The 144,179-nt window shown below is 37.4% G+C and overlaps 1 protein-coding gene across 1 annotated transcript; it reads left to right on the top strand.

The window, feature by feature from the left end:
* Positions 1–52,398: 52,398 nt before the first annotated feature.
* CHST9 (carbohydrate sulfotransferase 9) lies at positions 52,399–126,546 on the top strand. The gene is made up of 4 exons (XM_007422487.4): positions 52,399–52,548; positions 66,926–67,122; positions 121,118–121,155; positions 124,604–126,546. Exons 2-4 carry the CDS (start codon positions 67,023–67,025, stop codon positions 125,681–125,683), a joined length of 1,218 nt encoding a protein of 405 aa, XP_007422549.1. The 5' UTR covers positions 52,399–52,548; positions 66,926–67,022; the 3' UTR covers positions 125,684–126,546.
* Positions 126,547–144,179: the final 17,633 nt, after the last annotated feature.

Here is a 144,179-nt window from a genome sequence, read left to right as displayed (position 1 = left end):
GCAGAACAGCAGGTTAGAGAAATATCCTTAGGACAGAGATAGGCAACTAATGCAGAAACACAAAGCACAAAGAAAAATGTGTCAATGTCTGAAGTAGACAGTGGATTTATAATGTTGAAATCTTGTCTTTGTTTAAATTCTAGCCAGTTGGGAAAGAATGAAATCAAGAGCTGCATATAGATCAAAGATCCCTACAGCAGGCAAGTCACCTAGAGATGAGACGAGGGAGATAAATTGGTAATGTGAGATACAGAAAGGCTGAGAAATCAGAATATTAGTCAGAATAAATATAAGGTTGAAAGAATCACCAGCTGGAGAGTTTATCAGAAATCAAGGCAGAACTGCTGGTGCTAACCTTTGCTATTCTTGGGGGAACCCTGGAAACCTGAACAGGGGTTATCCCTATTTCAGAAGGTTATGTGTTTTTCTGCATAAATGGTCATTTCATAAAAACACAAAGATGGGCACATACAGTCTCTGACTTTCCATACTTCTGCCTAATGGTACACATATTTATAAACACTGTGCCTCCCTCTCCAAAATCTATTGATGTTTGCTGTGGGGAAATCTTTTTTCCATTACAAAGGATACTGGTCCATCCTTTTATTCATTGGGACTACATGGTAACTTGAAATATACCCTAGTTGGTTGCAAATAAAATATGCAGATACAGAATAAAATAAAAGGAACTTTCTGACATTTAAAATGTCAAGAAGAAAATTAAAAATGAATGCAGAAATATTGAAACATCAGGGTAACAATAATAGACCCACTTGATCTAACAAAAGACAAATAAAGCTTGTGGTTAGGTGCATAAATATTTCTGGGAACTGTACACCAGTTATTTGGTTATAAATACTTCTAAAATCTTTTTACACAAAGTTCTATCCTGATTTTGACATTTCTAATCATTTCCAAAATGGAAGCAATGCATTAAGAATATTTAGTTGCTGGCCATTGCTACAGAGAGCAGCACTAGAATTAATGGGTGGAAATTATTAAAATATAATGATTGAACATTAGGAAAAATGTTGAACAAGAACATATCTTTAACAGGGAACCTTTTACATGATGGTGGATTTTTCTTCATGGGAGGTATTTAAGCAGAAGTTTCAACAAAGTTGCTGAAGATGCAAGTGAAGAGACTTTTAACAGATGTATACAACTTCTATTCACTTGCAGGTGGCTGCACTGGAATGTGAGAGCAGTACTCCAAGGCTAGTTTTGGGAAGGGATTTCAGAAATGTTATGTATGAAATGGGTCATTAAGAACCTGTAAGGATTAAGGAAATAGTTCTGCTTCTTAAAACCCACCCAAACCCACCCAAATGTAAAAAGGGCCATACTTTGGATCTCACTGATGCTGGCACTTTTTCCTCCCCTGAATAGTATAAGTCTGAAGTCTTTTTCTGCAATCCAAGATTTCCCTCAGATTATGGAATTTTGAATTACCAGAATTATGTGTTACATGAGACCAATATATTAAGAATTCCAAGTTGTTCTGATTTAATGTTTAACTACTGTACAGAATACTATGTATGATGTTATGAAAATTTCAGTTTTATCTTTTATTTTTGGGAGGAAATTTGCAAAATTTGAGAGCAAATGAGCCCCCAAAGGTTCAGAAATCTGGCCTTTAACATAAAATGTATACATTAAAATTTACTATCCATTTGATTGGCCAAATGGTTGAAGGTGAAATATTATGTATATAAAAGTAAAACTGGGAAACAAAAAGAAAGTTGGAAAGAAAGAAAGAAACAAGGAGAGAAGGGGGCACTAAACAATAAAGAAAAAGATAAAGTTAAATGCTTTTCCAAACTTTCCAGCATTGTGCCTGCCAGAATGAAGACTGAGTACCACTAATAAGTTCTGCTATAAGTAGTGATGGTTTTGCAGCTTCTGACTTTTTCCTCTGCAGGCCACACTTGCTATAATAAATAACTCTTTCACATCCTAGAAGAATCATTCATTAAGGTAGCTGCCTTCTCTTTATGTGTGAGTCAGCTGCTTCCAGGCATCAGTGATCTGGAAAACATAGTACAGTAATCTAATCGGCCAATGTTAACATGCTGTTGGAGATGCCTGGATGTAGAGGTTGGCATTAAATTCAAAAGCTTTCAACTTTCAGTCATTCTGAAGACACATACATGAATACAAACAGCAGGCTTTGTAATTTCAGAGGACATATGGCCAAATATAATTTGAATGTTAACCCAATTTTATTTTGAGCTCAGCCATACCACCCTCTATTGGTTTACTAAGCTGTTGCCAGCCATTGCTGATTGGTTGTTAGCATTCTACATCCATTGATCTCACTGTAAGTGGATTGCAAACCACTTTGCAAAGGCAGGAAGTATGGAGGGAGTCAGCTTCTTCAATAAGAGGCAAGAAAACACAAGACAGTGTGTGTCCTCCCAATGCAGAGGTGAACAGGAGGAAAAAACATATCTCCAAAGATTGCAGAACAGACAGCATTTGGCCACCAGAGGCAAATGCTGGTGGATCATAGGCAACTATGAAAGCAACAGGATTGCCTTCAAGAATAGGCATGGATATTTTGAGGGTGTGCTTTAAATAATAAATCTGACTAGGTTTTTGTTTTTTTACTATTTTTAATGGTTATCCAAAATAATGTGTTATTTACTCTTGATTATTCCAAATAGTTATACTACTGTGAACAAAATAATGACATAATGAGCATGGGTGAATTGTGTAATTATGAATATAGTACTTTATAATTTACAATTTCTTCATTGCCTAAAAAATGAGAGAATACAGAATGAACTGTTCTAGGATCTTGAATACCCGGAAGAATTTTCATAGATCATCTTTCTACTACTCTGCTCATACAATATATTGACTAATTGACTCTCTCTCTCTCTCTCTCTCTCTCTCTCTCTCACACACACACACACACACACACACACTCCTTCTTACCTATATATAATGGAGCCTATTATGGTTGCTTATTTTTCTCTGCATTTTGGATGATTTTTAAATAGTGCTCTATAATACAATTCATTAATATCTGTTACATATCCTGAATATAACATAGAATGTATAATAGGCTGCTTCTGTGAGTCTCACTGACCTTTCCAAAATTTCCCAGACACTTCATCTGGCACAGCTTGTCTATCTTTCAAGGCTTGTACTTGGCTTAAGGCTCTCTGAGACATGAAACAGCAGAGCTAGATAGGAATTTGCATTGCATACTAGGCAGATTTAAAACTATTGGTTGTGTCAACATGAAAGTGCAACTGCCTCTTTAGACCCATTGTAGTTTAATTCTGGTAGCTTTTCTCCCATCCTTCCCATGATTTAATGGACGTTTTTGCTCTGTGCTTCTTTGCCTAGAAGCTAGCTTGTTGTTTGTTGATATAACTGACACGTTTGCTGTAACAAGCAATGACTCTCAACTTACCTCCCAGAGCTTTAACTTACTATGCTTGACTCACGATTTGGGGATCTCCTGGGTTCACATGCTGGTCCATTGCAAAGGACTGTACTATGTTCTCCTTAAGTCTAGTCACTGTGGATGCCTCTGTCCAGTTTAGGGCTTTGCTCAATGGGAATACAATAAACTTCTCCTGAATCCCACTCCCATTAGGGACTCAATTCATTGAAAGTAAAGGAACTCATGTATGTAAACCAAAATTGTCTTTTCTGTCTAATCTTTTCTGTTATATTACAGAAAATGAAGAGTTGAAATAACACAACCCTATAGCAGTCCCCACCAAATTATTTTTATAACTGAACTGAATTTAACAGTTCAGTGTTGAACTTCTAAAGCCTACATGCCAGTCTAACCATTTTAAGTATTATGGTGAAGAATCCCTTAATTTCTCTTTAGAAGGGGAAGTGTGGAAGAAGGTATATCTTATCAGCTCCACATATTTGTTTGACTGACTAATTTGTAGAGGCCAAATTAGTTTGAATGGCCCCACCTTACCCACTACTTGTGCTCCTACACTGCCCAGTCCTCTGGTTTGACTATTCCTCCTCCTCCTCCTCCTCCTCCTCCTCCTCGTCCCTCTCTCTCTTGCCTCTTGCCCTTGTATAGTCTCTTTCTTTCATTTCTCAAAGTTCACAATAAATAAATACTGTACATTTTAAATTAATGGTTTCCTACCTGCTTCTATAGATGATTGATTATGTGCCATCAAGTTGGTATTGATTCTTAGCAACCATTTTTTCCATGACAATCTTTCCCTAACTTGGTCCAGATTTTCCAACAGAGCACCCATTTCCACTGTAAACTGAGCCCATCCACCTTGCTGCTGGTCATCCTCTTCTCTTTCCTTCCACCTTTCCTAACATTAGAGCCTTCTCCAGAGACCTAGGTCTTTGCATAATGTGTCTGAAGTAGGTTAATTTGAGCCTGGTCACTTGTGCTTCCAGTGAGAATTCTGCTTCTAAACTCAGTTAAATATTGATGTTCACAAGGCTTGAAGGATATCTGCATCTAGAAGTACTGGCTCACTACAAAATAAGTGAAGGAATCAATGACCACTCATCAGTCCTAGCTAGCATGGCCAAAGGTCAGAGAAATTTGGAACTGTAGTTCAATAACACTTGGTTGGCCAAAGGTTTCCTTGCCCCTCTATTACAGCACTGTTCAGAGGCCTAATGCAAGAGGTCCCACTATCTCAGGGATGACTGAGAAGCAGGCTTCTGTCGTGGCACTGGGTTTACCAAAGACTGTCTGCAGAAATCATCGATTTCATCAGCTTTAATGTTCTGGCACAGACCTTTCATTTTCTCTTTGCGTAGTTCTTATCTCATTCGTTTTCTCACTGCCTTTATGTTGCTGAATTGTTTTGTCATCTTGCAGTGTTTTATTGTATTTTTATGACTACATGTTTTATTTAAGATCACCCTAAAATTTGTTTTATTGAAAAGAAGGAAAAATAATCAAACTACAATGCTTAAGTAATAGTAAGGATAGTTTACTTGTAGGGACAAAGAAGGGAGAGACAACCCTGGTTTGTTCAGTATGAAGCAGAGAACTTTCTGTATGACAGTACAGGGAGCAATGATTCCCTCCCTCTTCCTGCCAGAGTAGCTTCAGCTGGCTTGCTTGCTGCACTTCCTCCAGGAACCTCCCTGAGATGCCCCAGTCAGGGTAAATAAGGGCAATTCCTGCTAGTCTGCCTTTCCACTAAAGAGGGGAAACACAGTAGAGGAGTCATTCCATGGAAGGTAAAGTGGGGGGCAATGGATTGCCAATTCATCCTCTATGAAGGCTTTCTCCATGCAAGAGGAACAAGGGCTAATGCCTCCCCACCTTCTATATGAATGAATGGATGGTGCAGGATAGGACAGCTTTTGCTGAGAAGTCTATGCCTTTCTCAATTAAGCCCCACTGCTGACATAATCTGGACTGCCTGGGATGATGGGGACATGAACCTGGCCCCAAGGGTTTGCTCCACTTTTCCATCCCTAGAATAGCATTGGATTAACAACACTTTGTTCCCTGGGGTTTATTAATCAGTCACTGAAACCTCAGACTCAACAGTCTATGATTGTAATAAACTGTGATTTGATGTGACTTGATTTGGTGATTAGTACTATACAGAGCAACTTTAGCTATTTTTTCCAAAGTTAATATGCAACAATATTGCACTGTCTAATATTAATGTAAATTTCAAATTAACATGCCATTCCAGAACAACAATGTGATAGGCTATGTTGCTAAATCCACTTAATAAACTGTATTGAGTTCCACTTATTTAGAGTAAATGTGTGATAGGGCATTATATAACAAATATAAAACAAATTATATTCATTGTTTTCAAAAGAAGCTTTTGTTTTAAAGACAACAGCACCTCACTGTGTATCATGGAATTATGAAGTATTGGAAAAAGGGAACTATAGTGGCATTTCCACCAATATCTGAGTATTCAAGCACCACATTGTTGTATATTCTTAATATATAGACAAAATATGCAATCACAGTGGGATAGACTTTTCTGACTTACAGTTATACTCAGAAATCAAATCATATCTTGTTTCAATTCATATTCAGAAATGAATGAGATCACAACATAATGAACCCAATATTTTTTATATATATACTCAGAAGTGCCCAATGCAGGTTTTAATTAGTTTGTCCAAAAGCAGTTAAAACTTTGCATACATGCTAACATTTTAGGGTTTTTTTCCCCTTTGGACCCAATGAAGTGTCAGAATATTTGAGAAGTGTAAAACCAGTTATATAGTTATGTTTCTGTTCATATATAAGATATGAATCAAATTAGTTTGGACTGGAGCAAAATGGGAATTTCTTCAAGTTTCCTTTGTATGGATGTTCAGAGATCATTCAGTCCAGTTTGGGTTATGAGCTCAGAGCTTCAGAAGTAGCCCAAATCTGACCTGATACCCAGATCCACAGTGAAAATTTTAAAAAAGGGATTTCATCCTCCCATAATCAAACATGAGTAAAACATCAATTACTTAATGTTTGTGTTTGTTTTTCAGTAGAATGTGATAAAATTTGTAGGTAACCTAAAGATTTAGGAGGAAATGAAACATGCCAAATTTTATTGAAAGCAGTGCAGGAATTTATAAGTAATGTTTCTTGAAATTATTATGTATTTAAAATACCTATAACTTTAACTTTGTCCTTCAGATTATGCTGAAATTTGCAGTGGTAATAGCTCCTTCTGTGAGGAAAACTCATGTGAAATTTCAGGCCAATACAAAAAAAGAGCATCCATAAGAGGTGATCTCATCCCTTTTCTGAACATGATGGAGGTAATTGTCAGGGACTGAAGAGGAAATATATGAAATTAACTCAGGTTTTTTTTTTCCTATAAAATAAATCTGCCACTAGACCAGGTCAATTAGATAATGTAGATGGAAAAGACTATAATACAACTCCTCAAAATTAAAGAGTAGCAAATATGAGCCAGGGCTCTATTTTGTAGCAAAAAGTCAAACCAATGATCCTTCTCACAATACCAAGAACTCTTGATTCTCAGAATCTGTGATTTGGCTGACCAATACTGTTCATATCAAGAGATAATTCTTATTTGAGGAAGGCCTGACATTCCTTTCTGTCTCCTACAGGCATATTTTATTTCAGTGGGGGAAAAAAAAAAAAGCTTTTCATCAGCTATGTGCCATGTACCACTTTTTGAAGAACTCTACAGTTCTGGAGAAACCAACAAGTAAATATAGCCATACTGGCCCATGGGAGAAAAAGTACAATATCCATGTTTGAGAGATATTGCTTAACACCAATCAAATTACCTCATAAGTTTTTAACTTTTCCAGATCACTTGATAAGGCAAGAATAAAAAGGGGTGGATATGGAAGGAAGAAATATTCCAAAATTATGCTGTATGTTTAAAATATAAAAATATTTGTAAGTATTAAATCAGCCAAGATAAAGACAGTTCAAGAGGCTCAAGGGCAAAACAATAGAAGCCGTGCTGGCATCAGATCACAAACAATCACAAGACTTGAGGAAAACAGCATCTCTCCCAAGTTTCAAAATGCAGTGACCTTCAAGTCCAATTCCTTCCTACACAAAAGGAGGCACACACAGGTGTCTTGGCCTGGCAGAATTGAAACATATGGAGGATCTCTCATAAACAAAGGCAGAGCGTAATTCTGGATTTTGCAATTGTTTAGAGCCAGTTCAGCCAAATTAGATATTAATACTTTGGAGACTGGTATTAAAGCTTTGTTGAAGGCCAGAATCAGAATGAAGCAAGTTTAGAACCATCTGCTCCACCCTGAGAAATGAATTCCATTCCAAATTTCCCTACTTTGTTTCAGAATCCAGGATCCAGCCAAATCCAGTGCCCAGAAGATTCAATTAAAGCACAGCAGTTGAAAAACATAGCTCACATATTAGGAAAGTAAAAGCTCAACAGATTCCTAAATATCTCACACATTCATGAACATTCTGTGCAGCTTATGCTAATAAAGTAAAATAGTGACATTTTGTCTGCAGCGCTGAATAAGTTGTCAGTGCTGTTCTGTGAAACTAAAACAAAATTTTATGGTGGGTAATGAACTAAAGATAATCTTTAAACTTATCAGTGCATATAGTACTATAATAAGATGAAATGTCTAGAAAAATGCCTAAATATGCAAATCCAGTGAAAGCTATCTATATAACACCATGTTAGAAGGTAACAAATTACCATCGTATTAATTTAGATTAGAGAGGCAATAAATTATACAAATGCCACCACCCCAGATTGGGTGGGACCAAACATGTTGGCTTTTTCCCCCTGCATTGTTAATGTTTGGGGTGTTTTAAGAAGCAAAATGGTTGCCTTAAAGCCTTGCAGACATCTGAAGAACCCATTTCACCCCTTAAAATTCCTGAATAATTGACATCCCCAGCATGTTGTAAAAAGCCTGTTATGATCCTCAAGCCAACAGAAGTTGTATACTGTATTCAGTATTTTAACCAAGCACACACACACACACACACACACAACACAAAAACCATTACAAAATCACAGAAAAATAGTGACGTTATTAGAAATACATATTGTATTTCTCTTTTTAAAGTTCAAAGTTGTTTCTTTTAACAAATAATCTTGTTATTTGTCATGTTGTATAGGAGAGATTAAAAAGTATGTTCTTCTTTTGGGTTTACATCTCAGTTGCCTAATATGCTATGTGCTTGTCAGGTGACCAATAGATGCCCTTTCTTTTGCTTTGATGCTATTTTATTATGAATTTGATTCCTTTTTAATTCTCTTGTAAGCTAGAATTAGCCTTTACACTGTGATGTGTGTCTCTGTGTGTGTGTGTGTTTCCAAGTGCTCAGTTCTAAATTTTGTGCTGTATGGGAAAAGCTACCCACATGTAGCTTTTTTGACCACATGTGTTAGATATGAGGCTACAACCCAAGTGGAAGATTTAATATAAACTAAGAAATGTAGGAATAGAGAAGGAAAATACTTCTGAAATTGTATTTTAAAAATGATTATAGAAACAGAAGACAAATAGCCAATCTCTCCTTGCCTTAAATATACTGGACTTGTATTATCTTGGCTTTACTATAACTTGAGCTCTCTATTCAAGGAATTAAGGCATGCAGGGAAAATATTGGCATTGCCCTAAAATAAATTTGTAAAAAACCTCAGAGGTTTTCATATATATATCTGAGTAAAAATCTCAAAAGTTTTTGTTAAAATAGTATTGACACCTGTTGAATTCTAATAACAAATGTTTTATGCTTTGGGCATAAATAATTCTCTCATAAGAATGCTTTTGGCTTGTCTCATTAGGGAAAAAAGCAGCACATTCTGAATCAATCTGTTTATAATTTAGGTGCAACATAGCTTATTATTGTTTAATGTGACCTAAGGACATAATAGAAAATAGAAAATGGGAAAAAAATCCCATTTCCTCTTGGCTTGCTTCATCAAGATTTACAGTATGAACATTCCACTAGATTTTCAGCTCTCACTGCTTTTAATACTGAGGTTTTCTTTAACATCTTATTATAATTACCCTGGATTTTTTTACATCTATTCAGTATTAATACATTTTAAAAGAATTTGTATTGAAGACTAATTATTGCTATCATTATATTTGTTTTTAGTAATGTATGGACAATAGTCCACATTCTAAACTATCTTCATTAAAGGGAAGTATTGAGCTCACATGTCCCCAAAAAACAAGAACAGTGAGGCTCCCATGTTATCTGTCTTCCTTTAATCAGTAAACAAGTTCTACAGCAGCCTTATCCAATCTGGAGCCTACTAGATACATTGTATTTCAAGCCTGTAATAGCCAATATAGACCTTGTTAACATGGGAACTGAACTCCAACATATCTGGAAGCAGGGGCATTTGCAGGGATGTCAAAAAAATCAAAAGTGTGGCCATGTCTGTGCAATCAAAACCCTGACCCTTTTTACATGTGTTGCAATTAAGGCATGGGTAAAAGACAGGCAATGTTCAATCATGCAGTTGAGGATGCCATCGTGACCTCTTTGACACCCCTTGCAGATACTCCTGTCTAGAAGACTCCAAACTGGAGCAGATGACTGGTACATATATATTCTTCACTTATAATATAAACACTTAAATAATTTAAAGCAAATTGTAGTATATTTGAGGTGATCACGGCAAGATAAGAAGCATAAGGCTTTTGTATATAAAGGCCAAGATTTAAATTGCTGTAATTCTGCCACTCTTTGTAAGAATCATCTGAATTTTGCCCACTCTATTCCTCTCATTGGGTATATATTGTGCTAAATTTTATGATAAGCTAAATATGCTGGCATTATCATTTCTGGAAATTTCAGGCTTGTTCAGGGAAGATCTGTTCCCTTTCTAAAACTGAAGAAGTTAGCCATGCCTATTTTAAGTATCCTTGGTGTTCTAGAAGCCCAACATGGATATATTAAGGCCAGAACAACTGCATGGAAACACAAAAAACAATGTAGGATCTGACCTTGGGAAATGGCTTAATGTGTCCATTTCTTGTTCTGCATTAGGGTTTATGACTGATCTTGTGCTGAAACTGTACCATTTTCCAGGCCAGTTGGCTCAGAATTTGCTATCCTGGATGTCTTTGTGTTAGGATCTGCTTGGAGGACAAATTTTTAAAGGCGCTTAAGCACTCAGAGGAAAGCAGGCACATTCTCTGCACAGCTACATTATCAGATAATTGCATCACAGGAGAGCTAAGAGTTCAGCTGAGCCATTTGTACAATAGCATAATTGCTCTAATGCTTAATCCCACCTGACCGTTCCCCCAAGAAAGATTTAGGAGCAGTTTTATTTCAGAGAAATAAGGAAAAGAGTCCTTTAAGCACTTCTACTAATACTATTAGGTAATTCAGGAATCATCATAAGAAGATTAACTTTCTGATGTTATGGATTGGCTTAAACTCTGACCAAATAAATAGGAATCTGCATTATCTACAGTTTGGAGCACAGTTATCTCTCTACCCTAGTTAGTAGCTTCTACGACTGATCTACGTACTAGACTCTAACTTTCTGTAACTGTGTCCCTTCATTTTCCTTGTCATGCATCATTTTTATCTAAGTTTGAAGGCAAGGCCTGTCTCAGACGTTATTCATTCTGAATTCACTTAGAGATTAAAGGATGTAGTGTTCCTGTTCAATATCTATAGAATTTGCCTCATATCAGCTACAAGAAAATCAACTGGGTTGTTCTCCCAGATTTGGGTTCAAATGGTGGTCAAGCCCCATTAGATTTAGTCTTTTTGTGTTATGGGGTCAGTGTTCTGGTCTTTTGGAGTCTCTTTTCTTTGATATACATTGTTTTCTTTTTAATTATTTCTTTTTATTGTAAGCTCCCCAGAGTCAGTGTGGAGTCAAGCAGCTCCAAAACTGAAATATTAAATCAAAATTGAATTAAAATGTCTCACTATTGCATAATGCAGCGTTCTATTCCATCTTTGGGGACATGTGAAAGAACTTTGGAGTATGAATCAGGAAGTGGCCTATTGAGACAATATAATTTTTCTTTCTACTCATTTTGATATCTGCATGTCTTATAAGTAATCTGCATCTTCATAACTATCCTGTCTTCCCTCCCTTTTTCCTTCTGCTCCATCCCAGTTTAAATCTTATATCAGTTTAGCCACTCCAGACACCTGATGAAATGAACTACAGCTATTGAAAGTTTATGCCTTTTACTAAAATGTATTAGTCTGAAAGGCGGTACCAGAGTTCTTCTGATTTTTGTCTGCCATAGAATAACACAATTCTTCTCCTATAATACTGACAACAGCATGGAAGTGGTTTGTCACTGCTTTCTTCTATAATGTTTTTCAACTTATCCAAATAGCAACCAACTTATCCAAATAGCAATAGTGTCTTATCCAAATAGCAACCAAGTCTAATCCTGCTTAGCTTGGCTTAAACAAGGTCAATGAGATGCTACTGCCTGGCGAGATATTACCATGACTGTATTATTAGTTCTTCATTTTTATCAGAGATGGCCACCCATCATATTTCTGAGAAAGTTGAAGAACGCAGTGGGTGGGACAATGATACAAGTAGTCAAAGCCATGTTATGGATTTAATAGTGCTAGAATTTTCCAATTTTTCCAGTATATTTATAGTTTATTTATTTATATATCAAATTTGTCACCACCCATCTCATTGAAACAACTCTGAGCAGTTTATAGAACATTTAAAATCAATTAAAATTACAATATACAATAATCTTAAATAAATGGAAAATAAATAGATCCAAGGATAGATGTTGAAATTGGCAGTCACTCGGGGAGTGTCATCAAGGCACCAGCCACCCCCAGGATTGGGTAAGATTGTTGTCACCCCATGCAAGCTGGCAGAGCCAGGTCTTTAATCCGTTCTGCAAAGCCGGGAGGGTAGGGGCCTACCGCATCTCTGGGGGGAGAATATTCCAAAGGGTGAGGGCAACAGCAGCGAAGGTTCTCCTCCTCGGCCCTGCATTCTCTTGCTGACAGGGTCCTCAACATTTCTTGCAATATGCAAGAAAATATGTTTTTAAAACTATGTTAAGCTTAAACTAGTACAATTATTATGTGTTTCCTACTTCAAAATGGTGAGGAACCACAGTACTTCTTTTTGGAAATAATAGTTGAAGGGGCTCTGAGAAACACAAAAAGAAGTTGGTGGCTGAATGTTGCCCACTCTTGGGATTTGTATGGGTTCTGCACTAGTCAATGATCTGGTCCTTGACTGAAATAAAGTATTTCCATTGTACTAGTCAAACTTGCCCAAAGATTCACATATTCTGCAGAGTCTTGTAGGTCTCAGTCAAACAGAGAGAAATTTTTACTGGTGCATTTCAACAGCCAGCTACTTGTCTCTTCTGTACAAAGGACACAGTACATGGGCCATTGCTTTGTGAGGAAAAAGTCAGCGCATTTCAGTGGTATTTCAGACCACCCACAGAATTAGTTTGCTAAGTGAGAAAGGTGATTCAGTGTTTTATGAGACACTAAGATAAGAGGCCCCTGACCTAGTTTCCTTTCCTCTTTCTACAAGACAGACTTTAAAGACATTTTGTATAGTTTTAAACAATACAACTGTGCTGCTTCAATTATGAAGGTATATTCTTTCTAGCACCATAATACCCTGAGTCTATTCAATCCTGTCACAATCTATTGTGTACTCCTACCAAACAATAATATTTCTAAGATAAAAATAGTGTCTTTGACTTCTTGTCAAGATTGTTTAAATCTGGCACCTGAAAAATCAGAAGAGATTGCAGGAAACAGTTGAAACTACAAACTCATATTGCTTAAAGCCTCAGAGTTCAAAACTTACTACATTTAATTTAAGTAAATTAGGGCATTATTTCCAAATTGAAAGTACAGAAGAGACCAGGATATAGCATTGTCCTTTTGCTTTAAAATCTGACATTGCTTCAGTTTGGTTTTTAAAAGCAAGCATAAGTCAAAAGCAGAGTTCTACTCTCGTGTTGTAATAGCCTATTCTGTAAGTGCTGATCCTTATGTAGTCAAAATAGCACCATTGGGACATATTAGCAGGCATGGAATGCCAAGATTTGCAGAAGAACAAAAAAGATGAAAAGTTTAGGAAACAAAAAGCCCTAAGGGAGAAAAATAATCAAAAACTCAAAGCGAAGACTGTGCTCTGTTGATAAAAAATGTGAGGCATCTGTGAGGCTAGAAGACAGAAACCTGAAGGGCAGATGAAATGAAAAGCAGAATCCTAAAGAAAGAGCATGACTGATTGGCTGCAACTGAGCAGGAATATTTTACACAGCAACATCTTGTTATATCCCACTTGGATCTACTCAGGGCTTATCTGCAGTACCCAGTTGACCCATTGCCAGAAGGGGCTGGCAACCATTTCTGGAGAGCAGAAAGTGATGGAATTGCCTTCTATTAGTCCTCCAGTTGTTTATTCATTAGATTTATACCCTCAAGGGAATGTACATAATTCTCCCTCCTCCTAGTTTCTCCACAACAGCAACCCTGTGAGGTGGGTTAAGGTGAAAGAGAGTGACTGGCCCAAAGTCACCAGCTCGCTTCTGTGCCTAAGAACTTATGTTCTCCTGGTTTCTAGTCCAGCATCTTAGCCACTACATCAGACTGGCTCTATATATTGTCAAAGCTACAGTTCAGTGCATTTTTCTGCTTCACTCCCAAAGTACAATTTTCCATGTTATTAGAATACTTTCTAATAAATTTTAGAGCTACTTTTTACCCTGATAGCTGCAATAGTATAAAGGTGATAACTTTTACTTTGCTGGATTGAAACCTGTCCAGAAAGATTGTTGTTGCTGTTGTTGTTTCTTGCTCTTCCTACTTTTCCCTGTGTGTGTTTTTTTTTTTGAAGATAAGTAGCGCGCCAATTCATTTGTTGTCCCCCGCCCCCCCACCAACAACCTGAAGCATAAGGGTTTCACCCACAGCTCCTGAAGTGTTCATAGGTTATTTTGTGTTTGGGAGCTGAGGATGAAACCCTTCTACCTTTAGTGGTAGAAAAACAATGAAAGGTGTACCACTGGGGTTATTAAAAAGCAATTAGAAAGTAATAGGGCTATAAGAAAGTTTTTTTAAAAAATAAAAGTTTGTTGTGCTTGCATGTATGTGCATTTTGATGCTTAACTTTGTATATATAATTTACAGAGTTGGTTGGAGTTGGGGAGCATCAAAATCAAATATATCAAATTAATTAATTAACTTTGTATGCATATCCATATGTGTATAGTAGTTGTACACAATTATACACATGTACAAATGCATACAGATATAAAAGTAATTCTGTCCAAGAAAACTCACCCAAAGAAACTGAAGGGAAAGGTGGGAACAGAAAGGGCACAGCAGCACGGGAACTGTCCAGTGAGAGGATGTTCCTAGATAGTCCAGACAGAATTTTATTAAACCAGCTTAGATTCAAGCCAGCATGAGCACAGAGCAGGTGCACCTTGAATGGTAAGTGTGGATATGCTGTTAGAATGAAGTGTACGGATCATTGCTACTCAAAAAATGTTTTGAAAATGTGTACTGGGTTAACTAGATTTATCAGATAGTAAATTCAATTGTCTTTCTATCAAATGCATACAAGTGGATACTCTCCGCATTATACTGTGGGATTAAAACGCAGGACACAAATGCAGAATAATCAAGGCTTCACTGCAGTGTTTATTGAGCAGTATGTACTGGAGGGGGACCCCACCAGAAGTTAGTGGGAGCCACTCCCCTACAGGCAAAATGGATCCTCTGATATTTATACAGTTCTACGAGAAGGGGAAGAGAAAAAGAACGTATACACATACATATTCATATGATGATGCAGGCATACCTAAATAAGCAATAGTTCTCAAGTTACTCTCTGCCCCTCTGTTATCTGTTATCTGCTAGTAAAACAATAGTGTCATAGAGAAGAAGAAACAAATTAGTTCAAGGTGCCAAATGCCAGGAAGAAGGCATCCTCCCTCAGGGCAGATGCCCAGGTTGCTATGGAGATGTTTGTGATAAGGAGTTTACAACCAGCCTGGTTCGCATCAGCTTCAAGGATGCTTCCACATTCCTTTATTTTTCAGTCTTATTAAGGTGTTCCCATTCATCTGAGGCCTCTAAAAACTTGTCTTTTTCACCCAAAGATTCACTCAAAGATATATTTTTCTCACAATATTTAAAAATATAGTGAAAAATATATAAAAGATTTTTTTTGATATTTATTTTACAGCTGCCCCACATTTGTTCCAAGTCTGGGGACATACCAAGCTACAGAGTACATATCTATGTCCACTGTTCCCTGCCATCCTTAAATTTATTGAGATCAATAAAAACACACCAGACCAATCATATTAAATTAAAAGAATTATCCATCTGTGGTGTCTTAATTAGAGCCACATTTTGTCAGTGCTCATTTTGGACTACAATTTCCACTGTTACGCTGGCTGACATTGATGGGAGTTATAATTCAAAGCATTTAAAAGCCATCAGGTTGGAGAAGACTTCACTGAGAAAGTAAGCTTTGGGCCCTAAAACAGAAGTTCCCATTTGGGTAACATACTCCAGTGAACAATAATTCCAGTTAATTAAATAAGTTCTCTTGAGGGAGCGAGCTATAACAACACTTATCTGAAGGAATGAGTTTGTACAATACTATTAGTGGTGGGGACTAGCATTCAGAATTGATGGCAATCAAATAAACACCTTTCTAATATTTTGGTGCTCTCTGTAAAGAAAGTTATTAGGAGTTTTCCATAACTCCTGGAGTATTCAAAAGATGGCCAGCTATTGGAGAAAAGACATACAGTGGTATCTCGGTTCACGAATGCTTCTGTTCACAAACAATTCGGTTCACAAACAGCACTGTTCACAAAATTTTGTTTCCGTTCGCGAACTCCGCATCGGGTGACGAACATGACTCGCGGCCATTTTCCCTGCTGTGACATGTGGTTGTGGCTTCCTGTAGGTGAGATCGCGGTCGCAGACAGACACTGGCTATGAAGCTTTTTGGTGTGCTTTTTACCATGGCTCCAAAGAAAGTGCAGAGCAAGAATGGTGGTAAAAAGAAAGTGCAGAGCAAGAATGGTAAGAATAAGGTTTTGAAGAAAATAACCATTGAATTGAAGAAGGAAATTGTAGAAAAGCATGAGCATGGTATTCGTGTGACTGATCTGGCCTCGGAGTACAAGATGGCGAAGTCAACAATCTTGACTATTTTGAAGAATAAAGATGCCATCAAAGGAGCTGATGTGGCAAAAGGCGTAACAATGTTAACCAAGCAGAGGACACAAGTGCTGGAAGAGGTGGAAAAACTTTTGTTAGTGTGGTTGAATGAGAAACAGCTGGCAGGTGATAGCATTAGTGAAGCTATGATCTGTGAAAAAGCCAGGAAATTGCACAGTGATTTACTGCAAAAAAACCCCTCTATAAGCGCAACAAGTGAAGAATTTAAAGCCAGCAGAGGCTGGTTTGGTAAATTCTGCAAGAGAAGTGTCATCCACAGTGTGACAAGACATGGTGAGGCTTCCAGTTCTGACAAGGCTGCTGCAGAAACCTGCAAGAAAGAATTTGCGGAATTCATGAAGGTGGAAGGATACGTCGCTCAACAAGTGTTCAACTGCGATGAAACAGGGCTCTTCCGGAAGAAGATGCCGAACAGAACAGGAGGAAAAGGCACTGCTGGGGCACAAGCCCATGAAGGACAGATTGACCCTTTTGCTGTGTGCGAATGCAAGCACCGAGCTGAAGATTAAGCCACTACTGGTCTTTCATTTCCAGAGGGTTAGGCAGTGCAGGAAAAAAAAAGTGACATTAGACAGATTTTTCACCAAAACTCAGCCTGCAGCTAAGAGACAAAGAAGAGAGGAAACCCCTGAAGATCTCCCTGATGTCCTTTTGGAGGGGGACTCTCCCTCCAAGCAATAATCGCCTCCCCACCCGCCTTCCTGTCCTCCATGCCAGAAATCACCTCAAGCAAGGTTAGTGTTCTCTCTCTTCATACTGTACTGTACTGTACTTTGTTTCATATTTTTGTGATTTAAAAAAAAAAATACATATGGTTCAGAATGGATTAACCGTATTTACATTGAACCTTATGGGAAAATTTGATTCGGGTGGCGACCAATTCGGTTTGCAACCAGAGTCGCGGAACGAATTAAGTTCATGAACTGAGGTACCACTGTACAATCTTATATGATTTTTTAAAAGTTCAGTGCCTTGGAACTGAGGGGAAAAATAGCTTTAAATTGTATTTTCCAAACACAGTGACAATAATATGCTGTTTAACAGTTCAAGCTTAATCTTTAACTCATCCTATCTCACAGTAACAGCTGGCCAAAATGGGGAAAAAATCCTTAACAGTAGCATTGAGGAAGGAACCTCAAAAATTAGCAGTTTTTTTAGCTTCAACTTTCTTCTCCCTATCTGTTTTAAAAAGAAATTTACAGGTTTCATCTTTCTAGATGAGTATGATATTAAGAGTGTAAATTATTCAAACAGACCACTATGCGTGCTTCAATGACAATACGTAATTTTTCATGGTATAGTCATTGGAAGATATTTTTCTTTTTCTTTTTTTGCTAAAAGTAAATATTTTACATATATGTGTTGGAATATTTAGTCTTTCTTTCTTTGGAAGGAAACCCTCCATCCATCCATTCAAGGGAAATAGGCAGCCAAAGTGACTAACCATCAAAAGGAAAACCAAATATTAAAAATCCAACATAGCAACCAAAATCATTCATTACTCATTTAGACAGGCTTGGTTGAAAAGGAAAATCTTGACTCCTTATCTGACAGTACAAAAGGAGCTGCTAAATGCAATTATCAAATTTAGAAGTGCTTAGATAAACTATTGACATAATACATGTAAGATAGTGAGCACTTATTTGTGTATAATATATGCATGACTTTAACAAACTATGAACATCAGCGCCTTCCCCAACAAGGTCAGGCTGGCTCCATCTCTGTTAACTTTCCCCAAGTCCCTCAAGACTTGGCTGTGTCATCAGGCTTGGGGGCTCCAAGGGAATGGTGAGTTGCTGAGGTGGCTCCACTGTTGTTAATATCTGTCGCTCTCTCCTTGCCTTTTTAATTGTAATATTAATTTTTTAAATTGTTGATTGTTATTTATATTATTGTTTTTCAATCTGTTTATTGTGCACCACCCAGAGTCACATTTTGTGAGATTGGCAACTATATAAATATAACGAATAAATAAATAAATAAACATCACTTGTTTGTTTAACATCGGAACAGATATAGATAAAGTCCATTCTATATTTCACAAAATCAGCAGCAGCAGCAACACTTTGGCTCTTTTGTTAATCATTCTGTGGCAGTATTCTCACATGTTTCTAATGAATGAAGTAAAGAAAAAGAAGTGATTGATATTCTCTCCTACTAGAACCTCTTCATTAAAGTATCCTTGTGTTGATCCTGCTATTACAGAATGGCCATTCTTCCAGTATTGTCAGCTTATGCAAATTATATCTCAAAATCAACTATTTTCTTAAGCCTGCTCCTTATAATTCACCTCTGCAATCACATCAGGGGTCAAGCAGGGCCAGGGCCATCTGGCCAGCTGTCAAAATTGTTATTGTTGGGAGTTCAGTAAGTTCCAGCCCTTCAAGATTTTGTTTTAAATATAGACAAGAAGAAAAGTATAATATTTTTTTCCTGAGAAGTGTCACAACTAATTTGAACAGAATTATTGAACTGTTAAACTGGTATATGCCAACCTGGTCCCCTAAGAAATGTATTAGACTATTACATGTCCCACCACCAAGCCAATAATCCAATGCTCAGGTTAGGGAAGGCAGCATAACAGTGGTCTTCTCAGGGGTGTCCAAAAAGTCAAGATGACAGCCACAATCATGCAATCAAAGACCCAACCTTTGTTAAAAAACATGTGTTGCACTTGTGACCTGTGTAAGGCAAGGCTTTGATTACATTCTTGACTTGACATGTTTTACTCCCCCGAGGACATCCATGTAGCACAAGGTCATGAAAATCTCTTGAGTCTGTGTTAAATCATCTTTTTAGGAAGATGGTGTAACATCTCTTCAATGCCCTGCTTGCCATGCCATTGCTACTTCTGCAGACATCTTCATTTGTTTTCTCTGCCCACCAAATCTTAATGAAGCCTTCAGGCTTTTTTCAGAATAAATCCATTTTTGTTTGAAATCTCAAGGGCTGAGGAGTTCTCTATTGTGTGTGCTTCAAGATACAGAAACAAACATGGTTTGCTTTTCATTCTTTGCCCAAACAAGCATGTCTGGGATTGCACAATACATTTGAGAAGACAAGTGCTATTTGGAAGCCATTGTTCTTTTGACCCACTTTCATCCTCAATTTGGCAGGCATAAAGAACTCTTGGTGTTAACTTTGTCCACTATCATTAACAATGCCTCATGATGTGAATTAATACAGCAAGAGGCTAAATTGCAGACTTGTTTTCTGCTCAGTGGGGATTTGTGGTGCATGTTTGTCAAGCAACATCTGGCATGGATAATTAATTAATTAATTAAAGCTACCTCTAAGCTAAAGTTTTGAGGCTAAATGATTACTTCATATTTAAGACGGCTTTCCTTCCCTCTGTAGCCTATTTTATTTAATGATTTTTAGCTATGAGTACTGCATGTACTTCGGCAGTTAATAATTTATGCATATGGAACATGGCACATGCTGTGCCCTTCTCAGATTCAAATGGACTGTCTAATTGCTGGGTTTAGAATAGTGGCAGCTTGCACGGCCTCCTATTTCATTTCTAACCAAAACTGATCTGTGAAAATCCTTCCTTTCCTTTCCTTTCCTTTCCTTTCCTTTCCTTTCCTTTCCTTTCCTTTCCTTTCCTTTCCTTTCCTTTCCTTTCCTTTCCTTTCCTTTCCTTTCCTTTCCTTTCCTTTCCTTTCCTTTCCATCATTGTCTATATTATAAAAGAAGATGTCTGGGTCTGTTATACAGTTACATTAATATACTATTGAGAAGTAGAGATAGAGATAAAGATAGAGATGTAGAGATCACTGAGTCAAAGTACCTAAACTGAGATAATCATATTAAAATAAGATTTGTAATATTTTTTTCAGATTTTTAATTCTTTAACAATAACAATAATATTTTATTTAGTAATATTGCCACATGGTTTGTGGCAGCTTTTTCCATTAGCTTTAGGTGCACAGTACTGACAGTGGCCAGAAGGGAAAATTCACAATCCTAATGCACAGTGTGAATTTGATTTGATTATGCATGGACAGATCTTGCTCTAGAAAAGATGACACGTGGTTCTAAGCTTTTCTGAAGCTTAATTGGAAGGTAAGGTTGCTCATGATCTATGCCTCTATCTTCATGGTTAAACCTTACCTCTAACTATTATATGAGTTTTAACAGCAGATCAAAGGGGCACTAGGGGATTTTGCACATTTAAGCTCTTTAATGTGTGTGTGTGTGCGTGCGCATGTGTGTGCGCACATGCCTTCAACTCAATATTGATTCCTGGCGACTGCCTGGACTAATCCCTGCAGTTTTCTTGGCAAGGTTTTTCAGAAGTGGTTTGCCCTTGCCTGTGTCCTAGGGCTAAGGAACAGTGACTGGCCCTAAGTTACCCAGATGGCTTCGTGCCTAAGGCGGCACTGGAACTCATCATCTCCTGGTTTCTAGCCTGGTGCCTTAACCACTACACCAAACTGACTCTAAGCTCTTTAAATCAAGTCCAAATACTGTTGCACACGCTCTCTCCCCCAGGAGACTTTGTTCTGTCTGCAAAGTACTCAGCCAATAAAGGGAAAGGTCTTTCTCTATAGGTGGCTTGTCCTTGGTGAATTGAAGGACAGTCCTTCTTTCCTGTAATATTAACTTGAGTGGGCAAATGTTAGAGGATCTCAAATATGAAAAATGAAGATTGATGGTGCTGAATTCAGACAACTTTCAGCTAAAAAGTCTGACATTCATCATAGCTCCCTCTGCCTAAAAGTGTTGGATTTCAATCTTTCTTGAGTGAGAAACACTTCTCTCCTTCCAAATGCTTTACCTTGTAGCCAAATAACGTCTGAAATTGTAGTGTTTCTATGAATCTGTTTATATCTGGTCTTCCTCATTTCCATAGATTTCATTATTCCACTCAGATCTTTTTTTATTGTTTGGCACTATTTGTCTTCTCTGTTTCCACTTCTGATCATTCCTTTTATCCTCTTTTTGGTTTTCTGTCATAGTTCTTCAGATCCCACAGTTTTTTCTCTTTTATGTTGGTTCTCTTCTTGTCTTCTGTCAAACATGCAGCTTTGTGACTGAGGTTATATTCATTTTTCTACTTCTTTTGTGTCTGTCTTCACCATAGTTAGGGAACTGTAAAAAGCCTTCCTTTCTTATGTGCTAATTCTATGGCTGATTTTGTGACTTGAGATTTTTTCCACAAGTACTCTGATTTATAAAGCTCATATCAGTATTATACTAGGAGTGCATCTCTTTAAACTGTTCTGAAGGTACAGCCTTCTGTTGCAAGGACAAAAAGGATTCGCAATGTTGCACATTAGATGTTTACAATGAAATGTTCTTACCTGAGAAAGGTTCAAGTAAGGTCTCTTTAACACTGCCCTGTTTCATAGAAAATCCCGCTTTCTCTTTTAACAAAAGGTAGACAACATTTATTTTCAAAATTCCCTGAAATTTAATACAATTTCTCATTGTATCTTATTTTTCCATGCCAAATGTGCATAGACGAGGTTATATGGTAGAAGCCTTCAGCCTTGAACAGGATACTTCTTCAGGCTGTTCCTTCAGTGTCCATGACTTGGCCAGTTTTTAAGAATTGCTCAAAATTATTTTAATGGTGTGCAGGGAAATTGGAAACAATGCCAAACTATTTTCTGAGGTGAAGCACATGAAATTTTCCACAGTTGCCACTATCTATGGCATGAACATGCCCCAGCAATCCCTTTTTTTCTGCTGTATCTTCTGATTCATCTCAGTGCCATCCAATATCTGCAACAGCCTAAAGTTGCTATTACAATATTAAAACAGTGTTTTCTCTGGAAGAATAACTTGTATTGTTATATGCAACAGGTATGGTGAAATGCACCGTGAGCTAGCATAGCCACTAGGAGGCAACCTTATCCCAGAAATGGCAAGTTCTACTTTTTATCTTTTTGTGACCACACCCTTCCCTTGTGTATGTTTGTTTGGAGCCTTGCCTTTTTACCAAGCTTGTTATGCCTGTCTAAGTTACCAAGTAAAATGTCATTAAAGGCTACTGACTGAATCATTAACTGCTGCGCTATAGAACCCACTCTGCTAAGAATAGTATCCAAATGGGCCCACTAGCCTCAAAGGTTAAGGACCCTTCATGCTGGCTTCTGTCCTTTTAGTGGCTGCGTGTGTGTGTGTGTGTGTGTGTGTGTGTGAGAGAGAGAGAGAGAGAGAGACGGAGAGAGGGAGAGGGAGAGGGAGAGAGGGAGAATGAATCTCTGTGTGTCTAGCCTGATGCCTTAACCCAGTGTTTCTCAACCTTGGCCGCTTTAAGCTGTGTGGACTTCAACTCCCAGAATTCCCCAGCCAGCCAATTCTGGGAGTTGAAGTCCACACAGCTTAAAGCGGCCAAGGTTGAGGAACACTGCCTTAACCACTACACCAAACTGGATCTCTGTAGTACCTGTACCATTCCCATGAAGCATTTTGGCACCAGGGTTTTGTCTTCTTCCCAGAGTTTACAAAACCCTTTCAGCCACTGTATGTGTTCCATGTTTGTAAGTCAGCTGCTTTTACTCTCTCCTTCTCCTGAAAAGATTGATGCTGGAAGTGTTAATCCTCCAATTGTTTTGGGATATTTTGCTTTAAAACGTATTTTATCTTTCCATCTTATAAGCTACCCAGAAAGCAGGCTCTTTATATAAATATAGTAATAAAATAAAATTATTTTATTTTCTGCCTGATTTAAAGATGCAAGAGTTGTACAAATGGAAACCCTATTTTTGTCTCTAGTATTATTTGCTCATAAATCCCCTTCCAAAAAGCTAGATCACTTCAGTGACATCTGCAGAATGATTTATTTCTTTTGCTTATTTCTTTCTGCAAGAATTTGTTGAAGTTTCATTGTTTCTTTGCACATTAGAGTTTGTGTCTACAGTTATTCTCATTAAGTATTCTTCAAAATGCTTATTTTTAGGATTTTGGGACTACTTTTCAACTAGATAAGTAACCCAAACATATAATATGTGCTTAAATTCTGACGCTACTAGGTATGTCAGACCAACAATTTGTGGATGATTGAAAACCTAAAATATGTATTACCATTTCTGTAAGGGGGATATGTATGTATGTATATGTAAATATACAAATGCAGCAGTTGCTGGTGAGTGTTTATGTTCTATTTGGCAGCCCAAAACCAACCTTGACTTACTCTGCCAGCTACAAGTACCATACCACAGCACTTCATGAGGGAACTTCAAAGGAGCACTTAATTTGAACCTTCATCAAGGTAATGTATCCCTTCAAAAATCTACTGCCCTAGTAAAACCACTCAGTTTTATTTTGAAAAAATTGCTCTGAGTTTATCTAAAATGCACAGAGAAGGATTTTCTATTTTATAAAAAGCAATATATTATAGAATGGTATTTTATCGCTCTTAAGAAGGTGTCACTGGGTTTGAATGAACAAGTGAACAGCTTCTCCCCATTATTTCCAGAGAGAAATTGTCTGCTCGTGACTCAAGCCTGGTTTTCATCCGGGGTAAAATCACATCTGATCAATATAAGATCTGGAAAAAAAATCTGTTATTTGTTAGTATGAACAATGAAATGAATTTTGTTATTTATAAAATCTCCAGAGAAAAATGTAACTGTAATATCAACTGGTCATGAATTAGATCCACAGTTAGTCATCAATGGGACTTCAGTTGCTTCCACACTCACTTTAGTACTTTGAAACAGCATTCAGATGATATCTTTATCCAGTAGATATTAGATATGTTTAAATCTTTTCTTGCCCACTTAGGCAGCAGGATCTGAAAGAGAAGTGCAATTTCTGCCCAAGGGTAGGTGTTCCATAGTGCTTTTGTTCCCCAAAATTTAGGAGAAATGAAAGGGAAAGAAAGCAGATGTTGGTGATTGCAGGATCACAGATCTAGGCTATAAAAATCTGAATTAGAGTTTGCTTATCTCTTTGCTGTCATCTATGGTCATCAGGATTTTTGCAGCCCAGAAGTAGTGACCCTGGGTGGCAAGATCAAGTGTGTGGAAGTCCATATACACCACAGCATAATGTACCCACTGTTGTGGTTGCAGATGAGAAGTTTTCTCATAATGAAATACTTTACAGAAACTAATCATGAGTATGCTATATTACATTTCCAGAAACAAAGAATGAAAAACAATACAGTGCAAAAAAGCCTCACATCTGGACAAAGTCTAAGATCTTGAGCAAGACTGCTACAGATGAAGATTTGGTTGCACAGTCATCCTGGCTTAGTCACATAAATTTATGAGCAAAACATTGAGACAAAACATTTGACAACTGATGAATATTAGTGGGTGCTAGCTATATAGTGGAGAAAGACACCATGGACTCCAGAAAGGGAAGTGTTACCCTAGTTTAGCCTCTTTGGCATCTGGACTTATTTCTTTCATAAATTCTACAGATTTAGTGGGGCAGTATTTAATGATTCTGTTACACAAATGTATGCTATCAAGCAGATGAATGAAATTGTTGGACAATTCATCTACAAATCATTACTAGTGACATATGTGGTAATAAGGTGTATTTACTTTAAATACCTCAATTTGAAAGTATTCAATTTCAAAGTATTCCTTTGAAAATAACTTACTTTGCATTCAGGCTGCTTCAGATTTCATTGGGCAGAAAATTCAAATTATCCAGGAGCATCCTTAAATGGATGCTGTTAAGTAATGTAGGCTGCAGAACATTTTATTACCCACTATTACTTAACATTAGTACATTGCATGTGGTTAGGGAAGTTGTTTTGTACTTTCACAAAAATCAATTTACTTTATGCATTTAGGAGATTTTCAGAGAAATCCTCTTTTTCCTAAGTGCCTAATCATTGCAAACCAATTGAAATAGGCATACTATCCTTTAACTGCACAATCCTATGAATATCTTCTATGGTTTCAGTACTCAACATACTTAGAACTCAATGAGACTTACTTCTGAATTTAAATGCATAGAGTAGAACTTTAAGAGACCTACATTATCTTTATGCTTGGGCTAGGCCAGCAGCAGGATTGCAAATAAGAAACCTTGATTTAATTTAACACCTTCTTTTGGATTTTATGTAATGCATAAGGGAGACAAGGACGTGTGTTGCAGCTTCATCCTTTCCATCTCATTTCTGACCTCGTTTCCTCAACTACCACCAAATAGCAACCATTCATCAGATTTCAGCAAGAAAATTAGATGCAGGGTGTGGGGGTGTGGGTTTGATTCTTTCAGCCTTACTAATAGAGAGTTTCCAGCAATCTCTTTTCTTCTCCTTTCTGATCTGCATCTAGTATTTATGTGTGAGGAAAAGATCATGAACCAAAGACAGATATTGTATTTTTTCATTGATAACATATAAACTGTTGTTGTTGTTGTTGTTCAGTTGTTAAGTTGTATCCGACTCTTTGTGACCCCATGAACCATATCACGCCAGGCCTTCCTGTCCTTCACTGCCTCCCTGACTTTGCTCAGTTTCATGCTCATTGTAAACTATTGGGGGGGAGGGGAATTGACTGAAAAATGCAACAACTATATAAACTAACACATTTTCTATATGAGCATCAAGCTGAGTCCACGCTACCATGGACACCTGTAGCCATGTTTAGCTGAGTGCAGTTACACTACACCCACCATCAATATGGGAAAACTGAAGAAAGAAGAGGTGTGAAATAGCAAGCATTGTTACTACTTCCGTACATTTCTTTTCTTGCTGTTGTGGTTGTTTTGAATAGCTGAAGTGGTCTCTAATCTGCATGTTTTCTTAAATGACCTTTTCTTAAATGACCATTAATGAACTTAATGGGAATTACTTCTAAACAGATATATGCAGGATTGTACTGTAAATTATACTGACATATTATTCACTAGAAATAAATTATACTTCCACAATAGTGGAAGATTTCTGTTTTGCATCTGGCAAGTTGTGCTAGGAGAATTGTTACGCCATGAGACTCTGCTTGAGCCAGAATAGTAAAAATGGATGGAGATGAAGGTAAGCTTGGGAGGAAATAAACTTAATTGGAATCTTTCAGATGAACTTTTCTCCAAATTGGATCTTCCAGTTGCATTGGGTCAGGAACTCCCAGAGCCATAACAGATTTGGGCAGTCTATAAATCTAATAAGTAAGTAAGTTAGTTAGTTAGTTAGTTTTCATCCAGCACACTGGTTAGGAGTTCTGAACGCTGTGGTCCCAACACATCTGGAGGGTACCAAGCTAGATATGGCTTCTACAGAACATCATTTATGAGTGAGTGACATTGCAATTTGAGGTACTAGCATGATGTTCTCATAATTCCTACAGGAATATATAAGCTTTTATTTGTATTGCCACTTGCCTACTTGGTCCTGAGGGAGGATAGGTTTCTGATTGCATTTATTTATTTATTTATTTAGTTAGTTAGTTAGTTAGTTAGTTAGTTAGTTGTATTTAATTGTATTTATATAGCCACCTATCTCACATAAAGTCCAGGATCAGTATTTATTTAAGACAGTAAAATCAGTGTTTTATAAATGTAAGCCTCGATCCCAAGTGGTATCAGCAGAGTAGAAGAAGGCACCATGATAAATCTGTTTCTACCATGTGTGAGAATTGAATTCATCATAATAATTCAATATAATTTAATATTCATGGAGTGGCTAATTTATTACTAGTATTACACTTTTCCAACTAATTATATTGTAGGTATGATTATAAATGCCAAAATACAGCTCAGGTTCCCAAGGTATGTAATTTAGGAAAACAAACAATGGTGAATGCCTCAAAAACTTTCCTTGCAATCAGTTATCCATTTCATAGTGTCACTCCAGTACAAGAAGGATCAGGACCAGATCTACGCCTGAGAGGGCTATAAAGAACAACAGTCCAAACGAGCACCAGGTAGCTGGGAAGGAGCTGTTTTAATATCCCCTTATGTTGCCCTACTGAGAATGCAAAAAGGCAGCTTGTAATATGGATACAAGGAATCACCAGGATAGGTGTCAACAGTAAACCCTTGCTAAAACACTGGGGTTGTTCATGTTGGCCAAGGATATCATGTGCTATAGAGAACCATAGAGATGGCTTTGGAGAAACTATGCAGAACTGGTTACAAAAACCGAAACTTACTTTAAGCAGTATGTTAGAAAGAAGCTTAGACTGGCTCCACCTAATTCAGTGGGGGTAAGAGGAAGGGAAGCGAAAAATACGGGCTTTCAAAATGGTGTTACTACAGCCTATGCTGTATGCTGGTTGAGGAATTCTGAGAATAGAAGTCCCCACACCTTAAAGTTGTTGAGGTTGAGAAACAATGACCTATGTCAATAAAGTATAGTTCCAGTCAAACTTGCGGAGCCTGTTTCCTGACCTGGCGTACCTCAAAGGGCTGACCTATATTGACATTAGTCCTGGAGACAAGCCAACAAACAAGGGGAAAATATGATAGCAAATGACTCAAAATCAAATAGAGGAAGTGTCCACTTAGTTTGTTTTTAGATGGTATCGACACAAGCAGGAACACAAACTGTATTGGGTTTTATCCACATGAGTGTATCTTTATGGATGAAGCTATAAAAGTAAAACTCTATTCTTACAAAAATAAAATCTTTATCTTAACTCTTTCCTACTTCTATGCCTAGTCACGTCCACATTGAACTATTGTAATGTGCTCTACATGGGGCTGCCCTTGAAGAATATCCGGAAACTTCAACTGGTGCAGAATGTGGCAGCGCAGGCGGTTATGTGTGCTCCTAGAAGAGCACATGTTACACCTCTGCTTTGCAAGTTGCACTGGCTGTCAGTTTGCTTCCAGGTCCAATTCAAGGTGCTGGTTTTGACCTTTAAAGCCCTTCATGGCATGGGGCTGGGTTATCTGAGGGACTGCCTCTCCCCAATCACATCAGCCCATCCCATTAGATCTGGCAGGGAAGGTATGCTATATGTTCCATCGGCCAGGGACTTGCATTTAGTGGGTCCCAGGAGGCAGGCCTTCTCTGCCGTAGCTCCCTCCTTGTGGAACCCCTGAAGTGAGGCTCGCCCCTTCCCTGCTGTCATTTAGGAAGTCCCTCAAGACCTGGTTGTGTCATCAGGCCTGGGGGACTTTGGGAACTGGAGACATTCTTAGATGGCTCCACTGTAATTGATATTCTGCTCTCTCCGTGAGGTTTGTACTGTATATTTTAAATCTTTTTTTAAAAATTGTGATAATGTTTTTGTTCTAATAATTTTTTAATCTTTTTATAATACCTATTTTTATTCACTTGTTATTTTATTTTAATTGTTATACACAGCCCAGAATTGCTTTGTGAGATGGGCGGCTATATAACTGTGATAAATAAATAAATAAAATGCCTATCTTATTCCTACTTCCTAATCCTCAAGTTCATTTCTACTATCCTTTTTAGTTATTCACAGAATGCTCTAGTACGTGTCCTTTGTGTGCTGGGTCTTATTCCCTTTTTCCCTTTACCAGTTTTGAGTTTGGGAACCCAATAAGCTGCCTATGAAACAACCTGTTACACAATCTCTGAAAAATGGATGCGTGTCTCATTCAGTGATGCTGAGTTCACTTCAGCTGCTCCAATAGCTTTCACTTTTAGCCTTTCCTTTCTCCCCAAAGCCTCTTCTCCTGCCAGCATTTTGCTGTCAGTCTGATTTCTCTCTCTGCAGTTTTCTTTTGTGTCTGGGTCTGCTGGATGAGTCTCACGGTGGAAAGCTTCAGCTTTGCTAGGCTGTAGATTTTCTGTGCTTTCCTTTACTGGCAACAGCTGTTCTTCCTTTAACCAAGCAGCCTGAAGCTGCCTCCTGTTTTCATCCTCCTGATCCTCCAATGCTTCAGCAACTCCGCACTATCTCATGCCATCTTTTTTCCCAGGCTCAATTATTCTTTCTCTTCTCTTCCTTCTATCAAAAACAGAAGCCTCCAACCATATGTGCATATGGCAGCCCAGCAGCACTCGTTCCTTTGCTTCTGTCAGAGCTATTTTTGTCCCTTAGCTACTGCCCGGGAGGTGGAGAAAGAAAAGAGATTCAAAGTACTTCTAGAATGTTGGAGTATCTTATTCAAAACAAAGGGAGAACTTGCACCTTCCAGAACCTCTCTGTTGGCTTCCAAAGAAGAACAAGAACAAAAACAGAAGGGCGGGGGGCTGTTCCTTCCTCATCTTTCACAGCCATAATCTTTGGGAAGGGAGTGTTCACTTCCTAATTTTTCTGTGCAACTTTCTTTCCACAGTAAGATATTCATAATTTATTAGATAATGTGTCTTAATGGCAGCAAGAATGTTTTGAAATGGAAGGGAATCTGGAATGCAGGTTTTCAAACAGTATGCAGGAGAAGGGATATCTTCTAACAAAAACATGCTGCCAGATGTAAGCAAGTCATCGGGCTCCTTACTCCTGTTCATTATATTGAAAGAGTTGAACTAGGATGAATGAAACTTTTGGTTCTATAAGCACATACAAGTGAACATCCTTTCTGATGAAAGATTGAAAAAGCTTAAGAAAACAAAGCTTATCATTTTCTTAGAGTGAGCTACTATAAACAGAGAATCATAAGGAATTGTTTTGGGGATGACAGTGTTCAAAAGAACAAGAAAATGAGATTTGTTAAAATTACCTTGATATAAAAAAACCTTAAGCCTCTATCTGAAGTTCAGATGGTATTTTAAAGTGTTCTTCTTTAGGGATAACCCATTAATTCAAAGAAAAAATGGTTGTACAAATATAAGGAAGGGAAAAAATCATTGGCATTCACCAGACTATGATGTGTGTTTATATCCAAATAACTGAAAATTGCAAATTGATATTTCTAATAATACAATTATCAAGTCAAAGTTTTAGGCTAAACTAAGCATAGTCCACTATTCCCCAAGTCTTTGTTATTTCAAATGTATAAGTAATGAATGTTTAATATTTTTCTGCTAGACATATGGTATGTTAATATTTTTTTCTCCCTTTGTGACAGTCTGTTTAAAAAAAAAAAAAAAAAGCCCTAAGAATCAATATTTTTTCAAGCAGCAGCAAAGTCTTTTCCATCTTACATTTTCAATATTACCTTTGAAAAGCAAAAACTGAGTCTTCTGGCAGTGTGAAAAGCCAAGTTATTGTAGCAAAAGTTCATTGTTTCTTTTCCTATAATAAAAAATAGATATGGGGTTTTTTTCTTTTTTAATTAAAGACAAAATGAATAAGGGTGACGTTTAAGCAAAAATATTAGATGGTCTTGTGAACAATATCCTTTCCCCTTCCACATTTTAAATTTGATTTTTTTTTTTTTTTTTTACCCATATGGGCAAGTACAACTATTGTTCAAGAGCAAATCAAGATTGGTAATTATTTCTATATTTTCCTCTCCCTTTAAAGCAGGGGTCTCCAAACTCTTCACCTCATCGACCCCTGCATGAAGTTTCAGATTGTTCACCAATCCCCAAACATTTACTATATGAAAATAATTTAATAAATGCTACTTTAAATAATAGTACTATAAATAATAATAATAACAAGAACAACATCAAACCCTTGGATAGTCCCATTGACCCTTGGGGGTCGATATCAACCACTTTGGGGAGCGCTGCTTTAAAGTAACTGTTGTCATCCTTTTAGAATTATCAAATAACTAGGCAGATATTGCCAAATACATCTCCTCATTTTTGGCTATGTGGCTGGAGATATTGGGAAGTTCAGCAGGGCTTAGAAGGCCACAAGTTGCCTATCCTTAAAGAAAGAAAAGGTTCACTGGAATATTCATTCCATGACTATTGTCTGCAGAATCTGCTCACATCTGACATAAAACCCCCGATTGGAACATTCCTGTCATCTCATCTTACCTTCGTGATAATGTTTTTAATGGAATAACAGTTAGCCACTTAGTGATGTTGCCAGGGTTGAGGAGATCCTGGAAAGATGTTTACTGCCTGCGCTTCTCACCACCCCCAATGTAATCCATTCTCTGACCATAATTTGGTTTTAAGAGACACCTGTCTAGAGAAGCAAGCCAATCCAGATTTTGGAACTAGCCAGAGAAAAAAGGCTAGAGGAAAGAGGTCAATCTGTCCTTGTATTGTATTAATATTTGGTTGTAATACCTCTCTGGCTTTGGCATCTTTCCTGGATAATCTTCATGGCATACACTATATTACTGAGACCTGGTTAGGCATGGATAAGAGGGAGTGGGGCTCTCAAAAAGTTGCCAACTGAATTTCAGGTGTAGCATTGCTGTGATTGCAAGGAAGGGGCAGGAGAGTAGCTATGGTCATCCAGGAAACTCTTGTAGCTTTCAGGAGTGCTGCTCTGCAGATAACCCAAGGTTAGATCCTGTTTGTGAAGTTGGGATTTCAGAAATAAATGGAATTACCACTACTATACCAGGCTCCCTGTTGCCTAGCTGCCTCCCTACCTGAACTGCTGGAAGCTGTGGCTGGGTTGATTTTCCAGGTTTATTGTATTAGGAGACTTCAATCTGCCTTCCCTTGGTGCAGAGTCAGAAATGACTAAGGAGTTCACAGCCAGCATGGCAACTATGGACCTGACTCAGTTTATCAGAGGTCCAACCCATAATGTGTGTTGTTGTTGTTGTTTAGTCGTTAAGTCGTGTCCGACTCTTCGTGACCCCATGAACCATATTGCGCCAGGCCTTCCTGTCCTTCACTGCCTCCCTGAGTTTGCTCAGTTTCATGCTCATTGCTTCAGTGATGCTATCTAACCATCTCATCCTCTGCCGTCCTCTTCTCCTTTTGCCTTCAATCTTTCCCAGCATCAGGGTCTTCTCCAAAGAGATCTCTCTTCGCATTAGGTGACCAAAATATCTGAGCTTGAGCTTCATTATCGATCCTTCCAATGAGCAATCAGGGTTGATTTCCTTTAAGATTGACTGGTTTGACCTCCTAGCAGTCCAGGGGACTCTCAAGAGTCTTCTCCAGCACCACAGTTCAAAGGCATCAATTCTTCGGCGCTCGGCCTTTTTTATGGTCCAGCTCTCACAGCCATACATTACTACTGGAAAAACCATAGCTTTGACTATGCGGATCTTTGTCGGCAAGGTGACGTCTCTGCTTTTTAATATGCTATCTAGGCTTGCCATAGCTTTCCTCCCAAGGAGCAAGCGTCTTTTAATTTCATGGCTGCTGTCTCCATCTGCAGTGATCTTGGAGCCCAAATAAATGAAGTCTGTTACTGCTTCCATTTCTACCCCTTCTATTTGCCAGGAATTGATGGGTCCAGATGCCATGATCTTAGTTTTTTTAATGTTGAGTTTCAAGCCAGCTTTTGCACTCTCCTCTTTCACCCTCATCAAGAGGCTCTTTAGTTCTTCTTCACTTTCTGCCATTAGGGTGGTATCGTCCGCATATCTGAGGTTGTTGATGATTCTCCCTGCAATCTTAATTCCGGCTTGTGATTCTTCCAGCCTGGCATTTCTCATGATGTACTCTGCATATAGGTTAAATAAGCAGGGTGACAGTATACAGCCTTGTCGTACACCTTTCCCTATTTTGAACCAATCGGTTGTTCCATGACCGGTTCTAACTGTTGCTTCTTGGCCCGCATACAGATTTCTCAGGAGACAGGTAAGGTGGTCTGGTACTCCCATCTCTTTAAGAATTTGCCACAGTTTGTTGTGATCCACACAATCAAAGGCTTTTGCATAGTCAATGAAGCAGAAGTAGATATTTTTCTGGAACTCTCGTGCTTTCTCCATGATCCAGCGAATGTTGGCGATTTGATCTCTAGTTCCTCTGCCTCTTCGAAACCCAGCTTGTACATCCGGTAGTTCTCGGTTCATGTATTGCTGAAGCCTAGCTTGTAGGATTTTGAGCATAACCTTGCTAGCATGTGAAATGAGTGCAATTGTGCGATAGTTTGAGCATTCTTTGGCGTTGCCCTTCTTTGGAATTGGAATGTAAACTGACCTTTTCCAATCCCGTGGCCACTGTTGTGTTTTCCAAACTTGCTGGCATATTGAGTGCAGCACTTTAACACCATCATCTTTTAGTATTTTAAATAACTCAGCTGGAATACTGTCATCTCCACTAGCTTTGTTGTTAGCAATGCTTCCTAAGGCCCACTTGACTTCACTCTCTAGGATGTCTGGCTCAAGGTCAGTGATCACACCAGCGTGGACATCAGGGACATTAAGATCTTTCTTGTATAGTTCTTCTGTGTATTCTTGCCACCTCTTCTTAATCTCTTCTGCTTCTGTTAGGTCCCTGCCTTTTTTGTCCTTTATCATGCCCATCTTTGCACTAAACGTTCCTTTCATATCTCCAATTTTCTTGTAGAGATCTCTAGTCTTCCCCATTCTATTGTTTTCCTCGATTTCTTTGCATTGTTCATTTAAGAAGGCCTTCTTATCTCTCCTGGCTATTCTCTGGAAATCTGCATTCAGTTGCTTATATCTTTCCCTTTCACCCTTGCTTTTCGCATTCCTTCTTTCCACAGCTATTTGTAAAGCCTCATCAGACAGCCATTTTGCTTTCTTGCATTTCTTTTTCTTTGGGATGGTTTTAGTTGCTGCCTCCTGTACAATGTTACGGACCTCCGTCCATAGTTCTTCAGGCACTCTGTCTACCAAATCTAATCCTCTAAATCTATTCATCACCTTCACTGTGTACTCACAAGGAATATGATCTAAGTCATACCTGAGTGGTCTAGTGGTTTTCCCTACATTCTTCAATTTAAGCCTAAATTTTGCAGTAAGAAGCTCATGATCTGAGCCACAGTCAGCTCCTGGTCTTGTTTTTGCTGTCTGTATAGAGCTTCTCCATCTTTGGCTGCAAAGTATATAATCAATCTGGTTTCGGTATTGACCATCTGGTGATGTCCATGTGTAGAGTCGTCTCTTGTGTTGTTGGAAAAGAGTGTTTGCTATGACTAGCTTGTTCTCTTGACAGAACTCTATTAGCCTTTGCCCTGCTTCATTTTGTACTCCAAGGCCAAACTTGCCTGTTATTCCGATTACTCCTTGACTTCCTACTTTAGCATTCCAATCCCCTATGATGAAAAGGACATCTTTTTTTGGTGCTAGTTCTAGAAGGTGTTGTAGGTCTTCATAGAAGCGGTCAACTTCAGCTTCTTCAGCATCAGTGGTTGGGGCATAGACTTGGATGACTGTGATATTGAATGGTTTGCCTTGGATACGCACTGAGATCATTCTGTCGTTTTTGAGGTTGTACCCCATTACTGCCTTTCCCACTCTCTTATTCACTATGAGTGCAACTCCATTTCTTCTAAGGGTTTCTTGCCCACAGTAGTAGATATAATGGTCACCCAAATTAAATTCACCCATTCCCGTCCATTTCAGTTCGCTGATTCCCAAGATGTCGACGTTCAATCTTGTCATCTCATGTTTGACCACATCCAGCTTGCCTTGGTTCATAGATCTTACATTCCAGGTACCTATACAATATTGTTCTTTACAGCATCGGACCTTCTTTTCGCTTCCAGATACATCCACAGCTGAACGTCCTTTCGGCTTTGGCCCAGCCGCTTCACTCTTTCTGGAGCTACTTGGAAATGTCCTCCGCTCTTCCCCAGTAGCATATTGGACACCTTCCGACCTGAGGGGCTCATCTTCCGGCGTCATATCTTTTAGCCTTTTAACATTGTCCATGGGGTTTTCTTGGCAAGGATACTGGAGTGGGTTGCCATTTCCTTCTCCAGTGGACCACATTTTGTCAGAACTCTCTGTCATGACCTGTCCGTCTTGGGTGGCCCTGCACGGTATAGCTCATGGCTTCACTGAGTTACGCAAGCCCCTTCGCCACGACAAGGCAGTGATCCATGAAGGGGATAATGTGTGTAGGGAAGAGTTAAACTCCAGGTCGGGTTTTTGTCCAGGGCCAGTGGCAGCATGATCTGGAATTGGACAATATAACCATTACTCCGTTGTCCTGTTAACTTTGCACTTTCTCTGGCTGCCTTCTGCTGTAAAGATGAAAAGCCTGTTAGATTGGTACAACACAGGTGCTTGACAAACCCCACTGAGTTTCAGAGGGAATTTGGGATTACCTTTGAGGTTATGGTACATGATTCAACTGAGGCCATGCTGTTTGGAATGTGAAGGTGATGGTGGCCTTGAATCAGAACACTCTTGTGTAGAATCTCTTCATACATGAATCCCAGAGAGCTCCCTGGTTTTTAGAGGTATTCAAGAAAATGAAACAGTAAACACCACTGGTGGAAGATGAGAAACCAATATAGAGGCACAGAGGTAGTCTTTGTTAAGGATTACCTTGTGGCAGTAAGAGTGATGAAACATGAATATTTCTCCACCCTTATTGCATCTGAAGATTGCTGGCCAGCAATGTTATTTAAGATAATCTGTTTGCTTCTGGGTAACAAGGGAGCAGGGAAACCCTTGCAAGGCCACTGTGAGGATTGTTCTCAGGATCTGTTGGATAAAGTCAGTCAAATCCATTGCCAATTGAATGCCAACTACGAAGGTCCTATGGAGGTGATTGAGGCACATCGAGCTAGGTAGTGGCCTTAGTTATCTTGAAAGAGTTTAACCTTAACCCTGTTAGTACTGAGAAAATGAACAGGGTCCTTGATGCTGTAAGTTTAACCACTTGTGTTTTAGATCCATGCCCCTCCTGGTTGTTTAAGGCCTCCTAGAAGGTGACGTGTGGGTGGATCAATGTGATGGTGAATGTGTCCTTGAGGCAGGGGATGGTCTATCACCTCCTCGAAAAGCCATTGCTGGATCCAGCAGAGCTGGTCAATTTTTGCCCAGTCTCCAACTTTCCCTTTTTCCCCTGCTGTGCATGCTTCCAGTCCCATCCCAGTTTTTTCTTTTGCCTTTTGTTTTATCAAGCAGTTGATAAAAAAAGAATCAACTGGTTGTAAGCCTCTCTAAATCATGTTAATGATTTATGGGAGTAAGGCAAGGTGTTTGTCACCTTCCCGATAAAACACTAGAAAATATTAATACATGAATATCTTTCATGATATAGTCTAGGGACACTGCAAGGGTGGGGGGAACCAATCAAAAAAATCAAAATTGTGGCTGCAGAATTAAAGCCCCTGTGATGTGCATTTAAAGAAGTGGGGCCTTGATTACATGGACGTGAGCTCCATTTTGACTTTTTTTATTGCCCCCCCCCCCATGGATATCCCTCATCTAGTCCACAAAGCTACAGAAGAGCTACACCCACTGCCTCCTGATTGCAGAAGCTGTACTCAACAGTCAAGTGTTACTTGCTTTGCAGTTTCAAGAAGCAGATCCAGAGAGGCACCGGTGGGATGATTTGCACAGCCCTGTAAAATATAATGCAAGATTCTTAGGCTAACATTGTATTTTTCTCTGTGTACGTGTAGAACAAAGCAGCTGGTGCCCAACACCCAAGCAGCTTACTTACCAAATGCTTCCTTATTATTTTTCACATACAAGAAAAAATTGTTCTACAAGTACTGGGCAATACAATTGGAAGATGAAATAAGCCACTGTGTATTAAGAACATTGGGAAAAAAAGTTGACCAATGATGTGTCACAAAGATTTTTCCCAACTTCGAGAGATAGGATTTTGTATAAGAGACACAACATTCAATTTTAACTCTATATGATACTGAGGGTCAAATCCTTACTTAGATTTGAAGTTTGGGACAGTCTCACCATATCTCTCAAACTATTCTATGTCACAGAGTTTTGAAAGGATAAAAATAGGTGACTTTTACACTGCTTGCAGGAAGATTGGGATAATACTAATTTAACTTTATCTCTAGTGTGCATTCTCCACTTAATCTCTGTCTACACTTCACTTAACTTCTACCTTCCAAAGGATTTGTGGATTCCAAGCAATAAGGACACAGAGAGATTAGTTTGTGACTGATTTCATGTTTTCAGAATAAATTTTTTCCATTACTGTTCTGCTTCGGAAAACCTTTGAATAATTAAAAACAGAGCACATAGCCTAGCAGCTGGATAAGAGGAAGTGTTTATTAAGTTTATTTATTTATTTAATCATATTTATATGGCTGCCCATCTCACATAAAATTAAGACTAGTTTTAATCATATTACATCAACAAGTATTTTCTCCTATTTTAAGATTGAAGATAAGTTGAAAAATACAGTGTGTTATCTTTTTTTCAGATTTATATTATTTTTATGGAAACAACCTGAAAAAGAATAATGCCACAGAAAATGCACTGTATTTTAAACACAGGTGGTCTAATAAAACCTTATATCAAGAGTGAATGAATACACACATACAAAATCCTCTCTAACTCCCAAGTTTATTCTTACGACAATTCTGTTAGGTAAGTTAGGCCAACACTATGTTACGAGCTCAGAGTCACCTGTGGGCTTCATAACTGAAGAGGCATTTAAACAGCGGAACTGTTTAGTTGTAGTTCAATAATAAATATGTCCCACTGATTCTGAAGTAAAAGTTATTTCTTTTGATAATTTTACCTATCCAAAAGCAAGCATGATTTTGGTGTACATTGGGCTTCTTTCACTAAAACCAGGGGCGGAGGAGAGTTTAACATCCAAACAAATTAGGGCTGATTCAAGTGGTTATTTGCACTGGGTTGCCCCTTTTATTAGCTCAGTTTTCAGTGTGTAGTATGGACTAGTGGAATAATATCATCAAAATTGCTTCGTTTTATCTATGAATTTGAGCTCATGCTTAGAAGTAGAATAAATCAGCTGTCATTTCCTATTATTATTTGAATTCCTGTTACATGAAACAAGTTTCCATGCATGCTAGATCAGTGTTCAGAAGACCAGGTGCCCAAGCCATTTGCACTCAATGTGCATTTGTAGAAGTTATTTAAGAGATAAAACCCTTGTTGATCACTGTGAATAATATTACCAAGCTACTTGCCATGGAAGAATTTTTTTGTAGGTATCATCTGCTTTCAGATCGATCAGTCTGGGATTACCTATCAGCAATGGCTGTTCTGCGCTCATGCCTGTGCCATCAGTGATAGTCTATAGTCATCTTGTGACTTGGCCTCTTTTCCAATGGCCTTTGATTTTTCCAAGCATCAGAGGAAGTCTGTGTACTTTAAGTTCTTCTCCATCTATTTGCATTGGGTCAGCACTGCCTTTTGACATAATCTTAGGGTTGTTTTGTTTTGTTTTGTTTTTAGTATTGAGCAGCAGACTGGCTTTTGCATTTCTTATTTCATCTTTCATCTTCAGCAAATGATTCCTTAAGGTTTCCTTTGAATTATATCAATAAAGTAGCCTCGGCAACATATTTGCAATTGTTGATGTTTATCCCAGCAGTTTTAATCCCAATTTCTATTTCCTATAGTCCAGCACTGCTCATGATATATTCTGCATATACATTAAATAAAAAGATAGTATGTAGATTTTCTCAACTATTTATAAACTTCTGTTTATTCCATTTTAACTGATGCTTCCTGGCCACCATATAAATTCTTCAGTAGGGACATGGAATGTTTTTATGGGCCATCCATAATTGGTTGTGATCGACACAGCCAAAGGGCTTAGAATTATCATAAAGCAAAAATAGATGTTATGGTCCCCAATTAGAAATGTATGTATTTATTTTAACTCTGTATGCATTTTTATAGAATACTTATTCAAATAATTGTGATACGTATCTGTGCTAAAACATTTTTATCTCAGCTGTACAACAATAAAATCTGCATCCCAAAAGTCAGCTTAAAAGATATGTGTTGTGTGTATATTGTGCAACATAATGGGAAATTTATGTTGTAGCACTTCATAGTGACAAAGTTCTTCATGGGATTAGACAGACCTTCACCTACTGCCTCCATTTCTAAGCCTCCACAAAAGCTGTTTACAGTCTAGGAAGGATACTTTTGCTCTATTTTTTAATCACCTTAGCCTCTCCGGGGGCTAGTGGAGAACTAAGTCTATATTTGGCTGTCAGAAGATCTTTTCTGTAATTTTAAATTCTCTTCCAGGCACTTTTATAAACTCTGGAAATGTTGTAGTTGTTAATTAAGGTCCATGCCATCCTGAATGAGACTGAGCTGTGAGTGGGCAGGAGCAAATTAACACCTTGATTCTAACTGATTTAATAGCTTAGCTGTGATCAGTTCAGTATATAAACAGAGATTGCAGAAAGGCTGAGGATGGTAAGTCAGACAGTGGTCAGAGACTCAGAGAATTCATGACTATAGTCTGAAGCAACATGGATACTGCTGAGCCTTTGAAAATCCAAAGCTGGAAGAGTTCATAGGAACCAGTCCAAGGGTTTAAAACCAGAGATCAACCCATATGGTAGAGAACAAGGGAAGTGTGGTGTCAATAGGATACGGGTCAGAAAGCTGAGTGTTGTTTCCAGCAAGAAGAGAGCCCCAGGCTTGATTGATTAATGGAGTTAATGCCATTTCTTCTCAAGAAGTCAGACAGAGCCTTCCTGCTCAGATCTTTTAAACTACTATCTTGTTCTAGCACTAGGCATTCTGCTCAGGTATGGATCTGTCTGTCCATAATCAGAATGAGCACCATCTGTGCTGAGTGAAATTCATTAGAACAGGAACTATCTCCAATGGCTGATGGTCCATTGGCTCCTCAATTACAGGCTGACAATCCATCAAGTTTTCCTCTCCAGATTCAGAGTCTGAAGAATCCATAACACATACAGATGAAAAGTTAAGAATCAGTAACAGCTTCCAATACTATTATAAAGTTTAAATGACTCTATACAGAAGTTTCAAATAAAAATGTTGGGAAAATTAGGATTATTTTCAACTGGTCCCTTTTTTTTTTTCCAACAAGCTGAATAAGCATATAAACAAACTATCATGATTTAGTTAGAAGACAAATAGAAGATTAATAGAAAATGGGAAAATATATGTGGTTAAACTGTCGATTTTGTAAGAATTTAAAAAGCCAGCTGTAAAATAAGTATAGCTGTCCAAATCTTCAAAGGGATATTTTGCTTTGACAAAAGGTTCAAACAAAGCAGAGTACTGAAGATGCTTTGTAAAGCAATGTGGCAACTTCATGTAGAAGATCTGTGGCTTGCTGTCTCTCCACCTCTTGCATCTTCAGAACTATTCTCCAAAAGCTCTGAGGACAGCTAAAGCAAAAACATTGCTCACTTGCTTTGGCATGGCTCATCCCAAGCTTTGGTGAGGCCTGCTGGAGAACACACCTGTCTGCCTTTTCTGACATGCTCTCATCACAACTTGAAGAGGCTTCTGCCCAGAAGCAATGGTTGTGTAGAAGACTCTTCTGCATTTGGTAAGTGAAGGGTCAGAGACAGAGAGGAGAAGGTTTGAGGCAACAGGAAGTTGTTAATCAAGACAGATTTTATTTGTTTGTTTGTTTATCATATTTATATAGCCATCCACCTCACATAAAAGATTACACACTTGTGAGATAGCCGCCCATCTGACAAAAAGATTGCACATTTTGATAAAGGAAATCACATTGCTTTTGCTGAGAGAACCTCTATCAAAGCAAATCTCAGTTGCTTTGCTCAGGCCTTAAAAAGAGTGCATAGGAAACAGTGCTCATTTATATACTGGAATGATAGTTAATTATACATCCTTAGATTTAGTGCAATCCAACTTATTCAGACTAGTAAGATTTTTTATTGTAAGATGAAAATAACTGCACAAAGCATTTTTGAAAGCACATAATTCATATTTGGAAATGAGCAACTACTACTGGCATAAATGAATATGAGTTTAGGTAATATTAATAACAGAACATCCTCAATGAATATATCAAAACAAGATTAAAATATAACATACATGTACTTTTGGTTGGAAGCAAGGTTTCTCCTCTTCATATTACAACTCGGTTCTAGATGTTTATCATCTATGACTGCATAATTCATGCATAGGATGGGGACTTCCCACAACAGAGCACTTGGCAACAAAACATTTAGATTCATCAGAAATATAAATTGAATCATTAACTTGGTCTTATACCATTTTCCAGCCCACGGTTTTATTCTGGTTTAAAGAAAGCCAAATTCTAGCCTTGTCTGATACTATAAACTTAATAACTCAGTTATTGTTTCAAAATATGTCTACATAACCACAATTGGGCCTCATTTAAAGTTCCACATTTAAGGCAACCAGTACTGCTAAAGCAGGATTGTTTTGTGAAATCTAAAAACCAGCAAATCTAAATGGCATAAACTTTTCTGGATTACAGTTCCTGCACCATAATAAATCTGTTAGCTTTAGAGTACACAGCTCTTTGTTGTTTTGCTATATGATTGCATGGCAGCCTCTCCGCACCCACGGTACTGTATTCCAAAGGAGTGGTGGAAACATGATTCTTCTTGAAGCAAGGAAGTTGGCACAACTACATTTCAGATGATTCAATAAAAAACAGGTCAGCCTCTAGGCAAATGTTTCATAAGACAGCTATACTTCATGATGCAATTGGTAATAGCTGGATTAAGGAAAAAAAATCTGATTTTTTCCAGCTGCAGAGGATGCTTAACTTTAGGACTAAGCTTGTGCCCATCTGGTAGTCAGATATCTGCATTGCACTGTTGAAATAGCAAGAAAACGTAAGCAACAGGCAGGTTTTTCATATGGCAAAACATTCTTTACTTTTTATTTTTTAATACAAGCAGATGCTTTCTTTCCTCCTTCAATTGTGATGAAGATGGAGTTGGAAGGGACCATGAAGCACATGTACTCCAACCCTCTGTAATGTTCAAACAAACAAATGAAACCATCCTCAGGAAGTGGCTGTCCAGGTTCTTACAAACCTCCAGAGATGGAGAAACAACCACCATTGGTAGGCTCTTTCACTGTTGTACAGATCTTACCATCAGGGAGTTTATCTCAGCATTTAAATAAAATCTAGGTAGCTGTAACTTATACCTAGCATTTCTGATCCTAGTTTGTATAGAAGCAGAAAATAGTTCCTGACCATCTTTCCTAAGGCACTCTTGTAGTAGCTGAACCCTATTATCATGTCTCCCTTCACTCTTGTTTTCTCCAGACCGAAAGTCCCAGGTTCCTTCAGCCTGTCCCCACAGGGCATGTCATCAAACCTCTGTATCATTTTTGTCACCCTCCTCTGAACCTGTTCTAACCTATCAATATCTTTTTGGAAATATGATGCCTAGAATGCTTAAAGCTCTTCATCTATTTGGAACATTCAGTTTTCACCAGATGAGATATATATTATAAAAAAATCAAACCCAGAAGACACATATATTTCTCTTCTCTGATCAGAACTCTCAGGAATATAGAAGGAAGCTTAAATGAGAATTTCCTATTAATTCCATTAACTATTTCAGTGTGATTCTATTGCAGCTAGCAAATAAAGCAAATAGCCCAAAGTTTTGACAATTCCTACAGCTGACAGATACAGTTAAATGTACTTTTTATTTCAGTGTTCACTTCTTTCATTGCTACTGGGGATCCCTATTCATTTACTAGGGATAAAGTGGATGACGATTGGAAACATGCTAAATGAAAACAATCCATTGAAGCATGAAGATTATGTTGCAAGTGTCTGCAACAGCTGTGGCATCCAAACCGACTAAGGTAAAGCTTTAACAGAATAAAACTGCTGAATGAAAATTATTTAAGTGACCACAGCAATAAGGGGAAGCCCTTTTCATACTGTAGGGTTTGAAGTTTCTAATTGAGCAGCACTCATCCAATCAGGAGTAAATGGAGAAGTAAAACGAATGATGTTGGAAAGTACCTACATTTTCATCTTATTTCTATAGTGTTTCTACAGAAACAAGGTAATTCCACCCCTGTGGCCCTTATCTTTTTTCTAATAAAATTCCATAATGCTTTCCCATAAGGAGTTAAGATAGAGAAGTTATAGACTAGACTACTAGTGTTAGGCATGCCCATGGCACATGCGGCATTTCCTGCTAACAGTAAGGATAGTACCAATCAGTTTTGGTACAATGTATCAAAAGTGCAGCCAAAGCTCATCTTCATCCTTAGTATGCTCATGCTCTTCTGTGCAAACTAGGATCTCTGATCTAGTCATTATCTTGCAAAACAATATACTGATGGCCAAATCACATCATCAACCAACTGGGAGATACATTCATTGAAAAAGTAAGTACACCTCATTCCGTGTTTTGACTTTTTCAACATATTTCAACATACAGGCATTTGATCTTCATTTCAACAATATGGATAGATAAAGGGGATCTAATATAACAACTATCATGCACCATTTACATTTTGTAATCCAATGTGTAATATACATAAACATAAATGCAAATTTCACATGTGGAAAGTAACTACAACCCTAATTTATCACTAGCTCAAATACATAAAATTAGAAGCAGGTGTACCAGATCAGGTGCAAATGATTAGAACTTCATTAGAGAGGATCTGGGAGGAACCTGTCTTATTGAAACCTCAAACATTTAGTTTGATTTGCTATCTGTTGTTGAAGGGGTAGTATCAGCATGCCTAGACTGACAAAGCTCTCTGAGGCCTTCAGAAAAAAGATTATAGATGCCTATAAGTCTGGGAAGGGGTTTAAAAAGATCACCAAACAATTGGAGGTCAATCCTTCCACTGTCTGGAAGATTATCTGTAAGTGGAGAGGATTTCAAGCAACTGCCAACTTGCCCAGGCCAGGCCACCCCAGCAAATTCAACCCAAGAGCAGAATGCAAGATGCTGAAAGAAGTCTCTGAGAACCCCAGAATTTCATCAGGTGGCCTACCCATATCTCTCACCACTACCAACATCAAGGTGCATGAGTCTACCATAAGAAAGAAGCTGCACTAGAGTACACCAGAAGGAAAACTTTGCTGTCCAGAAAGAACATGAGGGCAAGATTTTAGTTTACCTATGAACATGTAGACCAGGACTTCTGGAACAATGTGCTCTGGACAGACAAGACAAAGATAGAGATATTTGGCCATAGTGCCAGAAGACTAAAGACAGCATTTCACAGAAGAATCTAATACCAACCTAAAGCATGGTGGTGGAAATATTATGGTTTGGGGCTGCCTGGCTGCATCAGGGCCTGGGCAGCTCACCATCACAGAATCCACTCTGAATTCTTCATTGTATCAGAAGATCCTTGAGGATAATTTAAGACCATCTGTCAGAAGATTGAAGGTCAGCCGAAAGTAGACCTTGCAACATGACAATGTCCATAAACATTCTAGTAAATCTGCCAGAGAATGGTGGAAAGGAAAGGAAAGGAAAGGAAAGGAAAGGAAAGGAAAGGAAAGGAAAGGAAAGGAAAGGAAAGGAAAGGAAAGGAAAGGAAAGGAAAGGAAAGGAAAGGAAAGGAAAGGAAAGGAAAGGAAAGGAAAGGAAAGGAAAGGAAAAGAGGAGGGTTCTTGGAATGGCCAAGTCAAAGCTCAGATCTAAATCCCATGGAGATTCTGTGGGGAGATGTGAAACAGGCTGTACATGCAAGAAACCCTTCAAATATTACCCAGGTGAAAAAATTCTGCATGGAGGAGTGGGAAAATTCCTCCCAGTTAATGTCAGAGACTGGTAAACAGTTATAAGAAACACCTACTTGAGTTTTTTTCAGCCAAAGGAGACAATGCCAGATATTACAGCCAAGGGTGTACTTACTTTTTCCACAAAAGGAAATGGCATACCTGTTATTTTTTGGTTGACTAAATGATTGCAAAATAATTTTTCATAGTTTTTTTGTTCAGTTTCATCACTTTTATCTTTATATACTGTTTGAATGAAGATGAAATATTGGTATGTCCACATATGTTAAAAAAGGGAAAAAAACTTTGCATGGGGTGTATTTACTGTACTTTTTCACATGACTGTATATGGAGTGGACTGATGCATACTGAGAAAAAAGTGTTCAGTGAAGCAGTGGACATGGTATAAACAAGGATAGAAAATTACGGAGAAGTACAATGAAAGACGCCATAATGAAAGTTGCTACATACACTAGTTTTATCTCTGTTTCCTTTTATTTTTATCTCAGATCTTTAAGTTTATCTCAGATTTAATTTCTTTGTTTTAGTATTTCTTATTTTTCTACATTCCACATAACTGCTGCTTTTTCTGAAAGGGAGCAGCGTGGTATGTATGTATGTATGTCATAAAGTTCCATATGTTTGCAATTATATATATACTTTCTATAGAACTACTTATTAACCATAGCTCAAAATGTAATTCCAAAAAAGGAGAAAGGGATAAGAAGGCAAACAACTATGACTGGAAATCTTCAAATCACCAGCATAAAAATCATGTTCATTTGGGAGAGGTAGTAAGATAAGGCAGAATATAAATCTCATAAATAAATAAACAAATAAACAAACAAATAACCATTTTCCCAATTCAGATTTTCTTCATTTGTTTATTTAAAAAGCACCACAGATTTCAGATACTGTTGTATCACAGTTTGATGGATATTTCTCTAATATGTGCTCCTCTAGTACGAAGCTATGAGACTTGGATTTTTGAGAAATAGTTGTATTTGTTCAAAGCATTTTCATAATAAATTATATTGTATTCAATGGGATTAGTCCAAGAAAAGTGTACCATAAGATTGTAGATCAGAAACAACATATATGTGCTGAACATTGATACAGGCCTGATGGGAGGTGATAAAGTTGTGTTTGAAACTTGCTTTGGATTGTACCCATAAAATTCATGTAATAGAGTGTTCATCCACCAAAATAATAATGATAAAGTCCTTCCATATTAAAAAAGAAAATATTAACATTGATTTTAAATTCAATTAGACTAAATTAGGTAATGTTTCATTTCCTATGTAAAAGAAAATATTTGGATAGAATGTAATCATATGAAGTCTCCAAACCCAAAAGTATTTCCTCAAGTAACCTCTTAAAAACTGGAGCTAATTCAGTTGTCTCCAGTTTGGGGTGCTTCAAACATTACCTGCGTTCTGCACTATAAAGCATTCAGGAATGTGCTTATCATTGTCACAATAGTCTCCTGGACCTGAAGTCTTACAATGTTTTTTGTAATGCTTTCTGAAATCTAGTACTGTAGTGCTTCTTATCCTTGAACTAATGATCAGTAACTCTTGGATTTTTAGATAGCTCTTTGATGTAACAGAAAGAGCAAACCCCATAAAAAGCCTACTTTTCACCTTAAATAGGTTAATAATTTATGCAAAAACACTGGAACAATTTTCTTGAGTGACATGTTTTTACAGTAACAGCATGACTCTGTCTTGCAAACTGTGCTGTGTCAGAAATAGAGTTTGTTTTGTTTTTTTCCAACCAGTTGTTGCAATGATTTTTATAGCAGCAGTCAAAGCCTTGAAGGATAAAGTCCCCATCAGGTACTAATGAAAGAGGCATATGTCTTCTTTGGGAGAGCAGCATTGGCAGTCTCTCATCAATTTTCCTACATTGCACTTACCTATCCTTAGGAAATCTTGAAGGAGGAGTACTTATTCCCTATTGTGCCATATAACAGAATTCCTGCTGCAGCTGTTTCAGTGCCTGCCAGAGTAAAAAGCTGATTGTCAGAAATCAAGCATCTCTTAGAGACACAGATCTTTAACTGGTCATATAGCTAAGGGTAGACAGAGCAGAAAGTGTGTAATTTATCTAGACCCTGGAGGTTCTTCCATCCAGATCGCTTGACAAATTGACAAGAAAAACCATGCCAGTTTGGAAAAATGGTGAATTTGATGACCTTTAGCACCTCTTCATTCTCTTTGTTTAAGTTCCTTATGCTTTTGGCTTGAGATGAATTAACAGCTTCCATGAGAGCTTGGCATATACATCAATTAGCTATTCACGACAAGTGTCTTTTTTTATACCATGTTCTCTCCTTGAGGTCTATTATCTATACTAGGCAGGCTAAAAGTGAAACCAGTTTTACCCAGATAATGGGGCATGTTCATCATTTTGGCTTATATTTGTCACAGAAAATTCCAGCAGGAGTCAAGAAAGTCTTAGGCTAGATTAACATATTTTACTAAATTACAATGTGAGCTGTTCGGTTTGAGTTATCAAGCTATGTGAACTCAATGTGCAGTTTGGAAACCGTGTTTTATGGTGTAACCTGTTGCAAGAACCTAGCAAATTATGGCTTATTCAAAACAAAACAGTTAAGGAAATCATGGCTTAGTGATATGTGAAATCCACTCATGACTTAGAATTCTTGAGAGCTTGTATAATGTAAGGATTCATCATACCAAGAAACCAAAGAGTGGGGGAAACAGAGGCAATACTCAAAAAATTAATGAACAAGAACTAAATTTAATTTGATTTCACATCGTGTTTTTCAAATGAGATACAGATATTATTATTTTCTGTCCTGTTAAAAGTTACAATCTGGTGACAATTGGAGATGTCTGGAGCTATCCCCAAGGTTTGGAAGGGCCACATGAGACTCTAGCCTCATTTAATACCTCTGTTCTAGAATTTCCTGTGTTTTGCCTTCTAGAGGACCACCTGTGCCAGCAACTTGAAGTTCCAAGTTATGCTCCAGTTCTGCAGTATCATTGGCTGATATTGCCTTCACCAAATCTAGAACCAGGTAGCACATATAGAAATAAGGAAAATAAGGTTACCCAAATACTCTTAAACATAATTAAAATTTAGCCTTCTCATAGACTGTTCTCATAACACGGATTTCCACACGCCTGGGAGGGGCCAGTAAGTCAATTATCTCACATTGTGAAGCTCAGGGGAAGTGAAAAGAGACCAAATAAACTTACTTACTTACTTTATTTCTTTATTTAAACTTTGTTATTGCTGCCCAACTCCAAGGGACTCTGGGGGGCCGACTGGTCCTCCATCTGGAAAACAAGGAAGTTCTGTCGGTTAACTACCTGCCCACCAAAAAAATAGAAAGAACCATCAATAAGAAGGAAAGTCTTTGGTATTAATTCCTGTTTGAATCATGATTTTGTAGCAATGATGTATTTAAGTATTTATGCTCCTATCTGTAACAGTGTACTACTTATGGGATGGTAATTATAGTTTCATAGTTTTCTTTTTATTATGACCCTTAGCACAAGTATTTGCAGCCTAAACTAGACAAGCTAAGCCATTGTTTAGTGGCACTAAGACAAAAGTCATAGTTTATAAAACACAGTGGCTGGAGCTGCAGCCAGGCTAAGCCAAAACTGAACAACCTCCTTCTTGTTTAGCCAGATCCCTGAACCAAGAGGATAGAAGACCCTTGATCAGACTTTCCATAGATTTTAACATTTTAAATATAAAAGGTTAAAATTTCAGGGGAGAAGTCTTACACCTTGCGCTCTTCTCCCCCTCCATCTATTTTTTTCCCCTTTACCTCCCCCCCCCCCCCCATATAGCTATTTGGAGAATGGAAATGCGAAAAGCAGCTTTAGAGCCCAGTTGGTCTAGATAAGGAAAATCACATGGGGAGAGGAAGTAAAATCTCTACTCCATCAGCCCCAGTAAGCAGAGACAATATTCAGAAGTGATGGAAGTTGTAATCCAACATCTGGCAGGTCACAGTGGCCCCTTCTGTACTGTAAAAAACCACCACATCTAATTTGCTCCTCTCTCATCTATAAAAAGCAACAGGAAATTGGTTTGACCTACTGTATCCATAATATATATAAAGTCTTTTTAGTGCCAAATACTGCACTTATATTACTTTCCAAGCAAGGTGGCCTCCATGACATAGATTAACGTCTTTCTCCCTGAATGTTATTTTTATGAATGTTGCAAATGCAAGATTTCATACAAGTAAAAAGTAACTCTACTCAAAACTGTGAATCAAAATTAATAACAAAGAATGAAATAAAATATAAGTTCACTTGCATTTTTCAATGAGCAGTTTCCCTTTTATTCTTTTCTATGAAAACCTTCATAAATTGGGCCAGCTGACAGTGAATAGCTTACTGGAAGAGTACCTGTTCTGCGTACAGAAATACTCAGGTTCTCATCTGAAACTCTTAAGAAGAGTTGCTTTCAATCAGGGATTTTTAAAGTTTTGATTTTTTTAAAATACTCACACTTCCCTACCTAAATGGGAATATATTTTGGGTATATGTAAAAGGCATCTTCCAGCAGTTTGCCACTGATCTTCTCAACAACTTATCCAGTCTTGATTTTCTTCCTACACCCTCTAATCTTCACTGTCTCCTAGATCCTCATTTGAAAATTAATGTAGTTTTTGCACTATTTTTTCTAAAAATATCTCATCCTTATACCCTTCCTCCCCAGAATTTCCACACCCCCCCCCAAAAGGTATATCCCACAAAGTTTGGGAACTCCTGTTCTAGACAAATGCCTACTATATCCATTGATCTCATATGAGAAAGCTTACTATCTTTGTATAACAATGGAAGATAATTATTGTTATTGTTCTACTCTGTGTTTGAATGCTGAGTGGTCTTAGTCATGGAAGTAAAGTAAAACATGGAATTAGCTAAAATAGGGTGCACTTTACAAGTAGCAAGTAAAAACATTTACAAAAGTCATTAATGCAGAGATACAATTATAATTTTATGAGAATAGTTTTGCAATCATGTTCACATTTTAGCCCAGCTGAAGACTGCAGAATATGAGTAAACATATATGGGAAACTGTTGTAAAAGCTTTGTAATCCTAGACAGACTTGCCATAAAAAGGTCACACTTGCAATAGGAAACTGAGCAGTATCAATCACTTATGTATCCTTCTAGGTAACTGATACAGAAACAAGATCTCTGACTGAAAGACAGGCAATATAAAGTTTGGAGAGACCATACCAAATACTTCAGAACCATTTATTGTCACTGTGTATGTGTGTCTGTTTTTTTTTAAAAAATTACCATAGCTTAAAAAAAAATGAGATACATTAACATTTGTATCTTTGGCTTTATGCATAGAAAGAAACTTCAGGCTTTACTGAATGATGAATAATTCCAAAACACCTGAGCAGTATCTTTATTATAATTAATTAAAATTCAGCAAATTGTGAACAAGGCTTTATGTTTGCCACAACCCTTCATCAAATTGGATGTTAAGCAAGATAGAGAGGGAACAAGCTGGCCTGATGTTGGAACCACAAAGTTGGTAGTTAATTTTTTGATTCACATTTTGTACTAAGCCATGGTTGGCTTGACTGTTTTTACTGAATAAACCACAACCCAATGTTGTATGTATGGGTTCATACAACATGCTAAGTCTAAATAAAACATATTACATGATGGTTTTGTTCAGTGTTTGAGTTTAGCCACTCTTAATAGGCAGAAGAGCTTGAAAACTTAACTGTGTTCATTACACAATAACTATGTAATTTTATAACTACATCAAAGACAAAGATGAAAAAGCCATCCTTAATGCTCCTGCTTTCCATGTTCACACTGCAAGTGCTATTTCCTCTCCAACCGAAATGGTACTGCACACACCAAGGGAGAGTTTGCAGAAGACTTAAGGAACATGCTGCTTTGAAGTTTAAAACTCACAACCTGTCTCCAGATTGTTGCTCCTCATGACTATTAGAGTCCCCATCTTCTATGTCTATATGCATATCTAGGCATATACATCTGCATAGATAGAGGGATATTTGGCAGTGATGGCTAAAGGATCTTTGCAAAAGATTGTGTATTATTAAAACTGTGCATTTATGTATTCTGTTAGATCTTCTTCTAGATACAACTTATATTCAAACGTAAGAACCAACACATTGTTTAACAAAAGATGAAGCTTTGCAACATACTATTATCTATAAATTATATTGGATTCCAAAGGGATTGATTATATTAGTCCATTAATATATTTTGCTCTACCAAGAGAGGAAAACATGACATTTCCTACAAAGAAGAAAATCAACTGGGAGAAGGTCCAGATAATAACAGGATTAAAACTATAATTGTGACTTGGTTTGGATTTTATAAGACTGCAGACACCTCAAGTCAAGTATGACTCCTGATGAGAACGTCAGCTTTCCTGGCAGGGTTTTGGAATTGGTTTGCCTTTGGTTCTTCTGGGTATATGGGCAGAAAACAGGGCCAATTTAAACCGGCATTGGGCCTCAGCCTGCAGCTGCATTGGGCCTCAGCAAAGTGGAAGCAGGCCATGGATGAGCAAAGGCACAAAAGCAGAGAGGACAGGACAGCTACCTGCCTCTGCCTCCACATCTTATATCTGCCTCAGGCTGACATAGCTTTGGGGCCACAGGTCCACCCACAGACTAATCCAGCTGTATGGGCAGAACAGATGAAGGGATTTTTTGGGGGGGGGGGTGGCAGGTCTACTGGTTGGCTAATGTAGCTTTGCATTAGCAGACAGGTAGATGGACAGAGGGGTTCATTCTCCTAAACAGCAGTTTACTCTTCTATTCCCCCATCATTTTGTCAGTGCAAAGGGCTACAGTATTTCCTAAAACAAAGTCTCTTCCTCCTCATTTAACAGGAATCCATCTGCAATGTTAAGCTAGACATGTTTGCACTGGAGGCATCCAAAGCTGGTCTTGTACTGGACTCCTAGATCCCTTAAACGGTGTCCTGCGCAACTTCCTTTCTCCAGGCTGCAGACTTAGGGACTGATTTTCAGAGGAAGCCTCAGTAAACTGCTGTCAATCCGCCCAGCATCATACAATCTTACTGAAGTGGTTGGGGTCTTTTGTATGTGTGTGCCGACCGTTTTAAATAAATAAATAAATAAATAAATAAATAAATAAATAAATAAATAAATAAATAAATAAATAAATAAATAAAAAAATCGGCACGTTCATTGAACATGCCTCTTTCCGCTTAACAAAGGGAAAGGCGTGGAACCCTGGCACAGTATTTCTGCCCGTCTTAAAACGGCTCAGGCCTAGGGAGGAAGGGAACATGCGACGCGGGGCTCCACAGTTGCGCGGGTAGTTGAGAGCCCTCGTGAACTCGGCGCCCTCGGAAGCCGGCCGGAGCGTCCCAAACAGCAGCCTGCAGAGCGGGCGGGGGAGCCCATCGCCACTTCGGGGAAGGAAAGGGCCGCGGCTGCATCGCTCGCGGGTAGGTTGGGAAGTTCGTGAGGCGGGGCTGAGGCAGCCGCGCGCCGAAGCAGGCAGGCTGGGGAGTCCCACCCCGTCCCACTTCGACGCGCGAGGCCAGCGCTCCGCAAGGTAAGCCTTCTGCTCGGGGCTGGAGAACAGCCGCCGCTCTCTCCCTGCGAAGTGAACGCAGGGCGCCTTCTGGGGCGGGCGAGTGAGAACTGGGACTGGTCGCTGGTCCCGTTCCTGCTAAAGTGCTCCTAGGACGAGGTAAACTGGTGGCTGCTTGGGCTTGGCCAACACTGGTTGCCAAGAGCCCGGCAGGTCGGGGAACGGGGTTCTTGGAAGGACGCGGGGACGGCTGCTCAAGATTGGGCGGTGGGCATTTTCTGCGCTCCTGGCAATGTGGGATGTCTTTCTGACAGACTCTTTCGCTTCGCCCTTCTCTGGCATGGTAATGCCCGTTTCTCTACTCTTGGCACTTCTTTTTTCTTCTTCTTCTTTTTCTGGTGCCTTTAAGTCAGTGTTGATTTCTCGTGGCTGCCTGGACAAGTCCCTGCAGTTTTCTTGGCAAGGTTTTTCAGAAGCGGTTTGCCCTTGCCTGCTTCCTAGGGTTGAGAGAGAGTTTGTGGCCCAAGGTCACCCAGCTGGCTTCGTGCCTAAGGCAGGGCTAGAACTCCGGGTCTCCTGGTGCTTTAACCACTGCGCCAAACTGGCTCTCACTCTGTCCCGCGCTAATTCTATCTTTTTGAATGTTAGGTTGCTACCTTCCCTCCCTCGATTTTGCACCTTGCGTGTTGGACCCGCAGCTCGACCAGTTCTCCGCCTTTTCGGCCAGCTGCCTTTGAGAAGGTCCCAGGGACTAATTCGAGAGCGGTGAAGATCCTGGGCTGGCAATTCCGGCTGCAGATTGCGTGCGACCCTTAACTTCTGAGCCCCACCTTTCCCCCGTCTGTCATCTGACAGTAATAATAACTTTGAACGACTTTATAGGATTACCCGAGTTGCCTAAGTCTGTAAAGTGTTTTGAATGCTGAAAGCCCGCTAAATAAGTTCACTGTGAAAGTTTGAATTTAAGATATGCTGGGTTCATTGTTATTGACCAAACTTTCCCTCAAGTGCCTTGAAACAGTATTGCTCTTTCCCTACTCTGCTGCTGAAAAAGCTTTCCACATGCATTGCCGCTGTTTCCAAGTCAACACTATTCTTTATTATATTATTTGATTTTCTTTTCATGGTATTACCTCCCCCCCCCCCCCGCCCCTGTAGTACAGAGTCCATGCTTGCATCGTTTAAGGAGTTTTAAACTTCCTTCATAATTGTAAAAAAGTTTTTGTAGCCAAATGAGCCTCTTTAATACTGCTTTAAAGCAAACAAAAACTTGGTTGAAACAAGAAATCTTTGGTGGCTTTTAGTGCATCTACTGTATAGTGGGTGTTTTCTAAGAACTACATATTTGTGTTTTCCTACTGAAGTCTATGCTTAACACCAATTATTTTATTATGAGAATGTAATGATTACACTGTTCCCAGAAATCCATAAAGGCAAGCTTTCTTTAAATTTAAAAACTTCAGTCTGGCATATAAAAATCTTGGGGAGTTAAGCAATGTTTAGAACGGCCTCCCCTAAATTAGAACTTTCCCATCATATCAGCAGTGAACTGGAGGTCATTGAGGGGGAAATTGAAGGGCACCCACTTGGAGGTGTCTGAGCTAAAAGAAGTACTCCTTGTGGAATTACCACTTTGTCTGTTTTCCAGATAGGTTTTTGTGCAACAAACTGAAATGGCTTCAAAGCAAAATATGATTGACTCTAGATAGTCATAAAAGCAATGCCTTTGGTACATTGTAAAGGCTGCTTACCGTGCATAGATAGAAACTGGGGAAACCCTGCTTTACGGGGTTTCAAATATTCAAATATTTATATTCTGTGTAAAACGAATCTCTTTTTGGACATACTGTATGCCAGTTGCTTGACACAGGTCTTAATTTTAGTTTCTTTTAGTTACCCTCATACCTGTGTAAGTAATCCCTGTTGATCTTGATGGAACTCATTTATAAATAGTCTGTTGTACTTCAAAGTTGCCTGAAAACTACTTTTCAGAGAGATACTTTATTAGTCTGTTGCAACAGAAATGTGAGTCTCACAAAACCTTGATGATTTGAGAAAATTATTATTGTATACATTTTAATAAATATAATAAAATAGTCTTTCTCTCTTATTAATATCTCCTTTGTTTCTTGCCATTTTCTTTCTCTGCCATACACTGTTGGCTACAGAGGTCTGGACTTATTTCCTGCCCGGGCATTTTGAAATTATCCTAAGGATTTGTGTGGTATTTTAGGACCACAGATTGCCCATCTCGGATTATAAACCGAGAGAGATTCAGTGCAAACCTGTTCAGTATATCTAATAGAAAGTCTAGCAGAGTCTCTTTCAGGCATCGAAGACTTCTACCCTGGTGAATTACAACCATTTCTGTGCTGATTTAAAGCCTATCTTCATTCATGTTATATCATCACAGGATGGCATTCTAAATTAGTAACGTGAAATGCTCCTTTTTCTCTCAGCAAGGTCAGTGTTTTGATCCCTACTTGCACCACTTCTGACTTTTAGTCTTTGAGAACAAAAATCCAAAAGGGGATTTTTTTATGAGTTCAGCTGAGTATATGAAGATTCTCCCTTCAAAGGCAGGTGTGGGTAGAGAAGACAAGGACATTGGAGATGAAACTAGAAACTGAACAAGTTCCACTTCCTCTCATGCTTTGTTTGAACACGTCAGAGAAAAACTTTTGAAAAGAGCTCATATTCAGAGAGTGTAAGTTAGGACTATAGCTTAAATCCAATAAAGTCATATGACAAAGGGAACAATTATAGGTATATTAAATTCTACTGATGTCCCTTGCAGTTGGAAACATCTACAAAAGCATATTATGAGCATGTTGTAAGTTATGGGGTATGTTTCTAGTTCCAAAGTGAAAGTAGTTGGTATTCACTCATGAAAATAATAATAGAAAAGGTAATTTGTGAGATTCAGTTCTGAATGCAAACTAGAATTTCTGCTTCCTAATTCCACTTGTTTAGGAGTGGATGGATTGGTTGACAGGATTGAAAAACATGTGGTAACATCCTAAATCTCCTTGCAGTGGGATGGCTGCCTTCTGAAGCAAATTGGAAGGGAACAAGTCATTCATGCAATGTTGGCTTCAACCTAGAAAAGAGGAAAAAGAACTGTAAACAAGCCCTTTCTCCCCTGGTCTTATCAAACCTCCCTTATTTTCCTTATCTGAATTCTCTGGCCCAGCCACCACCGTCCAAAAAATTGCAAGGGTGAAAAGAACTTAACATTATGAAATATTAGATTAGAGGAACAAAGAGAAATAAAACAGTGGCAAAACGTGTTCCAAATGCTTCAGTAAGGAAAAATTCTAGAAAAGTCTGTCAATTTTTTCAGATTGCATTTTTTGTTATCAAATTTTTCCTTCTTAATAGATATGTCTAAAAGGTCTTCAACCAGCTTTCCCACAATTTTAAAATAAGAGAGCCAGTTTGGTGTAGAGGTCAAGGCACCAGGCTAGAGACTGTGAGACCATGAACTCTAGTCCTGCCTTAGGCACAAAGCCAATTGAGTGACTTGAGCTACTCACTCTTTCTCTCAGCCCTAGAAGCAGGTAATGGCAAACCAATTCCAAAATCTTGCCAAGAAAACTGCAGCGACTTGTCCAGGCAGTTGCCAGGAGTGGAGACTGACTTGAAGGGACCAAAAACAAAAACAAATGATGTGGCAATTCTGAGTGTGACAGGTTGAGGGAGTCCGTAGGGATCTATAACAATTTGAAATTATTAAATAAGTTACAGTGGAACCTCGGGTTACAAACTTAATTCGTTCCATGACTCTGGTCGCACCCCGAATTGGTCGCAACCCGAAGCAAATTTCCCCATAAGGTTCAATGTAATTACTGTTAATCCATTCTGGCGTGGAGGACAGGGAGGTGGCTATTGCTTGGAGGGAGAGTCCCCCTCCCTACGACCACATGTCAGGGGCGGAAAAATGGCCGCGGACCGTGTCACGGGAGGGAAAATGACCGTGTATCCTGTTCGTACCCCGAGGCGGAGTTCGCAAACCGAGGTAAATTTTTGCGGCCAGAGCTGGTCATAACCCGAAAAGTTCGTTAACAGAGGCGTTCGTAACCCGAGGTACCACTGTACTTTAAAAATCAATTAATGGCACTGTTAAAAAGTTGTTAGTGACTAACAGTTCTGTATTTTATTTCTAAGATTGCTTGTGAATAATTATGTATTTAGCCAATATTCAAATATGTATATTTTTTACTTTTGTTATTGGCTGAATACATCTAAAATGTAAGAGAGCTTATTCTGGATATCCCTCTAAAAAAATAATGAATGGAGTAGTTAGCAGGTTTGTTTTTGTTTCCTGCAGAATCAGAGAAGGGGTCCTTAACCTTTTCATTATGAAAATTTTGCAGATGTGTTCTTTCCCCCATGTTTCTTTCCACATCTTTCAGCAAGCAGCAGCTCGAGTAAATAAAAATAGGAATGGGGAGAGATAAGAAGTGATTTCCCACATAACAGTAAATTTGACCCTAAGTCAAAGAGATCAACAGATGCAAAATCAGAGGCTAGAGGAGACCTCTCCATTGTTTTACAGTATTCAAACCCACAGTATTGGGACCAAACCCAGCTAAAATTTAAAAGGCATGACATGAGTCTAGGCTATTCAGTTCTGATATACAAATAGGGGGGGAAAACCTTTGAGATTTAGGATTTCTGGAGATTCAGAAGTACATTTAAGTATATCAAGACTAAACTTTTTTGATAGTGAAAGATGGAAAAAGCATAACCCAGAAGTAAATAATGTGGCTCAGTCACACCAGTGGTCTATTAGTGACCACTAGGATCTTTTACAGCATCTGTATTAAGAATGTTTTGTTGCTCTACGTTGTACCCATAAGCATTCTTAGAACCCCATGTTCTGTTTGGAAGACCACCCAGATGCTCAGAAAAAAACAAAAAACAAATATAAGCTTACGTAGTAGACAGCATCCTAGACAGATTGACTGACAGGGAGCAACAGCACTACTTTATTTCCTACTATAATGGCTTATTTTAGCCAAAGGATGACAATGTGCTTGTGAGCATCATGACATATATGAGAGTCTCCTGCCCATGGCATTTAAAGAACTCAAACAAAATTTTAATTTTGGGGGGGTGGCGGGGGATAAAAATGTATGTGTAGTTATGAGCACTTCCCATTTGAGCTCCACTAGTTACCAACCACAATTCAAGATGTTGGTTATCACCAAAAGCTTAGCTTAGGACCTGGCTACTATAGGACCATATTTCTCCTGTTGTTCTTACCTGATAAATAAGGTCTTGATTAATTGGTGTGCTCTGGGGCCCAGATGTAAAGCAATGACATCATGTGGGATATAGGATCCGTTCATTCCCAGTAGTTGTGCCTGCTCTGTAGAATAGCATCCCCCCCGAGGTCCATATGGCTCCAAACCTGTTAGGCTTTGTGAAGCTAAAAAACTGACTTTTTCAACAGGTCCTGGGCTGTTGCCCTCCGTGTGTTCTGCTGTTATCTTGTATTATTGTTAGCTTTTACTTACCATTTTTTCTTACTTGATTTAATTTTAATTTTATCATGTAATCTAGAAACACCTTCATGATTGATATGGCATATAAGTTGATAAATAAGTAAATGAAATCTTCTAAGAGACCAACTCTCATAGCTATTGATATTTCCACCTGAAATTTTGCAAACCTTGAACCACAGTATCAAAACCTGATTGAGATTTTAAGATTGGCAAAATCTTGCAAGATATGGTGATCTTGTGAAAAATTTGGCTATTAAAAAGATGTTTTGGGCAACTAACATATCTAGTTAATTTATTACAACAATTTATATTTCCTGGGAAAAATGAATACTAAAACGACATTAGCATTCAGTATTAAAGACTGTTGTGCAATGGGTTCAATTTCTTCAAAACCTTTAAGCCAAACAGAGTAAGTAAATGAAAATTGGCACCAGAGAGAGTATTACACACCAATTCAATTATAACCCCATCAGAAGAATCTAGGAAAGTGTTGATGTAATTTAGGAGAATGTAGTACCATTTATGAATTATCTTTATAGTTATAGTTTCTTCAACAGAAACTGCTACAATAGATTTAAAATGAATTTTATGCCATTAAAAGCTTTAGGATGATTGATCTAAATGTTCTTCCACTATATTTTAAGGCTTTCAAGATAGCTTATTGTATTGATGTAAGAGTTTGATATAATATTGAAGATATGCTTTTGATTTTAAATGATATGAATCATGATGTTTATTTTGACTCAGAACTAAATACAGTCTTTGGTGGTCTATTCTATAAGCACTTTGGTAAAGGTGCCCTAATCTGTCACAAAAAGAGTATTCTTTCCAAGAATTAAAGTTTCATTTGATATGGCACCTATATTTCAATGTGACAGACTTACATTATATTTTAAGTGTTTCTGGGCCCTTGTCTGACCCTTTATTGAATGTTCTGCTTCAGAATATAAATTTTCTATTCTGACATTATTGATTTACAATCTGTCATCTGAAATGCTGAAAGGATATGGAATTTGAAAGGTAAAAATAACATATACAAATTGAACCTTAAAATGAGTAAGATATTTTAAAAAATAAAAACGAAACCATACTGGAGCTCTTAAGATTTTATTTCAGCTCTCTGCCTCAAAGCGTGGATTTTGCTATCCTCTTAGGGTATGCAAAAGTGATCACCCTTGTTGTTACTAGACCGATGCATTTCATGGAATAAAAAGAAACATGTACCTAATTTTTGTACTGCAATCCTGTGCATAATTGCTTAGAAGTAAGGTCCACTGAACCCGCATGAGACATTTTTGTAGAAGCATGCATGAAATTGGCCTTTCTTTGTTTTGTAAAATCATTTATTTCAGCTAAACTAAGTTCCCTATAATTACCTCAATTAAATGAAAATTATTGTCTTAGTTGGTGGTTTTTAGATTTTGTCTTAGTACTTCTTTCTGCTATATTGGTTTTACATTGTGCCAAAGGTTGTAGGCTAAACCAAATGTATGTCAATATTAATGAACAATGTTAGTAATACAGCACTTCTGTATGTAGAAGTGTTAATGGAAAGGGGGAAAGCCTTTCTTCCTGCATTGCATATTCCGACTCATACATTTTGGCTAAATAGCCAGTATTGTCTAATGGGATAGTGTGGGAAATAGAACAGAATAGACGTATATAAAGATGTAAGTTTAGGATTCAAACATCTTCACAACTTTGAAAATCAGGGTTCCCAATATTATTATTTAATTGTATAGCTTCAGCTTTTGTTCAGGAAAAATCAGTGTTTTCCAGAGGAGGTTTCAAGTGGCATGCAAGTCCCTTTGTTCAGCCCCAGGAACCACCCTGCCTGCACTGCTAAATTTCAGCTTCCTGCCATTCTGAAGTACAAAACATATGGAAACCTAAGATAGGTTTAATAAATAATCAAAACCTAATGAAACTCTAAAGATCAAAATTAGAAAATCCTGGCCCTATGTACTTTGCATTCATATACATAGGGTGAATCGCTGGCTGATTGAACTGGGGACTATACGTTTGAGGATTTGTGGCACAGAAAGTGATATACTTGAGTCTATTCCTAAACAGGATGCTAAGGAAATAAAATAATTCTTACAGAGCGCTCTAATAGAAGAGCTACCCCCTGCTGTGTTTGACACAGAAGGCAATGATCTATCTTGGTGTCATAGTCACGGATTTAATGAGGCTTATAAGCACAGGCTGTAGATCAGAAATCATTGCGGTAACTGCTCAGATTAATCAAGATGACACTTCCTGAAATCTTATATAGAATAATAGATGCAAAACTGCATCTAATGTGCAGATAGCTTGAGCCTGAAGTGTACAACTTTTAATTAAAACTTAACACAATAGAATTTCAAATACCACATATTTTAATTAGGATTGCTGCCAAACTTCTACAATGGAAATTGCCCTGAGTTCATCATTGTGTCAAAATGAGATACTATTTTAAAATGACAGCTGTGTGTAGTAAAATTTGAATTACTTCTGTCAAAACTTTTGCATGTTGATCTGGAAAATGCTTCAGTATTGTTGACTGTGCCTTGCCACAAATATTCTGTCAAGAGTATTATATCATGAGAATCATGCTCCTTATATTGTCCTTATGGTGGCCCATTTTGGCAAGAGAAAAGGGGAACAGCACCAAATACTAGCAAAGTTGCAAGGAAGCAAGAGAAGAGGCAAGCCTTAAACTAGCTCTGAAAAAATGAAAAATTAATAAAGTAGTAAAATGCCCACCATGTTTTATAAAACAATCCTATAAAAAACAGAAGCAAACCATAAAACAGATGGTTTATTTTATATACATAGTAGTCACTAACTATAATTCAACATTATTATTTTTTTTAAATGTGCCATTTGGAAGCTTTATTGATTTGTGCCAAACTACTCTTACTACTGAAGTTGGTGGAGGAAACTTCCCTGTATGAGGACCCATTTAACATTATTCCATATCTCATGAAACATTGGCTGAAATGTAGAAATGTACTTGGGTGACATCTTCTCTAATTTTCAAAGAAGTTTGCCATGCAGTGTGGAGAGAATCAAGAGGTGCTTCCAAAAAAAAAAAAAAAATCCAAAGGCCCATTGGGGACTAATTGCATAGTCTTTTCAATCCTGGCCATTATATAAGTGAATACAAATTAAAGTTCACAAGCCATTAAAATGAATGGTGCAATTTAGCTGACAACAAATTTCCTTCAAAAATCCACAAGACAGTCAGGACAAGGATAATCAGTGCTGTTACTCTAGCTTCACAATCCACTCAAACATCCTAGCATTTCCCAGCTTTAAGACCTCTTATATTAAGTGTAATTTCCACATTCTGAACACTGGATACGATGGTTATGGATGATAGGAGTTCTAGACATACCTTGGGACTAGAAGTTGAGAAAAACTGTCTTAGAAAGAGAACATGAAGTACATCTTGTCCAACCTCTTAAGATATTTAGCTAATTGTCACAGAATTTCTCTGGGAAGATCTTTAAAATAGAAGTGAGCAATTTCTGTACAATATAAGCTGCCACTCCTAATATGTAATATATTTCATGTGCAGCATTTAATTATCATGCAGTATTTTCTATGTATTTTTACTAATGCTTAATTTATTGACCAATTTCTAATCTGAATTTTAATTTTATTTAAATTATACTTATTCTTTACATCAGGAACAGGCAGCATGTCAAAGTCAGTAGCCGCACATCTGGCTTCTGGAGGGCCTCAGGAATTCATCTAGTGATGTAGTCATGCCATTGGGAGAGGCAGAATGTAATTTTGCCTATCTTCTTAAAATTATTCTTAAAATTATTAAAATATCTTCTTAAAAATATCTTCTTAAAATTATTATTTGAGAGATATTTAATAGTGAAAATGGGATTCAGAAGCTTTTGAGAGGCAAACCATTCTGATCCTTATCCTTGTAAACTCCCAGTCTTCCCAAAGGGCCCCAAATATTTGGGACAGTATTTTGGGAGTTGGGATTTTTAATGCTGAGAATGAGAGTAGTTTGATTCCCAAAAGGTCCTGCTTCTACTCCTATCCTTAATTTGGAAGAAAACCTGAAAAAAATCTCACCATCATGGAATTTCAGCAGCTTTATCTCAAGGTGCTAGAGAGGTGTGAATGAGCAGCTGGAAGCTGCATGGAGTTGACAGGCCACAGGTTGTCTGCTCCTTATTTATTTATTTATTTATTTATTGAATTTTTCCCTGCCCATCTCCCCCCAGTGGGGGACTCTGGGTAGCTCACACAAAACATTAAAACCATAAATACATATAAATACATAAAAAATAAAAATTTAAACAAAACATTACTAAAAAAGGAGAAAGTCCAAGAAGATGATGGATCTGGGGCTGAAGGCAACAGGCCTCCATCCCCACACTTGATATATTCCCTCCCCACCCCAGGCCAAGTGGCAGAACCAGATCTTCAAAGCCCTCTGAAAGGCCAGGAGTGAGGGGGCCAATCTCACCTCTGGAGGCAGAATATTCCAAAGAGCGGGGCTATAGCAGAGAAGGCCCACCTTCTGGATCCCGCTAATTGGAGTTCTTTTACCAAGGGGGTCCGAAGCATGCCCTCTCTGTGTAATCGGGTGGGACGGGTTGAAGTCATGGGGAAGAGGCAGTCCCTTAGGTAACCTGGTCCAATGCCATGTAGAGCTTTAAAGGTGATAACCAACACCTTGAATTGGACCCGGGAAACTGGTACCCAATGCAGCTCACAGAGCAACGGCATTACATGGCCCCTTCTTGGGGCTCTCAAAATAGCCCACGCAGTTGCATTCTGGACCAGCTGTAGCTTCCAGATACTCTTCAAGGGTAGCCCCATGTAGAGCGCATTGCAGTAGTCTATATGGGAGATAACAAGGGCATGAGTGACTGAAGGGCATCCCGATCCAGGAAAGGGCATAACTGATGCACAACCCAAAGTTGTGCGAAGGCCCTCCTTGCCACAGCTGCCACCTGCTCTTCGAGCAGGAGCCATGAGTCTAGGAGGACCCCCATATTGCACACTGGGTCTGTCTGAGGCAGTGCTACCCCATCCAGCACCAATGATGACAAAGTCCCGGATACAGAGGAGCCATTAACCCACAGCCACTCCGTCTTACCAGGGTTCAGCTGAAGCCTGTTTCCCATCCAGAACCTTACAGCCTCCAGGAACCACAAAAGGGCAGTCAAGGCATCACTTACCTCACCTGGGATGTATAATTGAGTATCATCAGCATATTGATGATACCTCATCCCATGATGACGGATGATCTTGCCCAGCAGTTTCATGTAGATGTTAAAAAGGAGCAAAAAGAGAACTGAACCCTGCGGCACCCCACAAAGGAGGGGCAGGGGCTGGGACCTCTCGCCTCCTATCACCACCGATTGGGATTGGCCCTGGAGAAAGGAGGTGAACCAGCACAAAACCATGCAGCCCACCCCCAATTCCCTGAGCCGTCCCAAAAGGATACCATGGTCGACAGTATCGAAAGCCGCTGAGAGATCAAGGAGAGCAAGGATGGTTGCACTTCCACCATCTCGCTCCTGCCAGAGATCATCTATAAGTGCAACCAATGCTGCTTCTGTTCCATAACTGGGCCTGAAACCTGACTGAAAAGGGTCCAGATAATCTCTTTCCTCCAGAACCCTTTGGAGCTGTGATGCCACCACTTTCTCAACCATCTTCCCCAAAAAGGGAAGGTGGGAGACTGGACAAAAGTTGTCCAGCACAGTAGGATCCATGGACAGTTTCTTGAGGAGGGGGTGCACTCCCTCCTGCAAGGATGTATTATCCATCGCCTGGATCCAACCATGTGTCACCTCCCGAGCTGTTTTCACTAGCCAGGAGGGGCATGGGTCAAGATGGCAAGTGGTGGCCTTCACTGTCTCAGGATTCTGTCCACTTCCTCAGGATCAACAGGATCAAACTGTTCCCAGATAACTGGGTAAGAACGGTCCCCCGGTATCTCCCCAGACCCTGCCCCACACTCGGAGTCCAACTTGGAACAAATTCAAGTGACTTTGTCCTGCAGATGCTCCTAACATTCTTCCATGCAGCTCTACAAATGAACCCCCACATCTCCCTTACCAAGGAGGGACCTAGTGATCCTGAACAGGGCCACCAGGTGGCATTCTGCGGACGCGATAAGAGCAGAGAAGTAGTGGCGCTTTGCCGTTCTTATCACCACAATGTAGGCCTTGATAGCAGCTGTAACTTGTGTTTGGTCAGATTTGGTCTTTGTCTTCCTCCAGCGGTGCTCTAGACATCGCTGGAGGAAGACAAAGTATTATATTTGCATGATAATACTTTGCTTAATAAAATGCAGAAGGTAAAATGATGAAAAGGTGATATTTTTGTAAATTGTATTTGTCTCCTAATTACATTATACTCAAGAAATAATCTGAAATAGCTTGTTCATAGACCTGTCTCAGTAGAGATTTCTCTACCAGGATGTCAAACACAATATCAAATACTTTGAAATGATTGTTTTCAAGTATTATATTTATATTTTTGTTATATTTGTTTGTTTATTAATCAAATTTATATAGCTGCCCATCTCACCATCTTTTGTCTTAGCGTATTAGAAAGTTCTCTCAATATTCTTACTATTATATTCTGCTTCTTTAAGGGACTATGCAGCTTAATATTCCCTCTATACTATAGTCAACTGAATTATAATGTGCTAAGTTTGAAAGCACATTGTAGTCTTACTTTTTCTTGCATTCTACAAACCATTTTGTGTTGCATTTTTGTCAGCTATAACATCCTGCTGTGTTTGAGTGGCAGGAGGAAGGAATTTAAATTAATGATTTTCTTCTGATGCTCTGAGTTGCAAGTAAGGTTATTGTTCAGAAAGCTTTGGGCTTGAGTCTGTATCACTTGAACCCACTCTTAACAGCCCATCTGGCTGCTAAGGTCTGTCTTAATCAGTGTCTGTAAAATTGGCAGATTGCTTAATATATACTGTACACTGTATAGCTTTTGATAGGAGTTGCCTTTGGGTTCACTTTTGGCATATAAAAATATTATTCAGAGTGTAGAACCTGCATTAGCTTCCTCCAGTAGTATATTTATCCATCATCCTGTCTCCAAAAGAGCAAACTATCTTGTTATCAACCTTGCAGTGTAAATTCTGTCATTCTCCTTTTCAGCTAACCTAACATATGCAATCATAGAGATCCATAAATAGGTCCATGAAAAACTAAGTAGACAGCCTGTGAGGAAAGTGATTGCTTAATCTGGCTGGTAGACAGGCCACGGCCAGAGAAACAGGTACAGGAGTCTTTTAAAATATTATTTTCAGCGATGGGGTATGTATGAAGATGACATAGTAACATAACCAGAATAGATGAGGATGGAATTTTCATTATTAGGAAGCTGAGTTGGTTTGATTGGGTTTGTAAAAGGTAAAATAAGTGCATTAAGCCTAACATGCCTACTTTACATAGCATTTTACTTTTTAAAAAAAGCTGCTGAAATTCGCAGAACTTGAGGAGCCCAAGTGGTTTCCCAAAAAAAGAGGCTGGGGGCCCCATTTGGTCTCTGAAATACCACCTGGATCAAGTCAGGAAACTGTAACTACACCTCAGATTTGTTCACCTCCTTGTGATATATTAAGTGTTTTAGTTTTGTTTACATTTTTATAGGCCTATTAAAATGGTTTACTTGGTATGTGTTCTGAGCTGCTAACTACGGTGAAGAACCAGCTCCTGACCTTTCCAGTAACTATCTGCTGATGGGGATAATGTAGATGAGAAGGGCCAGGGAGTGTGGGAGAGCTACTCTTATTCTGCTGTGAGCAAACATGTGAGCTCATGTTGGATCCAGAGAAGTGGGCTGTGTGTGTGTGTGTGCGCGCGCACGCGCATGTGCATTGCAACAAAGAAGAAAGACAACAAGGAAGTTTCTGGGAGTAAAGCTTGGACAAGGAATAGACAGCTGACTGAGGCTACTGTCTGAGTGTCAGCCAGCATCTTCATAGGTGACAGTTTCCTGCTACTGTTCTTCAGATAAAAAGAAAAAGGGAGAAAATATTAAAGAGAATTCACTTTTCCATAAGAATGCAGTACTGGAGAAAGAAGGAACTAGAGGGCTGAATAATTCTTGACTAGTGGAAGAGTCTTGATTGAAAGTTTTTTGCTTACTTTTCCATTGTATTTATGCTGTTTTGAATATTCTTCCTGCCTTTTCAGATGATAGCTCTTTCTCCCAGTTTCATGCCATCAATAAATCTGATAAATATTCTCGCCATTCTTTCATTTAAAATACCAACATAGATCTACAGTATGTGAAGTTAATGAAAATTTTATCTTATCTGCAGGCTGTATGTTGATACAGTATTGGAAGTATGTGAAAATAACAGTAGGCACAGCTGTTGTAGTGCTGTAAATTAAACATGATTGAACTGGAACAAATTTCCTTTCTTCAATATGTATTTCTAAAAAAATAGCAAGTGGTTAGGAAAGCTATTGTTTGCTACATTAAAAAATGATGATAAATAATTCATGTTTTTTAAAAAATCTGCCCTTGTTTTGTATGAGAACCCAAGCAAGAGGAACTGCTGGAGCATTGTAGATTAATATACTATACTTCTGTGGTTCATAAATCTAAGTAATTACCCATAAGTATGCAAAGTGTTTTGATTCAGTTTCCTTTGATCTTAAGTTCCTTAAGTCAAGCTTTCTAACACTGTTAGGAATATGAGAACAGTTGCCTACTTTATGAATCTTGAGACAGGGATCATAGAGGTGTTTTAAACTCCAGTGATGATTCTTCTACAACTTCACAGAGATTACTGAAATATCAGACATAACTCCTACAATGTAATTCACTTTGCATAAAAGTGATAACAGAAAGAATAATAGAAAATAATTTGTTTTATTGTATCTTTCCAGATCATATTTTTCTAGAAAAACAAGAGGAGAAAAAAGTATGCAGAACCTCTGAAAAGTGAGCTATGCTGTCTTCTGAAGTTGGTCAAAAAGTAGGGCCATGAATCTGAAACGAATATATGTATCTGTACTGATGTTTGGAGTAGCAGGTCTAATTGTCTTCACATATCTACAAACCTGGATTGAAGACCAACATACAGGTAAAATAACTAATACTGATAACAAGAACTTTCTTAATTTTATCTTAGTATAATCAGATCGAGGGGGACGCGGTGGCGCAGCGGCTTAATGACGCTGAAAGTTGCTGGCCAGAAATGGTCGACGCTTCAGCGGTTCGAGTCCAGCCTTCGCGTTAACAGGGTGAGCTCCTGTTTCCTCCCCAGTTCCTGTAAACCCAACAGTTCGAAAAAAAAAACTCATGTGAGTAGATAAATGGGTACTCTCACTCCGGTGGGAGGAAAAATGCTGGCGGCGCCTTGCAAAAAGGAGTCGGGAACAGTTGCTGGTAAGTGCGAAAAATCACGCACGCCCGAAAAGGGCACAAAGCAATGGAAACCCACCTCCTGCGCTCGCCAGCTGGGCTCTGCCCTAGGAAGGAGGCTCTGGCAAACCACTTCTGAAACAATTGCCTTGAAAACTGCAAGGACTCGTCCAAGAAGTCACTGCAGAGTTGGTAACGACTGAGCACAGATAAAAAAAATAATAATAATCAAATTAGTTATTTTATTGAAGTTAATGAAATTGCAATTTCATGGCAAAATTGAAAAAAAAATTCACCATCCTCATGGAACAAAACATTTAAGTTGCAAATATCTAGAAATTTCCTCCAGGGCGGGGGGGGGGGGGAATCTAGCTTTGATACTGAGGAAGGCTGCATTTAAAAAAAAATATGGTCTGGGAGTACATGCTTGGATTTCAAGAAAGTTGAATTTAGTAAGCTCAGGAAAAATACTAAACTGTATTCTATGACTACATATATATTAACAGAGACAGGAATCCAGAAAAAAATATTGAGGAGGAATCAATGAAGATACAATAACTATTACAAGAAAAATGGGAGATATCTAAAATGGTTGCACCAAAAAAAAATAAATCTGATTTGTTGTAACAAATATAACAAAATAACCAAGAGGTATTTAACAAATGGTTTGAAGGAAAGGCCGCTAAGCACAAGTATTGCTTAGCAGTCCATCCGTCTGCAACTCCTTAAAGCAGATCCATTTTATTCTGGGACTACACAGTTGCTACGCATCCTGGGAAGAGGCTCATTTGGTTTAAGGAGCTGCAGACAGGTGCAGAGTTTGTGCGCCTGTGCACTCCAAAGCATCTTTTTGCCTTTGAATCAAAAGCAATGCTCAGTCCTGGAAAACAGTAGGATATAAAAAGCCCCAGGCTTCAGTGGGAATTAAACAGTAGTTTGCCAAAAGAGACTCATGTCAACAGCATCAATGAATGGACTGATACTATCGATCACTCCCCACTCAGAAGTTTGCATAAAGTAATATCCCCCTGACCAAAAAAGTGTATTATGGAATGCTATACACAGAACTCATAGAAAAAGTCATAGGTAAGAATGAATAAATGTTATTTTTTTATTTTCAATTTAGGGGGAAGTAGCATTGCTTAACCATATTTGACTTTTTCCTCTCCCAAAGGGAATGTGTTCAATCACATCTAGCCAAGTAGTTTGTTTGTGGTAGTTACATGCATGTAACCTGTATCTCTGATATGTATAAAGAAACTTTAATTTTGAATACTGCTACTAAAGATTATGCAAATCTTCCCAGATCCAAGGAAGAACTTAGGAAACCTTTTTTTGTTTTCTTTTTAACAGAAAGAAAGCAGAACAGAATTCTAGCTGGCTAATTGGCCAGTTAGGAAAACAGTAATAAAACCCCAAACAAACAAACAAACAGAACAACCTTTCTTGCCCTGCTGGAAATTGCTGGAGTATGAAGTGACAATCACACAACTCTATTCTGAAAATGTCAATAAATTTTAGTGTCACCTTTTTATATTATATGCTAGTAATTTTAATTGTACAAATGTTTTCATTTCTGGTGTCTAATGTGATATGATTTTACAGTGTTAAAAGACTTTAAAAATGTCAGAAGTAGCAGTGTAATTTTATCAATTAAATTTCAGTGGAAGTTGTGTTAGAAGCAGTTTGTGATTAATGTATAACTGAATACACTCATGACAGAACATTTTATTGGAAGATCCTAGAAACATATTGAACTTGATACTGAGGAAATAACAACAAGGTTTCATAGATCAAATCAAGACAATAAATAATAGACCCAATCAGGAGTTATCAAAGACTTGAAGACCTGAACCTAGTCTGAACCTCTGGAATGGCAGATTTTTCTTGTGCACTATAATAATTAATCCTTGGTTTTCTAAAAAGTTTCTTTTAATTTCCTGTTTCAGTGGCTTGTATCTCTTGGTAGAGATCCTTAGAAACATGTACATCCATATGAGCTATTCAGCACAAGTCTGTAGCAAGGACATATGTATTTTAAATGTACATTAGCTCACATTAAATAGCATAGACTTTGGAGAAATCGACAGCCTAAAATCTGTTCAGAAACTTAATACACTTTACTTTCAGAGTGGAGGAAACATGCACATTTCAGCAGCATTCACAGGGGGTCAAAATCAGCAAAATAATGGATAAAGCCTTGCAATGCAAGCCCTTCTTTTGAACATAAACATGCAGTAGATGCCATTGGTATATTATTTGAAAACAACAGTGCAAAGAGGATGAGAGCTACTGTAGACCTCTTATTATTCTGAATGGTTATGAAGTATCCCTATTTAATTATCTATAACTAAAAACCCATACACAGTTGAATTTCAAAGGAGTCAAATTGGATAAGTGATTTGAAATGAAATCTCCTGACTAATTAGAATTTATGGGATTACATGATCATTAACTGTGTAGTTAGAATAGAAGACAATGCTTCTGTCTTCTGCATAACTGAAATAGAAGGTTTTAAAAAGGAATATAGCTGGATGGAAAGCTAAAGAGCATACTGGGAAAAATCTCAATAAAAGTAGGACTTAGTAAGTGAATGTTTTTGCCAATTCAAATATTTGGTAGTTGTAGGAATGTTTAAGTTATTATTTAAGTATCTTCTAGGTAGCAAAGAATTGCACATTGAGCGGCTACAACCTGATCATTGTTACCAATTATTATTAGGAGTTTATTGAACTGCAGTATTTCTTTCTTATGATACTTATTAGCCTTTCTTCAGTCAAAAGAGTATCTTATAGTTTAAAGTGTAAATAATGCCATTAATGTAAAAGTAGGAATAGCTGCATAAGCTCATATCGTTTCAGTAAAGTTATTCTGTTTCAATACTGAAACATTAGTTTCTTATCCTAATAACTGGGCAATGTTCAGCTAGTAAAGTTTTTGCTCAGAGCAGTAAAAGAATGCTGCTGTTCACCACGCGATAGACAAATGCCACATTCTCTGATATTTGTTCCAGGATCTGAGCTTGTATGATTAACACCCCATTGGGTTCTTGCTGGTTTGTAGCATTTGCAGTTGCCAGTATGATACATCTATCTTATCTACTGTACGTATTTAATTTGCTATAATATTATGATGCCTGTGTACAGTTATCTGAGCAGTGAATACAAATGCAGCTAGTTAAATCTCATGGCAAACAACAAATAGCAGCCTGTTGCGTGTTGCAATTTCCCTACAAAAACGCTATTCATCTTTGGGTCTACCATATTTCTAACTGATTAAAATAATATACCATGCTAGGAGAATTAACTTTTGCTGGGAGTGACCGAACTTCAGATCAGCCCCTTCGAAGACAATACATATTCAGTGATTATTAAACAGCTGTTTTTGCTCAGGTTTTTTAAAAGGCAGCAGATTGTCAAATCATCACCTTCTTAAAGGATTTCTGTTATAAGGCAGCTGCCTCTGCAGAGCTGTGAAATGCATACAGTCAAAAGCCTTTCCTCTCTCTCATAGCGTACTCAGAATGACTGTTTGCACCTGTACATTCAGATTACAGGGTATTGAGGGAAGAGGTTTGAACTGATTGATTGACTGATTCATTGATTGATTTTTACATTTCAGGTAGTGATAAATTTAAAACATTATGGCTCTCAAGAGTATGTTGCAGTCTTAGTCTATGCTACATTGTATAATTAATAAGATTTATTTTATTCTGAAACAAGTCAATAAATAACCATACAAACAACAACAAAACACTAGAATGCTCCAACAATAGCAAAGGTCATTTTGTTTTTATTTTGAAGTTCCATAAATACTATTTGCAACCCAGACATGCAGTATTGTATACTTGGTTGTCATTTGACTAGAACTGAGCTGTGAAATATGTCAGCCAGAATTTGAAATGCAACTTAGTGATTCATTTCCAAGGCTCCTTAAGGTATTCTTCAATTATAAGACTTTCACAGAATAATTCTAGTTCACTTCAGCTTGAAAAATGCCATTAAAATCCTTGTTGTTTTTAAAGCAACTATAAAGAAAATAGTTTATGGAACTAATGCCATCCTTTTGATCTGTACTAGGGGTTGCCACTGCCATTTAATACAAAGAGATGAAATGAATTTAGTAAGAGTAAATATGGGCAAAATGTTTATTGAGTCATTTGTTACTTTCAACTTAATTTGAACCCAAAATTTCTCACTTGGGTATGTTTTGGGAAATGGAAGCGAGGAACAAAAAAAATAGAGAAATGCTTTAGATCATTCAGTTTATGAAATGTGTAGTTAAGCTGAACTAAATATACAGATGCTGCTAGGAGGGAAGCTGGTGAAATAGGAATTAGGATTTTCCATCCTCAAGAGAACTGATATATGTGAGAAGTCAACATAACTCAGCTACTACTATGGCCCCAGCCTTGAAAAGAGCACCAAAATATCTGTTGCATCAGAAAGACAGGAAAAAGAAACTTAAGGTTCAAACCCTGGAATGAGTAGTAGCTACGTAAGTAGGTAGGTAGGTAGGTAGGTAGGTAGGTAGGTAGGTAGATCCATCCATCCATCCATCCATCCAGATTCCATCTTTAGTTTTGAATCATGGAGTCAGGTCAATGTCAGGAGAGTTGAGATTTCTATTCCTGCCTGGAAGGGAAGCCTGACAGGTACAGTGCTTGAACATTACTAGGTCATACATTTCTTGAATTTATACTACAGTATACTTAATTGCAGAGGTTCCTAAACAACAAAAAATATCAACTTTCAACCATAAGCTATGGCTGATGCAAACAACTTTTCAATAAAATTTGCAAATATAGCAGATATTGAGATATTTATAATTAATAATGGATTTCTATTTATATACATATACATATTTAAAGATATGTGCACACACACACATATACACATATGAAAACCAGTGTAATATATTGGTTAAGGTGTTGGTCTAAGAGCAAGGAAACCCAGGTTCTAGTCCTGGCTTAGAACTTGGAAGCCAGGTAGGTTATGTTGGACCAGTCGTACACTCTCAGTCCTAGACTGGGAAGTCAAAAAACATCTACCAACCCACACTGGATTGGTAGATTATGGTCCATAACCTTCAATGAAAAGGCCTTTATCCTGCACTGGATTGATTTGGACTGATAATAATACACATGCAAATACTAATTAGATGTTACTAAACCAACCATTCATCAAATAATTCATTTGTTATTCATTATTTAATCTTTGGTGATTTACTTTTAATTTCAGGGAATGCCCTCCTTCAATAAATCTGTAACAAAATAGCATGTCATATTGTGCTGGAGTATATATGGTGCCAGTTTTTCTTTAATTAATTAAATACTAATACTAGTATAGAAATACTATACTGGATTATATATGGTGTCAGTTTTTCTTTAATTAAAACACTAATACTGAACAAAATGTTCTGAAAATGAGTTTCAATAATTCTTGATTTCATTCTGCAGCCAGGCCAGAAGAAAGATTTTAGAAATTTTTGTTTCATTATAGTACACTGTGTTCAAATATGGAGAAATTATGGTTAATCTTTACTGTGTAACAGAAACTTGCCAAGTTTAAAGCATAATTTTATGAAGTTGACTTGATCAGCTAACTATTGCAGTCCAAAGTTCAGATGGTACTCTATTTTCTATATCTAAAATAGAAAGGAAAACTTGTGATTTATTCATAGAGTTCCTAAAGCAGAAGAAAGGGAACACACAAACTGAAGGCTGTCTGAAGTACATTCTAATAATGATTGTCTGAATGCAGCCAAAGCTTGTAGAGTATCCGTTTCTTCTCTGAAGAGCTTAAATGTGAGGCAGAAAGATTCACATAGCAGAATGCTTCACTACCATGAGAAGTCTTGGAGTGGCTTCATGTTATATAATGGAACTTTGAAGACACTGGAATCTGGCAAAGTTTTTCTTCACAGATTCATTGACACATATAATTTGACCAGTGGTGCCTAAATATTTGCATGCAACTGTATAATAATGTGAAAGGCTGTAGACCTGCCTTGGCAGTGGAGAAAGAATGAGAAAACTTTTAAAACTTTTAAGTTTCAGAAAAGATTATTCAGGCCTGAGAAAGAGGAAAGTATGAGAAAGAAACTCAAAATAACCCCACCTTGATTTTGTCTGGTATAAAATGGAATAGAGAGAAACTTTGGTAGGCATTCAATGTTCTCTTATTCTATAACAGGGTTTCTCAATCAGGGTTTCATTGAACCCTAGAGTTCCATGAGAGGTCACTAGGGGTTCCCTGGGAGACCATGATTTATTTAAAAAAATATTTCAAATTCTGGTAACATGCTCTCGTAGTAATGAGCAGAGACCGAACTAGTTACATCTCTTTCTGAGCTCTCTGGTAGTGTGCTGTAGGACTGTGTTTATTTGGTTGAATCCATTCTTAATTTTTGGCATGAGATAGGGGAGACCGTTGATAACAGATGAATGCTATATTGCAGGAAGGGAGGAATATATTGCAGGAAGGAAGGAATATATTGAAGGAAAAGGAGGGAGAATTGCATTGTATTGTCGAAGGCTTTCACGGCCGGCATACGATGGCTGGTGTGGGTCTTCCGGGCTGTGTGGCCGTGGTCTTGAAGTTTTGTTTCCTAACGTTTCGCCGGCACCTGTGACCGGCATCTTCAGAGAGCAGGAGCACAGACAGGAGCAGTTCTCTCTGTGCCCAGGGTGAAGTGACCCTTCTGTGGGTATTTATAGAGATCTGGGGGGAGGGGTGACCACGGCCACACAGCCCGGAAGACCCACACCAGCCATCGGAGAATTGCATTATTCAAGAAATTAATGGACTGATCCAACTTAATGGACTGATCCAACTGATCCAACTGTCACAACTTACTCTGTGACATCACTCTCTCCCTCTTGCATCTTTTCCCTACAGTTTTCCTGTAGTTATTTTATCTCGTTATTTTAAATAAATTTCATACATGTTTATTCAGTCATGTCTGAGGGTCCAATGTGGTGATTCTTGAAGAGGAGGTGTGAGAGACAAGAGGAGGATTCTAGAACGGACAGTAGTGATAAGTTTAATGATAATGATAATGAAGAATTTAAATCTTCTCAAGCATTTCCCTGCACTGGTACATCAACGGGCTAAAAAAAAAAAAGTCTGTCTTTACAATGAAAGCTATTTATCAATGGGTTTTACATGGACTGGTGATCCAAGTTGTCCTATTCCATTGTGCCTCATCTGTGGCAAACAACTTACAAATGTAGTAATAACTCCAGCAAAATTAAAAAGACTCTTAACTACAAATCACAGCCATGTGACAAGTAAAAGTTCTGATTATTTTAAATGGCTATTGGAATCACAGAACAAACATTTTGTTAATAAAATGACAGTCAGTAAAAAAGCCCAAGAAGCAAGTTATTTAGTAGCAGAATTTATTACACAGCAAAGGAAAAGTCATACTTTGGGTGAGAAAGTAATCATGCCAGCCTATAAAATAATAGTGAAAAAAATGCTAGGACCAGATGCAGTACAAGAAATTGAAAAGGTTCCACTGTGAAACAGTACAATAATTTGGCATATTGATGACATGTCACGTAATGCTGAAGAGGTTTTGTGTGATAAACTGAAGAACAGCAGCTTTTCTATCCAAGTTGATGAGTCGACAGATTTAACCAATAAATGTCATGTTATGGGATTTGCAAGATTTGTAAATGATGGTGAAATTCAATAAAACTTTTTCTGTTGCAAAGAACTACATGAAACATGCAAAGGCTAAGATGTATTTAATGTTTTGTCTTTATATCTGGAAACAAGAAGTCTGTCTTGGAGGAACTGTGTTGGCATCTGTACTGATGATGCTGCATCAATGATTAGCTCCATGAGAGGTTTCATTTCTCTTGTAAGAAAAGAAAATCCTGCTGTTGTCACAACACACTAGTTTTGTCACAGAGAGATGTTGGTGTCAAAAACTCTTGGATATGAAATAAAAAAAGTTCTGGATGATGCTACAAAAATGGTTAACTTTATTAAACAAAGACCAGTTCACTCAAGAATGTTTTAAAAACTGTGTGACAAAGAGCACATAAGTCTCCTGTTACACACACAAATATGGTGGCTCAGCAGAGGAAGAGTTATCAACAGAGTGCTTGAGCTGAAGAAAGAATTGCAAGAGTATTTTCGAGAAAATAGTATTCCACATTTTGCTGAGCGCTTTGAAGATGGAGAATGGTTGCATAAACTAGCATACTTAGTGGACATCTTTCATCACATGAACCAGCTGAACAAGTATCTGCAAGGCACTGGAGAAAATGTTTTGACTTCCAGTGACAAGATTCTTGGATTTAAAAGAAAACAATGCTTGGAAAAATCATGTTGCAAAAGGAAATATTGAAATGTTTCTACTGCTGCTTGGGCTTGAGAGTGAGGAAGGATACCAAGAAGTCTCAAATCTAATTAAAACCACCTGGAAGTACTGCAGAAGAAAATTGATCAGTACTTTCCCTCCTTTTCAACACAATGTATGACTGGGTGAGGGATCCTTTCTCTCCATCTTCTACTCAGCCTCAGAACTTCATTTTGAAGGAAGAGGAAGAACTTTGTGAGCTGTAGTCTGATCGTACTCTTAACATGAGATTCACTAATCTGCCCATAGTCAAGTTCTGGATGGTTAAAGAAGAGTATTCTGCCATTCATAGGAAGGCATTGAACATTTTGTTGCACTTTTCAACTTCTTACATGTATGAGCAAGCTTTTTCTTATTTAACAAGCATCAAAAGCAAAGACAGAAATTGTCTTATTTCAGCTGAAGATGAAATCTGGGTGTGCTTATCTCAAGTTTGGCCCACAATTGGATATTTGTGCAGCAAAAAACAAATATGGGTTTCACATTGAAGAGGTAAGTTTCATTCTTTATTTTTAGTTTAAGAATACTGTTAATGCACATATACAGGCCTACACATGAAATGAATATAATAAATTTGTAACTATATTTGCCTATATTTGAGCCTGAATGTGCAGGGGTTCCCCGAGGCCTGAAAAATATTTTAAGGGTTCCTCCAGGGTCAAAAGGTTGAGAAAGGCTGCTCTATAATAATAAGGAACATTCCTTGAATCTCTGCTATGCCTGTTTCTTAATCCTGCCTCGAGTGGTAAATAATAATCTAGAAAATATGTTTTATAATGAATACTAGTAGGTATTTCTATTTCATTCTGCTCTTTTTTCATTGCTTAGATTAATCTGTGATTAGGTTTATATTTATTTTTAAAATATGTATTTAAGTGTCTGCTTATAGCAATGGTCAGAGGCTCATCAGAGGTCATAGAGTTAGTTGAGCAGCACAATTTTGTTAAAATGAGACAACAGGCATATTGTAACAGGAATGTGGCCTATCTTTTTAATAAGGCTAAATAAGATTAATAACATTATATTATTTTACTAAGAATTTTCTATAAAATTCTTCTAATATACCATCTGAAAAATCAGAGCGATGAAGTAGAAAGATAGATATGTCATACAATTAGGCAAAAGGCTACTTTAACTGATTTAGGGAAAAAATTGATTACAAACAGATTTGAGAAATGAAAAATGATTCAGTGCCTTTGTCTGCATTTAGAAATGAATATAAATTATTGCCAGTTATGTTTGTTTAATTCCAGAATATACTAAAGTATACAATAAAATAATGTAAAAAGTATTAATTAAAAAAAAAATTAAATGTTCTGCACCTGTGACTGTTTCATTAGGCAGAAATTAAGAATAAAAATTGAAAGTATAAGAATCAGAAAGTATATTTGCAGGGTTTTTTTTAATGCAGACTAACTTATTTAATCATTAGTTTCTAATGGGAATAAATTCTATTTATTCTGTACCAGAGCCTTGTTAATCCACACTAATAAGCTGAACATCCATTGCAGTGATTAAATTATATGATTATTTGCTTTCTTTTTTTTAATCAAAACTTTTATTAAGATATATAAAAAATACAATTAAAATACAAATCAGAAAGTATAGAAGAGAGAGAAGATAGAACTAAAAGAAAAAGACAAAAACTAAAAGAGTGAGATCAAGTAGAAAGATGAAACAGAAAGTGACTTCCGACTATCTCCAATACAGATATGAATACAAATTAAAAAAAAAATCTCTTACCACTAATTCACATTATTTGTATCAGCACAAACCATCTAATCATTAAATCCCACAATCAAAGCTTAATTTTTCCCAACCCAAGCACGTAATCTAGGAAGGGCTGCCATGAGGAAGCAAATTTAGAAACAGTATTATCTCTTATTAAAGCTGTTAGCTTCGCCATTTGAGCCAAGTCCATTAGTTTAATAATCCATTCTTCCACTGTAGGTATTTGTGAGTCTCCATCTTTGCCGATTATTTGCTTTCTTAATCAAAAGAAGAAATACACAACTTCTCAGCTTTATATGTCAAAAGTGATTGGCTTTGTAATTATTTACTGTAATACTTGATAGAACGTGAGTCAACAACATTTAGACATGGTGTTTAAGTGCTATGAAAGAATTTCAGTAAAATTGTTCATATATACTGATATTAAAACCTGTGGCTTAAGTGAATCTTTGGTGGCTTATTTGACTCTTATGAATTTGTATAAATGAAATTTTGGATTCAAGTGACTTCAGCATATTCAGAAGACCAATTTAATTCTATATAGAACAAACAAGCTATTTGCCCATATAGTAATGTCCAGGATATGGAGTGAAGGCTGGTCTCTTATATTCAGTTCAGTTATGTTATTCCTACTTAAAAAGATCCAGTGGTCTCCTTTACTTAATATAGCAAAAAAGTCAGTCTTTTTCTTTGATGTTTTATTATATTTTAAAAATTCCCTACAGAAAGCATTCAGCAGAATCTAGTAAATCTGAAGTTAAAATTACTGGTTTTAGAAGGGAAATATGCTCTATCATAATCTCTCTTCTTGTCTTTCTTTGTACTTCATTTGAAAGTATGTGTAGGATTTAGGATCCTGTATATTCGCCGATAATTATAGCTCTCTAAACCAACTCTGTTTTCCAGTGAAAGGCTGGGAGATTATTTTTTTCGCCCCAGTCTGAGTGGACTGCAGGTCCTGAGAGCTGCAAGGATTGTAGAAGCAAGAATCCTGGTTGTTCAGGTTTTCTTCGATTTTATATTTTACCATGCGTTATTTTTTTTAAAAAATCTCGAGTTATTTCTGTTTCATTTATGAAAAAGTTACACATTTTGATAGGTTCCTAATAAAAATGAAATCCTTTCCCTCAAGCACTGACCAAAATCAATGAATACATATATTCTCAGTAAGGACCATGCACCTGCCTACAGATAGTCCTTGTTAAATGGACTGCCTCACTTAGTGACTGTTTGCAGTTGTGATGATGATGAAAAAGTAACTTTATGACCAATTCTTGCATTTACGACCTGCACAGGTCTGTAAAGCAAAGAAAAGATGAAGTAAGATCATAAGCACAGTCACAGTTTCACTTAACAAATGCTTTGCTTAACAACTGAGTTGCTGGTCCCAACTGTGGTTGCTAAATGAGGACTACCTGTACCATGTAATTGAAGATTGGTTACCTAGCAGGAAAAAAAAATGACATAGAAATTTAATTCAATACCACAAGCATGACTGAGAAGAGAGGGGCTTATATCCAGAGTAATAACTGCTAATTACTCAAGGCCGTTGTCTGGATGTTGGTTGAAAAGTTAAAGATTCAAATTCTTTCTATCCTGTTTATGAAGAAGTTTGCATACTTGGGCAGGCTTCTGTTGTGGGGGAGGAGGAGTCCATTTTTCATCTTACCCTGTTTGAAAGTTGAGTAATAGTAGAGTCCTGTTTTCTTTGGGGGAATATCCTAGGAGTTCAAGGATACTGTAGAATCTTATCTTCTGCAGACAGTAGCATAGAGTTGTGCTGAATAATGATAGAATATTCCTTACTGTTGCTGCTCTATCATAAGTGCAGAAAAAAAAAATCAAGGATTGGATCTCCAACTTATTTTTCAGACATGTCTTCTGGAATGAGATAGAGTCTGGAGCTCATGTACTTTCCTTCCAGTGAAGATAATACAAGAACAGTATACTGTAGTGGTAAAATATTGGAGTTGGACTGGGGAAACCCACATTCATGTGCATACTCACCTGTGGAGTTAATTGAGTAACTTAAGAGCTAATCATTCTCTTTCTGCCCAGCTTCCTGGCCAATGTGTGCCAAGAACATTTTTCAAGTGGCTATTCTTTCCCATAGATTATTCTCTCCTTCCAAGTATTGCTTTGTAAAATAATAATAGAATCAGGATAGAATCATAATGTAGTATATTTGAAAAGGACTATTTAGGCTACTGAGTCCAACTCTCTGGCTAGTGTAGGAATCCAAATGAAAGCATCCTGTGCTCTGAATCCTTCAAGTTTTGCACTCAGAAATGAGCATAGATTAAAGTAAAACAGTTACTTCCCATGACTTGGAAATTATGCTTCTAGTGCTGATACCTTTTTAAAAAAATGCATTTATCCTTTTTTGGCAACACTATCAAAGTGCTGGTTTATATTCAGTTTCCAATCACCTTCTATTCCAATATTTCTTTGACAGTATTATTATCAAACCAGATGTATCCTATCCTATACATTGCATTTGATTTTTGTTTCCTAAATTAAGAACTTTGCATTGGTTTGTTAAATTCCATTCTGTTATTTTCTGACCATTTCTGTAACCAGTCAAGATAATTTTCAGTTTTATTTGAGTCTTCTAGGGTATCAGCTATCTCACTCAATTTAGAATTAACTGAACATTTTAAAAGCATTCCCTCTACTTTTTCATATAAGTCATTAATAAAAATTTGATCAGTAGAAAACTGATTCTTTTGTACCCTAGTTGATACCTCTCTCCAGCTGATGACAGTTTTCAAGCCAGCTACATATCCACTTAATTATCATGTCATCCAGCCCATATTTAACTAGCTTGTTAATCAATATCAGACTTCATACCAGGTATGGCAATAAACCTAATCTCTCCAGAAAAGCCCGCATACAGTTCCTAGACAAGAGCAAAAACTTCATAGACTTGGCTGGATAATTTGCTTTATTACAAACAAGAAAAAAAATGTGGATGTGAAAAAGAGCTGCATCTTACAGATCACAAGAATCAAGACATACATAGGTATTAATGTGAGCTCCAGGATATAAATCTCAGGCCTTTTTTCCCACCCTTGTGAGTCAATGGACTCTTAATTTTTCTTTTCAGCCTTGAAAGTTGGAAGCATTTCTTACATGTTTAGATAATAATTTTGTCTGGCTTCAGAATTGTTGGTTCCTCCTGCTTCAGCTTTAGCTTACATCACTACAATATGGAATACTTTACCAAATGCTTTACTGAAGCTGAAATACATTATTACAGTATTCCTATAATCTACTAAAGGAATAACCCAATTTAAAAAAGTAAATTAGTCTGGCAAGATTTGTCCTGATTTCTGGTGATTACTGCATGTAAATTTATTACAAATCTGTCTCTTTCTGATCTGTTCTAGGATCTTTCTATGTATCAATGTCAGACTGGTTGATCTGTAATTTGTGAGATCTTCCCATTTCTGAATATAAAGACATTTGCTTCCTTCCAATCACTTGGCACTTCAGTTTTCCAGAATTTTTCAAAGATAATACATAAAGGTTTAGCTATACAGCTGTTTCCTTTGCTATTCTAGAGAAAAATTTATTTGCTATTGGAAATTTAGTCAGAAATTTAAACACATCCTGACCATGTTTCTGTCAGTCTCCTTTTATTAAACTTCAATCTTGCCTCTTCATCCTGCTGTTCACAGTTTTCTAATGTTTATTGCTGAAGAAGACTAAACCAAAATAGGAGTTGAGTAGATTTGCTTTTTCTATTACCTGTTAGTATTTTGCTGCCTTATTGAGTAGGTGATACAGTACAGCATACAGTGCAAGTTCTCCTCCTTTTCTTTTTCTTCTGTTACTTATGAAGAACTTGTATTCTTCAATTACTATATTCCAGTCAGGACAGTCATCTCTATTACATGTTACAAATATTAAATCATATTTACTTTTCTGTACTGGCTCATTTTCTTTATTTCCCAGCATTAGTGTTTGGACAACAAAGATCATGAATTCTGTGAGCCAGCCTTCTGGCCTCAATAATCCAGTGCACCCCACCTTATTCTGCAGTGTTCAAGCTTGACTTGAAGACCTACTTTGTTTCTTCAACTTCCATTGGATTCAATTTAAAGTCTTTCTGACCTTACTCAGTTTTCATTTCCTTAAAATCAAAACTCCAGCAATACTTGAAGCCTGCATGGTGGTCAAGGCCATAACTATGGGCATTTTAGCACCTTGAAATGAATGGAACGGTGCATGCTTAGAATTACAAATATGTCTTGTCCTAGAACTCTACATTTCACAGAGACATAGCCTCAAAGGGGATAAATAGAATCCTATGGTAGGTCATACTGTGTTTAATTTTTGCAGGCCTAGAGATGGTAATAATGCATTGCTATTACATATATTAAAATATTAATAAACTAGATTTTGCTTTTTTGCTACCTGACAAAGAATAGCAAATATGAATCCTAAGCAGCCTAAAATCCAAATAAGGCTTAGTATAGCATATGACTTGGATCTACATTAAATTATGCTTAATATTATAATTTGATATCATCCTATAGATTCCTACCCTATAGCTCAAACCTTTTTCTTTAAATGCATTTAGTAAAGTCTTAACCATAGCCTAATCATTTCAGAATGTTCTCTGAATTCATTCTGCCTTGCAAGAGCACTGGTATGTGATTTACATGTATAAATTCTTTAAACAAAATAAATTGTTAGGGAGTTATGAATAGTAATTATGTACTTTTTTTTTACTAGCAATTTCTTTAAACATGATAGCATCTCATTACATTTTCAGCAGTTCTGCACAGCTTAAGTATTTGCTGATCCTTTTTTTTTTTTTTTTTTTTGCTATGGGAGTACACCATTGCAATTAGGTATCTCTCGTGCTCACTTGATCAAAATGATTATGATTAGTCCTCATGTGAGCTCTTGGTTTAAGCTTAAGGAACTAAAATTAGCGTGAGAAGTGGAATATAAGTTGCTCAGAACACTGAACACAATCCTGTCATCCTTCAGCCAATTGAACATCCTCATTAACATGGAGCTGAAGAAAACAATCTGCTTATACTCTTGCCAGTAGGCTCTTACTTCACAAAGGAGCTTCATGAATGCATCCCAAGGAAAGCTGTAATTGACATGATTATTGAAATATGTTTCCATTCTTCTCTTTGCTGAAGACAAATACAGACTTCATCAGAAAAGGACTTAATCCACAGATGAGATGTAATAAAACTGAGAAATGAGAATATCAACAGATATAACTAAAAGAGGAGAAAGAAATGTAGAGGTTCTTGTTACATTTTTTGTTTATTATTCATTTTATATTTTATATATGTGGTTTATATCGTTTCTCTTGAAATGAGATGTTTTGTAAAGTTTCTACTCAGAGTTTGAAATGAAGTGTTTGGCATATCACTAATACTTTGTTACTGTTGAATTTATTAATAAATATATAATAAAATAAAATGAAGTTACTCCATGCCCTAGAGATGTTATCAACAGTATTAAAGAGTAATGGTCCTATGTATGCACTCAAAGATGCCATCTTTATGAGAACACACATTCATTTTCTTATCATTTTCTGGTAAATTATAATCAAATTTGGTGAAGCAAGTGTATCACTTGTGTTGTCACTTTGCTTATATAAAAAAAGTCTTGTGGCAGATTGTTGTTTTTGAAGATACACATCTTCAGGTTCTAAGCCATCCTTCCCTTGCCCCATCAATTAAGATTTGTAGGTATATAAAACTTTTTTCAGTGGTAATAACCTATTTGCAAAATGCTTTCCTTGGAGAGTTACACCTGATACCTGTGTTAAGTTAAATTGCCTTGTTTATGTTGACTGTGTCATCAGGTTAGTGTTGACTCTTAGTAACCACATACAACTCCGCCCCCCATCATCTTGAATGTTCTTAGTATTTATGTATAGAGTCTGTTTTTACAGTTGATTTCTAATGGATTAATTAATTTTAATTATTTATGGGGTATTTTTAATTGTTTATGGGCTTTTGATTTTGTGAGCCGCCCAGAGTCAGCCATTGGGGGAGATGGGCAGCGTACAAATTTAATAATAAATAAATAAATAAATAAATAAATAAATAAATAAATAAATCTTCTTGGCTATCTATTGTATTCTCACAAGTCTTCTCCAATACCAAAGTTCAAAAGTACCAATACTCTTCTTTGCTTCTTCAAAGTCCAACTTTTGCTACCATAGAGTGTCACAGGGAAAACCACTGCCCGCACAATTTTGATCTTTATAGGACTAGACATGTCATAGAATCTGAATATCTTTTCCAAGGCTTTCATTGCTAGGACTAGTCTGTGGTATATTTCATCTGTCCCATGCTCATCTTTCAATCCACTTTCTCTTAATATATATATATTCAACATATGGGTTGAAGAAATAAGGAAAGAGTATACAACCTTGTCTCATTCATTTGTTGATCAGCAATCAGTCTGTTTCTCCATCTTCTGTTCAGGCTGTGGCTTCATGACTTGCATATATGGTTTGCATGAGGAAAGTGACATACTATGGAATTTCCATTTTCATGATCTCTTCCCCAATCAGCCCCTGACTACATCTTTGCTAACTGAGTTCTTATCCGCCTTGTATCAGTAATATAGTCAGTTTCTGTGTTCTTCATCTGGTGATATCTATCTACACTGGCATCGTTTTGATGTTTTGAAGATTGTGTTAGCAGTGAAGAAATCATTGGATTGCCAGAAACTGATAAATCACCTTCTGCTTTATTTCTGTTCTATAACCCATACGGTTGAGCTACATTTTTCTCTTTAGTATTTTCACTTATTTTAATATTCCAGCCTCCAAACCCAAGCAGGGTATCTTGCTTGCATGTTCTGTCAATTTCAGGTTGAATTTGACTATAAAATTCATCAATCCCTTTTTCTTTTGCATCAGTGGTTGGAGCATCAATTTGGATAACTGTCTTATTAAAAGATTGTCCACAAAATCTAATTGATATTATTCAGTTTTTGCTATATTCCTAACTATGAAAGCAATGCCATTCATTCTTTGTTTTTCATGTCCTGAGTAATAAACTTTGTGATCTTGCTGAAAGTGCGCAATCCCAGTCCATCTCAATTCGCTGTTGCCTGTCAGTTTGTAGTTGTTTTATTTCATCTTTCACCATGTTGGGCTTCATATCATCTTTCACCATGTTAAGCTTTTCTGTATCTGTGCTTCTACGTCCTATGTTCCCATTGTCTTTGCAGCTTCAGATTTTCTTTTCCTTGATGGCAACATCAGCAGCTAGCAACAGTCCCGGAGATTTTAATCCAGCTATGTGATAAACATATTTAGTACTCCAAACAATCCTCAGATCTTCTTCAGTAGCACGTTGAGTGCCATCTGACCTCAGGGGCCCATCATCTGGCACTGTATTATTTATTTATTTTTATTTATTTATTTTTCAAATTTATTTATGCCACTCATCTCACTATACAAGTGACTCTAGGTGACATTATAGATAAAAAACTATAAAATCCTAGAAAAATATATAAGTTAAAAAACTACAAAAGGTTAAAAATCAAGCTAAAAAGTTAAAACTACAATGCAAACTAAAAAGGCAGAGAAACCATCCTCAGGCTACCAGCCACCCCCAGTCCTGCGAACCCCTGTTGGGTTCCCATGCAAGTTGGCAGAGCCGGGTCTTAATGTCCTTTTAGAAGGCCAACAAATCTATATGGTTTTCTCGATAAAATGTATTATTGCTTTCTCTTGTGAAGTATGAAATGATGTGTTTGCTGTTGTCACTGAAGGATCTTGTATTGCTGTTTCATGATATAGGTACTTGTTTGCTTTACAATATATTATAGGTGCTGATTTGTTCTAGCAGAACAGCTGGTTTGACATTTACACTTGGGTTATAATACCACTGCTGAGATTAAATACTCTTGGCGTACATTCCCAAGGTTTTTCATTCACTCCTCCCAGGAGCAATCCCTGCCACAATGAGCATGTTCATTCAATGATTTACCATCATTACTGTTTATACAAAGTCACTTCCTTCTCATTACCCTGTGCGTCTGCTTTGCGCTATTTCTACAGAAGAAGTAATCAATTTAAATGAACTTCACATGGTGCAACAGATTCTGATTTACCATACCAGATCAAAGTTAGAAAGTAGATTTTGAATTAGTGAAAGACTGATCTGATCTTTTAGTGAAATTGCTAATAAACACAAAATAGTACCTTTAAATGTAGAAATATGTCTGAAGGATGAAAATGGAAGGCATAAAAGTTTTTCTACACATCATAAACAGTTGTGTGAGAGAACTCATATATGTTATGTTTAACATTTCTATCAGTATCTAGTCTTCCCTAGGGAATAAGAGTACAATACTAGGAAAATATAGCTGCTTCAGACCACATCAACATTGGCCCATCCAGGTCAGTATGTTTACAAGGTACCCTGGATATTATTGGCTCTCCAGGGTTACGGGCAGTGGTTTTCCCAACCCAAGAATCCTCCCCCAGAGAGTCCAAGGATTCAGTCCAGGACTTGTCATTTGCCATTTCATTCCATTCCATTCATGTGCCATTTGCTTTATGTCACACTAATAAAATTGCCTGATAAAGAAACACATATGCGTTCATTCATTCATTTGCACTCTCTCTCTCTTTCTATATGTGTGTGTGTATGTATATATTATATGTATATATATGCACACACACACATACATACCATAAATATTTTAAGATTTTAGGCAAGCCCACTGGTGTCCTGAAGCTGCTCAAACCAGCTCACGGGAGCCAATTATTAAATTTTGGGGGGAATCCTGCAAGCTGGTGGAGAGCTGAGCCATGATGCCTAGCACACCAATCAGCTGTTTCGTGGCTAGCGGGCAGCAGCAATGGAGCCAGTTCTTAAACATTTACCAGCATATCACTGAGGCTAGGTAACATTACCTTCTTGGCCTCATCATTCTTGAACTCTTACTGCTTGTTCATTCTTTTCTTGGGCTTGTGATCAATGAACATACAAAGATTCAAGCTTCAGAACTACTACTTTTGTGTCTTTCAATCTGGATAATCTACAAGCATCTAATTGTTGTTCATATTTCTAATTTTTTTCAGTTTTAAAATACTTTCTGTTACATGTATACAGCTTTTGTTCATGTCTGGAACAGAAAATCATTGCTGAATTTTATATAGCAGAGTTGAGATCTAATAATCAATTGCAAGGATCATTAACCAGACATTTTTCTCAAACACATTATTATTTTTGCTTAAAGCTTGAATGTTGATCAACATTTTCCAACTAGAACAGAAATAAAATTCCTATTCAAGGGCACAGTTTGTGCACCAAAGACTATAGATCAGTTGTTGTCCAATTCATTTTTATGAACTATTTGATTATACTGTCTCTCACTTGCATGGAAAAAGTAGAAAATAGTTCAGCCGACGTTCAATGTCAAAGTAGCAGTTTCAATTTATTACTCTTATTTTATTTTATAAAAACTAGGAATAAGGAAACTATGCAAGGTTGTGTTTATTTTTAATCTAAATGAGTAATTGGATCCTAAGGATTCCTAAAACCAATTCAATATATTCCTAATATTAGATTATATACCTAAAGCAGTGAGACAGCAAACCATGTGTTAACAAGGATATTTTGTTTTAGATGTTAAAAGATTAGCTTGAGAGAAACATGCAAAGAGACTCAGGTTAAAAGCAAGAACAAAATAGATGCTTTGGAATCAAAGGTAGGTACTTTTCCAGGTAGTCACTTTTAAATGAAACTGTGAGAAAAGCAAGAGTTTGTGGCTACATTTATGCAAGCAAAAATATTCTGAAATGATAAATGACTAAAGCAAAAGCAAGTTTCGTTTCCCATGCTGAGAAATGCAGATAAGGCAAAGTATTTCCATCCAATTCTGTCTTATTAAAATTCACATTGTGCCTACAGATCTATTGAATTGGTCCCTAACTGGGCTAAATAAATCCAGCTTACCACTAGTTGGTAACAAACACATACAGAAAAACCTGATTCCTTGCTGCCATCTGTAATGGCAATGCAGAAGACCATTGTTATTTCGAGGAGTTTAGGTGACATTATTTTGATTCCTGCTGCACATGTTAAGAAAGTTCACTCTGAGTCAAAATAATGTTTAGCTGACTTATTTTTCACTTTTATTTAGAAGTGGGGGGGGGAGTGGAGAGAACAATCTCAGGATTGTTTAAGTTAAGCACTAGCTTATCTATACAGTTCCCAGGCTCTTGATTCACATGACGAGCAGGTGCAACATCTAGTCAAGGTCAGCCTTCTTGGTACCATGGAAACAGAGTCATGAGATTGTAGTGCCACCCTTTGATAAAAACCCTGGCATTGCCCCTTGAGTCTTGGAACAAGGACACAGGCCTTGGGACTAGGAGCTGTTTTATTTAGACAATCTTGAGGTGTCTCTGCTGTTGCCATATGGTAGCTCCCAACAATGGAGGAAGAATTTTATCATCCTGCTTGGTATGTTATGCTTTTACACTATGCTTGTGTATTTCTGTTTAATTCTATATGCTAATTCTTATATTCCTGTTTAAATCTGTTAACAATAAAGCTTAAAATTGCCTTACCTACTGGTGTGTTCATTGTCTCTGGATCTAAAAGAAGTAAAAGAGCCAATTGCCTGGGCACCTGGCCAGTGCTTTGACAATTGGATCTATTGGTTGTCTGGGTTTTTGCAGTCAAATACAGTAGTCCTAATATTGAATACATTTTGAACTAGGAGCTTGTTTCCAGTGTCTGATCCAGATATGCTTATCAAGCAAGAAGTTTAAGATTCTGAAATTTGGGGCTGTGTTGCCCTAGATTTCCTGAAAATAACAGAAGTTTCTGGAAGTTAAGTGTGGGCATTAAGTATGGCTTGGGGAGCTGTTTGTCCAGTAAATTTAACTGTTTCTTAACTTCTAAACTTTCTTTTTCCTTCCTTTCTCTTCCTCCTATCTCACCCTGGCTCTTTCTTCCTCCCTTTTGTTGTCCTGGAAGGAGAGAAGTGAATGTGGCCATACTAGAACTTTTTTTCTGCGTGAGAGAGAAGTATTGTCATATGCAGTCAATTACTGTACATGGAGTAGTTAATTTTAATTTCTGCTGAGGCATTCTCCCTCTATTTACATTTGTACAGGTCCTGCCTTTGAGGGGGAGTGTAGTTCCTAACAGGTATATATGTATGAACACATATTTACGTATATGTCATATGCAATGGAAAAGAACTTCCAGGACTGATTTCACTTGGAGTTGGCAACCCAAGATTGATAGGACAGGAATCTGATCTGGCTGTTGCACAAGTTTCCTTCCTTCCTTCCTTCCTTCCTTCCTTCCTTCCTTCCTTCCTTCCTTCCTTCCTTCCTTCCTTCCTTCCTTCCTTCCTTCCTTCCTTCCTTCCTTTTGGTTAACTTTTATTTTATGGGGTCTTTGCTACATTTTGTATTTTTTAAACTTCTTACCTTTGTGTATCATGATCTGGGCCCTTTCCTTAGCTTCTCCATTAATCAAAACTAATCTTAAATTCTATACATTGCACTATTTATCTTCTTGTGGCACATTTTATTTCTCTGTCATTTATATGTTGAAATTTCTCCTGTTAGATTATTGTCTTCCTCTATTTTCTGTTTTAAAAATTACTGTTATTTTTTATATGATTTTATTTAAGTTATCATTTTTTCTCTGTATAACTGTATATTATTATTTTCTTTAATCTTACAAGCCTCGTTGAGATTTTCCTCTTCCCTTCAAGGCTCCTCTCCCTTTTTTCTTTTTATAGATAAACTTGGGATAAGGATCGTATTATTTGTAAAAAAGTTTCTGCACAGTAGTAGAATAGAGGTAGTTTAATAAAATTATCAGGAGGACATGGAGGTTGTGGGAGTATGTCCTTAGGGCTTTCATTTCATTTAAGAATGACTGCTGAGGCAGACCAGAGGCCCAATTTAGTCCAATGGTGTTTTTTCAAACAGAAAGCCCTGGAGTCAGATGTCAGAGAAACCAGATTTTAAGATAGTCATAATGCCGGAGATAATTATGTGCTTGTGCATAGAAAAACAGTTGCTTTTCCCCAGAGCTTCAGTACTGGAGTCCAAATGAGATTATTGTAACATAAAAGGAGTTATATGCATTTTTGTAGTAACCTCAATAGTTACAGAAGAACAGAAAAAAATAAAAGCGTTAGCCCCACCACCTGTATTGGCACCATGAAAGATTGTTGAGGAGATAGTCATGTCAACTCTTTTTTCCCCTTGCACATATTTACTATTTAGCCAGCTGAAGCAATATGTGTGTAACTGAACACTTCCTCTACACATGTGCTTAGAAAAAGTTCCTTAGCGAGTTTGGAAAATGGCATCATTGTATGGTAAATCACTTTCACCTGTAGCCTTTTATCTGTATTCCTCTTGTAACAATTAAGATAAAGAGCATGAGTTCCCTAATCTAACACCTGCTAAGTGAGGGGGGGACCAACAGCTGCACAGTAGAAGCAATATTTCCCATAAAAATATTCTTAGCAAAGGGTCACTTATCTTGATTCCCAAATTATTGACCAGATATGACTTCAGACAATCCCAGGTCTTGTCCATTAGACACAATTCCTTATCTCTGGCAGAGGATCAATTATCTGAGTTCCCAAATTATTGACAAAGATGTCATCAGACTATCCCCAGCTGTTTTCTGTTAGAGACCATATCTTACTTTAAAATATCTCTGGCAGAGAGTCCATGTCTGAAGTTATGCCCAAGTCACTGATGGGATGTCCTACAAAGCTATTGCCAGGTGTTATTGTTTATACTCCTGTCTCTTAAAAAAAGTATAAAAAGACAGCAAAAATCCCCAGATAGTTGGAATCTCAACACAGACCTAAAGTCATGGGAAGAAAAAGTACTTCACACCATTGGCCAGCTCCAGGAGTCCATCCACTGCCATTTCTGCAGTTTCTTGGCTCGAATTGAAAAGATCACAGTATGACATCCTACATTATCTGTCCTTTGTCACCATGTGTCTTCTTATGTTAATAAGCCCTTCATTATTAAAAGTGGAAAGGAGGACCCGTACTGTAGTTACGTCCATCCATAGTTAGGATCCATTTTTATCTCTTCTTCCCTCATTTTGCTTTTCCTGGGTTAGGAGTGCTAGGAAGGAGAAGGGAGAATTTTTGCTGCTGAAAATGTTGGTGTCTTACAACTTGAATTAGTTTGGTGTTGTAAAAATATTCATCTATGCAATATATTGCAGGGTGACCTTTTGCAAACTTTTTCCCATTCATAAGAAACATTGCATTCCAGTAAAGCACTTTCTTGAATTCCTTGAATTTATATTCACGTGATAGATGGTTCACATGGAAAGCACGTATAAGTTTGGAATGCTTGTGAGTAATAATTTATATATTATACATTATGGCCCAATAGTGTATAAATGTTGTTTCTATTGGAAACAAAGGCAGATGAAATATCTCTCATTGTCCTCCTCAGATTCTAAGTTGCACGTGATCTTAATATTCAAAAAAAGAACAGTTCACATTTTCAGTTCTCTCCATGACAGTGCAGACCCTGATCAGTGTATGAGCTCATGTTAGACAAGGGACCATACCATAACCAGTCTTCACTGAAAGACTGTAGAGCTGTAATGGCACTTAGATTCAGAAATAAGTTGCCAGGTACATCTGTTAAGCATTCAGCTAAAATGCTGAGATCTTAATCTCTATTGTCCTTGGTTATCTAAGAAGCAATATTTTGTTGCCTAATATAGAATTCATCATGATCTGTTTCTCATATACCATTTGATTAGCTACAGCTACTTTACTACAAAGAATAGAAGGTTATATGAATAAACATGGCTGTATTTAGTTTCATTTGTATGTTTAGCTTATTTGAAACACAGAGCTTTAACCAGGATTAAATATGTGAAATAGCTTTTTTCAACCTGGTGCCCTTCAGATGTGTTGGTACCAATTCCCAGAATTTCTAGCTAACATGAATATCTTTACTTTTTTCAGTTCAGCAACAGAAAATAAATTATTTTGTTTCTCATTTTTTTACCTTATAATAGATCTATTTTTTCACTTTTAAGATTAAAATATGAAATAATAGCAAATAATTTCATAGAACTAAGAGGCTTATTGGCGAAATGCAAGAACATTTTAAACCTAGAGATAGCTAAAGCTGTGCCAGTCGATGAATAAACCTTAAGCATGTAATTATTCTTTCTGTCATTGTCGTTCCTAAAAGGGTTCGAGATGTAAAGCCTAACTGGGCTTATAGAAACTTCTATGACTTCAACCCTATCAAATCCTGTCTAGAGGAAATTGTGGGAGTTGAAGTCCAAAACATCTGGAAGATTCTAGGTTGGATACAAATAACTCTTAGGTACTTTGGATATCTGGAGAATTCTTACCTCATCAGAGGAATTAGTTGCAGCCAAAAAGGTTCATCCGAAGATGAGGTATCATCCACTTTCTCTGTTGAAATATTTTATCTATGTGGTTGGCATTTGTTCCCAATTGCTTTAAACTTATTGTGAAAAAGTTATTCCCATATGAAAGATTACCTGAAATATCCATTCAGACTGACTTTGATAGGAGCAACATCCAAATGACAAATTCAGTGAAGGGCTGAAATGACCGTGACAAATGATAATGAATAGCCTGGATTGGGGAAAGATAATTTTGTGCCATAAAGATCATCCTTGGGTCCAAGTTTTAAATGAACAATTAGCACCTTCATTAGTGTGATAAATGAGGAAGCAAACTGTGTGTTTAACACCTGTCTAAAAAGGAGGAAAAAGCATAATAGCAAGGGACCTGCAAAACTTAAATATGAGAAGACATTAACATGGGGTTAGTTTCAGTAAACACATTTATAATAATATAAAATATAAATGTAACATGTGAATACTTTATCAAAATATTTTTAGTATTTTGCATTTATTTGCATGGCAACAGAACTACCTTAATAGTTAGAACCAAAATGCAAAGCCACCTCTCTGAAAGGGGCCATTTGAGAGGCAACATTTCTGCATAAGCAGGCTTTTCCTGCCATTTAGCTGTTGGAGGCGGTATGTTTGGGTGTGTGTACACAAAGGTTAAGCTTTATTTCTAAACTTTCTTTTTATTGCTTCTCTAAAGTATTTTGATTGAAGCCTGTTGTACCTTTAATGTGTTTGCTGCATTTTAGGTTAACATGGTTGGAAAATGTAGTAAACTACATAAAATAGTGTATACAGTGAGTAATGGAATGTGGGAAAGATCTTGGGAGAATGGGTGAACAGACATTGGCAAGGGAAAGGTCAGATAAGAGACAGCATAGCCTGCAGATGAATAGTGGGTGTATAGCAAGATTCTGTTAATGTAGCTTTACAATAAAGTAGAATTAGCTTATCTGGTTGTGATTCCTATCTGGTTTATCCCACAAGGCCGACATCAATCTTGCAAGTCTGGAAGTACAATTCTACCCCCTGCCCCGTCTCCTTTACATTCCAAAAAACTAGGGAGGGTCTCTTCTGAGCCTCTTACCCCACCTGCTATTCTTCTGCAGTCTGTGCTGTCTCTTACCTGACCATTTCCTTGGCAGCATCCCTTTGCCCATTGTCCCAAGGTCTTTCCACATTCCATTACAGTACTAGAAGGACAGGGCAGAATTGTTTACAGAAATATGTTTTAAAATCTGTTTTGTTCTGTGGGTGGTTTCAATATTAAAACAAAAAACCAAAATAAAATATTTATAAATTGAGTAATTAGAAGTCTTAGTACTGTGCAAGTGTAAAAAAAACAACAGTAAAAGATAGCTATGAATTCAGAATGTCTTTTGAGCAACCTGTTGTACAGTATGATCAGGGTTGATTGCTGTAACAATGATGCCAATTTAAATAGATTTTTGTAAAATTTCCCATTTTGAAATCCATGTATTTCCAGAGCATATACTATATGTAATGTATGTAAGTTGAAAGTAATAAGTTAAACTTTTATTCTTACAATTAAAATGAAGCCATTGGAGATGAATAAGTTAATTTTAGCCAGGATGACTAGTTTTTTATTTACCAAACAAAATTTTCTGTTAAAGGAACTAATGTTACATTCTCTCTGTCTTTTTGCTGCAGTAAGAATATTAGAATATAACAAGAAAGAGGAATAAGAGAACAGATAACAGAAGAACAATAGTGTAATGGAACATATACTGTAGTATTGTAATCTTAAATAAGTGCTTTAATTCCTGGGCCAATAAAAAGATTCTGCAATCTTATATTTATATAGAAGGAGGGGCAACATTTCCAGAACTTTGCAGTCATAGAAGGGGAAGATTGTCTGTCTGTCTGTCTGTCTGTCTGTCTGTCTGTCTGTCTGTCTATCTACTTTTCTGACAAATTTCAAAAGACAGATGCTTTAAAAAAAAAAAAAAAGATGTATTCAATATCTAGAGTAAGTTTGGTGTAGTGGTTAAGGCACCAGGCTAGAAACCAGAAGACCATGAGTTCTAGTCCTGCCTGAGGCATGAATCCTGGGCCAGTGATACTCTCTCAGCTGTAGGAAGCAGGCAATGGCAAATCGCTTCCGAAAAAGCAAGAAAACTGCAGGGACTAAGCCAACCAGTTGCCAGGAGTCAAAACTGACTTGAAGGCTCAATCAATCAATCAATCAATCAATACCTACCTACCTACCTACCTACCTACTTCATTTCTTTAATATCATGAAACATTATTTTTAATTTACATACATTACATTAAGCTGAAATTTGATTTTTTTAAAGTGATTTAATATAATGTAGAGAACTATCGTTTCTTTCTGGGAATGGATTCACAGACCATCCTAGGCAGAAATGAACAAAATCTATCAAGAGATAATGCTGCACATAGACCCAGCAATCAAATGATTGGGATATTTATAACATTTGCAGAGCAAGCATATGCATGTTTAATCAGAAGTTTAATAGAGAGTACTCCCAGATAAATGGACACAGGTTTTGTCCCTTAGATCAGGAAAGAATAATTGGTTCAACACATTAATTCAGAGAATTCAGCCTTCATAAGGTATTTCCTAATGGAATTCACAAATAATGTTCAATCCAGGTTCAATTCCCACTGAAATACAAATGTATTTCCATTAAAATGTTTACTTCATGTTCTTTACAGATGCTAGCTCAATTTTTGTCATGTGGTAATTCACCATGATTTTCTATTTCCAAGAGAGCTAAATTGTCCTTACACTGAGTACTCATGAACGTTCTGGTAAAATAATATATATGTAGCATTTTCTATCAGGCCTGTATTTTATGGAACTTTAAAAAAGCACTATTACTATGAATGGCTCCTTTTATGGATCATTCCTCTTTGGGAAAAGTTCATCTCTTATGCAGAAGTTACTATTTTCTTTTAGAGGGAGTTAATAAAAAAGCCATGAAGCCTCATATTATTACTGACAAGGGCATGTGGATTCAAAATACAATATTAAATGTATCTCTGTATAAGCGTCTGATCATTTTTCTCTCATTATATAATAAAAAGCAGTTTAAGCCTTGGGTTAGAAATGTTGGAACTCTGAAGTTTAGCTGCCAGTCACTAAACTAAATGGTCACCATCTTTTAGGGTTTTGTAGTGAAAGCATTGATAGAATTCTGAACAGTACAAAGCTATCAGTTTTAAGAACAGCAGCATTATCAAGATGAATTCACTTTTCCTAGTTTTTTTTGCCTAAACTGCTTAATAAGTGAACCAGCTGGCCCTTTGGTGAAGCATAGATTTTCCACTCTTAAGGTACTATCCCATTCAGGTCTCTTCCGGATGTATTGAACCAGTTTCCTTGATCCTTAGCAGCACAGCTGTTATCAAAGTCCAACACAACTGGAAGGCATGAGCTTAGGGAAGGCTGTGGAATTCATTTATATTTTTATAGTCTGTGCCATGAACACATAGTCTTGGCTAGGAAGTATAAGTTTTCATTGTCTTGCTCAGTTCAAATTTTTAAAAAAGAAAAGTTTAAAAGTTCTACAGAAAGAAATGACAAAAAAATTGAAAAATGCAATCAACTTAATACAAACAAAGCAAAAAAGGGGGAAAAAGAGAATATATATATATATATATATATATATATATATATTTATCAAATTTCAATATATATACATATATTGATATATATATTTATCAAATTTCAAACAAGGTGCTAAAACTATATTTTAAAAAAGATGATAATTCTCTAATGTTATAAAATGAAGTCAGTGCCAAAGAACATATTGAGTCATTTTTCGATTAGTAGATAGAATTGTCTTTTCAGAGCAGGTAAGTCACACATCTCTTGAATCCAATCCTTAATATCAGTAATATCACTACTTTTCCAATTTCTCAAACTAATTCTCTTAGCAACCCCCCAAGCCCAATCTGGAAAATTAAAATCACCATCCTCAAAATATAATCTCAGTTTAGCTATTGAAATCCTAAGTGGTCTATTTTCCCACATCAATTTTGTCAATAACTTATCTATCCAAAGAAAATATTTATTGGGATTAACATTGGGATACTTGTTTATCATAGAGCAATATTCATTTTAGTAACATTACATTCTACCTCACCAACTTAATGGAATTTTTAATTCATCTATAAATTTGTAATGCTACCTTCTGTAGAACTTTTAACATATTAATTTAGAAATATTTTTAGAAATATAAAGTCATAAATACTTAATATAATCTATAGCAATTACAAAACCTAAGTCTTTGCACTGTGCTATTGATACTTCAGAACCTATTAATATCCTGAATCCTTACCAAAATGTTGAATCATCCATGTAAAATTTGGCAGTGAAATAGAGTATCTGCCAAAATATCATCATCATATAAATGTAATTTATAATCAAAACCCGCCAAAGTAATACCAGTAATGTCACTAGCTTGTCTAATAGGAATTGGTAAGGATTCTAAGATTAAATCAAAAAGCAAAGGAGAAAGTGAGCAACTCTGGTGACTGCCATGTTGTGACTCAAACACATCTGAAATCAATAACTTGTGCAGTCTTGCCCAGTTCATGAATGATAACTTAATTATAGTTAAATAACATGTTGTTAAAAGTATTAAAGATAACAGATGTCATGGCTGTTTGCCCCTCATCTTTTCTTCTAGCTGAACAAATTCTTTGGGGTTTGTTAATATAAGTCTGCATTGTTTTTAAGCATATGGTGAGCAACATTTGGGGAAAATCTTGCTTGAAAATAATGAATTATTTCACTATCTAAAAGTGAGGATGATGATGAGGTGGGGCTCACATTCAAGTGATGCAGATGCTGTTGGCAAGGCAGTCTTTCCATCAGTCTCAGCCTCCTAAAATAACAGAATATAGATTGTCCCCAGGTTAAGAACACTTGGCTTATGGACAACCCATAATTAAGAATGGAACTTATTGTAGCAAAATTCAAGTTAAATACAAATGATCTGAGTTAAATACACAATGGTTCAAGTTCATTACACAATACTACTTATTTACAGTATTATACTATAATACTGTTCCAGCTTACATACAAATTCGACTTGAGGACAGACCCTGGGAACAGAACTCATTCTTAAACTGGGGACTACCTGTAGTCACATATTGTCATTCTGATTTCAACAGGATTGCTATATTGAATTTACTATCACATCTAACTGTATATATCATTTAGAAGGGAAAAATATATTTGAGTTTCTATTTTTAGAATAGTCTTTACTTAAAGAAAGAATCTGCATTCATAACATATGGTCCCTTCACAAAGTTATTCATTTATGAAGCTATAAAGTTTGCTTTCTGAGGTTTCTGCTGTAACTTTGAAGTTAAAGAAAATAATAAAAAGCCATTTTTTTCTTTGTTTTAAACACCCTGTGCTATTTTTAATGTGTTGATCTAAGGATATATATTTGCTTCCTTTATGTTCCCTTTTAGATTTAAGAGCAATCACTAAAGGATCAGGGTTTTTGGGGGGGGGGAGTTGGTATATCAAAATATCTGTTCTTTCTGTTGTTTATAAATCCAACACCATTCTATTTATTATTTCTATATATTTCTATATTATTTCCTCAAACACAGCTTCCCAAAGTGTAACTACTCCCCTTGCTGGCATATCAAAGTCATGACAAAATTTATTATAGTTTAAAGAATTTCATCTTACAGATCATCAAAATATGAATTTGCAACTAAAACCAAAAAAACTAAATATTTGAACACTAGATAAAAATATGTAAACATAAAATAATGTATTGATGTTCTGTTTCAGAGCAGTACTGCAGTATAACAAAACACATTGAATGAAAAAAAACCTTTTTTATAAAAACCATTTATTACCATTTATGAAAGACATCCATGGTTTTTACAACAATTCGTTATAAATCGGTAATTAAAAATCTAAGCACCCATTTTGTCAAACGTAGTATGAAGATAAATTTATTTCAAATTTGGAGACAAATTGTAGTTTTCCTAATTCAATTTATGGTTTGTTACAGTCTAGGAAATTAGGGATGAATTCAAAGTTTTTGACCCTGAGGATGTTAACTAAAATATTAAAGATGTTTCTGTAAGTTTTTAAATGAATTGGATCCCAACCTGGCTTCCATAAGCAGAGACACATTTTGTCAGTCTCCTTTTCAACTGCACTTTCGTCCCAATTCATTATATGCCAGATGCACTCCTTTAGCCCTAAGAATGGATTTGGGGAGTGGCACCGTGCTATACTGGTATTGGATAAACAGAATTTTGCCTGTACTTATTTAAATACAAACAATTATTTATAAACGACTTTTTTGCAAATAAAATTAGTATAGTATCAAAGCAACCATTGCAACCCAAGTTTGAAGAGCTTGTAAAATTAGAATACTATAAACAATACTATAGATTGCTATAAACTATCTTTTCTGCCTAACAGAAAAAATAAGTTTCCCCAAATTTTTCTACAATTTGAGAGAAAATAAAAACTCACAGCAGTTACCTTAAGGGAAGTTATTTCAGCTGATTTCAGCATCATAGTTTAAAATTATCAGCTCTGAATCTTAATTGCTTAAAAGGTCCCCTGCAGTGTCACCTTTGAAGTGAAGAGGGTGTATTCTTAATGAATCATCTCTGAATGGACCTTCATGTTTAATAGTTAAATAAGAACAAGAAGCTGATATGTCCAGTCTTACTTGCACCAACAATATGATTAAACTGCTTAAAGCAACACTGTAATGACAATCCAGAGAGCTTTGATAGATTTTCCCCAAAGGTTGTTCATGGCCAGCAGTAAAGACATGATTCAACTAGGCTAATCTGTTCTTTGGCTGTATTCTTCCTGAATGTATATGCAGTTACAAACCTTTGTGTATTTTGAGAAAAGATAACCAAAATCTCTCTAAACATGTGCAATCAGTTGTACTTAGTGTTATTCAAGAAGAGTTTTGTGGTTTTAACAAAGCTATGTTTTGCATTTCTGTATGATTGAGCAACATGTTTTATAGAAGCTATTGATTAGGTTTATGCATATGCAACATTTGGTCAACATCAGCAAACCAGGAATCTTCCTCATGCTTGCAGTTGTAAATCAGCTAAGAGTGAGCAGCTTCTTCCTCTGAGTTCTGATCCACGCATCACAGATCATAGGGCTGGGCCTATCATAGCAATTTGCTGGGAAGCGGCAGCAAAATGGTGAAGGAGAAAAGCGTGTGCTGTATGGCCTTTCTTGTACCCCTAGGCTAATCTGCTGCCCCAAAGTGCAGAGGAGGATGTGGCCCCAATATTAGTGCAGTGTGTCCAGTTGTTTTTTGTATATTGAAAGAAACTCATTTTCTTCTTTGCCTACTGCAGCAATATATCTGGATCTTGACAAATAGCTTTGAAGGAGATTAGCTTTTCGGTTTTAGAGGGAAGTAGAGACAGTCCCTCCTTGAGAAAGAAAGACTAGGATATGATTTTATATGAGACTGGGAAAGAAGTAGCATGAAAGGAAACATGGCAGTGGATGAGGTATCACACTAGCATCAAGGAATTAGTTGTCAGGTTCAACTGCATGGCCAAATATTTTCCATCTCTAATAGTAACTCAGCTCATCGAAGAACATTCCAGTAATCTCTTCAATCCTGCCTATCCACTGACTTTCCTCCAAGTTGTCAAGCATAATCTTTTTTTCTAGTTCATCATCTAAACATATCACACGCTCAGAAGACGCAGATTCAAGTTCACTCTCAGTGGATGGTTTTGGGTGAATCACACTTTCTCAGCTTGAGCTAACTCAGATTTTTGGGTGGGCAAAATGAAGAGATGTCCCAGTGCTAAACGAGCATGAGTTCATGGAGAAAAATTGGAACATAAATAAATGTTTATTCCTAAGAAAAGGTGATATCTGATAATAGGTCAGGAAAAGACTCAGCTGCTTTAAGGTGTTCCTGACAGGTTTTACCTGCATACCCATACACTTTTCAAATTGTATTGTGCCATTGGAATCCAGATGTCAGCACAGCCATATCTGATAACTACATTTAGATGTTTCCAGTTTGATGACAAAAGATGTGATAATTAGATTCTTAAACCTTGTCCTGAAATGATGGGTTATGCTAAGAGGTCTGCAAATAGTCCCACACAGATTGAGAACTAGTTGGATTTTTCTTTATCCTTTTAGTTAACAAAACATCATCTGATTTTATTTCGTCACTAGAGGGCACTTCACCACACAAAATCATTTTTGTTACTAGAAAATAGCATATCTATTTCAGAGAATAAGGTCTATTTTCATGTGGTAATGAACCTAAAAATGAAGCTTTTGTGCTATTTTAGTCTTAGATGCACAATGACAAACTGCTTCAATATGGTCAATCAGTTTAATATATTAAATGTTTTGCAAATTAAAACTTAATTTCAAATGGGAAAAAATGTCCAGTTTATTTCTATGGAGAACTTTGTTTTATACACTGTCCAGCCTATTTTGCAAATATAATTATATTTGCAAAACAAAAAAGCAATTGGCTTCCTAATATAGTAATATAGGCCTTGTTTGCCCACTTTCTCCAGCCAGGAGATGGTAGAAATGAATACTCACAACATGTCACTTATAACAGGGTCCCCATATTGACAACTCTGCTCACAGAAAATTTAGAATCAAAAGTTAATGTTGGAACCTCCGGAGCAAAAATGGCAAATTGAAGAGATGACCGTGGCAGAATGAAGAGCCGGCGAGTAGACTGGCTCTTCGTAATTCTTCTCTGGACAAGGAGAAGACTTGAGTTTGCTCACAGGTGCTCCATACAGTTGTTCCTCATGAGAAAACCACAAGACAGTGGTCTCTGGCAGGTTTAGAACTCTGGGAGATGAGGGAATAGCCATGTTGCTCAAACCATGCATAGCGCCTTTAAAAGGATACTGGGTTCGCATACTTCCTTTTCTAATCACTTCTGGAAATTGCTTGTTAACTGCTTTTCAGCTATTAGGAACCTTTTGATCAACAAGTCAGAAAACACTTGGTGAGTTTCCTTCAATCCTTAGTGAAAGAAGTTTTAAGTACAAGTTTAAGGACTTTAAAATAAATAAATAAATAAATATACATACACATACATACATACATACACACAAACACATATACTGGAATAAACAGCAAAAGGATGACTAGAACTTTGATTTTGGAAAGTTACAAATCAACTAAGGGTCCAGATGGGTTTGAAATAAGATTTTGGAATTAATTATAAGAATCCTCCCCATGGGAAAATGCTTCTATTTTAATTATTAAAAAAAAAAAAACAAGATAGGATGGGACTTTGAAGGTTGGACTCTAAAGGCACCTAGAAGGAACTAAAGATTACAATTAAAGGAGAACTCTTAAATTCCACTTACAAATACAGAATGAAGCAAAATATTTAAACATTGGACATATTGAAAGATATTTTTGAACAATGGACCCAGAAGTTAATTTTATGAGTATATTACTCTATAGATAGATTGTATTTAAAAGATGTTATGGAAGAGGAACAAGTTTTACCTGACAAGATTGACATTGCTTTGAAAGTGAATCTAGAAATGACAGGCTATAAGAATTATATGGAAAAAGATGCTACACTGGACATACAAAAGAAACCAGCTGATGTCTTAATAGTTAAAAAGGGTATACAAATAACAAACCAAGACAGTGAGCTGGATAATTTTCCTATATTGGATTTACAAAAGAGGCTTGTTAAAGCTTTGAAGATTTTGGTGAGAGGAGGCAAAGAAAAAATGAAAAGAAATCAAGTTCTAGGACATTATTTGAAGGGACCAAAGATCAAGATTGTTAAAAGTGAAAGGAAGGGATATAAAGTTGATTTATTTGATCAAGGTTAAAATAGATGTGTTATCTCTGGTAACCCTTAGTGGACTTTTGCTGACATCAGGACTGAAGGCTTTAAGGCTTTGTTTATAGATAAGAGATGAGATATGAGAAGAAGGTGATAAATTACTAAAATTGGTTATACTTGTTGTGATGAAGGCAGAAGTCATTCCTTTATATATTTCTTTTTTCTTTCTTTACTATATTTTATTTTTATTTTCTACTTTTTCTCTTTTCTGCACCTTCTATTTTTTTCTTTTTATTCTTTTTTATTGTTGCAATTGTAATTTTTAATAAAAATTACCATAAAAAAGGTTAGCATTGGGAGGGGTCTTGTGAAGATAAATTCATAAGAATAATTTAGCAATGTTATAAAATTGGATATGATCGATTTCTGCATTTGTGAAAATAAAAAAATGAAAAAGTCACAAGACGTTCTCTTTGGGAGAAGAACTTCAAAAATACTTACTGTACCTGAATCTTGAAAATAAGTGGGCAAAAATAATATCAGACTAATGTTGAGTTCACAACCAGGTCCAGAAGCATTATACACTGACTTCTCCATATTTTGATCCTAGAGCAGGAATGCACTTTAATGGGACAGAAGCAATATTACACTGGTGCAGTCTATACAGAAATGTCCTGTTTTGCATGTATGTGTATAATTCTTAATTCCAGGTATTTGACATATAGAATTGTGGGCACTTAACACAACCCTGGATGCGAAGTAGTTACCAAAGAAGTTGTTTCTATCTGCTACAGCTGAATTTCCCAATTAAATCTCCATAGTATTTCTGAAATACTGGATGGGTTATAGTATTTATTGGCATAACTAGAAAGCTATTCTTACATTTATTATTAGATAACATCAACTGCTAGTAACATGCAGTAAGGCAAATGGCCAAAATTCATTTTCCTCTTATTCTGCCCTGTGGGCCGACTACTTAAATTATGGGAAGAAGAAAGATCCCTTGGTGGCTTATTGTTCTTTGCCAATTGGCTGCTGCTGCCAGTTACAATAGGTAAATAAGGCATATTAGAATTTGAATGAGCTTTATTGGAGTGTTGGATTTTGCAGTCAGTATAAGTGTTAATTCAGTAAAACGTAAGTCCATGCTGGGACACAGCTATAGCAATGTCTGTGTTAATTGTTCTTATCTAATTTTGTTAGCTATTGCTGTGGAAATGTTACCCTGTCAATGTTTCTTAATTAATCAAATGTATGATCTGCTTTGCATGGTTCTTGCAAGAATTATATAAAATTATTGAATTATTTTGGATATTCAGAATTCCTATATAAGTACTAAATAACATTAAGTTTGCTATTGGACAGGTAACTCTAGGCTTCATATATTTATTACATTTCTTTGTGTTACTTTTAAGTAGGTAGATTGCATTCTCTGTTTTATCAGTGAGGTAAAAAGTGGCATCAGTTAAGAAAACTGATCCCTTCCAAAAAATTGTAAGAGATCTATAGGGTTGCTTTTTTATTTCTTTGTCCAACTAGGTGGCAGCACCCAACTCCCTTGGCTGATTCCAAAAAACTAAGCAGGATTACACCTGGTTATGAGTTGCTTGGGAGATTGCCAGGAAGCATCAGGATTGTAAGGAAGATCAGGAAGTCAAAGAAAATATCCCTGAAAAATGGAATGGAAAACCACTTTTGTACTGTTGCACAATCTTTTTCAGGCCAAGGATCACACTTGATCGTTAAGTACATCCCAGGGGACCCACCCCCTAAAATGAAAATCTTCATTTGTTCATTCAGACTGATAATGCTTTAATATAGATTGTGGGAAGAAGTATTTGGATGTTTATCTGTCTTATTAATGATTTTGCTTTTTATCAGAATATTACAAAAAACGTAATTATTCAGGGCAAAATACTGGTACGCAAGAGGTTTTTATTACAAACAATTAAATAGGGCTACAATTTAGATGTACAGTACATGCCAATATGTACATAAAAATCCCTTTGCTTATGAATATGACATGTGATCATCCCATAGAGTTCTTTAGTTCTTATTTTATCTAATGAATTGCTTTAACATTTTTCATCTACCATATGTTTCATCAGTAATAGCAGGTAAATCTGTGGTGTCTTTTGCCAATTCTCTGATGATTCTCAAAAATGATTTGCCATGTAGAAAATGATCACCCTGCTAAAATATGTATATTTGTATTGTCTTATGTGCAAATTCACATTGCAATCTGAGTTGCTCTATGCAATTGATTATATCCTTGAAACTGATTATTTCAGTCATATATCTGCTGTTTTGATTTCTAACCTGATTTTACTATGGAAAGAGCAAAACCAAAGACTTTGATTGACTATGTGCCATTAAGTTGTTTTTGACTCCTAGCGACCACATAAATAGATTTTCTCCATTATGATCTGTCTCTAATCTGGTATTTCAGGTCTTCCAACTGCACACTCATCACTGTTGTAACTGAGTCCATCCACCTTGCTGCTGGTCATCCTCTTCTTCTCTTTCCTTCCACCTTTGCCAGCATTAGAGCCTTCTCTAGGAGCTAGGTCTTTGCATAATATGTCCAAAGTAGGATAATTTGAGCCTGGTCATTTGTGCCTCAAGTGAGAACTTTCAGTTGATTTGTTCGCTTCTTCAGAGTCCAACTTTTGTTTCCATAGAGCGTCACAGGGAATACCATGGCTTGCACAATTCCGATCTCTTTTCCAAGACCTTCAAGGCTGCTCTACCAAGTGATAGTCTGCAACCTATTTCTTGATTGCTTGTTCCTCTATTGTTAATGGTTGAGCCTAAAAGCTATCCACTATTTCGATATCTTCATTGCCAATTCTAAGACTGGTTGTCATTAGTTTGGTCTTCTTTATAATTAATTTTAGTCCTATTTTTCACTTTTATTACTAGAGCTTGCAGATCCTTTGCATTTTTGGTATCAGAGTAGTGTCATCAGAATAGCACAGGTTATTGATGTTTCTTCCTCCAGTTTTAAAACCTGGAAGAAGCTCATCTTCTTCCAATCCAGCTTCCTTTAATTTATATAGGTTGAATAAATAAGGGGAGAGGATATAGCCTTGTTGCACCCTTTGCCAACCTGGAGCCATTCTGTTTCACTGTACTGTGGATTCCTGACCTATAGATAAGTTTCTCATGAGGACAGTGAGATGTTCTGGGATTCCCATTTTTCTGCCACATTCCACAACCTGACGTGATCAACACAAGCAAAGGCCTTTCTATAATCAATGAAGCACATAATGACTTCTTTTTGGTATTCTTTGGCTTTCTCAATTATCCAGCATGGATCAACTATAATGTCTTGTGTTCCTCAGCCTTTTCTAAATCCAACTTGAACATCTGGCATCTTTTTTCCATGTAAGGCTGTAACCTGTGTTGGATAATTCTAAGCATTATTTTGTTAGTATGTGAAATTTAGGATATTGTATTGTAATTTGCATACTCTGTTAATTCTCCTATTTTTAATATTGGAATGTAGATTAACCTCTTCCAATCTGTGGCCAGTGTGTCATTCTCCAGATTTGCTGGCATAGGTTGGTTAGAACCTTTTACTGATTCTTCTTCTGTTACTTGCCATATTTCAGTGGGTATTCCATCAGTTCCCATAGCTTTCTGACTTGGTAATGATCAGAATGCTGATCTAATTTCATTTTATAGTACTAGAGGTTCTTGTAAATAAGGAGTATCTTCTAAGGTATCTTGAATGTCGGCATCTCTACTATACAGTGTTTCAGTATACTCCTTCCATCTTCCCTGGATCTCCTTTGAATCAATTACTATCTGTCCATTGGTGTATCATAATTCCTCTAGTTCTCCATCAATGAGGTTCAGGACTTCAAAGCAATTCCTGATGTTCTCCTTAAAAATGGTAGGGATCTGTTCAAAATCTTATTGTGGAAACTGACTAGCTCTCTTCTTCTTTAGCTTAACTTGGAGCTTCCACATGAGCACTTTGTGAGCTGTTCCACAGTCAGCACCTGCCCATGTCTTTAATTCTATAAATGAGCTTCCACATCCTTTTAGCAATAATATAGTCACTTTTATTTCTATATACTCCATCTGGTGATGTCTGTGTATGGAGGATTGTTTTGGTTGTTTGAATATGAAGACTTAATTGGAGTAATAGAAATTGATAAATCGGTCCCTTGCTTCATTTCGGTTTCCTGAGCCATACAGTCCAACTACATTGTCCTCTTTAATGTTACAACTTTGGCATTCCAGTCTCCAGTCACAAGCAGCACATCTTGCCTGCATGTTCTGTCAATTTCAATATGAACTTGATCATAAAATTCATCAACCTCCTCTTCTTCTGCATCAGTGGTTGGAGCATAAACGTGAATGATTGTCATATTAAAGGGTTGTCCACAGAGTGTAATTAATATTATTTAGTCATTGATTGCATTGTAGCCAAATACTGTTCTTGTTATCCCCTTCCTAACTATAAAAGCAACACCATTTCTTCTTTGTTTTCATGTCCTGAGTAGTAAACAATGTGATCTTCTGACTGAAAGTGTCTGATCCCAGTCCATCTCAATTCACTGATGCCTAAGATGCTAATTTGTAGTTGTTTCATTTCATCTTTCACTGTATTGAAATTTCCAGTGTTCATGCTTCTTACATTCCATGTTCCTACTGTAATTCTGTCTTTGTAGCTTCTAATTTTCTTTTCTTGTATGAGAACATCAGCAATAGACATCCCAAAGGCTTTAATCTAGCCATGTCATAAACACCATTAGTATTCTGAAAGACCCTCAGCTCTTCCTCAGTAGCATATTGAGTGCCATCTGACTTGAAGGGGCTATCATCCAGCACCATATCATCAATAATTTATATTTTCTATCCATGTGGTTTTATTGGTAAAATACAGGAGCAGTTTACTATTGCCTTCTCCCACACAGTATGAATTGATGCCTTTGCCATTGTCACTAAAGTGATCATCTGTCTCCAGCCTCTTCCTATATTGCCACTGCCCAATATAGGTGCCTGCTTGCTTTAGCTGGGCAGCTGGGATGACTGTCATGCCTTGGGTGATCCTGGTGGGAGGTTAGCAGGACTGGGAAGAAAAAAACAAGACTAACCATAATAAAATGGGATCATGAAAATCTATGAGAACATGACTAAAATACATTCCTAAATGTTAGGATTGTGTGTGCATCAAAAATGTTCCTTGTGAAGTTCTTCAGACCTTGAAGCTGAACACCTCTCTATTAAAGAAACATGATCTTTTCAGTCTTATATGCAATCCTGAAAAGAAGTGTGCCTCTGCTTTAATAGAGGCATTAACTTTAATGAACAGGTTCATTAAAGTCCCCTCAGAAGCCTGAAAAAAATTAGGTTACTTTAATAAACATCAGAGAGGTGCCTCACTCATGCAAAGTCCAAAGAATTTCGTCCAAATCATTTTCAGAGAATTTCACAGTGATAATAAATATTCCACAAAATTTTATAGCACCTGAATAGTCCAAAGAGTATTTTCAAGAAATATAAATCCCCCAAAATGGCAAAAAGCAAATTCATTGGTGCCATTCTGTGAACAGTACAAAAAAACCAGAATCATAATTTGAGTAGCAAATCCGGCAACATAGAATTTCAGGAGTGCTTAGATTGTGCAATTGGTTTTCTCCTCCAGGCGATACTGTGTCATGTAATCATGGCACCGTGTCACAATTAGTGAAGATGTTTCTTTTCTTTTTGTGGTCTTGGGAGCTAGTTATATTTGAAGTCCAAAGGGAAACAGTGTTTAAAACAAGCTGGTGTAAACATCTGAATGACACAGTTTATTAAGAAAGAAAGCTGTTTATCAAGCTAACTGAAGTAATCAGATTGGAGATGAATAATTAATACTGCTCATTTCTTTTTATCTTCTATGCATAACAATAAGTTCCACACAGGCAAAAAATGAATATTTTTTATTTCTGCTGGTGTAGAGAAAGATTTATGGGTACATATGGGATATGTATGGAAATAGATGAACAAAAGGTGTTCAGTGTGAGATATATGGAAAAACAATTTCATTCCGACCTGTTAAGCTAAGAAGAGTATTGCAGAACCAACTTCTGGTTTTGATCCTGAAAAATGAGAACCTTAGTTTTTTTTCTGAGACTAAACGTTATAATTGCCTAATGATTTTTTTTCAATCCATAGTATGCAAAAACTAAAGTTTCTTAGTTCAGTCATGGAATTTGATTGTTGTGAATAGGCTTCTTAAAATTGGCCTTCTTAAAGTTGCTTTTCAATCTTATTATACCTATTAATTCACTTTCTTAATTAATTTCAGCAAAATAGGAAACTGTTTTGTTGGACAATTTTTGATAGTATCACATAGATCTTAACTTGTGCTCCTTGAAATATTCCAAAATGTTTGCAACTGAAAACATTTCAAAATATCTCCTGTATAAAACCAATGTAATAAAAAGATTAAAGGCAATAGAAAAGGCAGAATATCTTTAGAGTCTGTTAAGGGCATATACAGCATAGCACATTTATTAAAAAAAAAAATGCAACTAGCCTGCCACATTGTGGAACACTTGTAAGATCCATTAGGAAGTTTTATTTTGCTTTGAGTATACAGATCAAAAGACAGTGCTGTTGCTGTTTCCAAGGATTGGCAGATGATCCAGGCCATTTGAATAGTTTTAGAAGTATAGCTGTTAAAATGCTTCTTCAAAAGGTCAGACCATTTGTTCTTCTATTTCTGATACTTGGGATCATTTTGCTATAAAGGTTCTAATCCTGACTCTTTTTCAGTACAGTCTGAGTGTAACAATAACTCTCAGGTAGATCCTAGTAGAAACTTCATGCTATCATACTATCTGCATACTCTCTCCCCAGACTCAGAAATTTGCTTACTGCAAACTTACCTAAGGCTAACCAGTTCACCACAGGCAGTGCAACCTGTTATAATTGAACTCTTTTTTTTCTGATAAGGCATTCCTGCATTGTTGGGTCCACAGCTTTCAATAGATCAGTGCAGAAGCAACACTGTTGTATGGGTTGTGTGATCTCACCCCAGGCTTCTATAAAGTCAACTTCGCAGATAGCTTTTCTGAATTCTGATCCCTGCCTTGTAACTTGATTTTGTCTTTTATTATCATTTGCTTTTCATCCTGTTTGCCTTACACATAGGTTGTATTTATAGTCTCTCTTTCAGTTTCATAATTTCATGACAGTTTCTGATTGACAATGCTAAGGACTGAACCTGCATGCAAAGTAAATGCTCTACCACTAATTTATGGTAGCAGGATGAGATTGTAAATTTACTAGGGAATTTACTGGCCAATTTACTGGGGGGAAATGGCTCAAGTTATTTCAGTTGGGCTTCTCCAGTACATTATCTAAAGTGGACAAATTCTTCTATTCGCTTTTGACAGGCAGTCCATCAAAAACATAGCAGGTCCTCTCAGGAGCTCGTCAGTCTGTCTGAGTTCTGAAAATGGGAGCTGCTAATCAGAACATTGGAGAGGAAAAAGTTGAGCATCCCAAACTAATTGCTTTCTTGAAGTAATTGTTCCCTGTGGCAATTCAAATTGTAATTTCTCTATTTTTCAGATGAAAAACAAATTTTCTTTAATTATGATCTTCCTATATATGCCTCTGAACTTCAAGATATAAAAGAATACCACCATGACCTCCTGCATGTACAAAACTGGCGTTTCCACTCATGAATGACCTTTAGGAAGTTATTTGCAATAAATGCAGCCGAGTCTGTGTTTCAAAAAGGTCATAATGCAGCTATGCAAAATGTGGGTAACATGTTCTTCTTGCAGCAGTTGATTTGCTGAAACTCTGTGTAGTGCTGGCACAATCATCATTTAAATTTATGTATTGGAAATTAATTTAAGAGTTATGCCTGGAACTGGCTTGTTTCCATTTTCTAGGCATTTGTATTTCACAACAAATGAAATGCCTTGGATGAGGCTTCTTTATTGTATATTAATAAAACTCAGAGGCGCGGTAGAAATTAAAATGTGTTTACAGCCTTTTTTCACTGAGCTTGTTCTTATATTTTAATCTCTGCTTGCCAGCTTAATCAGGGAAAGTATTTATGTTCAGTTGTACCTTTCCTACAAAATGCAATTTACCACTCAGTTCAGTAAAATCTCCCCTGGCTTTGGCAGTTTGGATCCTTGTTTATTCCCTCTTAGGAGGTTCACCCATTGGCATTATTTATTATGGCTGAATTCCTCACCAGCCTGTACAAGTTTGTCAAATTAAGGATTTATCCAGGTAATTAGGCAAACTGTATCCCAGCCACATATTAGCCTTTGCAGGATGGTCCCAAAGCAGACATACAGGTAGTCTTCATTTAGCAACCACAATTGGGATCGGCAACATGGTCGTTAAGCGAAGTGGTCGCTAAGTGAAACCATGACTGTGCTTATGATTTTACTTCAGCTTTCCTTTGCTTTACAGACCTGGAAAGGTACTAAATGTGAGGATTGGTCACAAAGTTACTTTTTCAACACTGTTGTAACTGCAAATGGTTGCTAAACAAGACAATCACTAAACGAGGACTACCTGTATTGCAATTAACAGTTGGAAATGATGGGTGTGTAGTAGATGTGTGTCTGTGTTTGGGGGTGGGGAAATAATTGTTTCATTGGTGTCCTTTTCACTACTGTTTGTATGCCATTTTGATTGTAGGCTGGGTTTCAAAGCTGGAAAGGGAAAGTATATGCTTTGTTTGATCTAAGGAAGAAATGTTTCTGAAATAGGGGGAGGCATGAAAAAGGAGACTTCATTTATTTTTTTGTTTTTTGTTTAGCAACTGCAAGAGCTTTACTGCATTTGAACGTGTAGAAAAGCACACAGTCCATATGTACATTATTGTATAGATCTAAAAATAATCACAAAATGGCCTGAGCTTTAGAGAACAGACTTTGACACCACACTTTTCAGTGGGATATAGTGAAATAATCCAGGCATTGGAGCTGAAGTGTAGTAAACTTTGTAGTTTACTTCCATTGTATTGGAAGTGTTGGGTGGGGTGAAATGCATTCTTTGTCTGATCAAGATGTTTTTGAAAACTGTTCCCATAATTACTTCAGGGAAATAATTTTAAAACCTAACAGTATATAATTATTTAAATGTTTCTACTACTGTTTTTCATTGTCCCACAGCAAGTTTAACTTAGCCAAATAAAATAATGAGTCATGGGAACATCAAAAATGATTCAACTGGCCTAGCTAACTAACCCCATGAAAGTCAGATTTGGCCTTGCACAAAATTTAAACTAAGAACTCCTTGTGTCATAGGAACCAAAACCCAATCAACTGCCTACTTAATTCCAAAACAAAGAACTGGAGAAAAGGAGTGGTTGAAATAGCCGCACTTGTCATTTTAAATTCCATTGCTGGGGCCCTCCCAGCTACAGTACTAAACAAGACTAACTAATGCCCATTTCCTTCAGAGACAGCCAAACTGCACAGGTCCCAGCTACTACACATCCCCATCAGACTGCTTTCAGACATACCTTCTGTAAGTATAACCAGCAGTGAAATCAAATGGAATAACCTTCAGTGCAGTTTCTTTTATACGCTACTATAAACAAACAGTAGTCTGAAATATGCTTCATGAAAAATGCTTGTGTGCCTAGCATAGATGATGCAGAAGGGTTGGGTGTTTGCTGCCCTATTGCCTAGGCTCCGTCAATATTGGCTATGTATCCCAGATGCTAACATTCATTTTCCAAGAATACTTTCGTGTGTTCCTCTCACATCTCCTTCTTCCCTTTCTGAGCCATTTTATGGGACTTGTAGTTGGGGGGTGGCTGTCTCCTTTGCTGTTGCCTTTCTCCCTGATTAAGGACTTTGTTTTCCTTGCAAAGAGTTTGAAGGTTTTTTTCTCCCATCATGGATCATGTCTGAGTGGTGGTGGAAATGATGGAAAGCTTTTCAGTACTCCCTTTGACAGCTTGTTTTCCACTTTCTATGGCCATGTTGGAAATGCCTAACAAAGCAGATAGTGTATGTTGGGGTTTGTGGGGGGCATGCAGAGGAAGGGGATTCCTAGAAGACAGGGAGAAGGAATAGTAGGCAGCCAGAAGGAATAAGAGCTTTTCTGTGCATTGAGGCATATGGCATTGTTGTTTTCCCTTATTCTCCTTTCTTTCTCCCTTTCTTTTCCTCGCCCTCTGCTGCCTGCATAGCAGTGGGAAACCCTTGTCAGTATTCTCCTGATGCAGGAGTTGATGTGACCCTAGGTGTTTTCTGGAGAATGTAGTAGCTTTATATTCCTAACATGATAACTTTTGATCCCAGTTAATGTGATTATATGCTGCCAGAATCACTGATAAGAAGCTTTGAATGGATTAATTGATAACCAGACTAAATATGTAGTCCAAAGGAACAAAGCCAATATGGACTTCTATGTGGTTTATAACATCACATTTGAATAAGTACAAAAACATAAATGTAAAACCCAATAGTGTAATTCAGATTAATTAAATTTAATGTCAGCTTTTCCTCTTTACAGTTTAGACAGAAAATAGTTAATCCAAAGAACAAGAATTGTAGAGCTCTGATTAATAAAATTTAGTAGAAAGAAGGTTAAGGTTACAGTGCAAGAATTCCATTTAGTGTCCTACTTTATCAAAGACAATGATATATAAACAATTTAGGGCAACAAAATTCTTGTCCATTTCCTCCTACCTTTTCAAAGTAGAGAGTTGGAAGCTTGCCTCTTTTCTGAAGGTGGGAGAGTCTGCATTTGTTCCCTATTTTGAAAAGGGTGAGTCCTTTTATTAGTATAATAACTCCCACATTTTAATGGGCAAAGGAAGGAGGTTTTTTTCTCTTCATGCTGAAAGCTGAATAAATACCCATAATAAAGATCTATGGATGCTATCACAAAAGAATCACTTTCCCTAATAACTATCCACCCTATATCTAAAGATAAGTCTAACATGGAAAGTCCATGTGAAATAGTTATTATAAGTGATTGATAATTGATTATATATCAAGTTGGTGTTGATTCTAAGCAATCACATAGATAGATTTTCTCCAGGAAGATCTGTCCCCAGCCTATTCCTTCAGGTCTTCCAACAGTACACCCATTGCTGCTGTAATTCACCTTGATGCTGGTCATCATCTTCTTTGCTTTCTTTCCACCTTTTCCAGCATTCTAGACTTCTCAGCAGAGCTAGGTCTTCACATAATTTGTCCATAAATGTGATCATTTTAGCCTGATAATTTGTGTCTTGAGTGAGAACTCTGGGTTGATTTGTTCAATGATACATTTCTTTGCTTTCTCCACTATCCATGGTATTCTCAGGAGTTATAATGGTATGTGGGAGTGGCCTTGGGAGACAGAGGAAAGAGATGCTGCCTAGGGAATGATCAGATAAGAGAAGGCATAGCCTGCAGCTGCAAAATGGGCAGAAAAAGAGATTCAGAGAGGAATCTCCCTAACTTCTCAGGCAGTAAAAGAAATGGTGGGAGCTTTGTGTTATCAGACTTGCAAGATTGATGTCAGCCTTCCCAGGTATACCAGACAGGAAACACGACCAGAGGAGCTAATTCTACTTCATTGTAAGGCTACATTAACAGAATCTTGCAAGTCTGAAAGTACAAATCTCCCACCGCCTCTTTTATCACTTGAGAAGTTAGGGTAGTTCCTTTCTGAGTGTCTTTACCCATTATGTAGCTGTGGGCTATGTCCTCTCTTATCTAATCATTCCCTAGGCAGCTTCTCTTTCCCCCTGTCTCCCAAGGTCATTCCCACATACCATTGCAGGGGTCTTCTCCAATATCAGAGTTAAAAAGCATGAATATTCTTTCTATCCTGCTTCTTCGAAGTCCAATTTTTCACTTCCATAGAGTGTCACAGGGAAAATCATTGCCTGCATGATATTGATATTTGTAGGTATAGACACCTCACAGTATCTGAATATTTTTTTCCGAGGCCTTCATTGCCACTCTACCAAGTGCTAATCTGCAGGGTAAGTTTTGACTGCTTGTTCTTTTACTATTGATACTTGTTCCTAAAAGGCAGAAGCTATCCATCATTTCAATATAAGAGAATATTTTGATATTTCAAAGTATTAGCAACTTTATCAGATTCTTCTCCTTGCTCATGTTGCTACAATTGTTTTACTGGCACAGTAGTATTCTGGAGAAAGAATTACAGTGGCTGAACATTAAATCTACAAGTGAGAAGTCTTTTTCTATAGTTGCATTGGCTTGCTGTATATTATACATGCTGCTGCTGCTGAGATTAATTGTGGAGGTCTTAAGGAGGACTTTCCGAGATGTGGCTAGAAAGATGCCATTCAAATTAAATAAATATAGTTATAATAGTGCCAAACTGAAATGCCAACTTCCAAACAATTATTTATGCTACTTTTATGAAATGATTAAAAAAAATAGTTAATAAGGGGATGGATAGCAGAACAAAGGGGAAAATGGCACTATTGCCAAGGTAACCAGACAGGTGATTCTTTGCCTCAATCTAGTTATGCACATTTTATTAATTAGAACAGGATGGGGATGACAGTGTTCAACTGGCATGTATGTTCATTGAAGGAAATGCAGTTTATAGATGATACTCACATCTGGATATATACCTGCATCACTATCAATTTTCTACCACCATAACATGATACAACTAGACATAGATCAGTGTGAGAGAATATCTCTGTGCACATGAGAGGTGCATGATTTGATGTTTCACATTACACCACATGATGCTATATGAATTACAGCAAACACCTTGCTCGTGGATTGTTTGGGCGGGGAAGTTGTCTTCTCTTTCTTTCTTTCTTTCTTTCTTTCTTTCTTTCTTTCTTTCTTTCTTTCTTTCTTTCTTTCTTTTCCCTTTATAATGAGAGCAACAGGAAGGATTTATTTGACCTCGGTGATAACAGCTAAGAGCTTTTGATTGGTTACCTGGATGTGGAATTCATTGTGCTTACTTTAAAATCCTTCTGCTTGTATCGGGCAGGGTAGAGTAACTTGGTATGTTGAAAAAAAAAGTGTACCAAGCAGTGTGACGGGAAGAGCAACTGCTGTGAAAAGAAATGGGAAAATACATATGTGAGAATTTATCTAATGCTTTTTCTGTGCCTTTTTCTGATTGATAGCTTGTAGCAGACAAAATTAAGCTTTTAAATTAGTGAGAGTTGTTGCTTTTGTATTGACATGGAAAAACTGGTTTATCACTCCCCAAATGCCAAATTCCATCTTGCATGTTATAAATTATGAAGCGCTGCTTTCAGTGCTCTCAAATTCTATCCTTCTGATAGGGTATGCTGACAAGGCTCCAGTGATTACTGACCACTTTTGGGAGTACACAGAAAAATGATTCAAGTCAGGATTTAACTCTGCTGAAATACAAAAGGAACTAATGTAACTGTTGGCTTATGGCTGAAATCTAATTTCAATTTTCCTTATTTTATTCACAAAGGCATTAATGAATATGAACTCCAAATGTCTATTCACATGAAAGCCCCTTTGGCAATCTGATTAGAACATCTTATTTTGCTCTAGATTGTATTATTTGTAATGACTTCATTAGAAACTAAACATGCACACATGGGTCAGCACAAGATATTTGGCTGCATTCGCTCTTGCAAATGTTTATGTTCCCAGGATCCTTTGAACCTTCTAGGAATAGCTCTGTATCCTTATTACAGTCTGATGATTAAAGGGCTGTTTTCATATCAAAAGTAGTCACCCCAAAATAGGCATGAAAGACATAAGGTGCCGTGAAAATTCCAACACTCTAAAATGCTCAAACTCTTCTTCATTTGGTTCAATCGGTGTCAAATCAAGGTCTGTTTTCAAGTTTCATGTTGCTGGAATAACTGGCAAATTGGCACTGTGACAACTTTTGGGAATTATGCAATGCTAAGGAAAAGATCATTAATGCATTATGAGGCCATTTCATCATACCCAGTTGCATTATTAGCAGAGAAGTCTATGAATAAATATGATGAGGTTATAATGTACTGCAACAAAATGGAGAGGATATGTACCAGAACAGATTTTTTAAAAATATCTTAACAGAAAAAAAACTACTAGTTACTAATGGATAAATGTTTTGTAGGAAGAAATACATTTTACATTTTCTGGTTTGTAGATTGTATTATTCTTAAGCAATTTGCCAGTGTCAAACTTATAATGTTATAAAGAAATATGAAATCCAACTGGTTACTACAAGGCAAGCCCATTACCTAGGATACACCAGGCTACTCAGATCAGTTTGTAAGAAGGAAGTACTTTCAGACTAGAGTAGATCTAGAAACCAGTAATTAGGAGGGTTGAATGAAAAGTAATGTCTCCAATGTTATAAGTCACCAACAGATGGTAGTACTGATGTGCTACCTGTTCTTTTACAGATGTCCTAGCATCTGTTCTTTTACTTTAGTTGGCAGAAGTTGGAAGAAACGTTTGTGTTGCTGTTGTTCATGAAATAGATGCCTATAGTGAGTATTTATCAGTGCAGCTTAAGCAATGCACCATGACTGAATTTTTGATTGCTGAAAGAGCCCATCCAATTGAAATTCTCTGCCAAATGCAGGTTGTTTATGGTGATGATTGTGGATGTCAGTACTGTGTGTCACTGGAGCAACAAATGTATATATGGTGAACCAGGAAGAGCTGATTTGTGTGATCAAGAATGAGAGGATGACCTCTGACAGCAACCAACAAAATCTCACATGAGAAAGGTTGATGAACTGATTAAGGACAATCAGCAGATCACTAAAATGGAAATTGCTGTCCAGCTTGGCATCTCAAAGGAACGTATGGGTCACATTATTGATGTTCTTCAGTACTAGAAGATTTCTGCAAGATGAATTGGAAGATATTGTTATTTATGTATGAATATGGTTTTTATTGTATTTTTATTCTATTTTATTGTATTTTAATTAATATTTATTTTTTATTTTTACTGTAAACTGCCCAGAATCACTTTCTAGTGAGATGGGCAGTAACCAAATTTGAAATATATATATTCCTCACATGTTGACAGCAAAGATGAAACTTAGGAGCTGAAATTTGCCAGCAATTCTTGTCATTCTACAAGAATGAAGGTGAGGAATCTTTACAACATTATGACAGCCAACAAAACATGGACTCATCATTATTACCCAGAAACAAAGCATTGGTTCACAGAATATCATCACAGAGCTTCACTTGTGGAAAAAGATTTCAAAACCAGGTATCAGCATGAAAACTCATGGTTACAGTTTTTTGGGACACAGATGGAGTTATTCACATGGATTTCCTTGAAATTGGCACTACTATCAACTCACAACACTATATTGCAACACCCAAAACTTTGAAATAATTAAGCACAAGAAGGATTTTTTGCTGCAACATGACAGTACTAGGCTACATACCTAATTAAGCCACCCATCAGGTAATTGTGAAATCCTACCCCATCCACCATACAGTTCAGACTTGGCACCATGTGACTTCTACCTTTTCCCCAAATTTGAAAGAGTACTTTTGTGGGCATCTGTTTGATGGAAAGGAGGAGGTGGGAAGGAATGTCAGGAACTGGTTGAAAAGACAAAGCATAGAGTTCTTTTGTGATGGATTTAGGAAGCTTGTCCATCCTTGGCAGAAGTGTGTAGAAATCATCTTGGTAGTGATTATATGGAGAAGTAAATACAGGTAATAAAAGAGCTCATTCCAAGGATTTTTCTTCTGTTTCATTTATTAAAATATACTATTTAAACTAAATTATAGAGGTAGAGGTATTACTCTTCATTCAGCCCTCAGAGAAAGCTTCCACAAGAAGAAGATTTATTTGAAGCCTATATTGATTTACAAGAAATTATCAGAGAGATAACATAAAAGTACTGTAACTAATAAAGCAGATTTAATAACATACAGGAATCAGATAATTATTTAGGTTAAGGAAGGATATTGATATTGGTACTAATGGCTTCACATTAGCAAACCTACAAGTACAAAATTCTACTTTAGTTTCTTTATCAGCCTTGTTGGGAAATAGTAATGTACTGTCACAGTCATGGAACTTACAGAAATAATTTCCAAGAAATAAATGATTTTGGCCTTTGAGGCCTTATGCCAGTGGACTTTTTATCAAAACTTAATTGTAGAGTTACATCATTCCTTTGCTGGTTTGATGTAAATACTATAAAGTTGATCCTCTAATTTGCATTTGTAGGCATCCTGTCAGAACAATGAAATGGGAGACCCATAAACCTACAAACTCAGTTTTCCCTCTTGGCTGTCTTTTGAAACTCATTGATGTCACTTCCTTCCTAAGTTAGCAAGTGATTTTTTCTTTAATTCTTAGTCCCAGCTGTCTATGTTGTCAACACAAAGTTATTAAAATTCCTTTAAAGTGAATAAAAATAGCCTAAAAACAAATGTACTGGGAAGCAGGAAAGCATCAGTATTCAAAGTCCACAAACCTTTGAGCAAAACAGAGTTGATCCAAGTAGAGATTGAAAACACTGGTCTTTCCTAGCATCTTGTACATCATTAAAGGTTGTTTAAAATACATTTGCCTTAATCTTTTATTACGCCCAAAAAAAGAGTGCCTTATCTGGTAAAAAGAAGTAGCCTCAAGATGTGAATTTTCACGATGTTCACAGTGAACTCTATTGCCTACTGAAAGTCTGCCTAAATAATGTTTAATTTTCTTTCTCAAAGCAAAAAAAAAAAAAAAAGTAACATATCTGCAAAACAAAATACTACACTATTATGCAGGAAGTAATTACCATAAAGAGGCAATCCTCTGTCATAGCCTAAAGCAATCTCGATTTTGTTTTATTTTTTAGGAAGATTATTGTTTTAGGAGATCATTAGGCAAGTTACTTTCATACTTGCATCACTGGACTACTTTTTATCCCATTCCATCAACTTACTCGATTTTGAACATAGATATTTTATTTTTATTGCATTTATTTTTAAGGAAGCTCAAGATGACTAGGTAGTTCTTCCCTCTTTATCTTCTAAGTGGTATGGTAGATGGTGACTGTTCCACTTAGTTCTGTGCCTAAGTGGAGATTGCAGACTTGGGTCTTTCTGATAATAGTGTGACATTCTAACCTCTACAACACACTGGTTGACATTCCCTCTTCCACAGAAATGGCTATAAACTTTGCCCCACTACTGAGTTGCCGTGTTATTCACCTAGGTTTGAGTCAGCAGAAAATTAGACTGGCATGAAATTTGCTGTCCCCATTGTCAACCCCTTATCCTGCTTCTGTTCCCAACAATTGCCCCATCACCAGACCATTCTCCAGGTACCGATGACAGAGCCTAACAGATGTTATATACCTTAAGGCTGCCCTTAAGAAGTAAGAAGTAAGATCCTACTTTAACACTGATACAGCTAAGAATGACTTAAGCCTAGATCATTCCATTAGGTGGACACCATGTTATTGGAACATAACAGAAAAAAAAAGATGCTGCCAGGGCATGCTTGGTTCATTGTTGGGTGTAAATAGAGACAGAACCTATATGGTACTTCTTACTAAACCAGTTGATTCCTTTGTCCGGACCTCTAGTGTCTACAGGGCTCTCTCTCTCCAAGTTTTCAATATATATTAAATTATTTACCAGGAATTGAGCTGGAATATTCTGATGAAAAGCATAGGCACCGCATGCAAGTTTTAAAAAAATGTTTTTTGATTTGTACTGGCTGTTGCAGATGCAGAATGTTTCTAGGAAACCCTGGGAAAGGTGGTGAGCACTTATGGATGGAGACTTTGTTATTCTAATTAGTTGTTCACTATGTATTTAGCAAAGCAGAAATGGGTTGTCTTTTGTTCTATAGCCATGAATACACAGCAAGATAGAGATCTCTGTCCTGATCAGCATAAATGTATTCAGAATAAAAATATTAAAAACCAAAAAGAATCTTTATGAGGGGGTGTTAATAACATAAGATCTGACTAGAGTATACCTTCGTTCAACTAGTCAGTTCATTTAGACCTGCAAGCTTTTGAAAACATCTTATATTTTTAAAGATATAACTCATGAATTTTGATAGAATTTCCTCATGAAACAAAAGAAGCCAAAGTCTTTATTAAATATGCTGTTCTGTAGGTTATGTGAATCAGAAATTAATTCATCTGTCATCATGCAGAGAAAAGTTGCAGTTCTGCAAAGAGGGTGGCAAATCTTCAACATTCAGTGTTTCAACAGAAGCAAAAAGAATATTTGTTTGATGATTTAAAACTGCCAGTTTAATAGTTTGCCTCATTTAGTTCTAAAAACTATGATACTGTCAAGCTGAAAAGGGAATGTCATCCATGTATGCTTGGTCCAGAATTTGTGATTGATGGAGTTTGACTAAAAATTCCCACAAACAATATGAAAACTTGTCAATAGTGAATACAACATTGTGAACATGAAAAGTAAAGAATATCCCCTTTTGTTTTCTTAATTTTGTTTTCCTTTATATCTTTTTAAATTATATAACTGTTAGGAAGGGATTAGAAACAATTCTAGCCTCTTACTATGTATCTTCATCTTTCAAAATGAACCTGCTGGATTTTCCTTGCTATTTTGGAAATATAAGAAGCTTTTGTAGCAGTGCAAGACTTTTAGTTACACATATTATTTATTAAATTAGGTAATATAGATTATCTCCAATGGTCATTCATTTGTTCATTCATTCATTCTTTATTTATTTATTAAAAGGGATATTCCTTTTTGTAATATTTAATTATGTGTAGGATTTGAGACTTGCACAAAAGTAAGTATAAATATGAATATTATAGAAGAACTGCAGTATAAATATGAATATTATAGAAGAACTGTTTAAAAATTTGTTCTCCTAGTTAACCCCTTAGTGAGGCAGATCTGTAATATTATGGCATGAAAATGTTCCTGGAATCCATTTTGGATCATGCACACTGGAAGTAAATTAACCAAGAAACCCAGTATTTTAGATATAGTGAGATTGCAAAAGGTTCTATATATTTGGACCATACGCTACTAAATGTAGTAATTCATGTGTGAAAAATCAATTCTCTATGTTATAAAATATGAACTATTTAACATGATAGTGGTGTATGTCTGTTTGACCTGTTGTGAGGTTTTGTTGATGATGGCTATCTTACAGAATGAGGATCAAGAGATTAAACAAGAAGTAGTTCACATATATGGGACAAGTCATTATTGTCCATTCTCATATTTCTCACAATGCTTCAGTTGATGTTTTAGCAATCTTCCCTAACTGTTTTGGCAGTTAGATGTTTTGGCACTATGACTCCCACAGTTCTCACTGACCATGATGGTTAAGAATTCTTGTAGTGATGATCCCAACACTCCTTAAGGCCTTTTTTTTTTTCCTTGACCTTGCTTTGAAGCCCATGTGGTCACTTTCTCTGAAGTAAAAACTTCTTTCTTTTTTTCAGGATTTGAAGAAAAAATACAACAGCAGACAATTAATCAGGTATTTCAATTTTTATATATATTTCAGTTGCAGAATTAATAAAATCTATACATTCTGCATTATTTATATGAGAAGAAATACACAAGAATTTGTGTATATGGGAAGAAATACACAAGAATCTTCAGCCAGATATTTTTGGTTTATCTTATAAAGAAATACACAAATTCCTCTAGGAACAGGCTGGAGACCAGGTAGCAGAAATCCAGGACTAAGATGATCAAGTGCAAGTCAGCACACATCAGTATGCCTATTGTTATGTAGCAAAAGCACCTATTTATTGCCACAGCCTCTAATAGCTGTACAGCATAGTTATGTGTTTGGGGGCAATTCATATAAAGGGACTGTTGAGACCATGGAAGCTGCGACTCTTTACAAGACAGTTTAAGGATAAATTTTAGCTGCAATGTACATATACTGGAGGTACTTCTGGAGCCACAGCTGTGACTGGAGATATAAATGGACTCTCTGACAAGGAGTGCCTTTGTTAGCTCTGGTTGTTTTACTAGATATAGCCAGGAATAACTGAGCCATAGAAATCCATGCAATGGATGGATTATTGCAGTGAGATACATGATAGGGCTACCTTTGAAGTCTAGTCCTGGAAACTACAGCTAATGTGAAATGTCCCAACTAGTTATTGAGAGGGTAACCCACTATGAAGATAGTAACCTGTTCTGAAGGAACCATTCTTGTTTGCTACTGAACCAATTCAAGGCAATCTTTAGGACATACAAAACTTACAGTGTATGGCATAGGATCTAAAGGCCCATCTGATCCCTAATATCTCTTGAGGGGGTTGCGTCGGTCAGTGGACTCTTATGCCATGACGCAAGACAAAATTCTTGATACAAATGGCCTGTTGGGTATTTCTCTCCCAGTTCCAATGTAGCTTGTACCACTACATGTAAGAAGTTGGACCAGCCTAAGATGTAACTCTTCACCCAAATCTTTAGTTAAACTGTTGCTGCTCTGCTTTCCAAACTAGTCAAATATTCTCATGCATCCTAGATTTAAGCTGTTTATGGTTATAAGCATGCTTTTTAAAAAAGTTTTTATTGAATTATTTATGCTTTTGTTGGTTTTATTATAAATAAATATAATTGTTCTCATTTTGGGGATCTGTATTTTTAATAATAAAAATCAAGTTTAAAAAACTATTTTAAAAAATTAAATCCTTTTAAGATGACTTAAATGACTGTTCAGACTCATACGAGTTCCCTCTGAAATGTGAGATTTTTTAACAGAAAATTCTAGATTATAAATAATAATGCAAATGATAGTAAGCTTTTCAAAACTAATTATTTTTAATCCAAGTAAGGGACTGGAATTAATGAAACTTAGAAAATGGCAGAACAGATACCACTGTTATGTGATATGAGAAATGTGATAGTATGTTATTTGTTATTGGTCTTCATTGGAAGAGTCATTGAAACATTTAATAAAAGTAGTGGGTTCTCAGAATGATTCTTTTTTTCTCTCTCTCTCTCTATAATAGGATACATAAATTCTTTTAGTTTATTAATCATTTTTTGAAAAAGAAAAAAGAATGAACAAGCAAAAGGGAAAAAGAAAAAACATTGATACAGAAATATAATATGTAGACAAAGGAATTACCACGATTAATTAATTAATTAAGTTAATGCTCAGTATATCCTTGATGAGAAATTAACCATAAAAAATAAAGTACATGAAATTATTTTAACAATGTCAGTAAGGATTTAAATCTCTGAATTAAGTGCCAAAATATCTAGTATTTGGAGGGAGGGAGGGAGGGAGGGAGGGAGGGAGGGAGGGAAGGACTACTGAAAACAATATAGATAAATACTACTCCCCTTTGTTGTAGTCCAAATAAAGGACAATATTTATAGACATTTAACATTTTTGTGTGTTTCTGATATTAATCCATTAGTTGGTTCTTTTTCCCCTTAAAAACTATACTCTCAATACTTACATTTGCCTTGCCGCATAATATGTAGGATGTATAAAAGCCATTCTTGCTTAAATTTGGTTAGATTTCTGTTGTGAATATATGCTGTTAATTTTGCCATTACTGCATATTCTCCAAGTTTAAGTTCCCAGTTTGATATCTTTGGTAATGTAGTTCTTTCCCAATGTTGTACTAAATTTATCCTTGCAGCCATAAACAAGTATCTTAGTAAATCGTGATATTTTTTGTTAATCTTTTTTTCTAGTACTTTTTAGTTTTTTTACATGTCCACCACATATGGTAAAGTATTCCTTCTCTCATGGCATTTCCAACATTTATTACTGTATGATTTGTCTATCTTGGCACTTATTGATGGAATTGCATACCATCAATTTTATTGTATGCCATTTTATGCTAGTTTTTTCTAGGTTATAACTAGGAGTAAATTTTATAGATTTGTTCCAAAATTCTTCCATTGTTGTGTTGCGATGGTTTCTTTAACATTTTGCATCCATTTTATCACGCAATTTTTTTTTCTTCTGTCTCTGTATTATATTTGAGTAGCAGTTTATATACGTACTCTAATAGGTGGTCTTGATTCTGTATGAGCATTTCAAATTCTTTCATTTTTTTCTTAGAAGCCCTCCTTCATTTTTGAGTTGTTTTAATTTATTCCAGGAATTTGTAGATACAGTACATCAACCATGGTATGTCCCAGCTTTCACCAAGTAGTTCTTGGTGTGTCTTTGGTCTGCTCGTGGAGGCTAAATAGACCATATCTGCATATGTAATTGCACTTTTCTTACTGTAATTATCTCCAGCATGAAAAGCATTTAAAGGAGAAACTAACAGTGAGATTGTTGGACTTAATTTTTTTCCATGTAAGGTTCCATGCTGTTACCAAGTTTTGTCTTATAATATGTCCTTTTAAATTTTTGTCCTCTTTCTTATCCCTGTACCATAAGTATCTATGAAGCTTATAGCCCCTTCCAATGTTGGCTCTCTATTGGTTGGGGATTTTATCCATTCTATTAGCCATGACAAACTGCTTGCTCTATTCTTCCTCATAGGTTGATAGGTATTTTCAGCCATCTATCAATATCACCAATAATTTGTGCTATACAATTTTAAAGATTTAGATCTACCAACAAAGATATTTCCCTAGGGATAATTATCCTCAAACATTTAAAAAAAAATTTCCATAAAAACCTGATTACCTACTGGCAAAACATTAAACTTGTTCCAATTTATGGTATATCCAGAAAAGTTACCACCTCAACAACATTATATAAAAAGCTTTGGAAATCATTAAAAAGGCCTGGAATATCATTAATGTATCTAAAAGTGTTGAAATTGGAAGAAAATGTTCTCTCTCTCACACACACACACACAGACTTTTGTTAGAAATGTTTTTTGAAACAAAGCAATATAAAGCAAAATATTTTTCATACCTTGATCACTTTTTCTCCTCTCTGGAAGGTCAGGCTGTACACCTATATAATTTTCTTTTGTTTTTAACAGGATTTCAGAAGCTATTCTACAGAGGAATCTGAAAAGCCAACAAAAAAATGGATTGTAGGAAGGTATTTCCACAAAGACAGTAAAGCTTTGATTGAGAGTGAAGATTCTCAGGAGTCTAATCTTTTTTTAGGAACAGAGGATTCTTTGACCACTGACTTTTCTGAAGACCCTCAGAAGATTCTTAAACAGCTCAAAGAAGTGAAATTATCATCCACCATGCGTCCTTTAAATAAGTTCTTTGTTAGGGACAATCACTGGAAAACCACTGGTGAGATACAGGAGAGGCGGAGAATTTTTCTTCATGATTTCTGCAAAAAACTTGTTAATGTAAACAGAACCCATACTCCTCTTGTGCGCATGGTCTCTAGAATATACGTAGAAGATAAATACAAACTCTTGTATTGTGAAGTTCCTAAAGCAGGCTGTTCCAACTGGAAAAGGACTCTGATGGTACTCGGTGGCCTCGCAAAATCTGCTACTAATATTTCCCATGATACTGTACATTATGGAGATCATTTAAAGAAACTAGATAGTTATGACTTAAAAGATATACGTAGGCGTTTAAGAACGTATACCAAAATTATATTTGTACGCGATCCAATGGAAAGATTGGTGTCTGCTTTTCGGGATAAGTTTGAACATCCAAACAGTTACTACCATCCTGTATTTGGGAAGGCAATTATTAAGAAATACAGACTCAATGCAGATAGAGAGGCTTTGACAACTGGCTCAGGAGTGAAATTTAAAGAGTTTATACAATATCTGTTAGATCCCCATCGGCCAGTAGGGATGGATACTCATTGGGAGCAGATCAACAAACTTTGTTATCCTTGCAATATCAATTATAATTTCATCGGCAAATTTGAAACTCTGGAACAAGATGCCAATTATTTTTTGAGACTAATAGATGCTCCAGATGAGCTGATATTTCCTCATTTCAAAGACAGACATTCCACTGACAGAAGAACTAATTCAGAAGTTGTAAGGCAGTACTTGGCAGAAATTCCTGCCACAGAGAGGCAGCAGGTTTATGACTTTTATGACCTCGATTATTTAATGTTTAACTATACTGTACCATGAGTGGAATCCTAATTTGATGTAATGCATAATCAGTTTTACCTATAACTTGTGAGAAAAAGTACAATTTCTTAAAGGGAGATGTTTTGATTTGCTAAAATTTTCATAAATTTAAGTGCCTAGTATTTAGGAAACCGCATATTGCACTGGGATGTCTGGGAGAAAATTAATTTCATATTAGAAAATTTTAGAATATAATGCAATATAACTAACACAAATGGTATTAAAACAAGTGTATTTATTCCATTGCTGCAAATGCATTTTTCTACATTCTAGGGAACAGCAATTAAAAGCTGGATTTATAAATCTGAGAGTAAATCTTTTATTATCAATCAAATAAGGAAATATTAGAGAAGAGTGAATATGTGTGTTCTCAGAGAAACATATGCAATGGTTCTACATTAGCTTATCTGTCTGGAAACCCCATTTCTGTCTGGGCAGATAGTGCCCAGAAATAATATATATTGCACATTCCAATTTTCCTAAAACTACTTTCAGAAAATAAAATACCTAGTTTCACTACTGTAAGACAGTACTGTTTTAACAAACAGTTGCCCATTGTACACATCACATAGTAATTTTGACAACAATCTGAATAGACCTTTAACATCTATTTGTTTAGTATCTAAATTCTTCACACTTTCTATTGTATACACCCTTTGTTTGACATCAGCTACTCCAAATATAAATTGTTTACAATATTACTTATTAACATCCATTCCATTATCTGGAACCCCTTTCTTCGGCATCCTTGTGTTTATTGCTGCAAGACCAGATAATTTTGCTTCTATTTGTTTAGTAACCATTTTAAGCATTTTTAACTGTTCTCAAATTAATACCTCATAATAAAGTGTCCTGTATTTCTTTGAGGGGAGAAAGTTAGCAATTTCTTAGCATTATTTCTGACTTAAGAAATCTGTTATTCACTTAAACTCCAAGATCAATATCCCAAAGCCTACTTTCCCACATACTGCAACTCTATCTAACTTGTATTTAATGTTATGTCTTAATAATACAATTTTCATTTATTTGAAACTATTGAATTCTATAGAAAAAAAGAACATTACTGTTGAACAAACAAAACAATTCTCCTTTCACTGCAGGAGTCCATTCTTGTTCCTTGTCCAGTATAAGCAAAATCCTTTCAAATTTGCCTTAATTTAATATGAACAATGGTTTGTGGGATGAAAACTAGTCTTATCTGGCTACCAGGCTAATCATTAATCAAGTTAGGGATGCTGAAATGGATTGTGTCCATACAACAAGCTGAAACACAAACTAGCTAACAACATTTCAAGTTGTGTGTTGTATAAATCCTACGTGTGGTTAGTGGTCAGTATCTTGTGTCCATCTAGAAAATAAGATTAATTGATAAAACATTCTTAAATTAATTATAGACAAATAGTGTAGTTTATGAATATAGTTAATAACTTAACATGGACAGACCAGGGTTCAAGTAGTAATAAACAACAGCCAAAGTCTGGTTCCAAAAGTGAATCCAAGCTCAAATCAAGGAGTACAGCAAGGCCAGGTATTAATTAGTAACGTAATAGCCTTCAGCACAATTAGTTCAAAATTCAGACCTAAGTGCTACCAGTTCTGCACCATTCTTCAAATAGGCTTACATTAAGCTATTTAAAATAAACTCCTGCTAGTGAGTAGGTCCTTTGGGACTGTATGCAGCATCCTGCTTACTGTCATGTCACATGACCTTTCAAACCTACCCATTGTTCTTTTAGTTGATTATGTAAGCTGGGAGAAGAGGGAACACACTTTTATTGCAAGCAGTTATTTCTGACAGGAGCTGAGGGCTGATTGCTGCCAGCAGGAAAGAGAAAGTTGGCTAGACATAAAAAAAGAGGGGTTTTAGTAGGAGAAGAAAGATGGCTAGAAAACTTTGGAATGAAGTAGCAGTTTAAACAGATGAAAGCGAACGCAAGAGTTGCTAAAGTGATCCAAAAGGGACTCAGAGACTCCTGAAAATGGGATGGAGAGATCAACCATTGTGGGACCTCACCTGTGTCCCAAGATCAGTTTTGGTGGAAAAATTCACAAGAAGCTTTGAGATGCTGTGTAGCATCGGTTCACATGAAGCCCTCATGGTAAAGGTAGTAGCAGCTCTGGAAAGATTTGAATAACTTAACAATGCAACCTTGTGAATAAGTCAGAGATAAGGAAAAAGAGAATTTGCCCCATATCATCCTGCTAATACCCAGAGAATTTTGCAACTGTTGTAGGAGGCAGAGAGGCCATGTACCTATGCTTTTACAAGGCAGTTAGCTAATGTGCTGGTGAAGCAAAGCGTAGCCAAGCCAAAAGCTGAGATTTTGCCAGTGAGGGAGAGAGAGGAGAATAAATCTTCCAAGGGGGAAGACAATTTTACCACTGCAGGTATGGGAAATAATAATTTATTAGATTTTTAAGGCCAAATCAGAAGGCTCAGAGCATAGTACAAGGTTAAGCCATCATGAAAATGCACAGTCAAATACAGAAATAGTAGTACCCTTGAGAAATACACCAAACAAGAAAGTTTCAGACACGCGTCATCAATTAAGCAGGATCACAACTCACCCAGCCTCCAGCCTCTTTGAAAAGCAACTTTTTTCAATGCTTCTCTAAAGAACAGGAGGACTGGGGCCAAATGGGCCTTGAGGAGCAGCAACAGAAGAGGCACAGGCCAGAGATGGACAGCAGCCGGTCCTGGTGCTAAACTCAAGTTTGCTAAAAACCTTCCCAGAGCAGTTGAGGGAGGGGATCAGATTCAACCATTTTTAGAAGAAGAAGGTAGTGATTGGATAAAATTGTTCTGGAGAAATATCAGAAAATGTCCTGACAGGCTGAGAAATTGCCAGCCAAGCATAATCAATAGAAACAGATGTAAATGCCTTAGATCAATACTGGTAGGCTTAAAAGGGAATCTGCATTGTTGAAAGAAATGCTTCTCAACTTATTTACTCTCAAATAAATAAAAAGGAAAAAATTCACAAGAAGGATTTTGTGTGCTGTATGTTGGATTATTTCCCATAAAGCCCCAAACCCTGGTTACACCTTTACTTCTAATTTTTGTTACAAAGAGGCATGTACTACATCAGTGTTGTCCAAACTTGGCCACTTTAAGATGAGTGGACTTCAACTCCCAGAATTCCCCAGCCAGCCATGCTGGCTGGGGAATTCTGGGAGTTGAAGTCCACTCATCTTAAAGTGGCCAGGTTTGGATAACACTGCACTACATCATTCTGACCAAACTCATGCATGTCTGTCCTGCCAAGGGCTTGTCAGAGCTCTCTGTCTTCTCCATCTGACTCTGGCTTGGGATCCTCAGATTTATAGGAGTTCAAGCCTCATCCTAAGCTTCTGTTTCCAAGGCAAACCTATAGGGACTTACCACCATTTGCTAATGAATTCTACAGAGGATGCATGACATCATAATAATGAATAGGATTATTATGCTATTAGTTTAGTATGCTATTTTTTAAATTAGCCAATTTAATTAGTCAGAGCTATATTAACAACCCATTTAAAGTGCAGGGGGCAGGGAATTCAAAAAAGGAGAATGATGTTGCCTCAACCTAAATGTGATTGATCACTGCTCCATGTCAGATGCAAACTAAATGAGAAAAAAATGCTGAATACAAATTTCAGACCACACCTCAGTATCTATGATTGTAGCCTTAAGTAAAACCTAAAAAACAAATCCTTCTCCATGCAGGATTTATACACTTCGTTTTGTAGGCTTTTTGTCTACTTTTCAGTGAAGTTGCCAAAGGGTTCTTTCAATACATTGTAGGACTATTGATTTACTTATTTTACAACATGTATAGCCTGCTCCAGTCTAAACAGACTCTGGTCAAGGTACAACAAAATCAAGACAAAAATAAGACATTAAAGATCATATATGGATAATAAAAATAATCAGTACAAATCTGACACATCATAGTGTCATTCAATTAAACTAACCTAAAGGCCAAATGGCTGTGGAACAAGACTGCTTTGACTACCTTCTGAAATGCCTGTAGAAGGAGGCTGTCGGTACCTCCAAGGAGGGAGGTCCCATAATAGGGGGCTAGCATGCCACCTGGCCTGTGCCTCATGAACTTTCTACGAAGGGGAGACCTGCAACAGGCCCATTCTACATGACCAGACCAGAAGAGCAGATTTGACTTGAACATTGTCTCTCTGCACCATGAAGAGTGAGCACCATGAATTTAGCCTGCAAGCCTACTGGGAACTAATGAGGGACTTCAAAATAGTTGTCATTCCCATCTGACTGGATTGACCCATGAGGAGTCTAGCTGCAACACTTTGTGCCAACTGTAGTTTCCATGTCCTCTCCAATGGCAGCCCTACATAGAGAGCATTGCAGTGATTCAGGTAGATGGTAATCAGGCATGAGTTGCAGTCAGCAGTCTGCCTTGGTTCAGGAAAGTTTACAACTGGTGCACTAGCCAAGTCTGGGTGAAGGTTCCCTGGCAGTAGCTTCCCCCAGCTGTTTAAGCAGGAGCCATGAGTCTGGAAGAATCCTAAATTTATGAATCAACTCCTTTGCAAGCACCGTAACCCCATCCAAATAATCACCCGAGCCATCGTTACAAGACTGCACCTATGTCTATTGATAGCAAGCAACTCTGTCTTGGTAGGAATTAATCTGATCTTTTTTTGTCCCTTACAGATCCTCACCGCCCTCAGACACTGGGTTAGCACTTCAACAGCATCTCTGTCATAACCTGGGGTGGCAGTGTATAACTGCATGTTGTCATCATATCAATGATATCACAACCTGAATAGTGAATTACCTTTCCCAGAAGTTTAAGGTAGATGTTAAATAACATGAGGGAAACACCAAAACGTGAGGAACCCACATTGGAGTTCCCATGGGCTCAAGTGCTGTTCCCAAATGACTATCAGCTCGAAAGTCTCACTGAGATAATAGCAGAATTCTCATAATACAATGCCTCCAACTCCCAATCTCCGTAGCGTAGCGTAGCGTAGCGTAGCGTAGCGCAGCGCAGCGCAGCACAGCACAGCACAGCACAGCACAGCACAGCACAGTATAGTTGATGAGAAATCTAATAGATCAAAGAGGGCACACTCCACCTATTGAAATCCCAATGGAGATCACCAACCAGAGCAACCAATGCCATTTCTGTTCCATAACCATCTAAGAATTCTGGAGTTTTAGGTAATCTAGTTGACCTAGGATCCTCTGTAGCTGATTTGCTACCATTATCTCAACTACTTTTGCAAGAAAGAAAAGGTCATACACTGGGCAAAGGTTGTCAGCCTCCTCCTTCTCCTCTTCTTCTGCCTTCAAGTCAATCTTGGCACCATTTGCAGGAGTGGTTTCACCTTCTTTAGACATCCAAATATGCCAAGAAGAGCACAGATCAATCTCACAGTTGATAAAAGACCTATCCACTTGCTCAGGTTCCACAAACTAGCAACACAAGCCTAATAATAATAAACCAACTAAACCACAGCAAAAATGAGTGAAATTATATGCCAAGAAATCCACAAATTTATCCAGCATGCTTGCAGAGGTTTGTTCCAACCTTGTTTTCCAGAAAGGTCTGGATGACTCTGAACAGGGCTTCTGAATAAGAATTGGCAAATTCAGTAAGCTCAGAGAAGAATTGGTGCTTTGACATTCTAATTGCCACTGTGTAGGCTTGAGCATGAGTTCTTACCACTCCTTGGCCAGTCTTGGTGTTTTGCCACCATTTCTGTAGGCATTTTTAAGTTTCTTCATTTCCCTCAGCTTCTTAGTACACCAGTGAATCCATTAGGCACCTGGGACAGATCACCCTAAAGGGACTGCTGCTTTTACAAAGTTTCAGGGCCACCATGATCCACAGTTTGACAAAGTCCTGTTATGATTATAACAAAGGACAGTGTTAATGTTCTCCATTTTCATCTTATCAGCTCTGAAGTAAAGACTGGGTCAAGTATGTACCCACCAGTACAGGTCAGGGCTGGAAATTATTTGTGACAGGCCTATGATCATCATGGAGGTCATGAACCAAAAGCTACACTGGAATCCTGTTTCAGGGTGTGGAGATAGTCACTGAAGACTACAAACCTCAATAACTCAAACACCAGCCCCTAGGTGAAATCTAGGAACTTGTGAATGGATACTGCTGGATAGGTGAGCAGTCAGTACCACCTCCGTGCACAGCCATTCACAATTGGTCACCTCCATGGCAGTGTTCCTCTCCACTATGAAAATCTCATGAAAAATCCAGCTATCTTGAACTTAGAGCCACAGCTGTTGAAACTCAGCTGGGCAAATTTATAATACAGCTACATTCCCATCATTGCCTGCCCAGATCTCAGTAATGCCCACCAGGCCTGGGCATTCATCCATTATCATGTTGTGAATGGATGTGGTCTTATTCCATACAGATAAGGTGTTTACCAACAGCAGCTGGAGACCAAGGCACCCCAACATTTGCAAACCTAGGCCCAAATCAGAGGCAATTGATTTAGAGAGGCAACCTGTGAATCCGTCTTTTCATGAAATGGCTTACCCAATGCCCCCTGCCATAGCTCCCCCTACCTATCACATTCACCTATTCATTCGTATTATTTGCCCACCCTAATTCCCTAGTCTTCCCTACTTAATCCTCCCTTCCACCCATCCCTGAGACCCAACAATACTCCATTTCCTGGGAGCTTCTTAGCCTCTAGATTCTATATTCTGTCTTAAGAGGCTTCCTTCCACCCCTATGGGGCAGCCTTTTCCATCTCTCAGCAAGGGAGGATGATGGAACTGTTCTTTTTCTGATCAGTTCTTTCTCAAGCCTGCCTAATGTTCTGGGGATCCAAAGATTAATCTCTAGAACCATCAATCCTCAACAGCTGCCAGCAAATGTTCTCCAAACAGCAGCTGGGTTTTTACAGCAGCAATTCACCACAGTGCCTTGAGTCACTCAATTCTCACCTTATTATGGTTGGCATCTTCCATCACTGAATGATCTGCTCAATCCAACTACAATGAAGTCTTTCTTACCTGCATAAAAGGCAGCCAAGAGTGCAACTGCAGCCTCTGCCTCTCATTCTGGTCACATTTGCTGATTTTGAAGCCACCATCAGCTTTTAGCGGTGATTTCTAATGTAATGAAAAACTGTGGAACAGCTCTGAATGAGATATTATGAAATTTTATTCATTTATTTTTTATAATTTAGGGGATTGATTAAAGGTAATCATTTCAAATAGTCTTCATGCCTAATAATTTTACAGGTTGTATAGAAAAATTAAATAAAAGTTACTTACAGTATTCATTTCAGATAATAATGGCTGCTTCTCTTAGATGTTTAAAATGTATTTATTTCCAAAATCATGTCAAATTAATGTAAATCTAAATATGATCCTAAATACTTATTCTAATGATGCTCATATTCTCTCCATGAAAGAAATTTGTTAGGGCTTCAAGAGTTAAGGAAAAAAAACAACGGAAGCAAATTCCTTTTCCTTCTGTCTGAAGCATCTTTTTCTCTCCTTCTTCCCTCTGCCTTGAGATATCTGGAGCAGGATCAAATCTCTCTTGCAAGAAGTCTAAACTGATCCTTTGCAATGAAAGGATGAAATTAACCTTAGAATCTTATGGGGCTCAAAGGCTGCAGGTTCTCCATCTTTACCACAGTGACTTATCTCCTATAAGAACATACTGAACAGTTTTGTGATATAGCAACAGTTTTTAGAAAAGAGAAGAAATTCTGTTGAATGTTTCTTGGCTTCAATTTGCGGTTCCTGAAAGATTTCAGATGTCTTATCTTACTTAGCTAGAACATGATGGCTAACTAGGATATTGGTGAGATTGATTACATGAAAATTGATATTTGCACATGTCTGCCTCACCTCACCCATCCAATATTGCTTTCTTATGAATACTGGTATGCACGGAATGGGCTTAATTTCTGTAGCATGCATAGGGGTCCCATATCATCAAAAAGCAGTTGCAAAGATGTTATCCTTTCCATTACTTTCCTCATGTGTTTGTTTTGGAGGAAATAATACAATTAGAGCGCAGATTTGGCATTGTAAATGAGCATGTAGGATCAACCTCTGAATTCCTGGAATTCTTGAAATGGAAGCTGAGCATAACAAAAAAAAAAAAAATCCATCATGTCTCTAAAACACAGTGTCTATATTTTGAATATTCAAGATATCCAGTTTTCCCTTTGAACATGCTACCAAGAATTCTTGAAATATGTCCATTTCTTCTAAATTTCTAACAAATATTAGCCATAATACAGTTATAAATCTTTTGAGTTGCCATACGCTCTTGTTGTTTTTGACATGAAAAGAGTTGATTTTGATACATCTGTCTCTGCCCAAAAGGCAAAAGAATTATTACAAAAACTTGATTGTTGAGATAATTGTATTCTAGTATTACTACCTAGCTATACAGTATATTGAGAACTCCACCAAGTGTCAGCAAAGCAGCAGCTGATGTTACATTAATGATGCTGTTCCTTTTCCTGGCTGGGTTTGTCAACACAAGGTACTTCCTTACACCCAACTTAATGCTCATTCCTCCCATCTTTGAGTCAGCAGAAAACTACTCCAACTTAATTTGCTGAGTAGAGGCCTCACAGCTGAGCTTTACTGCATCAGAGCAATGAGACTAAGGAGTAACGCTGTTCTCTTTAAAGTGAGACCATTTTAAGGCAGCAATTGATGGATTGCTCTGCTTCTTTTTCCTACCACAAATTTCCATATTGTGTGGCAAGATACAGTTGAGGGATCTGGGCACTCCCACGCCTTTCATACTATACCTCTCCTGTGTACTACCAGCCAGTCCACCTGGATTTTTAAAATTTAATTTTCATTAATGTTTGTACCACAGGTCTATTGAGCTACTGAAATCTTGGGAAATCAATACACTCATTGCAAAAAAAAAAAAAATGGACAAGCCAAGAATCTAATTTCTCTTGCACCCCAAGCCAAAATGCACAGAGTGGGAATTATCTTGTGAGAAAACAGGAAAGTAATGTTCGTCTTCCAAGAGATCAGTAGAACCATTAAAAAAAAAAAATCAACCCATTTGTTAGACAGACTAAGAACTTCAGAAGAAGCTTTAGGCTTCTTTGAAACTGTGAATCTTTTACTCAATACAGCTAGTTTGGGAATTTTTTACCCAACATGCATCTTCACCAACAACTATGACTATGAGGCTTACCACAGCACAGGGCTGAATGTCTATAGCAAAGCTGGATTGCTTCCTGCTCCTGTCCTGTGCAGAAGTAGGTTTTATTTAGGTCAGTTCAAAAGAATAAAGATTGGCACTGATTTCATGGCAATAAATACATTTCACAAAACATCATGTTCTGGGAATGGCTTTCTTTTTATGTTGTTCCCCTATTTAAATCCCCCTTTTGTAATTCCTCTTTGTTCATTTCCTCTTCTTTCAACTTTCTTCTTTGCTCCCCACATTCTTGGCAGCAAGTTTAAGTGGAGCAGATTTCCAGCTCAAGAGAATGCAGATCTGAATAACAATGATTTGGGATGAAGATGGAGCGAGATTCCATGGAGTGTTTATCACTTACTCTTTGAAAACTCTTATTTTTCAAAATTGTTTCAGACTAAGTATTCTATCTGCCCTGGCTTATTATTAAAATATAGCCAAATGGGTGAAGAGGGTAGAACTATTTTATAAAATGTATTTTATCAAATAAATAATTTTGGAAGTATGTAACTGAGTTGTCTACATCATTTAATTTTTTTAAATATGGCAATATATCTCCAATTCATTTCAGAATAAGAGGAAGACAAAATTTATATCATTTTTACATCATTTTCAGATAATGAAAGAGCATTTGGTTGAATTTGGATGAAGATGTGTTTCTCCTTAAATTTCAATAAATTCCATTATGGATAATTTTTAAGTGTATTTGCATATTGCACAATCCTTGGGGGAATAAAAATCTGGAAGACAATGGGTGCAATATCATGATCAAAGCTCCACCTCCTTGTACATATGTGCAACACTGCTGCATGTACGAAAGGACCAGACCTTCAGTCACAACACCACATCCACCATCTTGCTGACATTTACTCTATGGAAGCTGCTGTGCAGGAAGCAATTTAAAAAAGAATGCAATGCTCTTTTTATGCTCTGTGATCATATGAAGTAAAAACTTACGCATCCCTTTTTAAGAAGCTTTAACACAGTTACATAAATGAGTACTGATGACTTCCTATGAAAGCAAGCCTCCTCAGTTCTCATTCATGTAACTCTTGAAAAATTTGTTGAAGGGAATGCAGTGGCTTTAAGCTTAGTTTACCAGACTTCATAATATCCAAGTCTTCGTGTGTATGCAGTTTCATTCTCGTAGGCAAAAGGCATGTGCCAGACAATTGTTTATGCAAACCTAACAATGCAATGCACTCTTGTGTAAAATGGGAAAATAACTGTTAATGCTATTAACAATCTCCAGAAAAAACGTTCAGAATCATTAGTTGAGAAAAATACTTTTACAATTATACGAAACATAGCAAACTGGTGATTAGACCAGACTATTTTAAAGACCAGATAGCTACTTTAAGTCTATTTAACTCTGGAGAAGATGGATGGGTTGATTTTTTTAGTCAGAAATCGCTACTAGCCACAGTCCTTCCTGTGTACTAAAGACCACATAAGTTAAATGGGGATATAAATGTTAGGCTTTTAAAAAAATGCATTTCAGCATAAACTAATACTGAATAATTTGGGAACTGCCAAGTCAGTCAAATTTAAGAAAAGAAATTTCTCTATAAAACATTTCCCATGCAAATGTTTTAAGACTTGAGAGTTACGTGCAGAAGCCTAGTGCAAAGTAGTCACCACTATTCACTTTCAGTTCTGTTTTTCTTCCCAAAGAATTTATTTTGCCAAAGAAAACAAGATCTTCCAGAGAAAGTTCACTCTACTATCCTTTTTCTTTCTGCCAGAATTGTTTTGCTGGCTGAGTCGTGTTGGTACGCTGAATGAGGATAGCTGGGCATCTGTCATGCGGAATCAGCAGTTCATACTTGGACATTCTATTCTGTTTGCAATTATTAGATGTTAATTAAGTTTACTGGCTTGGAAAGAAACAATGGAGGGACCTCACATAAAACTATTTTCTTATAGTTAATGGTAGTGAAAAATCCAGGTGATATCATCCTCTGATAAGGATGTCAGCGTATTCAGTTTCACTCACTACTCCTTACAGTATTAGGAAAAGAAAAAGCAAGTTAAAAAATAGGAATATTTTTCCCACTTCAATATTAAAGGCATCTGAAATAAAGCATGGACAGGATGAGCTAAGCTTTCCCGGTCATTTGGACTCTAACTCTTACCTTCCACAGTCAACTGGCTTGAAATGGTGGTCCAACACGTTTGGAGGGCATCAGGTTAGAATGACTGGAATGAGTCATGTTTTCATTTTCTTAGTTGCTTTTCATTTCCTGACCTTCTACATAATGAGACCCATGCAGGGAGGAGTCAAAAGTCAAGCGGGCAGTTAAAGCCCTATTCCCTTTTTATGTGCATCATAAAACTGAACAGATTTTCTTAGCCTGTTGTTCTGTGATAGATTCATTAGATTCCTTGATTGTTTTAATGATTTTTAAGTACTTCCTAATAGAAATTAGGCCAAGTGAATATTGTCAGGAAAACTTTAAATGCCAGTGAAAAATATTTGCGGCTCCTTAGTCACCCACTGTTTCCCAGTCTTGTGTATTTGTCACTTTTTTTTTTTTTTTTGGATAATAGTCAAGATGTCCTCCAATTAAAAAAAAAAATCCTAGTAAAGAAAAGGCCAGAAGTCTTCAAGTGCTCTGCATCTTTGACAAACAAAAGTTACGTTTATGTGCTATCCTAAGCCTTTGTTTGTTAAAATATAGTTTCTTGAATAAGCCATAACTTGCTGGATTCCCAATGGCACAAAAGTGAAAACCAAACCAACCACCAAATAAGATGTATAAAACCAGTCAGTATCTCTTTTTAATGGAAGAGGCCTTGCAGATAACAGTCCTTCCTGTTAGCACTGCTCTTTTGCGCCTTTATAACTATTTTCAGTAGATGAATATTATCATCTATAATTCAATAGAAGTTGTGGAGAACTTTACACAATTTGAGTGGGTGAAGGGCCTTTCTTCCTTGTTTCCCAGTATAGCACTAGAACCCCCTTCCCACACTTTTCGTGCTGGACGAGGAAGTCACAGAGTGAGAGGTACAGAAAAACTCCTGAGAACAGGGCCCCTGCAATCTCTTCCTTCCTTGCTTCTCCTACAGCAGATCCATGAGCTCCAGGCCTTTTATGAACATTTCCTAGTGTTTGCTCAGTAGAAGCTGCTGTATGGAAGTGGGGAAAGGGGTTTTACAGGAAATATCAAAGGGGGAGAAAGGACTTTTTGCCCCATGTACTAAATTTAGGATGATTTCTTTCTTTTAAAAAAATAATAATTTCAGAGATAAATTGCCCCACTTAAGCTAACTAGGATAATATTGCTTCATTTTGTTTTCATGCTAACCTGTACAGTACAGATGGGCATCCCTGTTGTCACTAAGTCAGCAAATAAGGACTTTTTAGTTAACCACAACTGAAGTAATAAAATCTCTCTAGGTCACTGATATAAAACTTTATATTCTATAAAACATTTATATTCTATAACATTTTAGAGTTGAATCAGTATAAGCAATCTAGTAATTCCTTGATCAAAACAGGGGTACGCCTGTGTCTAACTGATGTGTATGTGTGAGCGTGCACACGTGTGTGTGTGTGTGTATGTATAGACAGTGTCTCAGAGAGAGAGAGAGAAAGAAAGAAAGATACATATATATTTGTTTTTGTGCCTACTCCTTGCAATTCCCACTTCAAGTTTTAAAAGTTTCACAACTGGAGGCTTATGGATAATTGCTTCAATGATGCGTGTAGCTCAAAAGAATTTAATTTTGGATTTAATGGTAATAAAAACTCAACACTGGCAGTGAAACAACAAATCTGCAGCTTCAGCTGGAGAGGAACTACACAAGGTGAATGGCTGGCATGTGAAATCCAATGCTTCTCATCCTTTTAGTACAGGTTTCCTTCAGACAACTATCTTGCATGCCCAGGGGTTTTGGCAAGAAACTTCCTTACAACATGAGGGACTGAAAGCATTATCATAAAATTGTACCATAGGTATCCTTGGTGTCATGCTTTCATAACAGACTTGTCCCAGTTTTCCCAACCAGGAGTTTTCCAACTGTATTGAACTACAATTCCCATCACCTCAAGCCACATACACAAATAAACCCTCCCAACATCCTCCTAGCAATTAAGTTCTCATTCTTTGAAGAAGGGTACAGGACTGAAGGAAGCTTTAGCCCTAACCTCCCAAGTAGTGACCCTTTTTGTCCCAGTGCAACACCCCCCCCTTCAAAAATTAGGCTTTAAAAAAGCCTCCATTGATCTAAATGCATGCTATGTCCCTCACATAGCAATTAAATTTTAGAATATCATCCCAAGTCATAAAATAACATTTGCCTTTTCTAAACCTAGATACCAATAAATTGAACACTTACAGAGATCTCTTTTAAGGCCAGATCGTATTTTAAGTCCTCAGGACATGGGACTTCTTAGATAAGTTCCATAAGACTTCCCTAGAAATATGGGTCAACTGTGTAAAATGGGAAACAGTGTTTGGATTGCTTGCTGTTCTGTAGGACTATCTGACAAGATTTTAAGTACAAGTGCAGATTTCCACTCATGTGTACTGAGGAGATCTCTAGTTCCCAATGCCTGCTCCTTTAAAAAGTTAAGAGCCTGTATCCTTCTGAGCACTTGGATAGGCCTGCTAAAGGATTGAGTGAGTTCCATGGGTTTCTGTCCTGAGCTTGGTACTCTTCATCATGTTAATCAATGATTTGGATGAGACAGTGGAGGGGATGCTTATCAGGCCTGCTGATCATACAAAGCTTGAAGAAGTGGTTAACATTTTAGAAGAGAATGGTAAAAAATCTAGGCAGGCTTGAGCAGTAGGTTGCAAAAAGTAGGATGGAATTTAACAGGACAAAATGTTGCGTTCTGCATCTGGACAGGAAAAAGGAGAGGCATAGTATAGCAGTGCATGTGAGAAGGATCTGGTGTCTTTAATGATCATATGTTAAATATGGTACAGCTGATAAAAAGGAACCCGCTGACCAATGTTCAGGAACCAGAAATGAGCAGCAGATTGAGTTACCTGTCCTCTCAGGTGCCTTTCAACACTATCATTCTATGATATACTTCCAGTCTTCTTCTCACTGGGTTCCGCAGGAGCGTGGTCATGGCATGGCATGATGCAAGCTCTCCCCCACCTTTTATATGCATGTATGTTGACATATGCATGTACAAAGGGCAGGGGTTTGATCATGCTGTCTCTTGCTTGTTTTGACCCTCCCACAGATGCCATTGTTTCTTTTTCAAACTATCAAAGGCATGCATTTAAAACAGTAGCTCTTGTGCTCAGAAAATGAACTCCCATCAGTAAAGAACCAGTTCTACTGTTTTATGGAGATCACAATTCTGACCATTTATTTTAAGATAATGTCCACAAAGAAGTTATATCCATGTATACAAGCATAGTTGTGGTTGTTTGAAAAGAGTGTTAGCAATGAAGAAATTGGATTGAGAGAAATTGATATGTCATTCTCCTGCTTCATTTTGGTTTCCTGAGCCATACAATCCAACTACATTTTCCTCCTTGATATTTCCAACATCAGCATTCTAGTCTCTAATCACAAGCATCACATCTTGCGTGCATGTTCTGTCAGTTTCAAATTGAACCTGATCATAAAACCCATCACTCTCTTCTTCTGCATCAGTGGTTGGAGCATCAACTTGGATGATCATCATATTAAAGGGTTATCCACAAAATTTTATTAATATTATTCAGTCATTGATTGCATTGTAGCCAAGTACTGTTCTTGCTGTACCCTTTCTAACTATAAAAGCAATGCCATCCTTTCTTTGTTTTTCATATCCTGAGTAATAAACTGTGTGCAATCCCAGTCCATCTTAATTTGCTGGTGCCTGTCAGTTTCTAGTTGTTTCATTTAATCTTTCACCATATTGAGCCTGGTATCATCTTTCACCATGTTGAGCTTTTCTGTATTCATGCTTCTATGTCCTATGTTCCAATAGTCTTTGCAACTTCAAATTTTCTTTTCCTCGATGGCAACATCAGAACTACATGTCCCAAAATCTTTAATCCAGCCATGTCATAAACATACTTAGAACTTCAAAAGATCCTCAGATCTTCTTCAGTAGCACACTGAGTGCCATCTGACCTGAGGAGCCCATCATTTGGCACTCTATTATCAATCATTTTATATTTTCAAATTACAAATGACCAGGCTCGAATTATCATACTTTGGACATATGATGTGAAGACATAACTCTCTGGAGAAAGCTTTAATGCTGGTAAATCTGGAAGGAAAGAGACAAGGAAAACCAGCATCAAAGTGGATGGAATCAGTTACAGTGGCAATGGGTGCACCATTGGAAGACCTGAAGGACCAGGTTAGAGATATACTGTCATGGAGAAAATCTATCTATGTGGTCGCTAAAAGTTGATACTAACTTGATAGCATATAATCAATCAATCAATCAATTAATCAATCAATCAGTCAAAGAAGTTTCTTAGTCCCTAACTGCAAAAGGAGGAAATTCTGGCCAAGTACTTCATGGAAACCTTACTGCAAGCAGCATGGGATAAGCATTAGATGATCAGCAAAGCCACATGAAAACCTGTCTACTGGGTTTAATGTGGTTTCAAAGATGAGCCACACTTTACTTTTCAATTTGCTTTTTTTTGTTGTTGTTGCTATTTTTAATGCCTAATTTGTACTAAATTAGTACAAATTAAATACTACTCCTTGGAAAAGACCCTGATGCTGGGAAAGATTGAAGGCAAAAGGAGAAGAGGACCGCAGAGGATGAGATGGTTAGATAGCATCACTGAAGCAATGAGCATGAAACTGAGCAAACTCAGGGAGGCAGTGAAGGACAGGAAGGCCTGGTGCGATATGGTTCATGGGGTCACGAAGAGTTGGACATGACTTAACAACTGAACAACAACAATTTGTACTAAATGTCGGGTACAGAAGTTACAAGTTTGTTGTTTACAGCTGAGAGAACAACCAAGGATGGGGAAGAAACATCATGGATAGGTTCACATGCAGTCTACATGATAGGGCTTAGAACCCTAATTTAGGGTGAAGATTGTCCCAGTCCCCATACATAGAGAAGAGTCCCCTTCAATGCATGATTCAATAATTGAAATAGTGTGATGGATCAATACTATTCATCCAAAACAGTAACATTATTCCATTAAATTGTAACTCTCAGCTATTTCAGTATTTGGGCTTTCTCCTCACACTTCCTTTTATTGGGCCATTGACCTGAATGGAAAGAAAATAATAGAGAAAGGTTTCTGTTGTCCCAGGACCCAGGCAGGAGAAAATGGGGTGCAGGCCAAATGAATCTTCTGCTGCTGGGTTTTTCAGAATCTTGAGACGGGTCAGACACAGCTTAAGACTTGCGTGATTGCAGGCAATTGTGCTTAAATCATGGTTAAATAAAGCATAGTTTAGGATGAGGCAGGGCCAGATTCCGCAAGGAAGAGTCCAGTAGTTCCTTTGCCGCGCGGCGGGCCTGCCGCTTCTGGGCCAAGCCGTTCTGCTTTGCCACGAGCCAGGCGCGAGGGGGGCTTCCCTGCTCTAGCACAAGCTTCCCTTTGAACTCCGATCACGACGAGGGCTGCCAAGTCCCGGGAAGCCCTTTCTCCCGCCTGCTTCAGTTCAGCATCGGAGACTGCGAGCCGGCTGCCCGCGCGCTCCGTTCCTCTCCCTTCCTCGGCAGAAGGCGCCCGGGCTGCGGGAGGGGGCTCCACCCCTTTCGGGCCGATCAGGTATGGGAAAGTTATTCGGAGTTCAAATATAACCCAGCGCCTGGCCAGCTGTTCGGCGCACAGCCTCGACTCGGAAAAGTCCACCGGGCCAGACAGGAGCAGTAACCCGACTCCCCCGAGCACCCCGAGCTCCGCCACTCCCCCTCTCTCGGCTCGGTCTCTCGCCAGGCGCGCCACACGCGAGAAGGCATGAGCGACGAAGCAGCGCCCAGAGCTTGGGGGTGAGTCGAATGGCCGGGGCCGGGGCCGGCGGGGGTGGAATCGGCTGGGAAGCCTCCGTTAGGAAGCTGCGCCTGGGGACCGCCTTCCTTCCACCGACTCTCCCCTGGCCCCTTCGCCCAATTCTTTCTGCCTCCGTCGAGCAAGAAGTTTCAACGGAGGGGAGACCCGGCCTTTGTTCCAGCGACCCCTCGCAGCAAAGCGGCCGCGGGGGACTTCCCGGGGCCTCACAAGGGGCGGAAGAGGCCCCGCGCGAGTCTCTCCCCCCGAACTTTGACGGGTCGTAGCAAAAAGTCCTTGAAATCGGCAGGGAGCAAACACGAGACCCGGGCAGGGAATCTCGAAGGGGCCTCAGAGGTAACCGGCCCAGACAATAAGCGGGCAGCGGCGTTGCGCTGACACGGTTTTGGCTCGCCGCGGACCGATCAACCTCACCGCTTTGGGGGCCTTCCCTCGCCCCCTCCCAGCCAGCCCCCCACAGCCACAGCTCTGTGTGCCTGGCAGCCCCGCGCAGTTGGACTGTGCCTCTGTGCTTTCACATCCTATTGAAAGTTGTTGGAAATTGAACAGACACTTCCCCGCCTCCTACTCATTTGTTGTTGTTGCAGAATGCATCTTGCGTCGTTGTTTAATGTAATGGTTTTTTCAGCTTTACTTTTTTTAAAAGAAGTTTTGTAGGAAAGCCATTTGCGTGCGTTTCAAGTACCGTTGGCACCTATCTTGCATTTGTGTGTGTGTGTTTGTGTGTCTGTGAGTGCGTGTGGAGGCTCTCTGGCGCGCATTAACGGTCTGAAACGTTAAACCTGGAAGATTTGTAACTGCTAAATGTCAAGGGCAGTTACCGTCATTTTCACCTGTTTGGAAAGGATCCTAGAAATACTCCTTGGCCAGCAGCTTGTGCTGCCTCGTAAACAGATCGCTCCGGCTCAGGACGCGGACCCCGTTAGGAAGCTGCACCAGCGGCGCAGCGTAAAGCTTCCCCGGCTCCGCTCCCCGGGGATGCCCCGCGCGCTCCCAGGGCGCGAGGGCGCAGCCGGCTTCCAGCGTTTTCCTGCCGTCGAGCCTGGCGCCTCCCGCACTGCCTTCCCCTTCGGCCTCTGCTGACTTGTCGAAACCGGGAGCGTTTCGCGCCAGGATAAAAGGCTTTCATTTCCGTGCCTGCAAAGACCGTCTTCCCTTCCTGCCCCTCCCGATTGAAAGGCTCCGGCTGGAAAGCAGGTCGCTCCGAACTTGTCAGGAGAAACGGAGCTCGGACGCTCCTGTCTGGGGAAAGGGAAGCCAATCTGCAGAAGGGACGGTGGGTCTAGGAGTGCGCCCGGCGCGCGGGATGGAAATGACCTGGTGCAGAACTCCTGTCAGGTAGAGAAGGCTTCCTTCCCTTTC

This window comes from Python bivittatus, unplaced genomic scaffold (assembly GCF_059951505.1).
Source record: "Python bivittatus isolate LINGU-HERP-01145 unplaced genomic scaffold, Pbiv_v1 ctg000840_np1212, whole genome shotgun sequence".
Taxonomy (NCBI): Eukaryota; Metazoa; Chordata; class Lepidosauria; order Squamata; family Pythonidae; genus Python; species Python bivittatus.
The sequence above is the reverse complement of the archived record's forward strand: the minus strand, read 5'-3'. Positions and strand labels throughout refer to the sequence as shown.

Bases quoted from the DNA above. Each gene is read 5' to 3' on its own strand.
- CHST9 (XM_007422487.4), top strand. From the start codon at position 67,023: ATGAATCTGAAACGAATATATGTATCTGTACTGATGTTTGGAGTAGCA. The intron at 67,123-121,117 runs GTAAAATAACTA...TCTTTTTTTCAG, and splicing joins GATTGAAGACCAACATACAG to GATTTGAAGAAAAAATACAA. The intron at 121,156-124,603 runs GTATTTCAATTT...TGTTTTTAACAG, and splicing joins AACAGCAGACAATTAATCAG to GATTTCAGAAGCTATTCTAC.